Source organism: Micromesistius poutassou (genome assembly GCF_964030765.1).
Source record: "Micromesistius poutassou genome assembly, chromosome: 8".
In the NCBI taxonomy this organism is placed as follows: Eukaryota; Metazoa; Chordata; class Actinopteri; order Gadiformes; family Gadidae; genus Micromesistius; species Micromesistius poutassou.
Window position 1 is genome coordinate 10,736,931 of NC_140278.1, and position 138,501 is coordinate 10,875,431.

Consider the following 138,501-nt stretch of genomic DNA (forward strand, 5'->3'; position numbering starts at 1 on the left):
ACTCGCTCTGTGCCTGCTACCCCCCTCTCATCCAAAGCCCCTCCTCCTGGTTTTCTTTTGCCTCAGAAACTCCATGTGGTTTTCTGGGGATTGGGGGGATGCAACAAAAAAAATAGAAAAAAAATGTTTTCAAAAGACCCCAACACTGCCCCCTCGAAACATTCACATGTTAAGTGACAGCTGCCCCAAACTCGCTCTGTCTCTGCCTCTCTCTCTCTCTTTCTCGCCTCTCCCCCACTCTCTCTATCTCTCTCCCTCTCTAACACACACACACTCTGTGTGACTCTGTCTCTCTTCAGCTCACTCAGCGATTGCTGGGGAGTAGCAGAGCCGACCACAAAAGGAGGGACCCCCACCCACGAAACCAACCATCTCCTCCATCTCCCACCCCCCGCTCCCTGACCTTCTTCCTGTCTCAGTCCCCATTCAGAGTCAGTGCAGTCGTCCCCACAGCGGGGACAAAGACAACTAATTACAGTAAAACATCTCAGATTACTTTCTCAACTCACTTCCAGTCACTGCAACTCTGAGCCAGGAACAAAGGGCCCAGTAATAAACACACACACATTCACACACATTAACCCACACACAAAGGACATTGGGTAGATAATAGCTTGTGTTTTCCCCAGATGCCTGCCTGGGAACGTGAAGGAAGCACCCCTGAGGTGAGATGCTATCGTTCTTTCTGTTCGTCGTCACAGAACAACTGCTTTCCACTCACCAAACCACATGCAAATGAGCCGATGGCAGTTAGCTTGGGTGAAGTCATATACTTTGATTGGATCAATAAATTGTATCCTACAACCATCCTACAGCCATAATAAAATAAACCAACATAAAAATGGCCTAGTGTTGGTATTATGCGTGACACAGGTATCATCCTCCTGGGAAGTGTATTCATGTCTGCTCTACTGGGAATGTCCCTTCTAACTGGAGCACAGGTGGAAGGGCAGCGGCTGTAAGCCCCCCCGCTTTTGCAAGACAACCCAAGAGACTGAAGTGTTTATCTTTTCAGATCCTATCAGACCACCCTTACACCTCTGATTTAAACCAAGCGCTGGGTCTTTGTCTCTCTAAAGATGTCGCCTTTTTACTCGCTTTCTCTCTCTTTAATTCTTCGGGTTTTGGGGAACAAACGTACCGCTATACACACATGTCAATTAAACACTCCTTCTTATTCAGGATTTCCAGTTTGGTGGGCAATAGAAAGCCATCTTCTGACCAAAAGGCCCATTTCATCACTAAATCCATTACTTTGTTTAACTACGGAAATGGTTCAACCATGAAATCACCACATGCACTTCTTTATGTTTTTATTATCGCCACAATATCCATTAGTTATTTTATTCCTATTTGGAAGTGAGTCTGGGTTGTGGTGTCAGACAGTAGTTAATTATAATTATATAGTTATTTATTTCCTTGGTTAAGGAGGAGGTAATCCAGAGATAGCGGGCTGTATATCATGCATTAACACTAACCCTCAAGGAATCAATACTGCCCTCCATAAATTGCTTTTATTGAGGTCTCACAACCAGTCAATGTCAAGACACTCTGTAAATTAATATATGTAATATTTTAAGTATTGTCAGTATTATTATTTAATTTTTTTTTTAAATAACAGAAAACACATTTAGTCCATAGCTCAGGGTTAATTTAGAGTCTTTTTTAGAGTTTTAGAGTTTTTTTTGCAATAAAATTCCCAGTTCATGTATGATTGAGAGCAAACACACTCTGCAAAGACGTAGCACAGACTATTAAATGTGCTCTGAGCCCAGTCTGGCCATTCAGAATAAGCATTCTACCACCAGAACCACAGCACCTACATCAGCCCCCCTCCCATTCATGTCACCGCAATCCAGCACCACCCCTTAATGTATGCAAGGGGTGGTAAGGGAGACAAAAGCAGAGCCACAGAAAGGAAAACTGAAAATGCCAGTCAGCCTGGCTGCTAAGAGAGAGTGAGTGAATTGAATGTAACGACCCCACAAGGGTCAACTTATTTAACCCCGGAGGACTCAATGGGTTAAATAAGAAACATCCTCTTCCATCACACTCCAACATGACCACAACAGGGCTGAAAGATGGACATGAAGTATGTGCATCACTACGATGGACAGCCCGGGACAGTGGAACGCAGCACAGAGCTTAGGCAGTGAGACCAGAGCGAACCACAAAAAGGCTGTTTGTTTGGGTGGTTGTGAGAGCTAATGCTGTCAGCTGTTTAATGAGCATACAAGTACCCACCTAGCCTCTCTTTCTCTCTGACATTCTACCCCTCTCTCTCTTGAGTGCTGAGAGGAGTGTTGGCAGTGTTGACAACTCCACCATTTTGCCAGGGAGACAGAGCGGCTGTGACACCTGATCTCAGCTTTCAGCGTCCTCCAATCTTCTCTGTACTCCTTCCTTTCCTTTCCTCTCCATTTCACTGTAATCACACACTGTAGCCTTGACCCAAAATGCTTGGGCTGACTTCAAGAGTTACTACTGATATGCGGGATTAGCATGTGGGTCCAGTCTGTACTGTGGTGGCAAAACACAGATCCTTATCTGGGATCCGGCAGACCTACTATGTTGGAACTTCTGGGAGGGAGACTCACAGAGCCTTACCAATGCTGGCCAAGTATAACGCTGTTAATGGCCAATTACATGCTGACAGATCCCTGCATTGGTCGAAACAAATACGAAGCAAAAGGAAGTGAAACGCACTGTTCACCCAGATTTAAGCTTGTCCGCTATTATTCTAAAGTCTGATTTGTGAGACAATACAAATACGAACAGCAAGCCGGGAAGCCAGAGCTGTACGGTGATGTAGATGGTTTATTGTCACCAAGGTTTTACCCTCCGTCAGTCTTTTTTTTTTTTCAAATTTAATAACACTCTGAACCCTTGCTCAGGAGCACAGGGAAACTCTAAAATAGATTACATGCAGGCTTGTTCCACCCCCCCCCCCCACCCCCTCCTCTTCCCTGGTCTCTTCTGCCATCAAATTAAATAAGAGCTCAATGGCTCCTCCACTCCACACACCATGCTCATTAGAAACGAAGGGGGGCTTTCGAACCGAGACCACCATTCAGCATGCACACGGTCATTTATCACCAAAAGAGGGTGCACCCTACTGGGTTACCCGGGTCACTCTGGGCTCCCCGGGTACTGGGGTGATGGGGGGGGATTTAGAGTTGTATTTAGAGGATGCCAGAGTTCACCCACATCATCATCAGGCCGTTTGATTCAACACATCCTAAGAAGACGGGATTTACAGCCATGGGGTCCCATTGGACAAATACATCAATAGAGGTAATAAAGGAAGGGGCGTTTTGGTCTAAAACAATATATGTTAAATTAATATTCAGAGAAAAGTGGTACTAACTGAAGCTAGTACTGTGAGATAAAAACAACGGCTTCCAAGCCTAACAAAAAGGGAGAAATCAAATGTGTCCATGCCTCATAAAATATACTTAAACCGTCAGTCTTCTGGGTGAGTAGCAGAAAAGAAGTTGGCCTTAAGATGTGAGGACTCAGGTCAATGTTTGCTGGCTGTCAAGATGAGAGAAGAGGCGCTATAAAGGGCTGTGCTCTTTTCATTGCCCTGGTCAAGCCGAGTTGTAAGGGATGTGTACATTGAGTAGTTAGGATTCAGTCTATGCCGCAGAGCCTTGGAAACCAGCAGTCTAATACACGTAGGGCCTTCATGCCTTTACTACGGGGACGGCCCCAACCGATGCACAATGCATTCGTTTAAATAATACATCAATAAAACAACTTAATGTGAGACTGCCTAAACTGTAAGACTTTATGTTAATCTGCATCCAACTGCCGGTCTCTGCATGGTTGAGAATTTAGTAGAAAAAGAGTTGAGATTGGTATCAAGGGGGTGAAACTTGTTATTTTGAAGAAGGAATAGATTATTTGCTGATGCCAAAAAAAAATCCTGCTTGTTCGTGTTATTTAAGTGGGTCAGATAAGTGGGTCAAAAAATAAATAAATAAATACCACATACACCCACAAGCAGGAAACATGCAGTACTACCACAATGTTATAGTTATTAAGATCAGTGCGTATTGTAAGAAACGGCATTAAGGGAGTATCATGTGTGTTGTCCAGGGACCTGCTCTAGTGTTTTTTTTATCAATAAGACATCAACACCAGTTTCTCAGATTTCAAGAGTTAGGAAAGGCCCAATTCTCAGAAAAATCCACGGACGTGGATAAGCCCTTTCCTGTAACACGTCCATTCTTCAATCAGCGAAAGGGGGGGAATTTCATTGAGAGATTAGAATTTGTTTTTTAAATAAGGCCCAACAGTATAAGATGTGCTGGTGCATGCCCAGCCGGCATTAAAGAGCAGGTGTGTGTGTGTGTGTGTGTGTGTGTGTCTCTCTCTCCTGTGTATTGTTGAGTGGGGCTGCACTGGTAAAGGGGAGAGGAGAGGGGTTTGGAGGATGGGGCGGGGTTAGCCCCATTCATGCGACTAACTAACGAGTCCCCCTAGGCCTGGACTGCTAGCAGCAGCCGAGCAGACCCGGGCTATTACCATGACAAAGGTCTGCGGTAGGATGCAGTGTGATAAAAAGATAAAAGCCCCCCCCCCCCTAACACTTGTGTTTTTTACTTCACACTCGCTCTCTCGCTGGCAGGAGGATAGCGAATCCCACACATTACGCATAACACAAGCAGACGGGGCTCTTCAGAATTCAAAATGAAAGAGAAGAATGAGGCCTTAATTATGGATAGGTTGATGTTATGATCATTATAAAATATGGATGCAAAAACCTAACTAAAGTTTTTGATAGAAGGATAGGGTTAAACTGGTTCTATCAAGTATTTCATCATTATTATGTTGAATTTGCAGTAAATCAAGAGAATATAATAATGGAATAACAAAACCATTACCTAATCCGGCATAGCAGGTTTATATCAATAAAACACAGAAATTCAAAGAAAGAGCATTTGTCACGTTTAAGCACACACTGCCCACAGGTGACTCCGCACCGGCAGCCACTCTGACACGTCAGCATGATGATATCGTCATCATTGGGGCTTTGTGATCCAAAAAGTGACAATGAGACTCTCACAATATCCAATATCTCACCAAGGAATTGTGTGTTTCTTCCATTTCTGGAATCAAAATGATGACCATGCGCCTTGCATCAAGCTTCTCCATGGTCAGATCGCTGTGACTGTCTGAGGATCTTGATCAGGTCTGTTTAGTTTTTTTGTCCAGCCTCTTCTGTGTATCCTCCCATCTGAGTCTAATGTCTTTTCAGAGCGCTCGCTCATGTGTGCAAAGGGCCTCCACCGCAGAGCCACGGCTCTCTGGCCCCGCCGTCCTGGGGCCCAGGCACAATAGGCTCGCAGCCGCCCAGCCTAATCCGCTGGAGCAACCTCAGGGAGAGGAGGGAGACCTCCTTGATGGTGGAGCCGGAAGGGGGGGGTCTGCCTCCTTGGAGATAGTCTGTTTAATTATATACCTTTTCCTTTCCAAATTTCCTCAAACACTCCTCTTTGATTTGGCCCCTGATTCCTCCCCATTGATCCTAACACGGTGTAGATGGGCATTCTTCTCCAGGGGGGAATTGGCTGCGGCAGACATGACGGTAGACTCATAAATGGGCCATGACTCATTTCTGACACTGATTCGTGGCTCATGTTCCTCCTGCCAGCACAATTGGGTTTCAAACGATCCTTTAAAGAATACATGCATTTTCAAAATGTCCAAAGGTCAGTTACAATACAGATTGGTTGTGACATTTCCACAGGATGAGGGTGTTTCACATCTGTGTGTTCCAGGCTGTGTGTGGGATACATTACATTATGAGGGAGAGTATATGTGAGGGAGGATGGTGAAGAACGACAAATAAAGGGATGTTAAGCAACGGGAAAGAATGACATGAAAAATAAGAGCAACAAGATAGAAACAGTAGAAACTTACAGTGGGGTCCAGGGGTGGAAGCCTCATCTCCATGTTGTTCAGCCAGTGTCTCAGAGCTCGGATTTGACCTCTGAACTCAGACTGCCACTGGCTCAAGTCGTCTGAGTCCTTCCTGAAGTGACAGACACAAACAGGACACAGCGACGGATCTTACACAGTACCGTACAGTCCATCAGTCCCGTCTGCCAAACTAACAATGAAGGCTTGTTCTGATATGCTTTATGCCCAGCATCAATCAGTCTCATAAAGTCTGTTTATATATTTATTTGAGTTTTCATTCAAAGGTGATGGAATAGGACAGCGTTTTTGCTTTGAGGTCATTGGGTTTTACTTCATCAATTCTTCAGGCGTCCTTATTGGAGGGTCTTTCAGCTGTTAACTTCAAACATGTTTTCTTTATAAGCCATACCCATATCTCTGATCTGTCGACGTAGGCATCAGTGACTCGGACAAAGTTAAACCTTCCTCCTGAAAGACAAAATCAAGTGACAAATTGATCCATGTGTCTCTTCATGGACTGGTGAAACTTGCTGAAATCTCTTATTGATGGCCTGATCGTTACTTCACAACACCAAACACTTGATGTGTGGGTACAATCTTCAGTTTACACTGCATATATTTACCATAGGACAATTACTATCTCTTCCTTTCCCTATTTGGCTGCTAACCAAAGGGTCCTTACCTCTATTGCACCAGTGTTTGATGCCAGGCTTGGCTGGGAATCATGCAGATCCATGTATCCAAGGGAGCCATCTAAGGAATTCTGGGAGTTCTGCTGTGTTCCATTGTTTGCAGCAGGCTCTTCCAAACCCAAAGGCTAATATTGACACAAATGGCAAATTGACAAAAATGCGTAGTAATGGTCAGAGACCCTCTTGAAATTATTGATTAAATAAAATTATGCAGTATAGACAAAGACATGATTTATATATGATTTATGTAGTGTTTAGGCAGCAACCCTCATAAAATAACACTATTTTGTTTTAATTGACTCACTTCTGTGAGGGACCAAAGAATAATACAAACATAGCATTGTGATTCACTGATGAGGTACAGTATTTATTATGTAATGTAGGAATGTAGCAATGTGTGTATGGCATCATTAAAATGCATGTCATTTTTTTATGAACTTGCATGAACAACAACAATTTGCATGAACCCCTTATGTATTCAATATGGCTGCTGATGAGCGAGGCGACATGACATATACTAAATCTAACACTGCCCTCATGTGGTAGACTGTCGACATACCAATAATCAAATACAAACAAAATCATAGTTCACCTGCACATTATTAGGATAGCTATCCTAGCATGGTATATGACATGTTCAGCTACTTTAGCTACACTTTTAATATTTTAAGGATTTATGTGTTGATTTTAAAAGTATGGACACCGGGAGAAGCTCTTCAGATAATGTTTATTTACATGAAAGTATTATAGCATGTTAATAAATCTTAAAACCATACATTAGAATCAACTCACCATACCATTAAAATAAAAATGTTTGCCCGGTGTAATCTTAATAAGTTGCAGATAACAATTACCCTTAATAACTAACCCGTCATGAAAGAAGAATCTTGGACATTTTAAATTTTTATTTATTTTACATCTTACGTCTGCCAAAAATATTATTTGCAAATAATATTTTAAAAATTAGTCACTCATGCAAGTCAAAACCATACCAAATCAAAAACTGAAAAAACACAATGACAACCAAACAAAATGTATACTGGAAGAAAGAGCAACAAACTACATAATGGTAAAGCATTGACGTTTTCAGATTGCAAAGTGAAAAGTGACATGAAATGGAGTAATAATATCAAACACATACATTCATGCAATATACTATTGCAGCAAAGATGCCACAGTCGATAAACTATATCATTAGCACTTTGGTTTGGCTGAGTTTACAGTAAAAGGAAAAAAGAAATACAAATACTTAGTGGACTTAAGACTACATAAATGAAGATGTACTGTACTATGGATTCAGCTAAACTCCATAAGCAAAATAAAACATATTTGTATGTGTGTGATGCTAGTGTTTGACTCAACACAAGGACATATTTACACAAATATTTCAAGTAACAAATGACAATTGTGAATGTAGATTATTCCCCAGAAAAGTATCCCAAGAAGGTCAGGCTCTCAACTCTCAACTCTTCCAATGTGATGTGCAACGGAAGAAACAGCATTACTCAATGGAAGATCTAGAAATAAAAAGTATGGATTTAGCAATAAAAAAAGAACATGCAGATGAAAAATGAACATTGAACACAAAAGTTAAACAAATGAAAACACAATGCAAGTAAACCATCAATGCAAAAAAGCTTAATAATAATGGTAGCGTCTATATGCTCAAAGTGGAGTTTTACCTCAATAGCTGGATGGGATTGATGATTGCTTTGAAAGCCACCACAGCAGACTGCTTCCTCCGAGTAATTGCTGGTGCTCCTGTGACTGAGTTTGAATGAATGATACAACTGTAAATGAGGGATAAGCGGCAATAATTAGAAACAGTACATGGAGACATGCAGACCGACAGACACAACAGACTTATAGTTGGATGGGCCACAATTATAATGCTCCTTGTCGATTTATTTATAAGTTATTGTTTTGATCAATTGATTGATTGAATTTAGTCACCAAATGTGTATGGTAACGCTAAAGGCAGCTCTCGTGAAATGATTATTCAACTATCCAAATTGTAACAGATACATTTTAGCCTGATTATTTTGATTCAGTTCCGATATATATGGATATAAAGTTAAATGTGTATATATATGTTTATATATATACAGTATATACAGTATATATATATATATATATATATATATATATATATATATATATATATATATACATATAAATAAAAGTATACAGGTAGATTGATGGAGAAATAGTGGTTGCAGAGTGATTTATAAATAATAAGAAATAGCAATAAATTATAGCAAAAAATAAACAATCCAAAACAAATGTGATGAGCAAATTTCCACTTACAAGAGCCAAAATAACAGGAGGCAGGTCAATGATGGAGAAGAGGTTCATGTCTGACATCTCCTTGGAACACTTTACTGGGACCACAACTTTATCGAGGGGGAAGGATATGAATGTTGTGTAGTGTGTAAGATGTTGGATGTAATGAAAACAAAGGTGAGTGAAAGTCCACTGAGTACAAGGGGCCGGATGGCAACGTACGTGAAGGCAATTGTAAAGAATTTCTCGTTTTCCTTGTACTTGTTTTTCTGTAGTGTGTGATTCTTAAGTGAATCTTTTGTGTTGTTGCCATTCACATATATATACAACATCTCTGCAACTTAAATGATAATTTCTTAGTTTGCCACTGAAAATAAAATCTATAAAAAAGTCAATCTCAATACAAAACAGAAATCTCTTAAAATGCTATCTGTTTTGGCACTTGTCAAGTTAATGTCAAAAAAGATAAAAATAGAGGGAGTATGAGTACATTTTAAAGAAAAAAATACGCTTTAAAAATAGATTTGTTTGACTTACATATAATATATGTATATATATATATTAGTTTCACAAAACATTAGTGTACATGTTTACCTATTCTGTAATGCAAAAAAGCTTAAAAAATATAAATTGATATATTTAGCAATAAACAAAAGTGTCTAAGATAATTCTAGCAAATCTTAAGGCATATGCTTAGACTGTTGAGAAACACATGTCCCTAATGTAGATAATTTCTAATATGGCCATGCAGAGGGGAAAAATAAATAATTTCTATCTTATTCTATACTATCATTCTGAATGGATTTATCAACTATCTAGAGTGCATCACTGTCATCTGGGTCGATTTCAAGATGTTAAAGGTGTAGTCGGCTAACCCATGTTAGAATCTACGACCATAGCCGGATGAGGAGTTTGAGAATGAAGAGGAGGAGAAGTTCATGCTAAATCCAGAGCCTGCATCAATGCTGCCCCTCCGAGAGCCTGTTCTAGATCCTGTCCTGGAGCCAGTCCGTGAGCCAGCAGCAGACGTTGCCCCACTGACATTATACGGGCTGTAGAGCCCCTTGCTAGACTGGGAGGCGGCCTCAAGCAGCTTGATGCCAGTTCCTTCCTCCACCATGCATCTGTCCATGGCATCTTTGAATGAGATTTTCAGCTTTGTTTTGGGGCAAGTTATATATTTTGAGTAAGCGTTGACATCCCTCAGCTTCTGGGCAGTGCGGGCATCAATTGAGCCCTTCTTGATGGAATCATCTAGTGACACTCTGCCTTCAACGTCTGGCTCAATAAGACCACCGGTGAGATACTGGATCTCCAGGAAACGCTGCCCAGCCTCATAATACAACCAGCCCTTCTTAAGAGCTTGGGAAGCAGACATCCGTTCTTTAGTTCTGGGGTCTTCAAATCCATTGTATGCTTTTTGGGCTAGGCTAAGTCGATCAACCATGATTTTATCGACAAGGCCTTTCTCCGTTGCTTCGGGAACAGGGAGTCGTTCCCCAGTGGTCGGGTCGATTATACCCCCCGTGCAGGCCTGGGCCTCGAGCAACCTCTGGCCTGTAATGTTGTCTACTAGGTTTCTGTGCATAGCTTCAGTGACAGAGACCTTTTCCAGGGTATCTGTGTCCAAGATCCCGGCAATTGGCCCAGTCTCTTCTGATGGATCATTCCATATCACCGCTGGTGCTTTAATGGTGGGTATGGGGCTCATAGCGAAAGAGGAGGAGGTGGATCCTGTGGTGGAACTAAACGATGATGTACGGGAACGGAATCCTCCCATGGTTCCCGAGAGCATTTCAGCAAATTCAGTGATTGACAAATTTCCGGAGCGGTATGTATCAAGCGAAGTCTTGTCAATGAGACCACGTGCAAGAGCGTCGTCAACGTCGTACTGTCTTCCTGATCTCCTGTCAATAATGACAGATTTTACAGTGCCATCTGAGGACGTCATTGTGATCTCTTCCCATTCGCACTCCTGCTCTGCTAGCTCCAGATAGGTCTGGTGATCGATGAGTCCCTTCTTGTAGGCTTCATACACCGTCATCTCCCTGCCTGTTTCTGGGTCCACGATGACAACTCTGCGCTTGCGAACGGATGACTTGGATGATGACTTCCCCTCGCGCTTTTTCTCCTTCAGGAGCAGAAGCACCAGGCCAGTGTCTGGGTCTGTGATGCACCTCTCCATGAGCCCAAGATATGTGAGGTTTTCTTCAGTGTTGGGATCAAAGAAGCCTTTGGTGTCATCAGATGGATCCGTGAGAATCTCATTCATCTCCTCATCAAACAGGCCACGTTTGTAGGCCACCTCTACAGGCAGACGATGACTTTCCTCTGGATCAATGATACCTCCTGTGGCAATCTGAGCCTCCAGGAGACGGATACCGTGATCTTTTAAGATCAGCCCCTTCTTCATGGCTTGGAACAGGGAAATAGTTTTCCCTGAATAAGGATCTCTGTATCCAGTAACTGCTCTCTCAGCAGATAGGAGCTTGTCTTTGAATTCTGGCCCAACAATCCCCATTCTGACAGATTCATGGACGGTCAGTTTCAGGTTCTTAATTGGATCGATGACATAACCTGTGGCAGCTTGGGCCTCGAGCAGTTCAAAGGCAGTGCCTGGCCTGATCATGTTTTTCTTCATGGCCTGATAAATGGACAGACGGTCCATCGTGTTCTCCACATGCACTCCGGCAATACAGCTGGTTCCCTCAAGGTATCTTGATAGTCTAGCACTAACCTCTTCCACTGTTATAAGACCTTCTTTCAACTGAGTGGCCGTCTCCTCGTCAATGATCTGTGAACGTAGGAGTTCTTCCAGTGTAATCTGTTTTCTCAAACCCTTGAACGTCAACCTCTTATCTCCAAGTGACAGAAGACGCAGTCCACCTACCAGCTTGCATCTCTTAAGCAACTGAGAATATGACAGTTTTTCCTCTGTGACCGGGTCAACAAATCCTTTGACGTCATCACTCAGTCTTTCGTTGGTCTCCTTGTTGATGTAACCTCTTTTCAGAGCAATGTCTGCAGGTAGATGGAATTGGAACTCAGGATCTATGATGCCCCCGGTGGAATTTTGAGCCTCTAGCATTTTCAGAGCATAATCCTCCAGCACTAAGTCCTTCTTCATGGCTTGGAAGAGAGAGATAATTTTCCCACTGTATGGATCTTTGTATCCTGTCACTGCTCTTTCGGCTGAAAGAAGTTTGTCATGGATTTCAGGGCCAACTACACCCTTGCGAACGGCCTCGTCAACAGTCAGTGTTTCATTTTTGACTGGATCAATAATAAATCCTGTAGCGGCTTGTGCCTCCAAGAGGCTGAGAGCAACTTCTGGCTTCAAGAAACCTCTCTTCATTGCTTGGTAAATGCTCAATTTAGCACTAGTGTCTGTCGTTACACCAGCAACACAGCCTGTGCCATAGAGATACTGCTTCACATCAGTCATTTCCATTACATCACGGACCTCTCGCTTGCCTGACTTTAGGAGGTTGTACAACTCTACATTAATGATTCGAGCATTGTACAGCTCTTCGATGGTTATCCTTCTCCTTATTGTTGTGCAGGACATGGGACCATCATTCATGATGATCTCTCTCTGCTCCATGATCTCAATTATTATTATGATCATGCGCTCTTTGGTGATGTTACCAGAGCGATACTCATCCATGAGCCTCTGCCTTTCCTTCTCTGGAAGAAGATTGGAATTCATGACATCCCAGAGGTTCATGGACTCTCCAGTCAGGCCCTCAATTGGAATGTCCATTTTGGTGTCGGCAAGATCACTCTGCGTTTGTTCTTCAGTGTAGAGGTATGTTTTCTCCACAATAACGGGAGTAGGAGACTGGGGCTTTGAGAGGGGAAGAAGGTACATTCCTGTCTCTGGGTCTTTTGTGCACTTTTCTCTCAGCTGTTTGTAGGTTACATGACCATCAGTTTCTGGGTCTGAGAATACTTTGTTGTCATCTGATGGTTCAGAGAGCGCCTTCACAATGTCTTTACTGAATATGTTGATTTTACAAGCAATGTCAATTGGGACACGGTGACTTTTAACCGGCTCAATAATTCCTCCAGTGACCATCTGTGCTTCCAAAAATGGCATTGCATGCTCTTTCAGAACAAGGTCTTTTTCCATTGCCTCAAACAGGGAGATTTTGTTGCCAGTGAAAGGATCTTTGTAGCCAGTGACCGCTTTTTCTGCAGAGAGGAGTTTTTCATGTAATTCAGGGCCAACAAGGCCTGATTTAACTGCTTCGTCTACAGACAGGCACTGGTTGTTCACTGGATCTGTAATGAAGCCAGTTGCAGCTTGGGCCTCAAGAAGTGAAAGGCCTGTGTCATGTCTCAGGAGATTTCTCTTCATGGCTTGATAAATGCTGATTTTCTCTTGTGTTGTTTCAAGATACAGCCCAGCAATGCTGTCAGAGCCCTGGAGGAATTTATTCACATTAGGATTGGCACTGACCTCTTTAGGTGTTGTTTTGCCTTCCTGGATACGGCCAAAGGTTTCCTTGTCAATGATTTTGGAATTAAACAGGGATTCAGCTGGGACTGGTGCTCTGAGACCCTTGAAACTGATCTGTTGTTCTTTCTTGGCCTCTTTCTCATCTACAACTGTGATCACAATCCTTATGATCTTTTCAATTGTAATCTTCCCAGACCTGTACTGTTTGATTAGGTCCAGTCTTTGTTCCTCAGTTAGATATTCAGAGTTAATAATTTCCCAAATGTTTATCTTTCTCCCTTTGTATGGCCCTGAATTCATCTCCACAGTTGCCTGAGTCAATGCCTCTTTTGTCTGGGACTCTGTATATTTCTGAATTTCCTTTGAACTGATTGCTTGATCGGACAGGGGTAGAAGTGGGAGACCTGTTTTCTTGTCAGCAATGCATCTTGCAAACAGCTGTGAGTAAGTGACTTGTTCCTGTGTGTTGGGGTCAAAGAAGTGTTGATTTTCCTCTGTGGGTTTGTTTAGAAGCTGGCTAGTCTCATTATCAAAGAAGCCTCTTTTACAGGCAACTTCTTGTGGGATGTGGTGGCTTTTAACAGGGTCAATGATGCCACCTGTGGTCAGTTGGGCATCTAGAAGTCGCATCCCTTGTTCTGTAGGAATGAGATCTTTCTTCATTGCCTCAAACAGAGATACAGTCTGTCCACTGTAAGGGTCCTTATATCCAGTTACAGCTCTCTCTGCAGATAAAAGTTTTTCATGCAGCTCGGGTCCAACGATACCTGCTTTGACAGCCTCATCGACAGTATGCTTCTGATTATTTACAGGATCAATAACATACCCTGATCCTGCTTGGGCCTCAAGCATATGCAAGGCAGGTGCTGGCCACATGATGTCCTTCTTCATAGCTTGATAGAAGGACATTGTCTCGTGGGTTGACTCGATCAGTACTCCTGCAATACAGTTTGTGCCCTTCAGCGCTGTTTTGACTGCTTTTGTGTCTGACACTTCTTGGATGGTCTTCTTTCCAGTCTGAAGCTTGTTGTAGAGATCTTTGTCAATGATTTTGGATTCCAGAAGCTCAGTAGCAGGAACAGGTGCTCTCAGGCCATCAAAGGCAATCTCATTCTTCTTCTCTTTTTCCTCAGCAACAGTTATCACAATTTTTATGATCTTTTCTATTGTTATTTTTCCTGTCTTGTATTGACGGAGTAGGTCCTTTTTCTGGTCCTCTGTGAAGTATTCAGAATTTATAATTTCCCAGATTGTGACAGTCTTTCCTTGGAATTTCCCGAATGGCACAGACACATGTGTTTTGCTGAACACATCCTTTGTCTCCTCCTCTGTAAAGATGCTTGAGCATTGAGCTGCCTTATCTGTAATTGGCAGGAGTAAAAGACCAGTGTCAGGGTCAGTGGCACACCTTCCCATCAGCTGAGAATATGTCAGGGGTTCTTGTGTGCTTGGGTCAAAGTATCCCTTGGTGTCATCTGAAGCATTCTCCAAGCTCTTGCTCATTTCTGCATCAAAGTGACCTTGTTTGAAAGCTAATTCTTTGGGAACACGGTGGCTATTGATAGGGTCAATAATGCCTCCAGTGGCAAGCTGAGCCTCAAGGATTCGGACAGCATGATCGTGTTCAATTAGGCCCTTCTTCATAGCCTCAAAGGCAGAAATTTTGCCACCAGTGTATGGATCTTTATAGCCAATCACAGCCCTTTCGGCAAGCAGCATTTTATTATGCAGCTCTGGACCTATTAGGCTTTCCTTGACAGCCTCATTGACAGAAAGTTTCTTGTTTTGAATGGGGTCAATTATGTAACCTGTGGCTGCCTGTGCCTCAAGAAGAATCATAGCTGTACCTGGAGTTATCTTCTTCTCTTTTGAGGCTTGGTATATTGACATTTTCTGATGGGTTGGTGACAACAGGCCAGCAATAGAGTTCTTTCCTTTGAGGATGCCTTTGAGTTTTTCAGACTGTCCAAGTTCTTGCACATTGGTTTTGCCCTTCTTCAGCTTGTCAAACTCTTTTTTGGTCAGGAGGCCAACCTCATGGAGCCTGCTGGCTGGAACCTTTTCTCGAATGCCATCGAAAGCCAGAGGATCTGTCTTCCCACTATCCATAGCATCGACACCTTGGCCGTTTTGGACACTCTTGGTTGGTACCACCATCTGAGCTTCAGTTGCTTTTTGAGCCAGAATTTCAAGCTCTTTGCTCTTCTGATCTCTCTCAAGCTGCTCTAGTTTGTCACGCAGATTCTGGTTCTCCAATCCGAGTACCCGTTCCTGCTCGAGCCTCTGCCTCTCTAGTTCTTGCATCTCCTTTTGCTTGTTAAGCATCTCTATCTCAGCCTCTTTTTGCTTGTTGAGGGCAGCATTCATGTTGGCCTGGAGCTTTTGCTTCTCTGCCTCCATCTGCTTTTTTTGGCGCTCCTGCTCATCTTGGAGGGCTTTGGCCTTTTTGACCTCTTCTTCAAACTGGCTTTCCAGTTTCTTTTTCTCATCTTCAATGAGTTTCTCTTTCTTAAGGAGCATCTCCTTCTCTGAGAGGAAAGACTGCTGGAGCATTGTTTTCTCGTGCTCAATCTGTTTCTGCTGAGCATCAGATATCTGGATGAGAGAGACAAAAAATATAGTTAGGATATGATTTAATTGCCACAAAATTCTCCAAACATTAAATATATTTATTTTAACAATGGTTATTTTTTTGTAGAATGCACTCTGCTTATGCATATGGGCTCTTGTCAGTCTAGTCATCGCATTCCATGTATTTATTTTTGTATTAAACCTCAATTATTTCTTTGCCTTATCAAGATAAGAGGCCAACATATATTTAAATCAATGGGAAATGTATGCTCAATTATTCAGTCTCTCCTTGGTACTAGCATAATGACATAAATCCACGTTAATAATTTGGATTTATTGAAAAGGCAAATTTTATCACATGGTGACATTGTGCTAGAGGATATTCGGAACAGCTTTGCATTGAAACCGTTCTTTACATAGTCATTCATAATACCCATGTAATAACTATTAACCAAATCGTTTTTTGTCTTTTGATTTCCCTCAACGGCATGTAAGTAGTTGACCATCTGTGGGAGAAGTCTCATGGGTTGAACAAGGCTGTTAACATTGCACCCAGAGGCTAATCCAATGATGTGAAATTTTGTTAGGTGATTATCGTTCTAGCCTTGTGATTAAAGTTTGCATTCATTCAAAATAGTTAGACTTTATAACAAATATATAACAAAAACACTTATTGCTAGTTTCCGTTAAAAATGATGAATGAATAAATGTTAACATTCCGTCAATATTTGCAGAATAACATTATAGCTCCATAACCTTTCTCTCTGAGCTGCCAGTGTACTACATGGATATATGCTTTTAGCAAAGGATGTTTTTTATTGCTTGGAAATGTTGATATGGTCATTAGCATTTAGAATTCTTATGTCAAAATTGATTGCATTAGCCATCTCCTTGGTCACAGAGCCGGTCTGTGGTCAATGTTTTTGAATTAATATGATGCATTGTTATTGCATTTGTTATTATTATTCATTGGACTTAGTTGTCTATGGGTGTTTTTATTGAGAGGTGTCTTTTAGTATCCAATTTATTATTTATTTATTATTTATAATTATTTATTTAATTGTAAATGTTTCTTATAATTGCATATCTGAATATATCTTGACCTATGTGAATAGTTCAATAACATATTTCCTAGACTTCATTTAAGATTTTTTCTTTTTGGTGCAGTTGAAATGTAATTGTGAAATATGAATTAATGTCATAAAGTAAGATAAATATTTCAACATTCCAGACATTCCAACATTCCAGACATGATTTGCATGAGCACAGTGCACTGTACAAAAAAAACATGATTAAAAATCAAAAGGATGTGGATTGATGATTAGTAATTTGGATGAAAGAGAAAACGGCGGAGGTGTAGAGAAATGATTTGGATAGAAAGTTAGTTTGATAGAGAAGGTTAACAATGACATAGACTGCTCCGTCATGTCATCCTTTACACAATACCTCTTTAGATTTATTTTGGAGTTCTTCGGCTTCCTTTTTCAGTTTATCCTTCTCGTTCTCTAGGTCTGCAATAGCTTTGCGTAAATCACTGGCCTCTTTACTGCTGTTTAACTGCTGAACCTCTAGGTTTTTTATCTCTGTCTCATGAAGCCTGGCAGCGATCGCGTCAGCTTGCTTCTTGAACTTCTTCGCCTCCTCTTGGGCTTTGCTCTGACCGTCACTAAGTTGAGAAACCTCAAGTTTGAGTTTTTCTGCCTCAGCTATGATCTCCAGTTTTCTTTTCCTCTCTGCCTCAAGAGACTTTTGGTAGCCCTCGGTTTCTTCTTCGAGACGCTGCTGCATGAGCTGTTTGTCCTTGAGCAGTTTCTGAGCTTGTTCTTGAGCCAGGTCCTTTTGTCGCTGAAGCATTTCTGCCTCAGCTTTCAGTGTGGAGGCCTCTTGTATGGCTTGCATTTTTTCTTTGAGCATCTTCTCTGCCAGAGCTCTTTGCTGGCTGAGCTCATCTTCCGCTGCTTGTCTCAGGTGTGCGGCCTCTTGGGCTTCCACACTCAGTCTGGCGGCATCCTCAGAAAGCTTCTTCATGTTCTCAGCCTTGTCTGCCAGGAATTTCTGCGTGTTCTCATTGTCTTTTTTGATAAGGCGCTGGTTTTCCCCTTCTATTCTGAGTTTCTGTTTGAGCAGCTCCTCCATGTGGACCTTAACTTTGAAGAGCTCCTCCTCCACTTGGGCCTTTTGCTTGACCGCATCGCTAACTTCATCTTTCAAGCGTTGGAGCTCGTCATCCAAGACATTTTTCTGCTTATCTGTTTCATCAAGCTGAAGTTTAACCTTTGTAAGCTCTTGTTCAACTTGGAATTTTTGCTTCAAAGTTTGCTCTGCCAGTTTCTTGTGCTTTGCCATTTCGCCATCAGCCCGTTCCTTTTGTTTGAGTGCAGCAGCCTCGGCCTGTCCTCTTTTAGCAGCTTCAAATTCAGCCTCCTTCCTCAACCTCTCTGCATCCTCCTGGGCTTTTTGTTGAGTTAAAGCTTCTTGTTCAGCCAACAGTTTTTGGCGCTCTGCCTCTTCTGCTTGTTGACGTAGGAGAGCAGCCTCATTTTCTGCCTTCTTCCTAGCAGCTTCTGCCTCTTTGGCTAGTTTCTTGGCCTTCTCATACTCGGCTTTGAGTTTTTTCTGCCCAATGTTGTCTTCCTGTTGTTGCTCGAGGACACTTTGAACTTGATGCTCAGCCGCGCTGCACTTCTGGGCTGCCTGTTGAGCTATGATGATCTGTTTTTCTGCTTCTATGTCAGCCTCCTCCTTCTGCTTTCTGGCTTCTTCAGCTCTCTTTTTCAGACGCTCAACCTCGTCTTGGGCAATCTTGCGTTGCCTGCCAGCTTCTGCTTCTGCGGCAGCGATTTTCTTTACCTTTTCTTCTGCTTCCCTTCTTCTGTGCTCCTCTACAAGGGAAAGCTTCCGAAGTTTTTCTGCCTCTTCTTCTGCTCGAAGTCGACTTTGTTGAGTTTCTTCTGCAATGTTTTTCAGTTTGTTGAGCTCAAGCTCCAAATCAAGCTTTCCGGAAGAGGCCTTTTCGAAGTTTACCTTAAGAATTCGGATCTCTTCTTCCACAATTCTTCTCTGCTTCAGAGTGTCATCCACAATCGCCTTTTGTCTGTCCATTTCAACCTCAGAGGACTTCTTGAGCTGGACTATCTTCAATTCGATGTCTTGTTTGTGCTGGTTGGCTTGGTCTTCAAGTGCCTTCCTTTGGTAAGCCTCGTCTTCAGCATGACGCCTGAGTCTTTCATTTTCAGCCTCCTTCTCTTTCAGAGCGATCTCAGCCTCTGTTTTTGAGCGGGTAGCTTCATTAATGGCAGCAAGCTTCTCTTTGAGGATCCTTTCAGCTTCCCCTCTCTGGCGAGCAGCTTCATCCTCGGCGACTTGACGTTGGCGCTTGGCTTCTTCGACAATTGATCTCAGTTTGCCTGCCTCCTCAGCTAGGTCCTTCATTTTGGCTGCTTCGTTCTCCAGGAGTTGCTTGCTCTTCTCGGTTTTAGACATGCTCTCTTTTTCCGCCTTGTTTTTTGATTCAATAAGCAGATCCATTTCACTGCGCACTTTGGCCAGCTCATCCTCTAGTTGTTTTCTTTGTTGTTGGGCAGCGACCACTTCGTTCTTCAGGCGGTAAAGTTCATTGTCGAGAAGGGACCTCTGTTGTTCAGCATGGTCAAAGTCTGCCCTCAGGCGGATCAGCTCTTGTTCTGCATTGAGTTTCTGCTCAGCTGTTCCTTCAGCCAGCTTCCTCTGTCTCTCAAGTTCATTTTCGGCCATCTCCTTCTGTTTCAGGGCAGACTCCTCTGCTTTGGCTCTCCTTTTGGCCTCACGCTCTGCCTCCTCCTTTTGTTTTTCTGCCTCTTCTTGGGTGACACTCTTTTTGTGGGCTTCTTCCTCAGCCTGCAGTCTCAGACGGAGGGCCTCGTTGGCCTTTTGACGCCACTTTTCCAGCTCTTTTTCTGCCTCCTCCCTGGCAGACTCAGCGTCCTCCTGTTGCTTCTTGAGTCTTTCTGCGTCCTGCTGCAGCTGGAGAACAGTGCCATGCTCTTGTTTGAGGGATTCCTCCAACTTTGTAGTCTTCTCCACATAGGACATGCGTTTGCTTTGGAGCTCAGCGGCTGCGCTCTTCTGGGCTGCTTGGTGGGCCACCTTGATTTGCCTTTCCTTCTCTATTTCCGCCTGCTTCATTTGTTGTACGGCCTCCTCTGCTTGCATCTTGAGGTTTTCCAGGTCTTCAAGGGCCCGTTGTTTTTGCTTGGCAGCCTCCTTCTCAGCTTCTGATTTCAGTTTGAGTTCCTCCTCCGCTGCGCGTTTTTTATGCGTCTCTTCGTTGACTTGTATGCGGAGCTTCTCTGCCTCTTCTTGAGCTGATTTTCTGAGTCTCTCAGCCTCCTCTGCCTTGTCACGAAGCTGCTGCAGCTCAGACTCTGCAACAGACTTTTGTTTTACTGTTGTCTCAAGTTGAATTCTAATGATGCGGATTTCTTCCTCAATCTTAGTGCGGCTATTTAAGGCTTCATCCACTTGTTGGCTTTTGTCCTTTATTTGCTGCTCTGAGAGGTTTTTGAGCTCATGCAGCTCCTGCTGGATGTTTTGCTTTTGATTCTGTGCATCAACAGCGACAATATCTCGCCGGCTGACTTCTTCCTGCATTCTGAGCTTTAGCTCCAGGGCTTCTCGCTCTGCCTTTGCAATTGCCTTTGCGTGTGATTCAGCTAACTGTTTTTGTTTTGCTAACTCGGCCTGCATTTCTGCAAATTTTTTCTGCTCTTCCACTTTGTGTTTCTGGGCAGCTTTCTGTATTAGTGGAAGGAAATGGTAAAGAAAGGATCATAATCAAGCAAGACGTTACATTAATTGGCTCCTGTGGAAAGTGGATTGGAATTGTGATTGTTTTCTGTAATCACATTCCAATCACACTTGGAAAGAGAGCGGTTTAATGTATTGTCTTACTTATTCGATGTTAATGTAAAAGGTTAGATTAGAGTTCACAACAAACAATACGGTGCAATGAATATTAAATTGGATGATGTTAAAATCACGATGCAGTTAAAAAATGCAATCAAACACAAACAAACACAAGCATTGTTAAAAAAAAAGAATGGATGATGGTAGGGTTGTGGTGGAGGTGGTTGATGTGGTGGCTGGTGATTGATGATTGATTGGCAATTAAAAAACAGGAACAAATAAATCACTTCACAATACATGTGGCATGCAGCTGTAGCTTCTCTTGCAATAACTCCTTTAAACGCAGTTATATAGAAGTTATATATCAACATGAATTCACTAATATTATTTGAACAGGTTTTTTTATAGCATTGGCAGTAATCTAACTGTTGCCTGTTCTGCTAACAATATTAATAATATTCCTTTCATCCTTAAAAAAGTCATTAGATTTGAAATTGCATTCTAAAGAAATAATTCAATATTAGTAAAACTAACATTATTAACGCTGTACAACACTGTACATGATTTTCAAAGCTCCATTCATATTATTAAATAAAGTAACGCAATCCTTTGTTAAATCTTTTCACATCCATTCCCACTGCATCTCGATTCATGCAAAAGGGGCTCTTTATGTCGCTATTCTTCAAGAAGTAGGCAAGCAGAGGTCAGAAAGGTGAGGCAGTTGTTAAAGGAGGCAGGACAAAAAGCAATTTCAAGTTTTAAAACAAAACCTTTGAAAGGGTAAACAATGACATTGCTTATGATAAAAAGAGAAGGAAGAACTATAGCATTTAGGAATAAATTACATTTATATATGAAATATAGCAGATTGAAGGCATGAAAGTGGAAGTTACAGTTTCAGAAAAAGAACATGTGAGATTACATGAGAGAGCAAGATAATGTATTATTAAGGTACCTTAAGTATAGAGTATAGTTTACCTCTTTAGCCCAAACAAGTTAAGCTTTGACCATGCCAAAGCATTGGCAAGCAGTTAAGAGAATCAAAGAAAAGAATGAAACATTAGGGTTAGAAAAAGTTTGCACATTTGTAAGTAGTTAATTTTGGCCAAGGAGAGCTAAAGACCACAGCTGCAGGGTCTTTGGCTGAAGCATTTAGTAGGAACTGTGAAATGTACAGCCAAATGACAAAAACATAGGCAGTTAAACAGCAAGACAAGAAAAAATGCATAGTGAAACGAAGGACCCCATTATACTAACATTACAAAAACCAATGCATTATGAATGAGGGATGGATGGTTTGGCCAAAATTAAATTGTATTAATGCAAGATTGAACGATGCTCTACACTCTACACGCTGCTTACGTTTGGTCAAAAACAGTTTTTTCATTAAAACTCATGCGTCATACTTAATTTTAGAAATGCATTTTGTTATTACACACCATTGCATGGACCCTATATTGCTCCCTGCATTTTTTGTGTTAATATTATTTGAATAATAATCATACACTACAAAAAACCTTGCGGCTCAGCTACAGCATGCCAATGCTCCACACTTTTTGTCAATGAAGGTGTCAAAGTAAATTGTGACCAGTAAATTCACTGGATGTTTGCATATATGTGTGTGTGTGTGTGTGTGTGTGCGTGTGTGTGTGTGTGCATGTGTGTGGGTATGCATAGGTATTGTTCTGTGGGCACTTGTGTATGTTGATATGCGTGAATGCAGGTATGAGGGAGAGGGAGAGAGAGAGTTGGTTATGCGTGGGTGCATGCATGGGTTTTGGTGGGTGAGCGGATTGAGCGGACGGTCGGTCGGTCGGTCGGTGGTGTTTGGTTGTTTGGGTAAGGTTTAGGGGGTTCCGCGCGTCTGTAGGACCCCGCGGGTTGTCACGCACCTCCTCGTCCTCCAGGCGCCGCTGTGTGTCGGTGATGAACTTGATGTACTGGCTGGTGAGGGTCATCAGCTCGCTGTAGCGCGTCCTCAGCGTCACATACTGGAGGAAACATTTCATGCACCACATTCAGTGGGGGGGACTCTGAGCCAGAGCTTCCTGACCTTTCTGGGACCAAAGGCACACCACGAATGGTGCCTTGAACCTCTAGGCACATCAGCTTTAAAGTTGTAGGATGTGATCAAAAAAAAAAAAAAAAAAAAAAAAAAAACAATGAAAAAACAATATCTTCTGAGAAATTGTTCACACACAGCAGATGTGAAATGTCAAATTAACCAAATCATGAATAATTATTTTTATCTCGTAAACATGTTTCATTAGCTCACTATCCTTATCGATGTTTGGAATTAAAATAAATGTTGTATGGCACACCAAACTTTGCCTCAGGGAACACCTGTGTGTCTTGCCACACAGGTTGGGACAAAGTGCTCTAAGGTATACCAGGGATGTATCTCTGCATCGTCTGATCCCTGGTGAAAAGGAACACACACAGACCTCCTGGATGATGTTATCAGAGGCAGAGTCCATCTTGTTCTTCTTCATGGGTGACGTGAGGGGTTCCACCTGAGCTTTGTAGGCCACCAACTGGAGTTCATAGTCCTGGAACATAACATTCAGACCCAGAGTCTCAGTACATGAATCCCAGAAAAAAACTAAACAGATACAGTGTGAAAAACAAATGTTTTTTAATTTTGAATTACAAATTCAAATAACAAAATTATTCAAAAACTGGTGGGTGTCATTTTACCTTGATGGTGTCAATGTAGGCCTTAGCGTAGTTATGACACTCATCAACCTTGTCCTTGTTGTTCTCAATCTCCTCCAGTAGTTTCTGTAGTGGAATAAAAGTGGTTTTAATGCTACAACTATAATTATGGAAACAAATACATAATACAATAGAGAGAGAGAGAGAGAGAGAGAGAGAGAGAGAGAGAGAGAGAGAGAGAGAGAGAATAAATAACACTAAACACTTTTATCTGGAAAAGCCAGATAAACACTGCATCTTAATACAGTACCTTCTCCTGGGCCAGTTGCTCCTTCAGTGTTTTGCTGTCGCTGATGGACACGGCCTGGATCTTCTCCTGCCTCTGCTTGGCGTCTTCGATCCACTGGATGAGCCAGGCGTAGCTCTCGCGGTAGTAGCCCAGCTGGCGGCCCAGCTGCTCCAGCTCCCTGTGGCGCAGGTCCATCTGGGTGAACACGGCCCTCCAGCGGTCCTGCAGCCCGGACAGGTGGCGGTGGTAGTGGTCCAGCTCCACGTCGCGCTCGCTGTGCACGCGCGACATGCGGTCGCTGGCCCCCGACGCCTTCTTTAGCTCCGCCTCCAGGGATTCGAAGGCCGGCTGCTCCGACTCGGCCGCCGTGTGCAATTTCTGCAAGGGGGAAAGGGAGGGAGGAGGAAAGGAAGGAAGGAAGGAAGGAAGGAAGGAAGGAAGAAAGGAAGAAATAATTAATATCAATTAGAAAGGGAAGAAAACATTTAAAAGGAAGAAAGAAATTGAAGAACAGAGGAAAAAACAAAAGAATAAAGTCAGAAAATAAAGAAACACATCATTGATTTAAATGAATGATGACCAAACATTAAGTTTCCCAGACGGTGAACATATATATAGTATGCAGAAAGCCAAGCCATGTTTGTTACCTTCAGCTCGGTCCGGCAGGTCTCCACCTCCTTGACATCGTTGGGCACTTTCTGGACATCACGCAATTTATCTTCGTACTTCTTCAGCACGCCCTCCGCCCCCTGGCTGCTGCGGATCACCAGATCCACCGTCTTCAGCCTGGAGGTGATGAAGATGAGAGGAAACACATTGTGTCATTGGACGAATGGCAGATCTATTGGAAGTCTACACTGCATCAAACGGGTCATCTGGCTTTCTACGCAAAAGGCATGTTCCTGAACCCTACAGCAGTGTTTCTGTCACTCACTTCTCCAGGTAAACGGAGGAGAGCATGTGGGCGTGGTCCATCTTCTGCACGGTGACCTGGAGCTCCGAGCGCAGGGCCGGTGCTGACGCGGGCTGCTGGGGGGAGGACAGTACCTCCTGGGTCTTCAGGGACACGGTGTCCACCTCCTTCTTGATGCGGTCCAGTTCGTTGTGCTCTTTCTGCAGGGGAGCAACAGAGGATGGAACGTAAGGTCACGGCGGGGATCCTTGATCAGGGACACATATACATAGTAGTTCATACAGTACGGACAACCATGTTATGCTACAAGGTCTATGCATTCTATTGCATTAAGTGCATCGCACACACGTGCGCAGTACACATTCTTGACCAGTGGAACTGTAACAAAACAACCGATGTGACGGAGAGCAAAGCACACTGTAGAAGACTATGTACAGAACATGGTGCGTCAGAGGCCTCAGCACTGTACCTTCTGCTCCGTGGTTTTGAGAATGCATTCCCTCAGGGGCTCCTCTCCCAGGGGCCTACGGATGCGGTTGACCGTGTGTGTCTCACAGTCCTCGATACGCACACGCAGGTCCTTCAGCTGGGAGGTGTACGACTTGCACACAGACTCATTCTGCTCACCTGTGAGGTTGCATGGGGTTTGGGTGAAGGAACAGAAGAGACAGGAAACGGGGTTGAAGGCGTGATCATTGCAGGAATCGCAATCGTGAAGTGGCATGTGGATATGAGATTGTGGATCATAGTGTTGCATGTTTAGTTTGTGTGTGTGAATTAGGGTGAATGTCTGCTAAAGACCTTAAACATACGTATAGCAAGCAAGCACAAAACAGTGTTTGGTTGCAATATCTATTCACTATCTCTTCAAAGCTTATATTCAGTGATTTGTGTGCTATGGCAGCAACACACAGTTAAAAAGACATTCAAAGCAATTGGTAACAAATCATTTAAAGCAAGAAGTTATTCAGTGATTCACTCTTTTGCCTATGTGCATGGCAAAATAAAACGTAGCTTTGACAACTCTAAACCGTGAACCAAACAATCGAAGAACACATGCAGTCATCCAGAATCCTTGTGAGCCAGATGAAGCTTAAACGTGGGCGTGAATAACATCACTTACTGTGTGGAATAAGCAACACAAAGAAAAGACGCATTTTCAAAAAACATCCCATTTGTGGTTCAAAAGCTTAGGCCATACACATGCTCGCTGAGCCAGGCTTAAAGAAAATGGCCATTGTTCAGCTTGAACGTCACTCACCTTTGGGTTTAAAAACCACTGACCCTAAAAAAGGCGAACGGACAATTACACTCAAGGTTTCATACACCAGCTACAGTATATCTCTGTTTGAGTCCCTAACGCAGGTAAAGGTACAGATAAGCGGCTCCGTATTTGCAGGTGTGGTGCACTCACCTTTCTCCATGGAGTTGAGCAGGTTGTCAAAGTACTGAGTGGTCTTGTTGTACTCCCCCTCCACCTGCAGCCGGTCGTCGGCTCCAAACTGCTTGGAGTCCTGGCTGTCGCGGATGAAGTCCTGGTAGTGGAGCTGCAGGTTCCGGATCATCAGCCGGTACTCGTCTTGCTTCATGCTCTTGAACTGTGGGAGAAAGGGCGAGGTTAGGTTATAGGACGTTATAAACTGCCTGCCATGACGTTTTATTACAGCTTAAAGTAGTACTTCATTTTGAATCGAAGCACAACAAATATTTGATGATTTGAACTTTCAGGCCAAAGTCCAAAATTTACTTGGTTATGATGTTAACAATAGCTTATAGATTTATCCAATTTTTAACAATACCACAAGGTTAACGCTGATATCATAACTGTTAATAGTGGACTGACCATGGTGATGTTCCAGGAGCGGATCAGTGTGATGTCCTTCATCAGGTACTGCCATGACAGCAGACCCTTCATGTCGATGTGCAGCTGCTGCCATATGGTCACCATCTGCTGGTGGCCTGTGTCCAGACTGAGCAAGAGAAGAGGACGTTAGGAAAAGAGAGTTCCATGAGTGTATCATTCATAGATATAGCTCAGTGTTTAACATAACCACTTAATAATGATTACATGTACTTCCTTTACTTTTAATTTCTTATTTCTTTGGATATTCTTATGTATATATTTTTTCATATATATTCACTTTCTGTCCTGTATGTCAGGCTGCAGAGAAACACAGTTTTTCTCATCTCATCTTGCAACAAATATAGAAATCTGCAGCATCTGAACGACTACAAACACTGTATGGTTTAGTATAGTACAGTACAGTATGGAGTATAATTGTGTTTCCTTACCTAGCCACACTGTCCATAGCATCCTTGTTGACTGGCGGAACCATGAAGCACACGGAGGGCACTACGGCCTCGTTGCCCGAGTGGTTGAGGACCTTCCACTTGAAAGGTGCAGAGTTGTTGAGCAGAGCACACTCATCTCCCTTATGGACTGTGATCTGCAAACATCAGGTCACAGAGGGAACCTAGTCAGACCACCAGTGGTGTCTTGGCTAAACAAGCCTGCAGGAACCTTTTGGATGGTCCTTGGATGTTGGTTAGGTTTAGACTAGACTGGTGAATATCGATATTGGGAAAACTAACCTCAGCCTGCTTGAAGTCGCAGATGGCCAGGATGGGTAGCTTTCCTTTGATAGCGGTGGTGGGGTTGCGAGGTTTCAGCTGGATGACGGTGCGAGCCCTCTTGTTCAGGCTGCTCACGTTGGTCTTGACCTCATTCAGCTGCTCCTTCTCCTCCTTTTGAAGAAACAACAACAGTTTTAATGTTGAACCCTCTTACTGGTACTGGATTTACTTTGTAATGTTTTAATGTATGTATTTACTGATATTTGTTTGTTAATTACTTTATTTTATTGCCTTTGTAAAGTTAATTGTAAGGTGACTTCCTAGAGCTTTTTAATGAATATAATATTAAACTAGTATTATCATGAACAGCCTAGGAGCAGTGAGCCAGCCTACCGCAGCGTCCTGCAGAAGGTCTTCCAGGCGCGTGGCGGTGGTGGCGCGGTCGCAGCTGTACTTCTTCTTCATGTTCTCCTGCATCTTCCTCATCTGCTCCTGAGACTCCTTCACATCGGCAAAGAACTAAGGGAGGGACAGAAAAACATCTTTGTTAACATTCTGCGGACTTCTGAATATACAGTTGTTGCATCGCTGTCAGCGGCACATCAACCTGCGGTTCTTGCATGACCTGCAGGGAGCGCCACAAACCGCCTTATCGTCATCATTGCTGCGTGAACGCGGTGCGTTCACCATCGAGAACTGAAGCTCTGTGATTTTTCGTGTTTGGAAGGAGCCACCGGATGCAACCGTGTCTGGTATGTGTGGAGCACCTTCCGATTATTTTTACAGCTCCTTGTCTTAGCCAAATGATAAAGTGGACGGACGCACTTCAGACAAAACGCACAATGGCTCCATTGGAAACCGAGGGGCTGGATGACGCAAGTTTACAATAGGGATGCGCATACCTGGTAGTAGGCAGTGTTCTCTTTGAGATGAGCCTCGATGCAGCAGCACAGCTGTAGGATCCAGCTCCACTGAGTCTGCAGGGCAGCTGTGAAGGCCTGGAGGATGCAGAGACAGGGACGGGGGGGAAATCACAGGAGATGGGTTGAACAACTGGTCCCAGTAAGTGGTGTTAATATATCCGTTTTATAATGAGGTAGGGACTACACCTAATGGACATTAGTTCGGAATCAAATGATGATCATATGATAATTCATGATAACCTTTTTTTCTTGCAGTTACAAAGTTATTTAAGCACTCAATTACTTTGAATAGAAGGATGTGTGTGTGTTGCATAAGATGATATACACTATGTGTTTGGCGGTATTGTTGATGGTGTTGTGTTTACCTCCACCGTCTTCTTGCCCGGGTGTCCCTCCCTGATCAGTTTGTCCCCGGTGGTCTGGATGTCGTTGATCTTCTTCTCCCTCAGCTCCAGCTCCCGCATCAGACCCTGAAGACGACAGAAGAGACCCGCGTTCACAATGCGTTACATTCACTTATTCCTTCTCATTCCAATTCTCTCGATTCACTGGTCCGTGAGGTGGTTCAGTCAAGAGTTTAAGGTTTCTCTTAATGCAGTGTTTTCCAGCCTTGAGGATCACGCGTGAGGTTACCTGAAATGCATTTGAGGCTGCAAATAAGATGTTTGATTTTACAATGATCAAACAATTTCAAAGCTAAAAATTGTTAGGGACCACTACCATAAAGTATAGGATCCGTTTTGAACTCTGTGAAGCAAACTGCCGAACAGGGACTGTGCCAGGTCCACCCACCGAGTAATTGTCCTTCTTGGCGGTCATGTTGGAGTTTCTGTCGCTCCAGTCAAAGTTGACTTCCTCCTCCTCTTTGTCATTGAGCCACATCAGCTCTTTAGTGGCGGCGCTGACAAAGCCGTTGAGAGACTCCAGGTTCCTCAGGCGGGACTTGGAGGAGTTCTGAAATAGGCAGCAAATCATGAGTGAAACACGGCAAATATAAACTGTAGTATAGAAATAGTATACAATGTAGCATACATTATATATGATTATATATGATGAGTATATTTACCAGTAGTTTGGCATACTGAAGCTCCAGTTTACCCAGGTAATCTCTGTACGCTCCCTTGCTAACAGGAGACAGCTGTCCCTAAAGAGAGTACATTTTTACTAGACTTACAGAGAAAATAACAAAGTGACAGTAACAAAGCAAGTGATCGAGAAATTATTTTGTTGAATATCGGTCTATCATGTAACATCGAAAAAATTATTTCCCAAATTGTTACAAATTAACCCCATGAAATCTTCCAAAATGTCGCCAAAGCACATTAGATGAGGCAAAACCAGTGAGTCTTCACCCTGGTACGTACCTCATCAGTCTTGGCCCTTTCGATCTTGGCCCGGAAGTCCTCAACGCTCTGGTGCAGACCCCGGTGGCTGCCCAGGTTGGACTCCACGGTGGGCAGGTCTGACCCCCACTCAGACTCGTTGATGCGGCGCTGGTTCTCCTCCACCCAGGCCAGGAGGTCCTGGGCGTAGCGCAGCGTGACACCGTCCAGCTCCGGTCGCCCCTTGGGGGACTGGCTAACCTGGGCTGTTTGTTGGATGGTGGTCACGGTGGTCTTCTGACGCAGGTTGTGATCAGTGCGCAGGTTCACCAGGCGCTCATGGAGGCGGTAGACCCTGCAGGAATGGGAACATCAATAATGGGTTATTGTTTTGCTCTGCACGCATGTGGAACTCCTCCATTAATTGAAAGCAGCTGGTTAAAGCTGCTAGCCAACAAAAAAGGTAGACAAACAAGGAGTCCATTGAATAATTTTACTCAAGCCAAATTAAATGATAGATTAGCTTATTACTGTCCAGCAACAGCAACAGATTCACATTTCATAACATTTTGCATTGCATTTGATTTATTGACTGCTGTCGGGACGTAAAGAGAATTAAAAAAAATAGGACTATAAATGCTTCTAAAATAAATGACCTACCCTAGTATTAACATCTCATTGTACAAATGTAAAAAATAATGAAGAAAAACCTTTGCTTTTCACTGACCTGCGATATATCTGCTCAGACTGCAGGTGGCGCCCATCCTTCAGGAACTGCACGTCGTTGAAGAGCAGGCGAATCATGCCGTCAGCCTTATCCAGGTCCCGCTCCACCTCTGCTGTGTAGCGGGCTGGTTTCCCTGAATTCAGCAGACGGAGGTCCTGCGGGTCACAACACAGATAGATATTGAGTTTCTCCATTCATTAGACACAGGAGAGTCACTAAGCAACAACAGTGAACCGCAGCTAATGAAATACAGACTCTTCACCTCAGAGACCGTACAAAATGCCCAATAGAGAGCCATTTCATGTTACTATAGGAACATTTACCAGACATAAAAAAAAGGAAGGAGTAAAATTATCCAGACTCAACCCGTTCTTTAATAGGATGAAATATCGTACGCCGTAGCTCATGGTGGAAAATTAAAAAAAGCCATGTGAGTTGACAAAGGGATTGCTGACTAGTAACCCTGGATGAATAGAAACAGAGGGAGAGAGAGAACAGAGTCCTTGTGTTCTCCCAGGATGGTGACCTGTCTGGGATAGGGGTCTGTCTGGGCCTGGGGTCTGTGTGCGACTCACTGTCTGCATCTGGCTATCCAGCTGGTTGAGCTGCTCCTCACAGGAGCCCGACTCCATCTGGACCTTAGTGACGATCCTCTGGAGCCTCTCCAGTCTGGGGGTGGGGAACAAAACGATTGACAAGGAGAACGATGACCACACTTGTTTGGTGAAGACACTTCAACATCCCTAAGGTATGACGCTAGCAACATCTGTAAATGCAGAGAGTCAGTCACTATGCGGTTGATTGTTTTGTGTTTTGTTTAAACTAAGTCAACCAACCTGAACTTGAAACACACAGACATTTCTATGAAAAAACAGGATACGAGAAACACGCAGCACTAAACAAAAGCCTCTCTCGGATGAGGTCTGTGACGGAGCAGGTAGTGTAACCTATGACCGTCAAAAAGGCCATGGGACCAGTGACCATCGGTTCAAAATAACAAACTCAGATCCAAACAAAAATCCATATTTCACAGCGGGGATATTTTATCCAAATGGAGACAAATGTCCACGTCAAGTGTTAAGAGTTCAGCCACATTTCAGAGACATGAGGGAGTCCACTCAGAGTGTTGAGCAGACGGTCTTGTGACAGAAGGACCAGCCCCCTCCCAGGCATGACAAACTATCACTGAAATAGAGCTGGACATTTACCATGGCCCGCAAATAAAAACTAGATGTATTACTTTATTGTGCTTTCAGATCCTATTAGGGTTTAACCTAAAATACAATTTATTTTCTGACCACTCAGAATGACATTTAAAAAACATCTATTGTCTTCATATAGGCAGCTGTGTGTGTGTGTGTGTGTGTGTGTGTGTGTGTGTGTGTGTGTGTGTGTGTGTTTGCGTGTGTGTGTGTGTGTGTGTGTGTGTGTGTGTGTGTGTGTGTGTGTGTGTGTGTGTGTGTGTGTGTGTGTGAGTGTGGGTGTGTTCTGGCGTGCATGTGTGTGTGTTGCATTTGTGTCCTCCAAACCCTTTAAATCAACAGTGTTTAGATAGTGTTGTTTCCCGATCAATTTTCTTTTCCTTTTGAGAATTAATTCTCCACTAATCAATGGAGATGATAAATACAGTTTAATCTAAATTAATGATGGCCTTGTTACTTCTTAACGGCAGAGGGAGGGAGGGAGGGAGCAGAGTGTTGTTTATTTTCTTAATCTTGCTCTCTTCTACTCTCTCTTTACAGCGCCCATGTCATACTGACAGCAGCTTTGAGCTCACCTCTCAAACTCTATTCTGAGGAGCTTTTCTCTATCCAGGCAGGCAGAGTGCAGGCGTCCCCATTCCTTCTCCACGTCGATGGGGTGGTAGCCTGGGGGCACCTTCACCTGGCCCGCACGCACCGCGCTCTGTAGGCAGATGGGACACCATTACACATCATAGTACAGAATAGAGTGGAGAATAGAGCAGAGGAATGACTAGAGAATAGAGTAGAGAATAGAGCAGAGGAATGACTAGAGAATAGAGTAGAGAATAGAGTGGAGAATAGAGCAGAGGAATGACTAAAGAATAGAGTAGAGAAAAGAGCAGAGGAATGATTAGAGAATAGAGTAGAGAATAGAGCAGATAGTAGAGCAGAGTTGGGTAATATAGAAGAGGGTATAGAATAAAGCATATCATTCCTAGAGTAGAGAAATAAAGTAGAGAATAGAGTTGATAATGGAATAGGGACTAGAGTATAGTAGAATATGATTTTAAAAATCAGTCGCAGTCTACTCTACAATAAACTATGATAAAATATAGTAGAGTAGACCACAATATATTATAATAGATAATATAGAGTTGAGTACAATACACTATAATATAATAGAGAAACGTAGAGGCTAATACCATGCACTAATGGAATAGAGAAGAGTAGAGATAGGGATGACTTGCCTCAAAGGTTTGATAGATCTGGTTTGAGCGGTTCTTGTCTAATTCTTTTGCAGGCAGTTCTGTCTCTTTGAACTTCAAGAACTGGCGCCACAGGATCTTAATGGGAAACATAACATTGTAACTTATAATAGTACATCAACAACATGCAAATAATTAGTTATGTCTTTCCAAGAAAAATGTTATGCATTTTTTGTAATTTTATAGCTAGGTACCTAAAGCATTACTGTTGTTTTCTTTTTTAACATACATACAGAATTGAATAACTATTAAAGTTAAATATTAATTGAAATACAACAGCATTATTCAGGAAAAAATTAAATACAACTTTCATGAAAACCGAAGAAAAACAAACACACGTACGTACGCACACACACACACACACACACACACACACACACACACACACACACACACACACACACACACACACACACACACACACACACACACACACACACACACACACACCAGAGCAGTTAACTGTGTGACTAACAAGAGCAGACAGGGTGTGTGTGTGTGTGTGTGTGTGACGCAGCTGTATCTACAGCTCTGGCCGGGAGTGTGAGCCGAGTGTGTGTTAAGAGTTTACAGTTGATAGATCAGGCCTTCAGGCTGTTAGTTTCACACACTGCACTGTGTGCCAGCTGCCCCACCCAGCTCTCCTCATACATGATACTTTATTAATTTATGACAATGAAGAGCATAACAGATTAATTTCTCCGGAAAAGTTATGTTGTATGCTTTTATTTACACATGGTTCTATTGTGTGCCTCATGTTTTTTGTATTTGAATTATTTTAGTGGGCATGAATTCCCACACCCACACTCAGCCCACACACACCCACTCTCAACAGTATTGCACTTCACGGAGAGACCGCAGACACGACTGTAAACAACTCTTTCAAGCCTGATACGAACAATAGTGTCTGGAGCATCCCAAAACGGTGGTCGCTGCTCACCTCGATCTCCTCATAGCTGCCGGGGAACTTCCTCTCCCCGAAGATGTTGATGTGGTGTTGGATCCACTGCAGCAGCACGGTCACCAGCTCATAGTACTCCTGCCAGCGTAGCTCCAGCTGCTCCACCAAGCACAGCGACACGGGAGCAACAAAATAACGAGCAGCAAGGAAGTCAGTTTGGTGGACAGGGAGGACAGGAGGGCTATTTTCACCCTGTTTCCCATGTTTCCCAGGGCCCCATCCGACACCGTGCTAACTTAATTTGGTATTGACAGGCATGGCGTTGTGCTGCACCAAGCGCTTATTGAAAAGAGAGAGAGAGAGAGAGAGAGAGAGAGAGAGAGAGAGAGAGAGAGAGAGAGAGAGAGAGAGAGAGAGAGAGAGAGAGAGAGAGAGAATGAATAGACGGGATCATTGTCAAGGTTTGATGATCATGTGGGAAGGTAAGGAAGGAAGGTAACGAAAAACACACACTATGGCTGATTGATTAATTTGCCGTAATTTGACCAAGCTACTAATTGCACTTTAAGTGCAATGGAAGTCCTGTGATCAGAGATCCTCGGGACCTCTGTCAGAGTTCCAGTCCTTGCTTGTCTTGGAAGACATTGTGTCCACAAGCCTGAATTTCATCAATTTAACTGTAATTATCTGAATGGCATCGACCCAAATTGATCCATCTATCTATCTATATCTATCTATCCATCTATCCCCTCGGAGGAACGGTGAACATTGGCTACTTACGTGGCTTTCCGGTGCCTCAGGGATGCGGGGCATGGCGTCGTACAGGGAGGATACGTAGGTGATGATGGACTTCTCGTCAGGGTGAGCAACATCCACATCTAGGGAAGGAAATGATGGAACCATCAAGTCAAGGTTGGAGTCTCTAGCACACATCATCACTACATTGTTAATAATATCAAAACACTACACTTCTGTTGTATTATCTTCCAATGGACTATGATAATCATTAGCTGCATAAGATAATACAATATTGTCGAATATACTATACTACAAGATACTATGTGATAAACAAACTGGTAAGTATATATGGCATTTCATTCCTCAAGTCAACTTCTGCATAGCATCATGGCCAATATTTGATATTCGTGGCTAACCCTAATATCCATTACAACTCTTGCATAAGTCAGGCATTGGCAGATGTGACTTGGGTCTCTTACCCTCTGGGTCCAGCAGGCGCGTAACCCCCAGGTCTTTCTCAGCCACGTTGAAGGCCTGTTCCAGGTTCTCCAGGTTGGTCTGCCGATACACTCTACCCATGTCCACGAGCCTGGGCCTTTGGGAAACACAAGCACGGATCATGAGTGTTGCACAGATCCTGAAAGAGCCCACTTATTCATGAGTGGTCATTTCCTCCCCATCTCTAAGTTTCATTCAACAGTATGTAGGCTTGAACCGTCTGCGTCGACGTTAGCAGATGAACATGTAGTAGTGGGACCCTGTGGTCAAGTTTTTACCGGTGGCAATAGGTTTCCGTAATAGTAATACTGTAATCCTAGTAATCCTAAATCAAAGTAAATAAACCGTAACCTAGGCTAATGGAAATTTTGTTAACAAAACGTTACGTTCGATAAAACAATCAATAACATAAAAAAAGTTATCGAAACAGATAACATGTTATATAAGGCAGCATTATTCCAAAATAAAATATTTGGCAAGACTGCAAAACCAATTACTTAAGATGGATTGAGTTATCCTGATGTAAACGCTGGGTTCCTTCAAAGTTCACCATCACCGAGTGGAAGAAGAATGTTCAGTGCAAGAGCACACCTGCCTTATTAATCCATAAAAAACCTAGCTGGCTCCTCTGGGCATTTCCCTTGCACTGGCATCACGCAAAGCAACCAGTGAGCATTTCTGACACATAGAGCCGCTACACAAACCAAACTCTGACATATTTGCTCAATTGACTGCGGCGCTCACCCATTTGGGAGGAGGAAGTGTACAAAGGGAGAATTACAGAGAAAGACAAAACGCTGAAAGACTAATTATATTGACACGCTTTGTACAGAGAAAAAGAGTTGAGTCGGCTGCATAATGAAAACATATTCCCAGAGTACACAAATATGCTAGTTAGTTGAATAAAACTTAGTTGAATAAAACATCCGAGCAGACCCATGATGCTTTTTAACACGACGACCGGTAGTGGTGAACGCCCGGTCTCCATCGACACGCGGGGCCTCCGTGTAGAGCACGTTGTGGCAGCAGACCTGCCCGTCTGCACAGGGAGGGCTGCTGCAACTGCCGCCGCCGTTGCTGACAACGCGCCACTCCCTCCCATCGCAGCTTGCGGAGCCCCAGCTTCGACCCCTTGAGATGCGGTGCCTCCCGGAAGAGGTCGAGGCCCCGGTCTCCTGAGAGCTCCAGCCAGAGACCCCTGTCCCCCCTGATGGAATGTCCTCACACACCATCACTACCCTGTATCCCAGGTCACTGTGCCTTCTCCACCTGCCACCTCTGCCAGCAGGCAGGCTGAAGCGGGTCGCCTTCTTATGCTTCTCCTTATTCTTTGGATTAAACATGATGATTAGATGTAGGATGTATATCAATGAGTGTCCGTCCCTACGTCCGTGGAACTTGAGTCTAGCAACAGCACTGCACTTCCTTGGCTAAGCGGAAGTGGACACACCGCACGGTGGAACTGTTGAGGCTAGGTGTTGTGGTTCGAATTGATTAGGTCTTTCTCAGGTCTGCGTCATCATCATGAGCCAGTCATCTGGAGGAATTCCTTGTTTTCTTCGTTTAACTCAGCAACCCATGTCGAGAAGTATAATTTAAAAAATCACGTAGAAAACGACTGATGCTTCCCTGTCCAAGTCGTGGGCAACAAGTGCGCTGATCCCATCTCTCACTACTGTCTCTCTCTCACTGTACTTTATTAGAAAATAAGGCAGCTACCAGGCCAGCCCTACTGGCATGCATTAAGCACATTTTTTCTTTTTTCAGTCTACCTCTCAAAGCGGGGCAGTAACATGCTCAAGCTTTTAAAAGAAACTCATCCCTGCGGCTAACCGTTCTTTTACCTTCTTTGAAAGGCTACAAAAACCACGCCTAGTTGAACAATTAACTCTCCCTGGGCGAATGCCTGAGCTATGCCCGTTTTCTGGTAAAAGATAGCATCGAAATTCCCACAAAAAGGGCATCCGAACACTAACTGCTTAGTAAACGGATCTGAGCTGAACTGCTAAGCTAACACAGTAGGATTAGGGCACTTTTTTGTATTTAATAAAGCCTAAAACACAACACAAACATAAATGGTTTATCAAAAGAATATGACAGTCAACTGTTATATATAAAAAAAAAAAAATATATATATATATATATATATATATATATTCCATCCTTGCATTTAGCCGTAGGGACTGAAGAGGTATTCATGGGTTATAGGTTTTTACTTGCAAAAGATCATTGAAGAATTGGTAGCGGGCCAAGGGCCTACTTCTGCCCTCCTTCTCTCCAGTCAAATCAAACGTGACGTTTGCGTGGTTAAATGTTATGAAAAGCACCCACACAGCTGGGAGGTCAGGAGAATAATCAGCTGCTCATGCATGATGCTTAATGAGTGCTGTAAAAATGTACAATAAAGACCATAATCAGTTCAACAATTCAGTGTAACCTCCTGTGAGCAGCTAAAATATCTGTGCAGCCCCTCATCTGGATATGCTGTAAAGCCCTGCAGTAGAACCGGTCCACTTACTGGTGCCTGTGGATGACGGCGTTGAAGAGCTTGCCGTCCCGCCAGCTGGTGGTGAAGTTGTCGCAGCGGATGCCCTGGTAGTTCTCTGTCATCGTCTTGGACCAGAGCAGCAGCTTCTCCTTAGCCGTCATGTCCTCAGACTGGCCGTTCACCTGGATGTCTGAGATCTGACCCCACAGCAACACAAAGCAACGGTTAACACCAGAGTAAGGGGCACACACAGTGCATGGCGATTTATTGGTAATGAAAAGGTTGAATGTGTTAATCATGAGTAGAAACCAAAACCAAACCCCAAAATTATTGGTGATTATTGGAATTCCCCCTCCTTTTAATTTATTATTGAGTAAAATAAAGAATTAAATGAGTGTGTGAATGTATTGGGATATCCTATTCCTCTCATTGCAACTAACTATTTGACGATAATTCTGCAAATAAGTGTGTGAAATGTTAGTATGTTGGTCCTTAGATCTCTCCCTGGTGTTTCCTGGGTGTATCCAATATCTATTGTGAGGGTGGTGCATCTGTGTCCACATGTGCATGTGTCTGCGCATGTGCATGTGTGTTTGTGTGCATGTGTGTTACAGCATAAAGTGTATCGGATTCCTTCTTCACCACGGGTATCACACCTTCTCTCTCCTCTGTGATGGGCTGAAAGCAGCCATGACTCACCAACAGCTGCACATCTGATGTTCTTCCAAACCGTTTTAGAAGAGGGACACCTGATCTCTTTCTATGGGCTCACTTGTTGATTATCTGTATCTGTTTTGAATGGCTTTGCCAAGCTTTAATCCAAGCTCATATTTATCTAGCTATTCAAAATGTTCTGTTCAGACTTAGTGCCTGGTCTACCTATAGAAAGACCCACTTGACATATTATTATTGTTGATGTTATGATTTTGGTTTACTAGCATTGATATATAGTTGTAGCATCCACTATTTTGTTTCAGGAAGGCTACGATTGTGTCGGGCCTGGTAGTAAAAACACTGTGCTCCCAGAGCCAGATTTCAACTTTAACATAATGAATCATTGGCTTGCTGAGGGTGTTGCCTGCCCTGTAGAGGGCACTCCCACTAGGCCAGGCTAAATATCTACATGTGAAGCCCTACCCAGGGCATTCAGCCCGGACATGACTCACCGTGTTGAATAGGGAGTGAGCGCCATTTTCTGATACTCAACCCTTCAAGATTAAACAAATATTTGATTGGGGGTGAGTAGTAAAAAAAATCATGATAGCACCAACCACCACCGACAGGATAGGTTTTCATTGACATTTGATTGAGAATTCAAGTAATGCTTTTGAGAGGAGTGGAAAATGAGTCCCCTTTGATTGGTCTGGAATGGTAAGATCAGAGGTGACAGCTGCCCGATTGGAGATCCCAGAGAGAGAGAGAGGATGGCGGCTACCACGGTGATGGAACGTAACACTGACAGAGCAGGAGACCTGGAAGTGGAGGATGATGGTCCAGATCAGGCCCAGTGTCAGCTTGGGGTTCCCATCTGCAATGTCATCGTTCCTGATGTTCACCAGCTTGACCTACGGAGACGGAGAAACACCACAAACACACAGCGACGTCAGATTGTTCTCGCTGAAGACATATTTTGACAGAGCCTTTCAGCTTTTTGTTGTTGTTTTTGTTACGAAGCAGGAAGAATCTCATACCTGGCGGTGTCTCAGGAAATCCAGCGCTATCTGTACATTCTGCAGTTTGTGGAAACGCATGCGCCCTTTCTCCCTGGGCTGTAGAGTGGAAATAAAGAGATTAGATATGCATACACATCATGTGGTGCCTTCCGAGAACTTCGTTGCTGGATTGGAGTAATAGGGAGAACAAAATAAAAAATAATGAAGATAAAATGTAGTAAAACTAGAAAAGGCAACAGAAGGGCAGTAAATATGGGAAGTGCTGGTGAACTCAAAAATAAATATAATCATACAATAATTATAATTATATTACGCAAACAAATGAAATGAAATGTAATAGATCAATCAAAGGAAAGATAATAGATAATTGAAGGGGAACATACTGTATATATATTTATTCTAACATTGTCTACGCCCTGTCCACATACTGTATATGTATAGACGGTGTGTACACTCTTTCCATGAGGTGAAAGAGTGATTCATTAAAGCCACTCCCAGAGAACATCATGCACAGCCACAAGTAGAACAATGCAGATGGAGCAGAAGGAGACCATGGAGAAGAAGGGGAAGGAGGAGAAGGGGACTAAGAGAACAACATGCTCACTCACCAACCGCAAGCTCCTGCCCACATCTCTCTCCCTTGGCTAGCCCCAACGAGAGTGTGATTAGGAACGGAAGCAGAGGACAAAAAGGCCAGACGGAAAGTTTCAGCACACAAAGAAGATGACGGCCAAACAGTAGCACACAGGAAGTGAGGAAGAGTGGAGAGGGTCAGGAAAAGAGGAAGATGAGGGAGAAGAGAAAGAGAGAGAGAGAACCAGGCGGTGGGTCAAACTCTTCAAAAGCAAACAGTGGCAAACAGGAAGAGAGGAAGAATGGAGAGAGTGACAGGTGAAACGCTTCAGACGGTCAGAGCAGAAACGAGCAAGAACGAGAGAGAGGGGAAGAGAGAGAGGGATGGGGGTTCATCTGTTAGGACCTCAAAGTGAGCAGAGCATGAGTAGGTGGAGCAGCATGGAGACATGCAGCCTTCCATAAACATCTAAATCAATAGCATGTCAGCCAGCTATTCCACTTTGAATAAAGACATATTACTTATGATTATGTGTCCTCAAAGTGGACAAAGTTGGACAGAAGGTAGCAATGATTGGTGCATCTGGGTTTATTTGCCTATTGGCCCCTCCACACCCCTATTTGTAGGTAAACCAACCACAGTTATTATGGACTCCACTTTCAAATTAGCAGTTTTGCCTTCAATAGATTACCATTAAAAGTGATTCTGTATGTTGAACCATACATTCAAGCAGGTTGTAGGTACATTTGTACCTACAACCTGCAGGTTTGTTACATACAGGTTTGTTATTCCTCCAAAATCGCTCCAAGGCAAAAAGGGGAGGTATTGGCAGTATGATCAGAAGTAAAAGCCTGTGTTTGACTGAGGTTGGGTATTTAATTGGCTCCTTTGTGGATACTCATTAATAATTGGCTTGTGACAGATGACTCAGAATGACAACAAGGGTTGTGCTCGGAGGCAAGGTGCTGGTAGCACAAATCGTGCTTGACGCCGTTAGCCATACTGAGTCTTGAGCGACAGGGAGTTTGGGGCGACTCACCAGGTGTTCCCCAGAGAGGACCTCCAGGAGGGAGATCAGGTTATGTCCATCTCGGAGATCCTCATAGAGGTCAGACACATGACGCTGCGACTGGAAGAACAGCACAGAGACATGGAGAAGAAGACCATTATTATCACAGGACAAGTCACATACAAACAGGCGTCACATGAAAGGATCAATATGATCTATTTATAGTTCATGATTTTATCTAGCGATGCACCATCATGGGAATAGTTAAGACGCTGAATCTGAATTGGAGGAGAAGACACATGGTCAAATACTGAAGAATTAAAAAGAGATGCAATTTACTTTTGATCATTTTAAATACATTACAAATTTAATCAATTTAATTTGGGCTGTTATTATAACAGCATTTTATGTGCAGTTTAAATTGATAATCAATAACAAAAATAGCAGAGGCAAATAGATTTCACAAAATACATATTTGGTAAAAAAATAAGTTTTTAGATATGCTGTCACATACCACACAGGATAATGCCACACAGGCTATTTCTGTTAGCCAGCCATTTGGTGCATCGCTAGAAATAAAATGACTTTCTGTATCGGCTGCTATGCTCTTCGGAGTCCATGGAGCAAAACACTCCCAGTACCCATCTACACACAGGTCAGGAATGCATCGCCGCAAGCAGCTAGGCATGCAGGCTTTTGGACCGTAGCTGAGGCTGCCAAACACAAGTCCGCAGCTGCCTTCTCTGACAGGTGGAAGTATAGCCCTCGAATAAAAATTGAGAATACAAATAAATAAAAATAAAAAGTGATATGTGGAGGTTTTGAGTGCAAAAACAAGCAAACTGAGGAACCTGAACAAGTCTTGGTGGGGGAAGGGGTGTGATCACTGCATCATCCTGAGAAAACTGGATATGTTGGGTTTTTTTGTGCATGCAAGGTGAAACAGTGGACAGGCTCCTCTGCTGGTTCAGACGCATGACATTGTGCGTGTTCAAGCAATCATCGAGTTTTGATACCGTGCAACAGTACAAGGTCTGTCATAGAGCTGGCCAAGTGCAAGAAGAACCTACCTCCACACTCCAATGCTGGTGAGCGATGGAGAACACAGAAGAACAGATGGGGGTGAGGTTAGAGACATGAGAGGATGGGAATGTATCCACTGTGATTAGTATTTAAGTTGTCTAAATGATTGAAAATACCAAGTTATATATTTTATATTATATAAATATATTGTTCTATGTTGTTATATGATATTGTTTTGTTCATGAAATGAAGACCTGGAGTCACTGACACTTTTCCAGGTGTGTCTTGTGGAAAAGAAACTGAAGAAACTATGAAGGGAAATTCTCTGCTGCAAGTCACAACAGTTACACGATTGATGTTGGTATGGACAGAAATCCACTTATCTACTGTTAAGCATGAGGACTCCACCCTCCTGTCTGCAGAGCATTCATACATGAAGCAGACCTGGAAAGGGGAGGGTAAATAGCTGTATAGGGCCACTAGGGACCACTGTTTACATATTTAACGAGGTGCGTTCAATTTGGAATATAAATAGTTTACATAGACTATGTGATGTAAATCACTTGCATTTGTCAGTGTGAAAATTAATGTATTTGATAATATACATGTTTGCGTGCACTGTGTGAGCTATGTTTTCATATATTGAAGCCAATGATGCTCTATCCATCATCATAGGATAAATTAGAACATGCTGAAGGGACTGCAGCAGAATCTCTCTATGTGATCAGAGTAATAGCCCACAGACGACTGACATGGTCAATCAAACCGCTCACTCGGAACCAAACCAACTATTTAATCGCTTCCTCTCTGAGGTTCAAAAACAAATGCACTCATCATTTGTCACAAACAATGTTATTATCTGTTAAAACCACCAACCTCATGTTATTAAACAAACGTTTTTTGCCATTAAAATTGTTTGCCATATTTCTTATGACACTGGAATGTGGACACTTTTATTGATCCATCCATCATTTTCATCTAATAATAATGAATTGGTGTGATTTACGTGAAGCCGAACGACTCCTCTGGGAAACAGCCCCCATTTTGCAGCCCAGCAAACTTTTAACCCCCCTGGTGATTTACGAAGCGGAGCAAAGCGCTCAGTGGACCGTTAACCTCGAGTAGCTAGAATCTGAGCTACCTCAGTAATTCAGCCTCATTTAAAACCATCAGGTTTTAAGTAAAAAGGCTTATACAAAGCACTTCTGGTCATACTTTTTTACTAACAAACATTTCCCTAAACAGGATTCAAATGTTAATTCAAATGACCATAAGCAGGAGTTATCGTTGGATGAATACGTGACATAGTAAAGGTTTATAAAGGAAATGTTTCCATTTCATCAGGAGGTTTCTCAGATTTACATGGATACTGTTGAACCTAACTTATATGACTCATAAAGCGTATAAAACTCATCCAGCGAAGTGAAGAGTTTCCGTCAACTCCGGGCCGGGGCGCACTGAGGCGAGCAGTGCACACCCCACTGCACACCCCCTCAGGGGGTCTCCGGAGCACATGTGCTACCGTTGGCCCTGGAGGGGGCTCCCAGGCCGGACCAACGTAAAGTTCCTTTTTAAAGATGGTGCTAAGCGAGTCCAGATGAGTCTATGACTCACCCTCGCACATTCACTGGAAAAAAACACACACAAAAAAAAAACGACAACAGGGGAAAATAAAGACTGTATATTCAGGAGTGTGTTACCACTTGACATTCATGGAAAGAAAAACAGGCCACTTGTGTCTCCAGTTTTCTATCTTGTTCCATTCATTTCTAAAAAGGGAAACTAATGGTACTTTGGTTTCCAGTTATTATGGAGAATAGTGTAGCGTGCAAGCCTTTCATGTCTTAGAATCTGAATTTTTGAACAAAAAAAGCTTTCCAGACAGGAGGCCCTGTGTAGCTGGTAGCAAATTCATCATTTCTAATGAGTAACTCCAGAGTGAGTCGTTTGGCTTTTGTTAGGAAAAGGTCCCACCCTGTGTACCTCCCTGCCTTAAGTGTGATGAATTGGGGAGGCTTTCAGGCTTAAGTTATGGGGAACGAAGCGGTGAGGTAGGTGAGAGGTGATCTGTAGTGTTGAAGGTTTACACAGTCAGGCAGCCGACAACAGATTGGACTTCTGGTCGGGCCCCCGTTCCCAGTTAATACAATGGGATAGAGAGTGAGAGGGACACAATTAGGGACCTACTGGATAATGTGTTTTTGGTGTGTGTGTGTGTGTGTGTGTGTGTGTGTGTGTGTGTGTGTGTGTGTGTGTGTGTGTGTGTGTGTGTGTGTGTTTTTGGTGTGTGTGTGTGTGTGTGTGTGTGCACTTGTGTTTACTTGCGTATGTGTGATGACATGTGTGTGTGTGTTTGTTTGTGTGGGGGGAGGGGAGTTGGATGAATGAAAAACTACCAACAGAACACAATACACCCAATAATACAGACACAATAGAACTCTGTTCTCTACTGACTCACACTACTTATTACCCGTATCTACTGTTCCTTTAAAATGTAATATAACCTAATCCAAACTTGTTGCAATAAACAAACACGTAGAGAATGAATCTTCTAATGTTGAATAATAACACCCGCAAAGCATTCAAATGTTTGCACCCTGTTGTTGAACATCTTGTTGGGAATAAGTCAGGAAACATCTGGTAATTTTTGTCACCCATTTGGCAGGCCTGGAAATCGGTGTAGATCCGGAAGGAATTGCAATTAAATGTATTCATGTGTATGTATTTAATTGCATTCAGAATGCCCCTTGATTCAGAATCTTGGGTGGATACTAAACGGAAGTAATCCACATATCCATGAATTAAAGAAAAAACATGTCATGTGTAACTGTTTGTGTGTGTGTGTGTGTGTGTGTGTGTGTGTGTGTGAAAGAGACATAGAGAATTAGACAAGGAGATAGACAGAGACAAAGTTAATACCGTACCTTTATCAGATGCTTGTTGACCCATTTTGTGAAGGTCTTTTTCTGTACTCGATCCCGTTCATCTGCATGAGACAAAGATAAAAGAGACAGACCAGTGTCAGACCAGGAAGTAGAAAAATACAAAGTGGTGTTTGCTCTGACATTTCCAGGTTATAGGTCTAAGAAATAGAACCACTGGGAGATGGAAATATGGACGGCACAGTTATGACTCAACTGTCCGATAATCATAAAACCGTTTAAATATCTTAGATACCAAGGGTTGGGTCGATTTTGTATCACAACACAGGATGTATCAACAGCGTAGTCACCGACGTTGTCGAGACAGTGCATGCCGGTGAGTCACAGTTCATCACCAGCATCACCATGCTTCCTCTGCCTGGAAATGTTTCATGTGCAAGGGCATGTCTCTCGCTCGATCTCTAATGCTCACACTGCCTTCATGGATCACTCTGGAGGATTTAGCAGAGCCTAGTATTGAAGCTTACTAGGAAAGGAGTGTAGATGGTGTTATCTAAAATATGTTCACTTCTGGTTGTAAGGCATTTTGCTCTATAACACACACAGTGTTATCCTTATAATGGATGTACAAAATAAATACTGCATAGCGAAAAGGGAGATCTCCACCTTGCTGTAAGGGGGGGAACACACCCACAGGCAAATGATTCACCTGGACTTGCCCACTATGCTACCCACAAAGGCACACACACATGCACACGCACACGCACACACACACACACACAAAGTGTGAGTTGCTCTGATTACAGGAAGGCCAATGAAATGTGTGTTTTATCATAAATTGTTGGGACTTGGTTACCAGATGGCTATAATAAGCTCTGACATGTGTCACAAATCTCAGAAATTATAAGAGTAACTGCAGTCATAATGTTTCATAACCACACACCCGAGAGCCTCGGGAACATAAAAATAATAAGGCAACGTGGGTCCAAACTAGTATTGCTCTCACAGGTGAAATTCACTAACGACTTTACCAACTGTGTTATGGAGTCACGTTTCCATGGCAACCCCTCAATGACACACCTCTGACCTCTGTGTCCATTCGTGGGTGGAAACCTACGGGGACCCTGATTAGGTAGGTGACGTTGACCGCAATCCGTCTTACAACGCCCAAAGGCCGTTTCCACGATGGAATATCACCTTGACCTGGAGGTATCTGTGTGCCTTTTACAATGTGTTACCCAACACCAAGGTTCCCTCTACTACTGCACCGTCAGGACACGTCACTGTGTGGACTACCAGCCCCTGAGTACTGAAACCACTGTCTGGGAGGGGAGGGGCGGGGGGTATCCAATGTCAGAAAAAGCACAAACAGGTTTTGGGAAAGGTGTGAAGGGTTTGTGCCCACAACAAAGCGCGTCACCCGCTTCGAGATTAAGACCAGCAAAGATCAACAAGACACGGGATAAGGAGCTGGCACATTACACTGGGCCACTCGTGGCGCCCAGAGGCACCATGATGTGAGGACAAACATATGAAAATTAAAGCAACATAAAGGCCTATATCTTTAACTAGCAATATTCTGTAATATCCATACAGTTATTGTTTCGGCTCCTGTGGCTATTCATATAGTGACTAAAATACAAAGTATTTCCAGATTTTTGGGCACTTTTAAAGACACCAAATAACTATTTATATATATGGCATATTTATACTTTTAAAAAGCACTTAATCTGAGTGAGTCAAGAGTCAGCCCACATGTGTATAATAAGTGCCTTGGGGTTTCTGGTCAAAACATGGGCCAAAAAAAACCTTTCTGTGTGTTAGAAAAGAGGTGGATCCTCGTTAAAATGCATCTGGCAAAACCACCGGGGAGAGCAACCCTACTACTTAAAACAAATCTTATTTTCATGCCAAAAAGCAAAACTTTTTTTACTATAAAAAATGTGAGAGGTTGTACAAAATGTATAAAAGAGCTCATCGGCACAAGACATGACATGAACTTGCACTGTGCTTGTTTCAGCTTCAGCAGCACGTTTATATCCTGATGTGTCAAATTTGTATACACATATTCAGCAAAACGTTAAAGAATATTAAATACCCAACCCTAACCTTAGCCAATCAAACAAACCTGGGTTCTGTAAACCACTACGTTTATATGCAGAAGTAATTTGAAATTGAGGACTCAGAGAGCTTCCCAGTCACCTTTCCTGCCGTCCGTCGCTTTCAGCATCCCCAGGTAGAACCCATCATCCGAGAGCACCCTGTCTCTGCCCCCGCTGTCAGAGGAAGCCATCCTTTGCCTCTGCTGCTGAGTGTTCATAGTGTCTCAGGGATGCGTCTTCAGAGCCAACACAATGACAAACAATCCTCACTCTCTTCTGTAATCCCTTGTGTTTTTGTCCCGATTTACAAGCTCCCAGTGGTGTCGTTTCTACGCAGGCTTCTGTCCGTCAGCACCTCACAAACCCTATGTTTCTCTTCCTCCTCTCTCTCTCTCTCTCCCTTCCTCTCCTTGGGATCGGCTCAGCCTCTCTTTCTCTCCTTCCTTCTTTTTTCCCTCCTCCTCTTTGTGTTTCATTCAAAGTAAATGGTGCCTGCGGGCGACGGAGTCTGGGCCTGTCGCGTGCGTTGTGGGAGTGTGGTGTTGCGTGGCCGCACACAGGGAGGACATTTTGGGTAGGGCAGGGGACACACCCCCTTCCTGTGCCCTTCCCCTGGCCCTTGTGCACACTGCATCACAGACCGGACTGCCCCGCACTCTCACTGTATGGCTCGCACTGGTTGCGCAAAGACATACATTGCACTTGCATAAGGGCCCTCCAACGCCCTTATGTGTGACTCAGCATGCATGCACAACATCATATCCTCACACACAACACAACAGGGTGAAGGCACACTCAGGCACACACAAAGTGCTGTGTGTGCCTGAGCTGTGTGGGACTTAACCCTGTACACCACTAATGTTGACATGCCCACAGATATGGGGAGATACTACAGAGTAATGTAAAGGTGTGGATTCTATTAAATGTGTATTCACAAAGCTGAAGAGATTGAAAACCTGAATTCACCAGGAATCCAAACAACCCTGCATGGAGGAACCAATAAACACACACCTTTGGTTAATTATTCCCAGCAGATGTTAAGAAATGGAAGTAACTTAAGGTGGCAATAAAATGAGGGTGGGGGGGCAGATAATGAAGGGAAAGAATTTACAGATTTCATACTTGGTCCCAGGTAGTGTAGCTTGTTTTTGTGTACTTTGCACTTTTGCAGATCATCTCAGGAACAGTAACAACAAAAACAACACCATAACCCTACATTGGGAGTCTTTTAATGGTTCTTATGTATAGGAGCTTATGTCTGTGAGAACTAGATACTGTAAATTGAAATCCATCAATCAACAAAAAAAAGTCGCTACTGTGCTTTCAAGACCGCTTACATATATGAATGCATATAATATACTTCACAAAACTTTTACATGTCATTGGCTTTGCAATTGCAATGTGGACGCAATTCTCTTATAACGGCTCCAGTGGAAACTCCATCAGTGCCATGTCTCTCCTACATAATTGGATATGTGAGGCCACATTGATGAAAGTGTGAGTCCTTGCCAGTCCTCTCTGCCAGGGCCTGTATCTCTAGCCAGGGGCCTAGGAGTTCTGTTTCGCCCACGCTGCCTGACTTCACGTTCCGGGGCATCGAGAAGAGACAACCTTCAGGTATTCCCAGCAACCTGTGCGGACACGAGGTGCTTACTGGGGGATTGTGCCCACGCTTGTGTGTCAATGAGGAACTCGTTGTGCTAATCTTTCAAAGCCACGTTTTCAGATTGTGAGACACACCTTTGTAGTCCCACACAATGTCTGGGCAGGCTGAGGAACTAGGGCGTGGGGATCTAATTAGACCTTTACATGGAAAATAACAACAGGCTTACACCAGAACACTGAATAAATCATCTTGATCTTGTCTGCTATGTGAGCATTAAATTACGTTGCTATAGCTTACTGAGGACTGTACAATGGAACAAATCAGCTTTCAGTATTATATTGAGACTATGAATGACTTGATATGGTCAATCTGAGGGATAAGATGATGTCAAGAATGCATCATCTTAGCATGCATCCATGACCAGATTAACTAAACTTTGTTCCCACCATCTATAAAATATGAAATATGTTTTCATTGAATTTCCACATTTCCACAGCTTTGGGTTTTTGCCTATGTTGCTTAGAGGCTGCCATTTGTCGGTTGGGACAGAATCAAGCCTCCAACGCATAGACTGGTTTGAGTTAGGGTTGATTCTGGCAGATGTTTGCATTTCTTTGGCAGTGACACAAGCACAGACACCTCTTTAAGTTGATGAACTATTCTCAAAGTCGGGGGTGGGGGGGGGGGGTATAATTGGGGGTCACAAGAAACCCAAATATGGGCGTGGTCGGCAGAGGAGAGAGGCTGTGTAACTTTTTGGTCATGGGATCCTATTCCCCAAAAAGAAACATATTATTACAGCCATAACATAGCTATTACTGTGCTCTGCCGCGTCCAGCTTCATCAAAACTATGTGGAGCAGCTAGGCACACACTGTGTGAAGAGGAGAAGATGGATCTCTTTGAGAAAATTGTTGCAAGTCCTCACCGAGTGATCAATCTGAGACTTATTTTCATGATTTTCTTTCAGGAAGCGAGCATAGGAAGCACAGGAAGCGACATATCATACTTTGCAGTGGATTGATCTCTGTAGTGCTATTGGGCTTTGTTTCAGATGATTGGTGACGGCGTTACCGGTAGATTCTTACAGGATTCCTTGACAAATGGACACAGACTATGTATAACAAAGGGCCTTTTTGGGACAAGCACAGTCAAAGGGCCATAGTGACAGAACTATGAGAAAATTAAAAGCCTTTGAACAAAATCTTCTGCATACCGACTTGTGGGGTTGAGACAGATAGGGAGCTTAACAGAGATGGCATAGCTCAAGAGAAAACCTGACTAAGCATGTCTTTCTTCTCAAAAAAAAAAAGCATTAGGTGTAGAAAGACCTCAGAGGTGATGTCATGATGGCCCCGCCCACATTTCCACACAATACGCTTGTCACACCCTTTTTACATAAATTTTATTGTAAGCATATACATTTAAAGGCAAAGACAGTTTTGCCTTTGTGTATTGGCTGTTGAGATAAAATCCGCTTAACCTAAAAGTTAAATTGCAGAGCAGAGGATTTGTATTTTTATGAATGAAATAAACTTGAAACACCCAACAGATATTCAGGGTCTAACAGGCTGTCAGGCGTGAGGCGCGACTGTCCCAAAAGAAAACAAGACAATAGAGGAATGTCAAGCATGTACCAATTGTGGTTTCAAAGCTCTTGGCCGCTGAAGTCCTCGGGGGACAGTTTGACAACACCTATCATTGTGGACAAAGAGAAAGACTGGGATTTCTTTAACAGTTGAAGTTACCCAACACCACTCTCTCTTTTTTTTTAAACCAAAGAAGGGCCCCTAATGTTTTTTCTCTCCCTCTGTTCTTGTTTAACTAACCACCCCCTCCAGTCAAGCTTTTACAGGTGAGAACAAGTGAAGGCAAATAATGTGCGGTCTGGTCCGCCACACCCCAAAATAATGGAATGTGTAATAAAAAAAATAAAGAAATGAGAGTCATGGCCCCACCCTCGGATCACGCCTCACCTTGTCTTATTCCTCGGCTCCACTGGGAGCAAACAAGGACAGTGTGCAGAGACTCCCAGCACCATGAAAGGCCTGGAGTTAATAAAGGTCCCTGGAGCGGTGCTGGGAATATCGGCTCTCAGAGTGGCAATTCCATCAGCTTCAATTCACTCATGGAATAAACTAGGATTAAAACAGCTTTGTGTGTTAGTGAGACAATGGCCTTTTGCTTGATATTTAATTTCACCAGCTCCTCTTAGCCGGCCCTCTATACATGGGTGTGTATTTGTATCACAGAGATGTCTGATGGCACCATGGGGTACAGTGTTATCCTTATAGATCTCCCGACCGGCTGCTCATTTTAGCCCGCCTGGTCCCATTTAGCACAGACAGCGAAGCCCTGCGACTGATTTAAGACTGTGTGAGCCTCTGGATTAAAGAGGACAGCTGAGTCTTACATTCAGCTGGTCCAGACGATTATCTGAGCAAGGTCCCTCCTTTTTAAATTAACTATTGTGTCTGTCAGACACTTGAGTTGCTTGCTGGGTGCGTTTGATGTGCAGTACGCCTCCCTCTGTCGGTGACATTATTGAACTACACTATTAAACTATTACCAACTATATACCATTCGTTTAGGGAAAACACTCTTAGGAGTTTTTGGTATTAACTGTTGTGTTTGCTCAACAAAAATATGATATCAGCTACTATTTTTAGTCTATAACATCCCCTAGTGGTATTTAATATCTGCTTCAGAGACTTGGATTATGCTGACCTTGTGGAAATGTGGAAAAAGGGGAACATAACAATGTGTTGCTGGGGTAACACGCCACAACACACAGTAGTGCATTTGGTAGCAGTAGTTAATACTGGTTTTACTCATGGTGTATTTTTAGTTGGTTAGCTGTTGGGAGTCTCCCACCTCTGACGTATTTAACTGGCAGGAAAACCCCTATTCCTCGTCCCACCATGTGCAATCCTAGACTTGTAGCGTTATTGTAGGACCACTAGATGGCACTCAAGTACAACCACATGGCTTCAAAGTTAGCGTTAAGATTTCTTCAATAGATTTGTTTTTTAAGGTAGAAAGAGAAAGAACAAAAGAAGGAAAGGAAAAGAGACTGACAGATCGAAAAACAGAAAAAATAAAGTAAAATAGTAAGAAAGACAGGCCAAAATAGAAAAAATAAATAAAGTCTGAAATAAATTGTTATGCAATTGTAGGCCTGAATTCTATGTTTCAAAGATAAAATATGTTTACATATGTTTAATAAAAATATAAAAATAGCCCGGGGCCATTTTGGTTTTACATAAGGAGTCCTGCTATCGTCCATTAACCGATATATAATTATCTAACAACAAATGATTCAACATCAACAGGGGGTCACCTCGGGGTAAACCACTTAAGATAATAAAATACGGCCCTAATAGGGTAGTCAGGGTACGACAGTAGGATACTCATTCACTTTACTTACATATTGTCAACGGGTAAACATTTATTTCACATTCCAGTAACGCTATCGCAACAGCCTTTACGTTAGGGTTAGCCCTTGTTAGTGTTAACTGTAAGTTTATATCCAGATGACACATTGATGGGACAGATTTACACATGACTGCGCAAGCAGGCAAACTGTAAAGGAATTTATTATAAATTGATAACCTATTAATTGAATAATTTATTAATCCTTGGCTTTATGTTTTTACATAACTTAAATACTGAATTGTAGGCCAATATATTGTGTATTTTAATCGTAGGCTTATATAAAATGACCTGTGCCTATCGGTTAGATTGTTTTAGGGCAGTTATTAGACCCCATTTAATTACAATTTTACAAATTTGATTCATGCATAAATAAAAGAAAAATAATAATGTTAGTTTCGATACCGATCGTTAGTGTGAAACCGCCATCGCCTGTTCCTACTCACCTAGACAACACATTCTAGTGTACAAATATCTGCTCCTTTCGCCATAGCTCAGTGCATTCAGAAAACCCCCTTGTGTCCCCATATATCTAATACACAGGGTCTCAAAAAATAGTGAATCTGGGGCATCCCCAGCTCCTCTGGCTGCTGCCATTCCTCCCAAGATACCAACACGCGTCTCTGCTGTCATTTAAGATGTGCCAAGTCCATTCCTTTAGGGGTGTAACATGTGTGCGACATACAGTCACAGCTGACACCTGAGGTCCACAACCATTCAGTAAAAAATCTAAAGTTATTTACCAGCCATGCCCAATGTAAAATGAGATATTCTATCTTTTTGTTGGAGATCAACGGTTCTCTGAAATTGCAAACATTATTCCTTATTAAGAGGTGTCATGGGTCTTGTCGTTAAAGAAAGTTAAAGATCTATTAGAGGTCACAGCTGAGAGGGTCCCAGGTCGCATTTTAAAGAGACATGGACCTAAATGTGCAGCCTTCTCGTCTTACACAGAATGACCTCTGCTCCAGAGCCCCCTGGATTGGCTTCTGATGCCGTCGCACCTGATAGGGACCATAATGGCTCTGGTCCCACGAGGAACACAGAGCAGCTGAGATGGCATGGTATGAGAGCTGGGAGTGGGAGCTCAACCTCTTACTAAGGTGTCACTTTTTACAATCACTAGATGTTGCCTATCGTTTTTAAAAATGAAGAAAGAATGTTATGTTGGAAAGGCTGAATGAAGAGATGAATAGAAGAGAGAAAGAGAAAAGTTTGTTTACTATCGCCCACAGCTTCTATACATAAGTCACAAAGTAGAACAGCTGCTTTTCAAAGGTAAAATGTCAGATGTGTTAAACATATTGTGGCACATCAATGGCGTCATTAAAATGTCATGATCTTTAAGAGATATATTTCACAACCACTCTGAGTAAACACAGTGGATGCTTTCAAATACCACGAGCCGAGTGGTACCAAGAGGTCCTGGGGGCAGGGGGTGTCAAACAAAGTATAAATAAACTTGAAGAGCCAAAGACTGGATGTTTCCCTGGCACACATAGATACACATATGTCTATATATATATGACACCAAACCTGGAATATAAATAAGTTACAGTATTTTAACTGATTGTTTCCTGCCGCCACCTGCCCAATGAATTGATGTGTGTGTCTGTGCATGTTTGTGTGTGCTTGCGAGTGTGGTGCTTTCCGATCGTCCTTTATCATATCAACAGGAAGTAAGGCTCAGGAAGGTGAGGGTTGGTTGACGAGGCTTCGTAAGCTATCCAATATTCAAAACAGACACACGCACAAACCAACACAGGCACACACACACATCCCAACAACATCTGAGTTGTGGTTGCATGACCTGGGCTGACACATGACGACACGAGTGCATGGAAATCCGCTGTTTGCATAACTATCTTTGCATAGAATGCATTGCTGGAAGTCATAGTCTATCGAGTATTGGGAATGCAGCGCTGGCGTTATGCATGTTGTATGTGTGCGTGTGCGGGAAGAATGTTGACTTCCAACCCCCCCTTTCCACCCTTTCTCCTGTGTGACCTTTTCCACCGACCCCTGGGGGTCCCGGGGGTCAGGGGACAGCCACGTGTGTCACTGTTCCCACTTTCACACCGACAAGCCCCCCACCTCCCCTCTCGAGACCGGACACTCCTGCCTCCTGGCCTCAGGAACCATCCTGCTCTCCCAAGGTCACACCCTGTCTCTCTCAGTCTGGCCTGCAGCCCACCGAAAGCCTCCCACACAAAAAGAGTTCCTGCTCATGACGAATTTAATAAAACCAATGGTGACGCCAAAGGAAAGTGTAGCAATCAACGGACCTGTTAAAACCGTGTTACATGAAATGGACCGAATAATGATGAGAAAGGATGAAAGAACGGAAGGTTTTTCTCAGAGACGAGAGATCAAGATTATCAAGATCAAGCATAAGTCTTGTTATCTAGAGTATTTTTGAAAAATGTAAGGTCACACCCATGTTTGGATCAATCAATTGCTACCAAGCAAAGGAAAGACTCATTGCGAAACACAAACTTGAATTTCTGGATGGTTTCAAAAGGTTACCCTCTTCACACCAACACTAGGCAACATCCCAACCAGAGAGAGAGAGAGAGAGAGAGAGAGAGAGAGAGAGAGAGAGAGAGAGAGAGAGAGAGAGAGAGAGAATGAATACATGATAGAGAGAGGGTATATATGTGAGAGAGAGAGAGAGAGAGAGAGAGAGAGAGAGAGAGAGAGAGAGAGAGAGAGAGAGAGAGAGACAGTTGGGGGTGACAGTAACATGGCTGTTATGCTGTACGAAAGCCAGGGGAAGGGGACAGCTAAGACCAAACAGTCCCACTGGGCCTTTTTTAATGCCCTCACTGAAGAGCAATGACGAAGTGGTGGTGGGGGGGACAGGGGGGACGGACAGGACATGAACCAATCAACATACTGGCAGGATTGGCAGGGTAACATATTAATATTCATATAAAGCAAGTTGTGTGATACTTTCACACAACTAGTATAATAATGCTTTAAAGGTCTGTGTTATAAAGGTTCAATAATCATAATAAATAAATGACCTTCATTTTTGGTTGCCACCTTGGCTCGAGTACTAGATTTGAATGAAGGGCCACACCCGGTCATTTACATGTGAGAGGAGGTTGAAGGTGTCGTTTTGCGGCAATCCCCTCCCCGACAGGTGCACTGCTACTGTTCCTTAACAAAGAGATTGTTTGACAACAGAATATGTTTTTTTTGTGTGTGTGTGGTTCTACTATTGGGAAGTGGGCCAGATTGGCAACTGTCATTTAGCCGTTTTGATGTCAGGACAAGGGCGTAGCTGGGAGGTTAAATGAGTGAGAGGGTGGAAGATGAGGCTTAATCTCCACCAGGTTTTCACTCTCCGGCTCTCACATATCCCTGCAGTATGAGACAAAGCCGTGGGCTCCAGTTCCGTGCGTGTCTCTGTGTACCGAGGGTTTAAACCCGCTGCAGCTGCAGAGACAACACACACTTCAGTCACACACACACAGATTCAGTGACATTAGCACACAGGACCCCTGGCATGGTCCGGGGGTCACGCCTTGATCCAGTGGGATGAATATCAAAGCAGGATGGGGGCTGGAGGGGCACGTATGAACTTATAGCCATGTGAGAGTGGCGGCATGTCACTCAATCGGCACGCATGTCGAGCCTAAAGGTGGCACATATTTGTTCCCAAACACGCAAATGTGAAGATCAACGTCACTTTGAAGTGGATGTATAAAGCACAATTACCACACTGCCAGTGGGTTATTGCCACGCTAGGTTCAGTGGGAAGACACTGCTAGACAGAATGGCAATCAATTTAAAAAGGTGGGCGATAAAAGGCCCTAATATGCTAATCACTTCCTCCTACTCCTACTCATATTACTAGACACTTGGACTCCACCACCACTGGTGTTCCTTCTCCCCTGTAAAGCTGCTCTCTCTTACCTGGTCTCTTGTGTTTTCGTGAATACCACACTGTGATTAGGGTGGCTATGTGCCCAAACAGCACCAGGGCGGGCACCAGCGTCCAGTGTCCAGAGGGGATAGCTGACGTCATTGCGAACTAGACATAAGTTAAGAGCGGGGCTTTGGTGGCCCGGGACAGCTGGTCCACCGTGGAGTAAAAGGGGAGTGGGGCCGGAGTGGGTGTGGCAGGGGGCCTGCTGTTCTCAATACCATTCCATGTATTTTTCATTTTGATGTTGGTGATTTTTTTACTCATTCCATCTTTTCCTTTATTGTATGGTCACTCTAATTCTTTGGGACAGATATCATTATCAACCAAGAAAGCCGTTGCCATTAAAATCTCAATGAGCTATCGACTGATTATTTGAGTTCCTTCTGACCCGTCTGCCAGATCATTCCTGGAAATCCAACTATGTAATTTCCCAAGAAAATAATGAGATAGTCAGTAACTCAGTAACTTTTTTTCTCTTCTCACTACAATTAATCTATTTGTCTAAATATCCATATTGAATCTCTCACACATAAGGATACAGATACTTATATACCTTCACGGTTGTATCACAGAATAAAACAACAATAATATCATACATATTGTATGTACGTGTAAACACATCATGACATTCATGAGGTCTATACATAGTACACACATCCACAATGACAGCAAACAACCATGGCTTCACACATGTGTGCAAGACAATAACAGGTGGTCAACAACACACCCACACCCACATACACAAATACAGACGCAACAGAATCACTCTTCTGTCTTAGGTCCAACTTGAGTCGGACCTAATGACAGGACCTAATGGACCTAATGTTGTTCCTGTCGAGTGACAGGAACAACACTTCCCGAACCTAAGGGGTCAGCCTTTCCCCTGAAGCAGCACATATCCACACTGTAACATGAATAGGAAGTTGGGGAAAGAAACCCCAGCAAGAGTTAACCCTGAATGCAAGTACCCGACATGGTGACCACCGTGTTTAAAAATGGAATAGAGACAGTGCTACGGACCCTTGTTGCTCCACAGCTCGGCGTTAAAGTCGTGTGCGTATTTTGCCAACAGTGTGAGCTGCCTTGTTTGTTAGTCTGCGTACGTGTAGTACCCCTTCGGAAGGAGAACAATATTTCACACGCTGGCTTTGCCAAAAACACACGACAGATGGACAGACTGAGTGACCGAAGGACAGACAGACAGGCAGACAGACAGGGAAGGTGGGCAGACAGACGGGGAAGGTGGGCAGATGGACGGACAGCTGGATAGATACAGTACATTGACACACCACTCCTTACGCTATCAACCTACCAGGTATGATCTTCATCTACGAGACGGGACGGGAATGGTGGAAGTAGCCGGTGGATAAAGAGAAAGACAGAGCCAGACGTGGAAAGTGGGGGGAATGGAGGGGAAGGTAGAGACTTCTGTTTGTTCTCGCTCTTACTGGCTTGTTTCCCCCTCTGTTGAATCTTGACAGCCCTTGCCTGCTGCTAGGATTCGTCAGCCCTGCTCTCTGGTGGTCTCATAGTTAGTCAGAGGAGGGGAGTGTATGGGGAGGGGGGGGGGGGGCTGTTGGGGCATGCCACGCCAAGCCTGGGAGGGGGGGATGGGGGGGGGTGAGGTGGGCTCGGGGGTGGTGGTGTGGATGCCCAGGAGGAGAGGTCTGGAACTGACTGGTTATAAATACACAGCAGATCCAGAGGATCACGCAGTGTCACTGTTTGGAACTGATGGAAGCACTCTGGTGGCATGTTTGGCTTCACTGGCCCCCTAGGGACATACTCTCTTCATCTCCCGCGCTCATATGCTCTTGCTATCGCTCGGTGATGACGAGGGATACTTTATTTAGTGTGATTAAGTCAGGGGCCAGGAAAAAAAAAAGTGATCCACCTAATTCCCAATTTGAAGAATCGGGATATGACACGCTATAAAAGAGATCATAGAGCGCTAATATTATCAAAGCACACTTGTATTATATTACTGTTCAGAGAACATTGATATAGTCTATTACATACTCTCGTTTGTGGGAAGTGAGGCATTGGGCAGTTTATGAAGTTTATGAAATAAACAGCATCTATGTTACCCAAACTGAAACCGTGACTAACATATAACATGATGGTGCTACAGAACAATACACACTACAACTGGCATAAGGCAATGTGAGTGCACTCAGGGCCCAATAAGAGCTGGATATCTGGAAAGTTCTGCATGTGGGTTTATAGCCACCCACAATGTTGAGTTCCTCATGCCTTTTGGGAGGACAGAAAGGCATAGCATACTCTAAATATACTCAAGCTTGAACTTAAACGAAAGGCATTGTTAATTGCAGTGTTGACAAATGAAAAAGAATGCCCAGGACCAAGTGCCCTGGGAGAAGCAGTGTTTTGACTTCCCTGTTAACATATGGACACTGATGAACCGCCAAATGTCCCTGGTGAAAACCCGGTTTCCATGCTATAACACCCATGTGATACATTGAGCCATACTCCCAGAGAGATCCCAGAATGACAAAGTCATGTTGTCATCATGAACTCTGTGCGCACTGTATGTTGTCAGAACACTACATTATAGTTTCTTCACGTGCGTTTGTTCTCAGGTTTGCCAGAAATCATTTCACTTTTTTGCCGCTATACGCAAATCTAAAATGTTAATCTTAATTCATTAATGGGACTTTTACAGTCTGCCATTAAATGTGCTTCCAGAATTGGCAACAATAAACACACAAAGTTTTCATGAGAAAGAGGAGACGCCTTCCCAGTAAACTCCACCGCTGGACTGCTGCCTTCTGCGTCATGTGCTTCTTTCTCAATCATAAACTGCCGACTGACGGCTCATGCTCATGATGAGCCAACTGAAATATAAGATGGGACTTGACAGGTGGAGTGACATTGGCTGTGAGGGGCAGAGGCAGGACCAGGTGGCTTGATTCCATTATTTTGATGAAACAAGAGACAGTGACCAGATAGGCTGTAACAACGTTATGCAACTTCCCCATAGTGGCAAAGCCTCGACACGGTTTATAGATTGATGACTAACACTGTGTAGCCCCCCATTATATTGATTCTCTGTCTTATTTCTTGAAGAAAAGGCCAGGTTACAAATTAGACCTTTCCATCTGGCGGCAGGTACAGGCGCTGAGTCATAGACGACAAGCAAAATCATGTGGCCCTACTAATGAAAGGGAACAAGCAGCTAGACCAGCTCTTCATTTCATGAATCATACAACTATGCAGTGGGCATGCTTTCAGGGATGGAAACGCAAGGGAAACTAAATGTCATGCCTGGATAAAAAATGTGGTCTAATTGGCCCTGGTGCCATGTGCAGCAGACACGTTTCAAATGGCACCGTAGGCACGACTACTTGCAACAAGAAGCCCCTTGCTGTTCAGTTTAGGTCTATAGACAATGAAATGTATGATGTGGAAGGGCAACAAGGCAAGTCCAACATGTGTCCAACACATCAGAGAGAGTAGTCTGTCCCAGATTTTACATGCTGTCTGACGACTGAAGTTTGAGAGAGAGAGAGAGAGAGAGAGAGAGAGAGAGAGAGAGAGAGAGAGAGAGAGAGAGAGAGAGAGAGAGAGAGAGAGAGAGAGAGAGAGACAGACAGACAGACAGACAGACAGACAGACAGACAGACAGACAGACAGACAGACAGACAGACAGACAGACAGACAGACAGACAGACAGACAGACAGAAATAGTGAGACAGGCAGAGAGAAATAGTGAGACAGGCAGAGAGAAATAGTGAGACGATAATGACAAAGAGAGAGTGAGACAGTGAGAGATATATACAGAGAAAGAGGCTGAACATAGTTGAAAGGTACCATTGACAACCACTGTTTAAGGGTATAACCCAAATTATGCAATAATCTCTGCATAAAACAGGATCTCAACAAGACTTTCTTGCAATGCTAGTCACAGTGGATAATACATGCATGTTTGTATGTATTTGCTGTAGAAATATAGGCTGTGTTAGACCTCTACTAACTCTTGTCGGTCAGTAGATGTCAGCAGTGAGTTAGCCAATACAGTGGACACTGGCTCGGACAACACTGTGGCAGGCCACTGTCAGATCAGTCAACTTCACATATCACAGAGAGAACAGCCAACACCACAAAACCAGCTTAGCAATAGACAAATAGCAGTTAGCAGTCATTGCATTATGAATAATACATAATTTTTATAGAGGGAATTAACATGTGTCTTTTACTATGTTCTGTAAAAGACATGTTATGTTATGTACTGAATGGAACGCTTCTCACAAGGAATGTATTATTGGTTTGGGTGTGATACATCATTTTTCAAATGTGCATTTCATCTCAACGCAAAAAGAATGGCTTATATTATGACTAACAGTTGAATATGAGAACAGGGCCACTAATTTGATCCAGACCGAGCCATCATGTGTGTAACTAAATAAACACACCCATGCAACTGTGAGCAACTTCCTGACTTTCTTTTGCTCCCATGCACACTCACTCACTCACTAGCTCACACCCACATCGGGCAACGCCCTTGTGCATTTCATCTTCTCTGTAGTTCCAAGCAAAATGTCAGTCACAATGCTTTATTCAGTTTGTTAAATGTTGTGGAATGCCAGACCCAACCCCCGGTCAGTCAGACGAAGACATTACAGTTAAATATGATGAAAACATTTGTGTGTGTCTACCTTTGCAAGGCCACCACTGACTTGTTTTGATAATGTGTTCTGAACATTCTGGAAATTTCAGTTGTTGCCATTGCCAACATCAGGCAACTGACGTTGACAACTGTCAGGCAGGCAGGTAAGGATAATGTCTTGTTTGCATAACTACTGTATTCTAACTGAAAAATATTTAGAACAAGTGTATAGGAGCTTCCACTCTTCACATTTATATCTTCCCATAAGTATATGAGTGAAGAGAAACCAAGAAAAAGACAGAATTGAAATGGGGTGCAAGGAACACTGTGTTACTCTGGAAGAGAAGCAGAGAGTTTCACACCCTCTTCTCTCAAATTCTACGCCTAAAACTTTATCACGCACATCCATCTCCATAGAGGCCGGGCAGGGCTGCAGCTTAGCTAACAGCCCCACCTTGTTGAAGTCATCACAAGTCTGGATCATCTCAGCTGGCAAGCCTAGCAAGATGGCCCCTGAGATTGCTGTTGTGACCTACCCCTCTCTGCATAGCTCAGTGTACTGCCCTGAAGACTGAACCTATCGACATTAAGAAATGTCTATAAAAAATGTCTTGATGCATAGCTCAAAGTATGATGAATAGCAACATATTCTACCAATGAAGATCAATGCCAGAGGGCTGTACGCCCATGTGCAATACATGGCTTCTCAGCTTCTTAGATACACAAGAGAGAGTAAGCAAACTATATAATCACTGTTACAGTTCCTACTTTAACATAACATATAGGTAATTTAATCACAACCAAATCACAACGGTTAAAGGCTGCTGGTCTGTCTTCTAAATAAAAACAATGTAGCATTTGAGCGTTTTAAAGAGAGGTCATATATACTTCCAACACACTAATACAAACACTTCACATATCTTAGGCTCTGTAAGACTTAAGACTCTGTAAGACTTAAGATAAATAAATAGCCCACCTTTAAACCTTCCACCCTCCATAGAAGGAAGGAAAACCCAGCACCAACTATGACATCACAAGGACACGCAAAAGGACAGTGGCAGAAAGAAGTGTAACTGGCAAGATATTAAAAAATCAAACCTTCTATGAAGTTAGGCCAGGTTTTCTCCTCAGGATCCTCCAGAGTATGGTCCCAGTCTTCCTCAGGTGAGGCACCATATGCACAAACAGGAGGAGCGGCGTTCACCAACGCTCGTTCAATGGCAAGTTCTTCCAGGACGTCCAGGTCCAGTTCCTCCTCCACTTCCCCCTCAGGTTTGACAGGTGCAGAAGGTGGTTGGGCCCCATCTTGATGGCCAGCTATATGCTTCACCTCAATTATCTCTTCCACAACTACAATCTTCCTCCTCATGTTGGCCTCGTCTGCTTCTGGACCAAGAGAATGACAGCTGTCCACGAGGTGTGCCTGAGAGGCTTCAGGTGTGGCAGTGACAGAGGGTGTGTCCTCCTTCAAGTCCTTTCGTTTGTCTTGTGGCACAGAGGCCTGGGGGACTGAGAGCCCTTTCTTTTCTGCCTTCTGCTTTCCTGCCCGAGCAGCAGAATGTGGTTCTGCAGCTCTGGTAGTCTCTCCTTCTTCGAGACACGGGTTGGCCTGTGCCTTAACTCCAGTCGCCTCTGCAGCTACTGCTGGTTCTGCTGACGCTAAATCTCCGGCTGCGGGTGCTTCCCTCACAGAGGAGGATGTTTTTGGTTTCGGGACCTCCCGCTTGATTTTTTTCACAGAGAGCGGAGCTGGCTCCTCCTCCCCTTTGTCTGGCGGGGCCTCAGTGAACACAGCTGTTGCCTGTCTGATTTCTTCACTGCACATTCTTTCAGGAGTAATCGTTGGATGGCCATCGGTTTGCCCTGCAACCACGGCAGTGGGAGCAATGGCCTGGGGCGAAGAAAGTATATCAGTGGAGGAAAGTGGCTCTTCTGCAGGAGGGGAGACAGGCTCTGTGTTTATGGTTGCTGGAATGCGGGCCTGAGCTTGCTTTTTCGCTTTCCCTCTCTTTTTGCCTTTTGAAGATTCATCAACCACCATGCTTAATGCAGCAGGGGCTTTCACCTCACACTCTTCAATCATTTCCTTTGTTCCTTTAAGTACTACAGTGGCTTTCTCGACAGGTTTAGTGCTTTCTAGGGTCTCTTCAACAGTTACCGTCTTGTGCATTGTTACAGTTTCCATTCTAGTGACAGTCACTATCTCTGATTCGGATGTTGAACTTTCCTGGTGGGTTATTACGGTCAGTTTGGTGTTGGTGACCCCATCTTTTGAGCAAAGTGGTCCCTGTGGAACTTTGTTAAAACTTGTTCCCTTAACCTTGTCTTTCACTTCTGCAATGCCTGGAATCTCCACTGGGGGAACTGCAGGGAGAGCAACAAATGATTTAGGGTCCACAACTGGTTCAGGAACTTCCTGAGTTAAATTCACCTCAATAGACATTTTGGCTTCTAACTTATTTTCATCATTTGACGGTCCCTCAAGGTGAACTCTGGGTGGCAGTGTTGGTGTTTCAGATGTATTCTGTGTCACATCCAATGAAGCTTGGTTTACAGGAGCCTTATCTGCAGTAATCTTGATGTTAGGTAATTCTGCAGCTTTGGGTGTTGTAGCTTTCTCCCGTGAGGATTTCTTTTTTTTCTTTTTTGATTTGGAGCTTGTTTCATTCTCTATGTCATCTCCAGAAGTAATCTCTGCCACAACAATGCTAGCATTATTCTGATCAGAAGAGCATTCTTTTTTCAACAATCCAGCTTGCTGTCCTAAGGGAGCAGGAACTTCAGCTTCTTTCACACTTCTCTCTATAATTCCCCCTTTACTCTTTGTCTCCATATCAGTGCTTGTTTGTGATGAGATAACCACTGTTTTCCAGACAGTTTCAACTACTGATGTGGTAATCTCTTCATCAACCTTCTGCGCCAACACTTTTACAGGGAGACTCTCTGCTGGAGATTCATCAAGCTTCTGAGCTACTACAATTGTAGATCTCTTTTCCTCCTTGATGGGGGTCTTTTCAGCTACAGGATTGAGCTTGTCCTGAGTTGTAGTTACTTTGGCGGTTCTAGTGATAGAACATTCAGCTGTAGTTGTCCTTTGTACAGGTCCAATTGGTTCCTGAACCACCTTTACTTCTTGTTGTTCTTGTTTAATCTCTCTGGGGGGTTGAGTGGAGATAGCAGGCTTGCTGGTGGTGTTAAGGCCTTCAGAAAGTTTAGGGATCTCCTGAGGTTCAGGCTTATTAGTTACCTTCTGAGGCTTCTCTTTAACAACTTCAGTTTCAACAGGGGCCTTCACCTCTGCTACCTTAATTGGTTGTGGAGAGGGATTTTCCACCCTAGTCTTCTCTTCTTTCACTTTTTTTGTGAGAGAAGTGGTGTCTTTCTTTGTTTCGTTGGTAGAATACTGAAGAGAAGCCTTTGAGGTTACACTCTCACACACAGTTACCAGTGGTGAGGTGTGTGTTTGATCTTTTTTCTTAGCCTGCACCACATGGGCCTTTCCAACAAAGATCGCAGACACTGGACTCTGTTGTGAGATGATGAGGGGCTTGTTGCTGCTGACATCAGCAGTCTGAGAAGACATGGAGGTTATTTTAGCCTGGCCTTCACTAGTATTGGCAGTACTATTGCTGAAGCCCCTGCCTTTCATATAGAGCTGTTGAGGCTGGTCCTTTGTTTCCCATGATGCTCTTGGTCTGGCTGGCTCAGCAGCAGCTGGGCGACCTCTGAACCTAGGGGTTCTGTCGTTGTACCTTTCCTCTTCTCCCTCGGCCATCTTATGGCGGTAGCCCTGGCGCTCAGCTAGCCCCTCACGGCTCTCTGACCCAGGCCTACCCCCAGGCTTGGGCACATACGACGTAGGGCCTTCAACGGTCTGTACCTGTGCACCGCGACGGGAGATGGGAAGCATTGCTGCTGGTCTCTTTACTCTCTGTAGGGAGGCAGGGACAATCTCTGCAGGTAGGCGGAGGTAGTCACGTAGGTAAACAATGCCCTCATTTGAGAGGTACCAGTAGAAGTGCCTCCAGGAATACGTTTCCTTCACATAGCCTCTGGACTTGAGGGAGAGCATGGCCCGCATCACCTGTAAGTTGCTGATGCCTGGTATCTCAGGATGTTTTGTCTGTGGCCTTTTGTCCTTCTTGGCCACCATCACACCATCTCGAAACAGGAGCTCATAGATGGCCCTCAGATCCCTGAGGGGCATTACCATTCCCGCTACCATTGTGCTGTATGTTCAACTTTCTCTTTCAGGATGATTAGCAGCAAGGAGCTGAAAAGTTCTTCGAGAGTGAAAGTCTACTGAATGACCTCACTTGTTGGTACGTGAAACGATCCAGTGACAAAACCAGCTGCCACAGGCTTTTCAATTAGACAACAAGTAATCCTTTAGTTGTAGTGTTTTTCTTTAGCTTCTTCTGCTTGCTCTTCCCTTTTTAAAAATACAAAAACAATATGTCGTAAAAGGAATTCCAAGGTTTTCCAGACGTTTTGGTTTTCCTCTCACAGAGTTAAGAAAGTACTCTTTCCACAACCGGGCTGGCTGGGACGTGAACAGTCTGTTCTGCCGAGAAGGCAATGACAGAATGGAAGAGGGGGAGAGAGAGAGAGCGAGGGAGAGGAGTGTGTGTATGTGAGTAAGTGAAAGAGGGAGAGAAAGAGAGCGCAGCACTCCGTTCAGCTCCTCCTACCTTGTCTGTCTAATTCTGAGGAAAAGATGGCATGGAAAAAAGTACCAAAAGACCTAGAAAACAGTCCAAAAAAATCACAACGCGAAAATGAAAAGGGAAAACATTTTGAAGTCCTCTTGCAAATGCTACAAAGTATACGAGCGAGTGAACCAAATGAATGGAACAGTACACCTATGCAGTGTGCCTGAGCACATGTCCTGTTGCTCTGTGGACTGTAGAGAAACGCCCATCCACACTCATGTGCACGCCTCCTCCAATAAACACACATACATAGTCACAAACAGGCCAGGGCTTATTGACACACCCACACACTCCCCTTGGCATGTCACAGCATTCACTTTAAGAAGTGGGCTGTGACTTAGAGATTAGTGGCAGGATGGATGGACAGGCCTTCGGCATAGACAAGGATACAAATGAAAGACTCGTCAGGTATTTATACTGGGCGTATAAATACCTCACATTGTTTCAAACAAGTTCTTCTGTTTTTAAATCACATAGTACGACCGTAATTATTGTGTCAAATATACGTTGACATTTAAAGAAGAGATATGCTGAGTGAACACTATGATCACGATAATATTAATCTACGGTTGTATCAAGAAATAGATATGATGTTGGATTCAGCTTATAATCAAGCTGGTATACTGCACAAAGCTATTCATATTTGTGTTTGTTTGGCAGGGCACTTAGCGACCGCCAGGTGGAGGAAATGAAAGAGACTGACCAGAGGGGGGTGACTCATTAGAAATGACGCAACCGACTGCAAGAAGCCCCGTTCCCTTTGCTTCTCTGCTGAGGGATACTTACAGTAGGTCCCAATGCCCCAAAATAGCAGTGAACCTACAATCTCTCCCACCCAACTATATAAAGAGAAGTGCATTATGGCTAACCTTTTGCACACTACCATGAACATGGGATCATATTACTACCCCCCTGGATCCATTTTCTCTTTCCTCTGTGCATCTGTCTTTCTTTCTCATCTCTCTTGGTCTGTCAGTGAGTGTCTCCCCTGCTCTGGCCAATCTCCAAACTCCAAATGAAGAAACTAGAAGGGTAGACCACATGGTGCTGAAAGGGAATCTATATTTTGCTGCATGTAACCGTGAGGTGCAGTGTTGCAGGGATTATAGTAAAATGAAACTCGAAAGAGTGATTCATTTGTATGAATGGGAATGGGAGGTAATGTGAGGCCTACGCCGCCAGTGTCTGAAACCACACACCATTCCACATGCAACCGCCAGTGGGAAACTGTTTTGATTTTATTTACCATGGTGACCAGAACATACTCTGACTCACTCTTATCTTCTTTCGGAAAGGCAGCAGAGAAACAACCTTCGAATGTGTAGCTCTGGACAGCTGAACTACGCTGTCAACTTCCAGACAGCTGTCTGGAGAAAGCAGGCCAACTGTATAAAAACGGCACCCTTCATTTGCATTTTGCCTACCTAGCATCACCCATCAGCTCATTCAAGCCAAACTGCTTAATTATAGTCCTTACCTGTGAGCTTTAGACTGTTGGTGTCATTGGGTGTCATTTCATAAAACTTCTAAGTGGTTGATTTCAAACTTGCATAATAACAGTAACATTATCCGGCCTAAAAAATATATATTATGTAAACAAACACAATGAAACACCAACCTTTTCTGAGACATCTATTCTAAGATTTAATAGGCAGTGCCTCTGGCTAGTGCAAGTAGTAGCTTTACCTGTAGGATTAGGGCAATGCAAAATCGTTGGGTACAGCACTCGCTTGCACGAGAGTTGCCGAGCAGGGACTTGGCTGGAAGGTATGCAAAGTCTTTCCCAACAGCCTTCCCACAGTGTGAATCAGACATTTTTACGTTGAATTCATTTGGAGTTCTACAACATGACAGGGTTATTAGGTGCATGTTTGGCTTTGTTTGACTACAGTGAAGAGGTGGTGAAATATGCTAGAATTGTATGAGCCTGTGTGTTCAATGTAAACACGAGGTTTGCATTGCATCGGGTGCTTTGCATTTTTGCCGTGTCAGTGGATGACAGGAGTAGTGCTTGCCTCTCTCAGAACTTCTGATTGCCTTGGGTTAGGAACAGCACAGAAAGCCGACGGCACAACAGAGGAAAAGGCATGCACATAAACTGCAAACAAAACAATCCATGATGATTACATGGCAGACAGCCATTCAGTGAAGACATTTGTGTGGGGTTTCCTCTCATTAGTGCTAATTTGCCCCGTGATGGCTTTGCTCTCTAGGCTACCAATCAGTATAATTTAATGCACTGCTAATGCACAGTGTGTTCAGTGAACTTCAACTTCAACAAAATGTGCTAACCTGGCTTCAAACCCAGTCCCGAGTCATCCTAGTCATCCCAATGTTCAATATATCCCCTCTTATGATAACATCACAGTTGCTGATATATTTGGAGTGTCACTTCTGTTGAATCATACTGGCATAGCCTTTACAGCCACCCTGTCAAGATTTGACATTGGGTTATTCTATTATCAACAGAATGGATCAACAGAAATAGATCACAACTATAAGTGAGCTTATAGTCTCCACTTATATCACCAGGTTATATTTTGTTACTATTCAAAAGTCTCTTCAGAAATAGTTTTTTGCAAGAAAAGCCAGAATTGAATTGAGAAATAAGACTCTGATTGTGTTTATTCAATTAAAAGTAACTTCACTTGGAAGGACTGACTGAATGAACAGAGTTCACGTGCACCATTCTGCCCTTCTGCTTCAGTGTCTCAGACTTCCACACTGCCAAAAATAGACCTGACAGGAGTACTAGTCCACGTCCTGGCGCACCAGAGCCTAATGGTCCAGCACACGTGAACCCCCCTCTGATATCAGAGCCCAGACACTTGAGCCGGTTCCAAGGAAAGGAAAGGAAAGTTCAGGGCGTCATTTGGTACAGAGGGTTAATTGTGACAGAGTGAGGGTTAGCCTCAGAAATGATACTGAACACCAACCTTTCCAAAACGGGCCTTCATACTTCAGTGACCTTGGGCACACACATCAAAATAATCATGCTCTGAGGTCAAAATTATAACTATAATCATCTGTATTTATACTTGAGTTATAGATATTTGCTCATTTTGGATCTGTATTCATTCATTGTTTTTTTTTTAATGGAGCCGAAGTAAGTGGAAAGAACAATGCATGTTACTATAGTCTAATATGCAAGAGGATCCCTATATGGCAGAGCCTCTTCAACATTAGGAGAGCAGATGTTCTCGAGAGGAAGTAGCAATCAAGAATTTTGTTATTGCAATCCCTGTCCTGCAGTGCGGCTGAATTTCAAAGTACAAGCAGGCTGCGGTATATAATCTTCAACTCATTGTCTCTTTTAGGTGTATTTAAACAAGCCTACTGAACTCAAACTCGGTCCAGTGGTCGTAACAGACCAATCCAATCCAGTACACATGTCAACCCCTGTGTTTGTGTGCATGAGTGTGTATGAGTGTATGCATGAGTGTGTGCATGAGTGTTTGTATGCACTTAAAAGGGCGTGTGTATAGTTATAGTTATATAGGCATATTTCAACCATGAGTCTTGAGGAAACAAACTAGTTGTTTGAAACATTAGCTATGAGTAAGAGCTCCTGTTTTGGTCCAGGGCAGGGTAACCACCCATGCCAACTATGAGCTGTCTTATGAGGAACTACACATACAAGCATACTAGGGATGCACCGATTTATCGGACGAACATCGGTAACGGCCGATATTCGCGTTGTTGACTGCCATCGCTGGGGAAATAAGATGACATTCACTGATGGCAGTGGCCGATGTTTTGTCATATAAATTTTGCGCTGGCTAAATGTTGTGTTGGTTATTTGTGGTCTGACTTGCAGTTTCGGAGAAGATGCAACAGGTGGTAGGCTACTAATGCCGCTTTTCCACCGACAGTACCAGCTCAACTCGCCACGACTTAGTGCAGCACGACTCGGTTTGGTTCCAGGCACGTTGCATTTCCATCTAAAAAAGTACCTCTCCAACATGGGCGGGTCATCATTAGGTTTTAATCCCGGGAGACGGGATTCCCGGGAAATCTGAATCTGATCAAGACTATTTCCTGATCCCCGGGAAAGGTTATGATGGGAAATAAAATAAAATAAAAAGCGCAATGACTGCGCGTCTATTGTTGTCATACGGTAACGTTGATCGAGGCGAAACTCGAGCCCTGGGAAAGGAACGACACAAAAACGAAACAGCAAAACGCTGATCCATGTCCCCCTCGGGAGCGGGTCCGTGGACTCCAGCCACGCCGGACACACACAACCACACCGGACAAACACGCGCAGCCTAACTCTAGCCCCAGGAAAGGAGCGACACACACGGCGAAACGCCGATCCGTGTCCCCCTCGGGAGCGGGTCCGTGGACTCCAGCCACGCCGGACACAACTTAACTTTGAGTGATTATTCCCTTTTGCAGCCGATAATAATATGATAATAATACCACCCATAACAGCCGCTGGCTGGACACGCCTCTGGCATGATGACGTAAGCAGGCGGGTGCCGCATGCACGTGTGGTTTGTTTACAAATAAAAGTGAAAGAAAATGACGGTCGTGTGGGAGTATTTCACTGTCTCGGAGAAAGATCAGCGATATGTAGTTTGTAAGACATGTTCCAGTGACATTTCAAGAGGAGGTACTACAACCAAGAATTTTAACACATCAAATCTCATCAGCCATTTGAAAAGCAGACATGGAGAAGTGTACAATGATTACCTGAAAGCTGATAAAAAACTGAGAAATGAACTGGACACCAAGAAAGTACAAACCACCACCAGCAAGACTCAGTCGATAACCACAGCATTATATTATTATTATTATTATAGCAGACTAAAAAGGCTTTTGATTGTTATTTTTCACAAAAAGAATATTTGTCATGTGAAAGAAGGTTATATTAAAAGTTGTTTCCTAAATGTATTTGTATGATTGAATTTGTGCTCATTCAAAGATAGTGTGATGAAGGGCTGAAAGACTTTAAAACAGTTGTTATTTTTTTATAATGAAGATTTCTTTGTTTCCCTGGCACAAAAGGGGGAATAAATAACAACAACAACAACAACAAAAACATCGGTATTAGCATCGGCTATCGGCCAAATTGTTATTTTAAACATCGGTATCGGCCCAGAATTTCACAATCGGTGCATCCCTAAAGCATACAGACATAGACAAATTATCTGGATTAAAGGACTTGAAAGACATGTTTGCATTGTAAATCGCACAACGGCTTGTTAGACTTGTTTCACAAACATCCACCCGAAAGCCACTGGTACAATATTCCATTTTATTTAAGTATAAGAAGATATAGCTTCTTTAGGAGATGGAACATAATTCAGAGGGACATGTTTACGAGCTACAGGTCAAGCGTCGAGGCCGACCCCTTCAGCCTAGTGGCAGCTGTCTTTGCTCAAAGGCTGACGTGTGCAAGAGGACTAACACCTCACACTGAAGAATCTGTCAAAGCAGCTGAAAAGGCTCTGTAGGCTCCATATCAACCTGTATCAGCACACAGCACAACCTGGATCAGCACACAGCAGAAGGCCAAGGACCCGCCGCCCTCCTCAAAATGATAACGATTTCAGAGCCATTTTGTAAACAAATGCATCTACCGGAAATAGCAAAAGTGGCTCTAGTCTTTATTGAAGGTAGGTTTGAAATAGCTGCAGGTTTAAGATTGACATGGCTTCACAACAAGGTTGAAATCATTGAAATAGTATTTCTTCAGCCATGGCCAACTCACTCACAACATGATGACACACCTACTGTATTCTGATTCTTGCTGTTTCAAATAAGATATGAAAGATTGGGTAGATATCCAAAGGTAAATACAGACTTCAAACAACACCACTGAGTCTATTTTCAGGGAGTGGAGGTGCCCTTGCAAGAAGCTTGCATAGAGCAGGCACGCCAACTAGAGCAGAGAAAGTAGTCTCTGGCTCGCAGGAAAGAAGAACCAATACGTGTTTAACCTTGGGGTATGTCCACAGAGCTAAATGTTGAGAATCTAGTGATATTAAGGTTACATTGAAAATAGGACTCATTGAGTATGAGATGTGTGCTATAGGAGGGGGATAGGGTACAGTGATATAAAGCAGAAGCGCCATGATTGGCTAAAAGAGAGGTGGATAGATTGGCAGTAAGCCTTTGTTTTTAATGTACACTATACTAAACACTGGGCACATAAAGTGTTTCCAGACAAAGAGCCTTGTGTTTTAGGAACTGGGTAACTGGGGAATGAAGAAAAAAAGACAGAGTGAGTGAGAGACAAGAAAAGAGAAAAAAGGTGTCTTTGGCATTTCTCAAGCTGCAGCTAAAATAAACAAGCCCCTGTTCTAGGGTAATTAGGATTAAAAAAAAAAGGGGTAGTGGAAAGTACATGTTGACTGATGGGCATTGGGGGTACTGCAGCTGAGGAAATATAAACAAAAATGATTGCCCTGAAATAAGTCCCGGAAACTATTGTAACTTATTTTTATGCAACACCAATAAAAAAATAAAGTATGTGTTTGCACCAACTTTCCTTAGTGTGTGTCCCTAATCATAGCTTTTAAACAATTCAAGCCGACAAGTCAAACCAGCAAAGCTGTTACTACAGTCCTGGGCCCAGCGATATTTAACGTCATGAGTAAGAATAACCCACTGTGGTGCTGGGAAGAAAGGTTGGCACTTGGCTTCTGCCAGCCTCGCATACGCACAAACCAAAATGGAAAAGCTATAAAGAGGTGCTGGCTTGAGGTAAAAACGACAAGGCTTATTTGTGTCCTAAACTCCACAAGTCACGGCTCAGACTGGCTTCTCCTTTTCCAGAATGGAAAGAAAAATGAAGTCAGCGATTAGCTCCCCTTCCTTGCCCACAGAAAGAAACAAAAAAGTATCAGCCGTAAAAATTGCCAAATCCCACTCACCCTCCTCCCATCAATGTTTGCTTCTGTCTCTCTCTATTTCTATCTCTCTATTTCTCCATCTCCCTCTCCCACTCACTCCCTCTAAAATTGGGGAACTGGCAATACGGATTCTGACAATCTAAACAATCTAATATTCCTGGTCCCTACAGGCCGATTAGCTGGATACTATATCATCAGAATGTCCTCCTCCACTGCTCATTGGTGGAGGAGTTATGCTGGAATAAAGTGACACGTCTTGTGTCAAGTTGTAAGTCAAGAGGAGCCCAGGTTTCTACGCTCCCCACACACCTTCATTCACGAGCAGTCAGGCTGCCGATGCCTCCGCCTGTTCCCAAGGAGTACATTCTGTGTACCAAGCAGGCCTAGTACTTCTCATCATTATCTTGTCAAAGCAGTACATTTTTCACCCTATGGAGCATGGGAAGTTACTTAAGGTTCCAGTAGAAACATGTTCCAGAAGGGACATTGTTTTATGGGTTAAGCTGGGGGCTTTACCCTGTCCGATTTGTGCGCTTTAGAGCTGTATTTAAGATCAGCAAGACATTTACACTCTTTTTGGTTTTACTACTGTGGAATGCTGCACCAGTTCACCATCATAAAACTCTTCATCCAAAGTCCATGTGATTCACGTTGTTTTGAGAGCCACAAACATAAACAAACACCACACCTTTTTATGACACGAGGTAATAGCTCTTAGCTCTTTGTCTTTTACCGTCAACTGCAAGTGTAGGGCGTCGGAATGGCTCTGGAATCATCGGAAGGCTAGCTTACCTTTTTTAGAGGTACGCCAAAAGCGATCTCCAAGGGGGTCCCCACTGTCCACACTGCTTTGATTTAGATTTAGCATGGTTCAGTCACAACCTCACTAGTCACCCTCACTAGCCTGGCGAAAACTACCGCTGGCTGCTTCTCGTAAGCCCCTGGAAGCCCATTTTGTGGCAGGCAAAGCAGAGAATAATGCCCAAGGATGGGGACAAGGGAGAAAAGAGAGGGAGTGGAAGGGTGCTGGCAATGGGTGGACAGAATATAGTAAAAAAAAAAAATGGAGACACAAAGGAGTCTCTTTATCCCCTTCTCAAAAAAGGCACACATGAACATCTGACTATAAATCTGAGGGCCTCCTCAGACCCGACATGTCCTTCTTTTGCTGCCCGGGCTACCATGCCCGACGTCCCTCACATCTAGGAGAGCCTGTTGCATTGTCCCAGCAACACTAACTGCGGTACACACACTGGAGGCCTTGTTCCTAACAGGGCCTCAGATATTTCAGCCCACAGTGATTGAGGCCAAGGGTGGACATTGTAAAGCATTGAGAAGAGGAACAAGCAAGAGAATAAGACTTAAAAAAGGTGGGGGGAGCAGGGTTGACTCATGCCAGCACAGCTAAGAGCAACTGAACAAAAAGGCACCGGTAAGGCATCCAGAGCCTTCGCCCACAGGATAATGTGCGGTTGGATCCTGCATACTGCATAAGTCAATTAACTTTTACAAAACTTTTACAAAACTTTTACCAGGGCGAAACACGCAGGCAGGTCTTCTTCCAGGCCCTTGCTGTATTATGGAGCAATGGTTTTGCAAGCAATTTCCATAATGGAAGATTACATCTATATGGGTGGAGGAAACCATGGAAATAGTAAATAGTTGTTAAAACCATTGCTCCATAATATAGGGAATATGTAGTGTTCTGGTCCCAATGTGGGAAGAAATATGGAATTTGATTGTGCGCTCGTCAATGATGTGTTATGACAGCCCTTAAGGATTTTGCCTTTGATTTACAACCCGCATGGCAAGTAAACAAGCCCCCACACTCTGGGCCCCACTGTGGAGTAAACCAAGCACTCCACACCTGATGGTCCCTGTTGAGGTTGCGGCTGCACGCCCTAAATTATGGAGCAATGTTTTTTTTACAAGCCATTTCCATGAAGGAAGATAGCATCTATGTGGGAGGAGGATACCATGGAAAGGTGTAATAGATATGCGGAGATAAGAACAGAGTCGACGGCGCTCCATTGCCCAACTGAGCACTGAATAATGCAGGAGACATTTAACCTGCCGCACCGACACGAATAAAGAAATTGAAAATGGTTATGTCGAAAGTCTACTTAGAATGGTTCTGGTGGTTTCTCACTGTCCAGACATGCACAAAGCAAGATGAATGATGTTGACAATAGAAAAGAGACAGAATAAAGAACAGCTTGTGTTCCCAAAAGGGTTCCTGATTTCAAAATAGTCTAACCAATTCTAACTGGAAACAGACCATCACAAAATGGTGCTTGAGTGTGCTGGTAAAGGGAAATTAAAATGGCTGTTTAAAACACCAGGTTTGAAAGTGCCAGCCAACGGGGGCTAGTCCATTTGCGCCACCCAGAGACCTACTTCTGACTTTGAGGGAGAGTGTGAGAGAGAGTGAGAGAGAGGGAGTGAGAGATTGTGAGAGAGAGCATGTAATGCAATATGTTTATATTCGACACTGGAAGCCAGGCAACAAGTTAGTTTATCTCTGCTCACAAGATTTGCTTAAGATACATTGGGTGATAATTAAGTAAGTCACCAAGTGAATATAATTTAAAAATTATGGACAAAAGGAAGCGTTTGCATTGAAACGAGGTCAGAAAACACCATGTGTGGAATGTTTTTTCAGTGACTCAGTGACTCAGACCACACGTGGGTGTGTCCATACTCAGGCTTCTGGTTGCCATAGCAATCCAACTACCAGGATAGGAAATTTTCATGTGCTCTCCACTTCTGAGGTCACAAGGAACGAGGGCTATCTGTTACCATTGGCAACCATTCCCCAAACAAAAAAAACAGACACCGGATCCGGCCAGAGGCCGTTCTGACCGGAACCAGTCGGTCACAGTGGCAGATTTGCATTGCAACCTCAAGTGACTGAGATGTATCTTTAGACAGACCAATTTAAATGTGTCCATCACACAATAAATACTTATACCCACAAAACTACAAATGCAAGCACGTGAGTGCACACACACATGCACACACAAGCACATGTTCGTGCACACACAACACATGCACCCTCCAGAAGGTGATTTATTATCCACATTCCAATAAAAACCATTCCATCTGGAGAGAATGAATCAGTTGCATTCTTTTCCCTCAGCCAATCACAGAGAGCAAGGGAAGGGAAGAAAGGTTTGCCTTTCACAAAGAAAGGTTTGCCTTTCACGAAACAAAGGCTGGCAGTAACTTCTGCCATTTGTTTGTGGCGTGGAGCATAAGCGCCCTATTCTCCCGAAGCTTCGAACATGGACTCCAGCGGTGACTCACATCCTTGTCATCCAAGTTTATGAACTGCATTCAGGGACGCCAAGCTCCATAAGAGAGCTCTGTTTTCTCTGCATCACAAAGTAATATGATGTATTGTTGTGTGTTGATAAAAGTGAACAGCCAAAGCAGCTTGTTTCTGCTAAGGTATATATAAGATGACGGTATCATAAGGATGTTTAATCCTGTCCTTAGTGTGTGTGAACTACCTTCATGGGGATCATTTGAACGTTTCCAGGCACTAGCGTTCTGGTCCCTGTGTGGATAGAAATATGGAATTTGATTGGGTGCTCCTCGATGATCTGTTATTACAGTCCTCAAGGACCTCAACCGCCTGGCATCCATGCTGCATCCACTAAACAAGCCCCCGCACTCTGGGCCACACTGTGGAGTAAACCAAGCACTCTGATCCCTTTTGAGGTTGGCGCTTGATGCCTCATGGACCCAGTAGCCATTGCATATGGATAAATGTCTGTGATTTGGTCTTTGCCTTTGCCAGGACCACACAGATAGATAGTTGCTGGGGCCGTTGCAAGAGCATGTATTGGGCTTCCCCTTGTCTGTTTCGACAAGCGAAGCTGGGCTGGGTCCAGGCTCAACTGTATCCTGTTTTTAGACACTAAACCCATGGAAAACTCGCCTCCGGTTTTGTGCGTGAGGTATTAGTTAAGTGTCTGAACAATGGGCACAGCAGCACAGTATCCTGAAGACCTTCCTCCCAAATGTATGATCATATAAATACAGCAGGACAGCGCTAGCTACATCGTCTAATCTGTTAGTTCACAACTGGTCCCCCCTTGGGCCCCACATGTGTCATAAGTCATTCAATCCCAACCCAAAAATATAAAATGTATTTACAAATACTGTTTGTACTTTTAAAAACATTGAGGGAACAAAAAACAAGAAAACTTGGGAGTCTAAACTCAATGATATAGTATGCAACTGAAACATGAATTAAAAATAACTCGTTCATAAACTGGCTACTTTCTAACGATTCAGGTTGGCATATGGTCAGTCAAAATTAGTCGCAAAATGAGAATTGCAGTTCTGGTCAACGAATAATGCAAGCGACATGTAGCTAGTGTGGTAGTATTTCTGTGTCAACTGTGTAGCAACATACGGCCCACACAGTGTGTATTCTACCCTACCCAACTTATCAGGTTACTCCCTTGACACTAATGACATTTGCTCTATGTCTTCACAGAGCCTTTGAGAGCCTGCAGGCCTACTAGGGCATCTAATGGAGAACATATTATAGACTAACTAACTAACTAACTTAAATTTATTAGGAGAAGATATTGTGCAATAAACTGTCTTGCCTCAAATATATATGCAAATAATTTATACTGGACTCTTCATGCCAATGTAATTTGTCAGACATGCACACATGGCACATCAAATAGTACAATTAAATAGAAAAGGATTATGCTTTGTGGCAGTAATCTAAAACCAGTCAGATTAGCTTTCAAAAGCACCTCTCTGGCTTTGCTGTACTGACAATGAATACTATGTAGGGTGTGGCCATTGTGCACTGGTGAACAGCTTATTGGAAGAAAAAATGTACACAGAGACTTATTGCATGCTATCCACTGCAAAGTATAGATAATATATATATATATATATATGTAAAAAATACTTTTAATGACCAAAAATAATGACACTTCTTCATGTATTGCCTAAACATGGTATATCACACAAAAAACACTTACATAACATTAGAGTATGTGTTTTGTACTTTGACACTAAACATGTACATTCTTGGCATAGTTAGGGCAACGTTTTGAGTTAAAAAATAATAGAAAAGGGAGGTTAACGCCTAGCGCCCCTCAGACACAGCCACACAAACAGTCCATCACCGCTTCATGGCCTGGTGCACTTCAATAAAACAATTCTCTATGAGAGGACCATCCCACAAGAGGCTTCTAATTTAAGTGTTTATCGCGACTAAACCATTGCAAATGGTCTCAAAGGGCCATGAACAGGGATCTTCGAGAGCAATAATACTAGTTAGTACTGGGCGGGTAGGGGGTTGGCCTGTGTTTTACATGGGCCTGGCCTCACTCAGGTGTTACAGCCTGGTGTAGGACATTCCAGAGACCACAATTGTCGACAGAGGTTTGACGATGTGTGTGCATGGGCACGTTGTGACCCAACCGTTACAGAAAAACATGATTGCTATACAACAACTGACCTTTCAGGTGTGTGTCTGAGATTCTCTTCAATGTTGAATATGGTATGCATTGAGGGGGTTTATGTGTGTCTGTGCATGTTTGAGTTCCTGTGAACTATGTGTAAGCCCTGACAAATATCTGAAGGGTCCCACAGTGTCCCAACATTTTTCCTCTTCTTACATTGCAGACTAATCTTAAAAAGACAATGGAAACATTTGCATACTGATATCCGCGTGCGAGAAGTAGCAAAAGTCATGCCAAGTCAGATAAGGCACAGAATGTAGAGCAAATGTCTTACCCTTAAACAATTAAAATAATCAAGTTATCAAGATTGTTTTATGAATGCTTTTTTATAATCAGACTCTTAAGAATTTAAATTACAGTACTTGTATGACACAGCAGATCTTGGGGATTCTTCTGACAACAAAGGAATGGAAGAGGCACTCACCTGAAAAAAAAAGAAAGATACAGATATGAATACATTAGATGGGTCAATGCTTTGTTATTTCTTCCTCATGCACTCATCCGGCAATATGTTTTAGATTACTGGGGCAAAAGGGAATACGACGAGGGACTCGTGTGACAACGTCATGTGAACACATGTTCGCACATCTGTCAGATCACTTGGATTCATTTTGGTAGAAATATCTGTTATATTGGCACGCTTTGATGGTGACACAAATGCTGTTTTTAAAGACTTTTGCATACAACAGAACATTGTATTTCAATTGACAGCTTGTGATGAGCTGAAAATACATAAACAGGCATGGCTAGCATAACTGCATGCACAGTTTGAAAGTGAAGCTGCATGGAGGATAGGGGAGTGACTGACACACCCTTAGTGTTCACTAGCCAGCCAAACGTTGACTCTTGTTAACATGCAAAGAGCACCATCTACTGGGCGAGTAGAGACAGGGCTTTTATTTTGAAAGTTTAGGAAAACCAAAGTTAGTCTTCAGTGGTTTCCTTCAGTCGTGTCTTCATCCAGAGATTAAACTGAGGCACTATATAATATAATAACGGCATGATATAATCTCGGATCCAAGTCTGATTTGTGAGACTACTGTTCCTACAAACAAGTGCATATCGATGTAGTCAGCATATATGTTGAGGTTGCTATGCACTCTTGGATTAAATGTAACATAGCATTAAACAAATCCAGTTGAAATACATCTCACACAAAGAACACATTTAACATTTCTACTTAAAATGTAGCTTTATTTTACATAAAATATGCAATTGGGGTGACATTGCATTTACAACATTAGCAACAATACACTTACACTATTCTAGAAAAACAAATATATAAATTCAAAGACTCAAAGTCATGCCTGCTTCCCTATAGGGTATATAGGGGCAAAGGGTCCCCCTGACTTTTACCACCCACAACGTTCTCCTGACACCAATCCCAGGCACCAACTGTCTGCTGCCTACATGAGTTATATTCAAGGGTTAATCATCCTCCCTGCCACCTCCCTCATGGTTCTGGACAGCGTAACCAACACTCTTGGTAAATCATCACCTTATGGCATCAGTCAATAAGGAAATATGAAGTTCTCAGAACTTAGCCTTTAACATTTAATGAGTTAAAATGTAAGATTAAAAAATGGCCGTAAACAATGGTCACGTAGTACATCATTTCCAAATGAAAATGTTCCAAAAGATGACGTGATACTTTAACTTTTGCCTTATGTATTCAAAGCATGCAGTGCAAACACTTGTACTCTAGGGGGCGGCATTCACATCTTCACTCTCCTATCCAACACAACCATAAACCCCAGGCCACTTCCCTGGTCTTTTTCAAGCTTTTGTGGTGCGATCGGGGACCACCTCCAAACATAAAACCCACACACAGACCGACAGACACAAGGTTCTTTTGTGCTCGGTGGGTGTGTTGGGGATGACTTTGACAAACGCCCTGGTTTTGACAGAGCTATGCCACAGTAATATATTTTCCTCTGGGGTCATTACAGTACAGTGAAAGGAGCTTTTTATAGCGTGGCTAGCATCTCTGTCTGTAGACATGGAAACAGTAGGTTTTGACGGCCCGAGCAGAGCACAGAGAGATTTTTATGTACTGCCATAGCTGCTGTCAAAGTATACTGATGAAAAAGGGAGCTCTTCAGCGAAGAATACTTTTAAACCTCTCTGACACTCACTCACACTCTCACTCACACTGTATTTCTATGACTAATGCAAATCACCCTACAATGACAGCAACCACCTTGAGGGTGTGATTTGCCTCTGACAAGATTAAGTAGTCTCTTGTTGTTACACAATATGCTTGCTCAAAGTTTGATGACTCACTCACTATATATATATATATATATATATATATATATATATATCTATGTTCTCTGGATGTAAATTGGGTGGGCTTTTCTAAATATGGACTGACCTCATTTCTTAGTAAAATACTTGCCGCTGAGCTGGTATCAGGTGCAGACCAAGCTCGCTCGCCAGTTACATTATCACGGCCACCACGAGTCCAGTGCCAAACCAGCCAATTGAGTTGGCATATTTTGGGATGCAAACTTTGTCAGATGTTATAATGAATAATATACTGAACCTTAAATGTATTAAGGTAAAATTTGTAGTTTTTTTGTGTGATTTGTTTGAATTAGCATAGCCAACCATCACCATGAGTGAGTGAAATGCTCTCTGAGAATATCTGACTATTTTTGATTGTATAATGCTACCAGCTCATTTTCGACCAATTAGGGCATCTGATGAACTCCATCTTGCCTTTCAATCCCAGGTGTGTGAAATGATTCTCAATGGTGGAAGGGAGAAAGAGAGCAGCGAGGGAGGGGACAGTTGTGGTTAGTTACAATAGCTTTGCCTCATCTGCCTTTTCCTCTCTTCAGTCTCTTTTCGTCTCTTTTTACAGCTCATGAATCTTAGCTACAGCAGCAGTCCACTGTATGAACACATTGGACTATTTAACCTGTATGTATCAGATAATGATGCATATATAATCTGCAACATGGCTGCAATTGTCTTGCTGAAGGACAGAAAACAGACAGACATTAAACTAATAATATGTTGGAATGCAGGAATGAAGGCAGTAGAGTAGTGTCCCAAACAATCGTGATCTACACAATTATTACCATCTAACAAAAGTGCCTTCCTGTGGACCCAGCAAGCAGAGACAGGAACACTGTACATATCATAAACCACACTCATAAAGCTGGGCAAACATCAAGACAAAACCAGCAGTAAAATGTTCCTGTTCCAGTTGAGTTCCTGGTATCAAGTACAGCGTAAAAACATGGAGAAAATGAGAGGACCTGGCAGGACAAACTCAACATACACACACTAAACGGCGAAGGTTAAGTGCATAGAAACTTGAATACTTGTGTTACATCACTCGTAAAGCTTACGGTAAGACACAATAACAAAACAACAGCATGTGATGCAATGCCTGTGTCTTAGGGAGACAGACAGGCAGAAAGACAAACACAGAAAAACAGAAAACCGCATGTTAAACTCTGTGAACTACAGTAACTCCCTCTCCTCTATATCCCTCTTTCTTGCTCTCCCTCTTGATGATGCACGCAGGACACCTGTGCTCCTCTCCCTGCTTTGATTAGCCTAGCGGTAGCTTTACCTGTCCCCTCGCAATCCCCTCGCTTGGCTCAGCGATGTGTTTTACCTTTAGTCGAGTCGTAATAGGAGCTCATGCTGAGCGCAGCAGTGAATCTGTAGACCTTTGGAACCGTTCTCCAGTGATTTTCTTATTAAGATGTTGTATTTCCTCCCTTCAGCTTACACACTCAGATTTGATCTTTCTCTTCTAGGCGAATCACTGCATTATTAAACTTTAATCTCAACACAATCTCTCTCTCTCACTCTCTCTCACGTGTCACCTCACGTAGAGCAACTGAATGGGAGTCTCCCGTTCCTTCACAGGTCAGTGACGCCCTCCATAATACCTGTGCATATGTGTGTGTGTGTGTGTATATGCGTGAGCGGTACGCACGTTTTCGTCTAGCTCTGAAGTGTTTGACCAAGAGCTTGAATTTCAGAGCAACAACAAAAAGCGAGTCTGTTTGTGAGGGATCTTGAATGAAAGCTTGTAACAGATCAGGGAACAGCACAAATAAATGGGCGACGCACAGCATTCCAATCAAAACGATGAAGACTATCCCTTTGGAATCCCATTATATCCATTGACAAATCATTCATGGGACTATGTTTGAAAGGCTCCATGACTTAAACTGTGAAGCAGTTGCCACTGCCGATGATTTGTACAATGCTTTTAACACAAAGAAAATAATCCTGACAAAGCATCGGACCATCATATGAACTTTGAATCAGAGATATACACAGATATACATAATGTGGCATCAAGGCTCCTCTCAAGTGAGCTAACAGCTAATCTATTCCCAATAGATTTGCATGACGGCCCCCCCAGACCCATGCTATGTACTGATTGAATACTGCGTACTGATTCAGCCATCGACACAGACTCCCACACCTTGTTTTAGACTACAGGTCTTCCTACGGAGGAGTGGACAGCTAAAGAGTCCGGCTCCTGCCACCGCTACACTGAACATAATATAATAAACACAACTGTAAGAGTGAGGATGAGGCTGCAACAGGGGACACTGGCAGGTTTGCTAAACAATTACATTTTAATTTGTGTGAATAAGCAGGCATGCGCTGTATCACCGGAGACATGAATGGGTCTCTCGTAATGACTTAACAGTGGAGGACAATAATAGGCATACCACTTCAAGGACATGCTGCGCAGGTTTAGCATGTTGTGCAGGTTGATTCATGGCTGTGCATCACTCTATAAGCTGCATCACTTAATGACTAGGGCTTTAAAGGTGAAGTTATGTGTAGGTGTGTATCGAATCTACGCTTAATGCATTTGGGTTAATGATTAAAACATAATATGATGATTTAGTGGTTAACCCTGCCAAGCCTGTCCAGAGTATAAGTGCTCTGCTTACAACGGAAATAAAGCCCTTGTCCTTTGAGAGCGAAGCCATTATGTGAGTGTGAACCATAAGTGGCTGTGTAAATACTTGAATAAGGACTATCAAAGGGCCGATTTATAGTGTTGAGAACACTACAAATGCTACTGAGTCTTGTAATTTAGTTAGGACTGTTTCATCCTGAGAATATAATTTTTTGTGTGTTTTCCCTTAAATCCTCTTAGGAGTCTAATTAGCCAGTTAAGCCTCTTCTGAAAGTCACAATGCTGACTGCTGACCACTGAGTCAGCCTGCTGATAGTCCCCTGGGAAATCCCAGCAGGGCTTAAACACAGAGAAAAGAAAGAAAGTTCACTTTAGTATTCATTCAGACTGTTGACAACAGGCTATTAGTGTTAGTTAGTGTCCCTAGAAGGATCAAGTAGAAACACAGGGGGTAGAATTGCTGTTGCAATTTTTTATCTGTGTAATTCTTTCAAGTAATTTTCTTCTTGGAAAATTACATTACAATACAAAGGAAGTCGAGATGAGAGGAGAAGAATGCCTTCACTCTCTCCCTGAGTTATTTTTGAAGTGATGCTTCAATCCCAGGCCCAAACTCAACTCCCAGCTGTGTGTTTGACTGTATCTGCTCTCCCCTGGGCATCCCCCTTAACTGTAAACAGCGCAACAACACAGAGAGGAAACCCCCCTATGATGCATTTCCTTCAACACACACACACACACACACAGGCATCTGGACTGGACCATATGGCTGGACACAGGTGACCAGAGATAATTCCTTTTTTGGGGGAGAATGCAAAAGGGAAAAACTAGATCTCACAGGGACCGAATATGACAGAAATGACAAAAGAGATTTTCCTATTAGTGCAAAAAGAACGACAGCTTAGATAGTGCCAAGTTGAATGATGTACTTCCTCTCAGAGGGTCAAAGTTCAGATACAGAAAGTGTGATCTGCTCTGATAGCATGGGAGGATCGTCAGAGGAAAAATGGATCCTTCCACCTAGCACTGGCTGGACTGTGAATGTCTGTCATCACCAGCTCTGCTTGCGCCGCTCAGATCTGTATTTCTTTGCACAGCCAGAGTGGTCAGCAGGTATTGGAAATTGAATACAAATATTGTTCAAACATGTTTTTCATTCACCTCAATAATGGATTCACTATCAAACACAAACAAAGATGAAAGAAAACAGATTGGAACGCGTGAGGTGAGTCCCGTCCTGCCGAAGCAGAAAAAGAAAAAAGCTTTGAGGATTGTTTGTTTTTTTCACCAAAACCACCCGTGGGAAAAAGCTAGCTTTCCCATGGATGGTTGTTCACTCTGAGACCTGGGATCTGTTGCTGATACACATAATAACATATGTGTTAGTAGAATGATTCCCACATAAACCATTAATAAGGCAAACACAGAGACAGAGAGAGAGAGACAGACACAGACACGGAGAGAGAGAGAGTCTGCATTTCAGGCCCTGTCCACATGGAAACATTTTCTTTGTGAAAAGTCTTGTGCGATTGGGCTGACCGTCCAGATGGATCCGGCGTTTTTGGTGCCTGAAAACACACTTTTTTGAAACCAGGTCCCATGGTGAAAAAGAGAAAAACGGCCCTATGTGTTTTCGTGTTAGGATTCGTTCCTGATATGCAAACGATGACGTCATCGCCCCTCCCACCAGCTGGGCAATGTAAGAGTTCTGTCTAATTTGTTTTGTTTGATTTGATTTGTATTATTTTTGTAACTTTAAATACAACCCCTTGGTAAATTGAATTAGCAACTGTACATTAAAAAGTATTTTCTGCTCAATCTACAAGGTTTAACAACTGCTTTCTCCTCCTCGACTGTATGTTTGTATACAGCACGCAGGCTTGATGCATGCTCCGCCTCGTCTTTTTTGGTGGAGAACCAGCGCCACACAGTGGCCTTGAATATGTACTACAGCATTTATACAGCTAGATGCGTTTTTGCAATGAATCCGTCTTTACAGAGAAATTCCTGAAACGCTGGCAAGGAAAACGGAGGGGAAAAGATTGTTTTCGCTCGTGTGGACGGGGCCTCAGTCCTTTCCACTGCATTGTGATAAAGATGTGTGAGAGAGAGAATGAGAGAGCGAGAATGTGGAGCTGCCATGCCTTAAAGATAGTAGTCTTTTCATTCCACTCATTGCTTCACTACAGGAAGGCCGGTAACAGGTTGAATAACCTGGTGCAACTTCATCTTATTTCTAGGGGTGCACGATAATTATGGGGCCGATAACAGAAATCATTACGTCATTCCGATAAGTCCGATATCATGACGAATATCCCCGATAACATAGCCTATATAATTTCAGTGCCCCGCTCCCACTAACGCTAAATTAAAGGTCTTATCGTAACCCTAAAAGTACACATCATCATAACTGCACGCGGATATAGAAAATGTTTTTTATTATTATTATGTTACACCTTTCCTGCTGTCGGCTCCCAGACCGTAGTCGAGGAGCACAGCGTTGATGTTCTCTCGGGGGTACCACCCTTCACTTAGACCGGCAGTGGGTCTGCTTATAGGTCGGAATATGGTCGGAATGAAGCGGCCGCCGATGATTGACAGGCTGGGTATTTTATTCTTAGTTTGACTAACGTTACAATACACGTTTGCACAGACACAACCGGACTTGTTCGTTACTTCACTAAACTGACACACGCTACCGCTCGCTCTCCTCGCTCGTCCACTCACTCACACACACACTGCCATTCCCGCGCACACACATACGCTACTCTCGTAACACTTATTATTGACAACAGTTAGCTGAACATTATAGGGTCCCGGCCTTCCACGGCCTACCTGTTTTCTCAGTTAAACACAGATATCAACTACATTTGTCCCAGTATTTGTTAGATGTGAAATGAAGCAAAAGAAGACGCTCTCTTCCTCCGGTAACGCAGTCGTTCGCGACGCCTTTCTTATTCGTTTCTTCTATTTGTCTGTATCTCATGCTCCAATCTTTCATCGATTGATGCGGATGTTGTGGATGCAACGGAATATATGATGCATCGCTGCAGCAACATTTAAGATGATAGCGATGAGTTCTGCCCATTCTGCCTCCGTTGCTGTCTGCGGTCAGACCAAAACACACTTGAGTGACAGGGGCCGTACTGTGAAACTTGACTCTACGTCATATCTCGCCCCTTGCAAGCCAGCCCCCCTAAACCCCCCGTTGATTCTACTGATGTTTTTGCGACAATGTCATGATCTTAGGTCATGATCATATATATGGATATGTGTGTGTGTTATCGGTTATTGGTATCGGTATCGGCCTTTAGGAGCTGAAAGTTATCGGTTATCGTATCGATTTTTTAAAAAAGTTATCGTGCATCCCTACTTATTTAATTTGACAGCATGAAAACAACAACATTACATTTCCTGGCAGACAGACAGCCCCCCTCAGCCCTTTCCTTCCTGTCTTTGTCTGCAGTCTTTTGACAGTCCTTTCACTAGTGTTTCCAATGAAAAAGGGCAATGTGACATTCTTGTAGAAGCCCAGACAAGTAACATAACGAAAATTAAACCCAAGGTCAGGTTTTTCGTGAAAAGGGTCTGAGAATGTCAATTCACAAGAGACGGAAGAGTGAAAGAGACTGGCCCTTTTAATGGAATTGGCCTCGTTATAGGAGCAGGGAACAATGGTTTTAAACTGCTCTCTCAGGTTTTGGCTCAACCATTTTGACTGGCAAAACATGGAAAATTATTAATTGTGACAACAACAAAAGCGTTTCTTTAGTTCCCGTCAGCCTCAATAATCATAGCAATATAGTGATGCAGGACATCTGGCAATGGATATTCATAGTGTGATAGAAATGTTAAAATAAACAGCCCAGAGATGTCTGCAATACTCTGTGAGTTAACACAAATGGGTTCATGGTATTCTTGATGACACAGCATAAAGCATAGTCCATCCAAACCTCATCTCCAAATATAACATTTAGCATGAACTTATGAATCGGCCATGAACCTTGCGACGCCTGGAACCAGCCCTGAAGCCTCAGTGTGTGTGTGTGTGTGTGTGTGTGTGTGTGTGTGTGTGTGTGTGTGTGTGTGTGTGTGTATAGCCAGACAGAGACCGGCTGGAAAATGACACAGTGGTGAGAAATGTTGTGGGTGTGATGTATGTGACAAACACACTTATGAGCACAGACATGCGTGCCTGCTCACAGACGTAACTGTTATTTACTTTCTGTTGTCCTAGACTCAGTCTCAGAAGTATCAAACACACACACACACAGACACACACACACACACACATTTTTTTGTTCATTTTTTGTAGTATCTTCAACAGTGGCGTCTTGTTGTGTCTCAGAGTGCTTCAACCATGAAGCCATACAACATTCTCTATAATCAGCAAGCTGGCGATAATGTGCCTGGCTGCCTTGTAATTTCCGATGCATTGTGTTAACACAAACATACGATAATGTACAGGTAGTGTAGGGATGGCCTACATCAAAAGAGGGTCCAGAGTTTGGGAACATCAATACATAATAATCAGAACAGTGCGATAATGCAAAAATAATGACTACAGTGTTATTCCTACCTTGTATACCATATGTGTTTATGATAACAGGGCTTTCTTAAATACTTATTTCTGATTGGTCAAGCACCAATCTTTTTTATTGATTTTTAAATTAGTAAAATATTTTTTTGTTTGTTATATTTTTTCTAATCATTCATTTCTTTAGTAAGTAGACGTGCAATAGGCAGGATAATGTAAAGCAAGCTCCAGGGAGGTACAAGGTGATCCTGCAAGTGGGTATATTTCACGATAATGACCGACTCGCTGTACACTATCCCTTACTTATATCAAACACAGTTCACAACCTTATATGTTGCATTCCTTAGGAACTAATTCTATACAATGTTGCTATGGCTTCCACAGAGAAAAATGCAGGCAAAAGAAACTTGAGCAGTACATTTAGTACTCTGTACTCATTTGAAACCTGATCTCTTTTACCACAGACAGAAATGACTATTCATTGCAGGTAGGGGGGGAAAAGAGTACAAAGCAAGGCATTCCAGGCCATTGAGTCTGGAAGAAGTGGGTTAAGGACACTCGTGAAATTGCCTTGGCCCATAGAGGGGGAAGGCAAGAAAGTTCTAAGTCCCTCTCCTGGCTCTGATGCCCATCAGATAGAGGCTAAACACCAGGCCAAACATCATGTCCACACAATGGACACAGGACACAAAGAGCTTCACTGGCCCACACTTAATAAAGCATGCCAGTCAGACTCACATGTTCCACAAGAGGCTCATTTTGAGGGAAATAGTACTACTGATTGTCTCCCGTACTGTGGGCTGTCCCACTCCAGGAACAGAGGTACAGTAAGGTGGACCAGGAAGCAACATTGACCACACAAGTGTGGTCCCCAACCTGGAAACATCAGGGTGGGTTGGTTGGTTACTTACTCAAAATCCCGGGAATAGGAAAGTTTATGGACAGGAAGACAGAAGGGGCTCTGTAGGTCAGGTAATTCCCCCAAACGACAGTCAGCTTCAGGCAAAAAGGAATGATGTTCTACTGTAATAACTGAAACATGTGTAGCCTACAATGTGCTAGCCCTTGGGGAGACCTTGTTGTTGTGTTACTGTTGTAAATGGGGAACACAGGCTTGAGAGAAGATTGCGGATTCCTTCATGCTTTATAGGTCCAGTTAGGAATTATAATTGGAGCTTAACTAAACACACTAAACCGTGCAATTATCAGTAATTATTAGTTATTTTGGGAGATGTAGTATTAACCACTTAGATGCCTGACTAGGTGTTGACACAGACTCGACTGACTAAACATGGATTAGGTTAAACCCGCTCAGTTGTAACATGTTCGTGTAGACACAGATCCCAAACAGCAAACAGAAGCGACAATGATCAGTTTCCAGTACGCTTGACATGATATGGTGCCGTGTATCAGGGCGTGTATCCCTCCAACAGAATAAATACGCACACACACAACTTATCACCTTGTCATCCTAAACTCCACTCACCAACTGTTTAGCTAGCAGGATTGAATAGCCTTCGTCATATTACATACGGATCCAGCGCTGCTGTCTGATGGCTTAAGCAAGACCCCAGAGATTGTAGACATGACTTCAGGCTTCTAAGGAATACTAGTGTACAGTAAAAAATATACCTCAATTTGCAGGTGACAGAGACAGATAGACAAGGCCAATGAGAGAAATTAAAGGGAGGTAAGTAAGTAAAGTTGTAAGTACGTAAATAAATTTGTCACAAAGTGCTTTACATGACAAAAAAAGTGACAGAGATCATAAAGAAACAAAATCGGAATAGGACAGAGATAAAACTAGGTAGGCGAAAGCGAGAGAGAAAGAGACAGGGGGTGGATGTATGGTAGCTGGCCGCTGATGGTCTAGTCTGGGACAATTCCTCTGGAGAGGACACATACATCACATATCTATTACACCCAATACTTCCAGTTAAATGCTTCTCTGATTTAGAACATGTGTAATATTATTAAACAAGCGCAGGACAGGCCTAGCTGATGCACCCCGCAGTGATCAAATTAAAGGTACATACTGTACATCGTGCCAGTGAGTGAGCTGAGCTGAACTGTGGTTGGGTCATTGCAGCACTTTTGCAACAGATTGAGCATGGCACTTGAGAGATCCAGAACAGACTACAATATGCACATTGTACAGAGGCATACAGACGGGTCATAACTCGGGGAGGAAGTTGATGAATGAGAGTCACAGACGAGCACTGATCTGCTGAGGTCACTGGGGTGCCGTCTGCCTCTCACACCCGGGCGTGAGCCAATAAATGTTTTCCTATTAGTTCCCCTGTGTGAACGCTCACACTCGCTCATAGAGCCATGATGTGCCTGACAGAGACCCTGCTGCAATTACAAAAGAGAGGGTGTTAACATGGGCCTGGTGAACCTGCCGTTGGATTGTGTGTGTGTGTGTGTGTGTGTGTGTGTGTGTGTGTGTGTGTGTGTGTGTGTGTGTGTGTGTGTGTGTGTGTGTGTGTGTGTGTGTGTGTGTGTGTGTGCGTATATGTACGTGCTTGCGTGTGTATGTGTGATACAAAAGGGCAAAAGTATGTCAAACAGCATGATCTCTCTCCCCCCCTCTATTTACCGTTCTATCTCTTTATCTCTCTATTGCCATTGCCGTCTTAATGACTGCACGAATAAAAACAATGTTTTTGTTGCCCTGGTTAAAGGTCTGATATGTATCACCAACGTGATAACTGTTCCTGTTATAGTGGTGACGTTTCTGTACTTTGAACCATTATCCTATCTTTTCCCTCTCCCGAGTTGTTTACTGGTTGCTACTCGCTGGTGACCAGGTAACGGCTCATTTACTACTGAGCATAGTACATCTCCTGGGGCTGGGGCTAAACTAACTCACTATTCGCCAGAGTGACACAACAAAGACTAATGCACACGGGCACAAGACTGGTTGGGGTGGGGGGGGGGGGGGCTTTAACGTGACAGGTAACCTGAGCGTGTTGACCAAAAGCTGCAGATGAGAAAAATTAAAATGAAAGCTAAAAGCTGCACATCAATGCGAAAGGGAGGCAAAGTGCAGCAGATGAGTCGTTTCCCAGATTTGCCTGGTGGGTTTGCATGGGAAATCTGAGGTCAGCAGGGCTGCACAAGCGCACACTTTTCTACTGTAGTCACCCGTTTGCACAGGGATGCGACGGGGAAACATTCCTCTGTGCAAACAGTGCAAAGGTAGCAAACGGCAGAGGCTCGGCCAGTCAAACAATCACCGGGACATTTCTCTCTCTCTCTCTCTCCCTCCCTCTGTCTCTATCTATTAAAAACTGGTTCCATCCATACATTCTCTCCCCTCCCGTCCTAGACATCCTCCATGTGTGATTCTTTTCAGGCATGTCTTCCTTCCAGTCATTCTGGTTAAACTTCCGCAGCTGAGCTTAACACAATGAGTCTGACGGATGACCCTCCCTCACAGCCTCCCCACAGACCATAACAACACTAAAAGTCTCTATCTCTGTCTTTCTCCCTCTCTCTCTCGCTGTCATTCACTCAACTGTCCTGTACCAGTATATGTTCCTTCTCTGCAAAACAATGCCTAAAAGTGCATCTAGTCCTTGGCTTGATTTTGTTCTAAATAGTTCAAAATAAATACCTTTCAGAGACGTGATCTCGTTCTGGATGGACCTAAAGTGATCCATTGTGATGAAGATGAGGAAGATGAAGATGGAAAATGTGCAATGTATCGATGAGGTGGTCAGGAACGCAGTTAGAGTGCCAGTAAGTGCTGCAGTTGTCCAAAGGTCTCCCTGTATCTGAGTTGAGTTCAATGATACGCTCTGCAGTTCATCTCTCTGCTCCTGGGCTACTTTAGCACTCTCTTGTTCAACAGAGGTCTGCTGGGCCAGGGAGGCTGCTGGGTAGCACACACACATACACACACACATACATACATACAAACACACACACGCTCATTGTCTGGGTGTGTGTGCAAAGGAATCTTCTTGGCAATAGGCTCCGCCCCTCCCTCCCATTGCACATACCCTCCTTCTCCTCCTGTGCCGGCCACTGTTCCTCCTCCTTCTGCTCTCAAAGCCAGCTCTGTCACTGTGAAGTTGGGCTGTCACTCTCAACATATGGCGCACTGTCATTACTCTGCAAACCAGGGGCTGCTGATGCTGCCGCTTCAAACACACACAGCTGACTCAGAGCTCAGCACATAAGGGGGGGGGGGGGGCAAACAAATAGTGTTTGAGAATAACAAACACCTGCACCTGGAGAAAAATCTAAGCACATGCAGGAGGAAAGCCTCAGAAGTAAGGTTGACAAATTGTTGTGTATAGATTTTTTATGTTTGTATGTCTTTGATTAGGGAAGAGATTGTATTCCAAAACACATCATGGGAGACAAACAGAGTTATCGCGTGTCGAGTGTGTGTGAATGTGTGTGAGTGTGTTAACAGAGTACTAAATCAAAAGCACCACACCCAAAGAATAAACTAAACATGGACATTGTAAAGATGAAAAAATTGTATGCAGAAACTGCTAAAGAACCCAATGAAGGAGACAAAAAAAATATAATTATGTTGCATATAGGCTTATTTGGGGTTATTTAATTAAAAATGAACTCATGAACAAATGTTACAAACATAGACTTAGTCTTAAAACCAATCTGGTGTTCATATTGTAGGCCTACTCATGTGTTACTGAGAAAGGACACAAAAATATCTCACTAAACATTCTGTGCCGAGAGCACGGCCAGCATCCAACATATAGAGTGAAGCTGAACACCCTTTTAATGTTCTGATTGAGCTGCCAAAGACAGGGCCAGTCAGCCGTCATCAGCAGGAAAATAAACGGGGGTCACATACCATGGAAATCGATTAGACTAAAACCCAAATCAGAATGATGCACTGTACTGTTGAATTGCCCTTGGTCTGACCTCCAATCAGAGGGCCAGCAGAGATATTATTGGATTGCATGATACCTTGCACGTAATGAAATAACGGTCATATTGACATGACATGACATATTGTTGGCAGCAAGAGAAAGGTGAAGCCATCCTGCAGCGGCAAGGATAATTCTGTGTCAATAATCTTATAGCAGACTTACAAAACAGCAGAAAATAAGTACTTCTCATTCAAACTACTCATACATACTACTCCAACATGCTACTCATAGATACTACTCAATACATACTGCTCCTACATACCTATTCATATTTACTGCTTATTTATCCTGCTCATACATACTGCTCATACATACTGCTCCCACATACTGCTAATACATACTGCTCCTACATACCTATTCATATTTAAAGATTATTTATCCTGCTCCTACATACTGCTCATACATACCTATTCAGTTACTGCTCATTCATACTGTTCATACATACTGTTGATACTGCTCAAACACAAAAATGTGCAACAATAAAAGTGAACAAAGCCCTGCCCCCTGATTTGATTGGCTGACGCCAGTAGCCCTCTGAGCAGGTACTTTGTCGTATTGACAGGTGTTACTAGATACTATAGCTGAGAGACGGCAATCCGAGACACCATATCATGAATGCGCTCCAGGAATTGCGTTAATTGAGTCCATGTGGCTGACGGAATGGCATCATTAATGGCATCATTAATCAAGGTGTGACTGCTTGACAACAGAGGAGGTGACAAATGAGAGAATGACAGGTTTGGCTCAATGGATTTGGCTTAATGGATAAAGGCAGATGGATTAGAAGTACAGTATGTCAATGGCATGTAGTACTGGGTGATATCCGTGTTTTGAAACCCCTATCCCCAAAGCACTGCAGCTTCAGAATGTTAACAAAAGGTAACTTGTATGATAAAGTGAGAGCGCATCCTATAGTTACCAGTGTGCCATTACCTGTTGCACTCTCCTCTGCCACAGGGTGGAAGCAATAATCTGCCAATCCCCTGTTTCATATATGATAAACCCAGTAAGAAACCCATTCTAAGGCTACACAGCATGTTTGAGTAGTGATTAATTGACTTTCATAAGATTTCTGTTCATAACTTGGTGTTAGAAGGGTAGGCCAGGACTAAAAGCTGAAAGGAATTATTAAATAAACATTATTTCTTATATTGGCTGCCTCAAACGGGGTGATTTCAGAATTTAGTTGTTCACAGACAAGGGCTGTGTCACTTTGTTTTTCGTTTGGCTAAATGGCGTTTATAGTGCTAGCTGCCATTTATTTTGCCACTATAACTATAACTCATGCCACTAGAGGCTGCTAATGGGAGAATATAGTGTATACTAATATAGTACAGGTTTAAGGCCAAAGGCAAGTGAGAAGGTATCCCTCATTTATCAGAATATTCTCCTCTATAAATAATGTGTTTTCTCCTTCAATCTCCCCAGAGTTTCTAGAGGTTTTTATATTACCATAAACAACCTATGTTACCATTTTATTTTCACAGGTTTATACTGTAAGGTGAACAGGGGGAGGGTCCTGGTGTGAATGAGCGTTATAATGGCTGCCCAGCCTCTTAGCTGGTCTCCAGTTACTGCTGCCAAAAGACTTTTAGCAGGTTACCGTCAATCCACACAATGTTTATTCGCAGACCCTACCAGTAAAAAATATTTGAGTTATTTATTATGGTCTGCTTTAGAAAATCTCCCACTTTGTTCTTTTTTTTGGTTTATTTTTGCTTTATAATTACAGCTTCTCACTGGCATTCATTGTACAGCCGTCTCACTGGCATCTCACTGGCATTCATTTCCTGTCTCTTCGTGACAATTACCCAAACCCAGCAATCTGTGTTTTCATATCCCAATACAAAACATTGATGTACTAAGAACAGTAGCAAGTTGCTGGGCCACTCTATGACTGCACAATCACCTAGGACCATTGCCCAGTCTCCCTCCTGTAACATCCAGTAGTAGTCCTGGTCCTGCCCTCTCCGGTCCAGCTCAGACCAGTAGCCTCATAGCGGGATGCCAGACAAAACATTCCATCTGCCTTATGTCATCCCAGCTGCACCCAAATCCCCAACCCAACGCCTGCTGCATCAGCAGGGCTACCGGGCCCGCTGGAGGTGAACGCACACACGCATGGTTAAAAGTTTAATCCAACTGGCTGTGTTGGGCCCATATACACCAAGGACATGAGATTAGCCATATTTGGTCGATAGATGTTAGGAAAAACAAGAGAGGATTGTGCAGAGCAAAGCCGCCCACAGAAAGGCCCTGGCTTATGGCCCAGATTGTAAAGACAAACTCTAATTCTGTAGTTCTGTGTGGAGAGATTCAGCTCTGTGTGCGATCAGCCGAGCCAAACACAGATAACACAGACAGATATGAAATGTTGTCTGCCTCATCCTACTTTACTGTATACTGTGTGAGGACGATGAAGTTTGTGATGACAGCCCATAATAATTCTGATACAACGTTTAGAGAAAAAAGCATGATAATAAAACAAACTATCAAACCAATTAATTGTTTTATCCAACATCAACGTAGAAACAACTTATACATCATTTCTTAACTGCATTCCCGCTAAAAAGCATGCATGTTTATTTTTCATAGTTGTACAAATGTGTACAGGGCACGCATATATGAATCCCCTCGCAGTTCCTGGTAAGACCCGCCCACACTGAGAAGAACCACACTGTGATTGGCTGGCGATATGCTTCTTAGTAAACAAAACCATCTCAAAGGTAACTGTAACCTGTAATAGTCCACAACTTAATATCTAAAGTTAAACATCTGTATCCTACTTCCTAAACTTAACCCCATTTTATCTTAATAAATTTGACCAATCTTTAAATGAATACCTTCAGTTAACAATCGCTATCCTAATACTAAAGTTAACCATCTCTTACCTAATACCTAAACTTAACCACCGCTAGCCCATCTCTAACCTCCTGTCACCAGACAATCACAGTGCATTTCTGTGCAGCATGGGAGGCTCTTATCAGGAACAGCAGTATGGGATCCATAGCCACACATACAGGGCCGTACGTGTGTGCATGTGTAGCCCCGAATAGCTATACAACCTGCAGCTGTTCAACTCGCCACAAGGGGACTGGAGTCCCAGCCTAGCCCTCCCAGCCAGAAGGAATTCCTAGAAGGGAGGCGAAGGGGAACAGAGCATTCTAGCATCTCCACCCAGACCTCCCACAACAATGTTTATTCTGTGCGTGTGCATGGACAAATGTGTTTAATGACACTACCCTATTCCCTCCCCAGACAAAATTCTCCCACACCCCTTTAAAAATGCAAAAACATTACTGTCTAAGTAAACACAACGGGAGATGAGAGATAAGAGAACGAGATGGTTTCCCTTTGACGCACATGCTATTTGTAGTAAGGTGTAAACTAGAGCAGATTCTCACCCACAAGCTTAGATTCTATCAGAGTTGGAGCTGTAAGTTAGCATCACTGGGCTAGGACATGACCATGATGAAGCTCTGAGACATGGTCCATTTCATATTTATTTCACACATACATCTATTTGTTTTGCTTGTATGCAAACGCCCTTGTGTAATAAATGCCATTGTATAATTACAAATACCAATACGTTGATTTACTGATTACTACTTTGATGTTTGTGAGGTTGTTATTTCAAAGCCAAGTCTGTTGTCATGAGCTAACTTGTCCACTAGGGGCTGTGCTTTCTCCGTATGACCACAACACAAGAGTGGAGCAAATATATAGACGGACGGACAGAACATGAATAAGCAGACAGACAGACAGACAGGCGTGAGGAATTTAGATTAGGATAATGCATTATTGAACATTTGCAGCCATCAGTAATTCACTTAACATGAATACATTTACCTCAATCAATAGATAGCTACTAGGCATTCAGTTCAGGGATAAGGATGATACTAAAGTACAGCATGTGTGTGTGTGTGTGTGTGTGTGTGTGTGTGTGTGTGTGTGTGTGTGTGTGTGTGTGTGTGTACGCATGTGTAAGTATGATAATGAGTATTTTGCGGGGGGTTTTCTTTATTTGACTGAGATTAAAATCTATTTGTCGAGGGAGACCTGGCCAAGATAGCACACCAGGTCTAGAATAAGGTTACAAAATGATGACATGACAAAGCATGTCAAAACAGACAAGGACCTATTAAGGGAACTGGAGCACCATAAAGATAGACCAGGAACAACAGATTCATACTACAACATCCGGCTCAGGAATACCAATAACACTCTTCAGTTGCACAGTTCTTTATCTGAGCTTTGAAGTCTCCCGGGGAGAAGGAATCATTGAGCTGTAGTGTGTCCTGGAGGTTTTCCCATGACTCGGCGCAAGGGAGGAGAAAGCTGCTCCAAGTTCTAGCGTATTCCGAGTTCACAGGATTGGCTTAGAACTTGGTAGAGTGTGCGCAGTCATGTCTCTGTAGTCGCATTTAAACTTGCTAGCAACACCTGATAGATGGCACCCCAACAGACACACACACCTCTAGCTCTCCTTAGCTCCATATTTCCGTTCATCAACCATGCTGTCAGGGTGCCCATGTGTCTTTTTCCATGATGGTCCGGTGTGCGTGTGTGTGTGTGTGGGTGTGGGGGGGTTGTGCTACAGGCGCCGGCCTGGCTACTGTGCGCCATGCTCTAGTCCCCCACGGGATGGCCGCTGGGACCAGGTCCAGATGTCTGGACGTTTTTAAATTGATTCTTTCATAGGATGTCTCAGCTTTTTCCAGAGCTAATGATGTCTCTGTTTCTTCCTGCCTGGCTCTGCTCGACAGCGACCTCATACGACTCTTCTGATCATGACAGATAAGCTTGCTGGCCAATAGGGGCGGATGCTGTTATCCTATTGTTGGTGCCAGAATAACTTTACTTACTTTTAGAAAATTGTTTTATGTTAACAACAAATGTTATATTCAGTTCTTACCCTAACATTGAAGGTTGCCTTGGATAAAAAAGTTTGTTATAATTCTAGATGTAAATGTAAATTATATAATAGTTGGTGTCTCTGTAAATGATTGCAGTTTTGTTTACTCCTCATGAATACCAATCCATTCAGTAAGTATACATCATATGTGAAGTATACTATACAACAATACTAACCAACTGAACAATGCAACACACTTTAAAAACTCTCTTGTGCACTCTACAGTACCATACACAGAAAACAAAAGGTTGTCAAACAAGGGTTTAGGAGGGAAAGACCAACAAAAAAAGATATTGTAGAAGAGTTCAGCCCAATTTCAAACATAAGTCATTGTGAATTTATGATGACTGCTCAAATTCTCAAAGAACATACAATCTGGTTCAACAGAGAGCAGAGGACGACCTTTCTCTGACATTAAACACAAGTCCAATGGTGGCAAAGTGCACATACAACAGGAAGGCCAAAATTAGCCAGCTGTGATTTTGACTTGCCGATAACAAAACAAACACGGCTCATTATTTCCAGTGCTCCTTTCTGACCAACAGGAAAGGGGCCGTCCATGAACCCCGGCAGCGGTCCAACAGGCATGAGGAAGAGCAGTCAAAAAGCAAACCAGTGGTTCTGTGTTTTAACACGTCATCTTCCGACTAGGATTTTATCGTTGAAATGAACCAGGCCATTTATGTAAGGTTGTCTCGTTTAAGGACTACTGGAGGAGCCAGGTTCCGTCAGCACCACCATGTAAGGCCATGGCTTTATTACTAAACAGACCTGCTGCAACTACTGCTGGCCTGCTGGGAGGACTCGTTTGTTTCAGCGCTGATAGCACGCATCACTTCTCCTGCTGCTGCGTGCCTTGCTGAATCAGACTAAGCGCAATGTTAACAGAGGGGAATTTAGCGAGTAATCCTCTGCTGCGATAGTAGGAGGCCAACATGAAGTGAACCAAAGCTTTGAGTCCAATGTGATGGAGACATGGCTATGAGCAAGAAAAGTGTGTGTGACGTTTGTGTGTGACACGTGTGTGTGTGTGTGTGTGAGATGTGTGTGTGTGTGTGTGTGTGTGCGCATGCGCATGTTTGTGTATGTGTGTGTGTGTGTGTGCGTGTGTGTGTGCGTGTTCATGTGTTTGTGCGTGTGTCGGCATGTGGTGCAGATTCCTGCCGTTGTCAGCTGTGTGCGGTGACCTGTCGTGACATTCCGGGCCCGCGTGGCAACTCAGTCATAGTGGCTCAGGTTGCCCTGGACGCCCCCAGTCTGCAGCCCGCTTTAGCTCTCTTTCCTGGGCAGTGACTCGGCTGACAAAAGGAGCATACTCAGTTTGGTTGTATACACAACTACACATATCATACGTTGACATTGAGCACACACACTCTAGCGTTTTTGACTGTGGCACAGAATGTTACAGTTCCCCTGACTGGTTTAAATCCAAGTGTGTATGGAACGGAAACACTTCCAATGTTTGCTCTTGTCTACGTAGGAATCAAGACTCTTGAAAGGTTAGGAGATGAATGGACCAGTGGTATCAAACAAGCCTTCAACAGATGGATTGTCCTCCAGGGCGAACAAGGACAAATCCCGTTGAATGGGTTGAACAGTAGCAGACAGCCTCCGATGATACCTCCGTTAACACGTTGCTTAATCGCACATAAGATGACAAGCGATTTCGAACAATGTTTGAGGAGTTGCCAATGCTATAAATATCCCTTTCCCAACTAGCGTCACGACCTAATACTTTGTTTTTACTAATACATGAACCATGTCTTCCATCACCCTGATGGCTCCCTCCTTCCTTCGCACTCTCTCCCTCCCTCTCATCCAGATATGGTGCACACATTCACATTGAGCTATGTCACTAGGGAGGCATGCTGGGACATGAGGAGGTGGGGATGTTTCCGAACCCCAACCCGATTCCAAGATTAAGAGTTGATGACTTCACTGTCATTTTAATAAGACCTTTCCATTTACAGTGTGTTTCGACCTGTTTTGTGTGTGGGTGTGTGTGTGTGGGGGGGGGGGGGGGGTGTCTGGGTGTGTGTGTGTGTGTGTGTGTGTGTGTGTGTGTGTGTGTGTGTGTGTGTGTGTGTGTGTGTGTGTGTGTGTCTGGGCATTGCAAGTAGCTGTAACCTTTATGGTTTCAGTTAAGTGTTTGAGTGAGAGTGTGTGCATGTGTAGCTCTTCTATTATGTTAAGCTGCTACTGAAAAAAAGCAGAGAAAGAGAAAGAGAGAGTGATATAGAGAGAGAGAAAGAAAGAAAGAAAGAGAAAGACAGAAAGAGAGAGAGAGAAAGAAAGGAAGAAAGAGACAGCGAGAGACCGAGAGAGACACAGAGACAGAATGAGAGACAGAGAGAGAGAGAGACAATGCAGACGGATCATCGGATGAGGAGACAGAGGGCCAGTGTGCCCAACAGAACCTAAGTGCAGAAGAACCTCATTGTTTCCCACATAACTGGGTCTGCTTCTGCATTTTCCATAGAAGCGTGTTTTTTCAGCAAGCCACGTGTTTCAGACGTTGTAAAAACCGTAAACACCTGAAATAGTGCCACGCTCCTGGTTTGTGCTAAAAGCCAGACCTCGAGGGCAAACCCACATTCATCCCACGGGTCAAGGTGTCAGGGAGGGCTGGTTGCATGGAAATGCAGTTTAAAACATAAGGGCAGTGGTCATTAGGCACAATGAGCTGGCTGACATGGAAGCATGGACAGAGGACAGAATCAACCCTGACACACACAGGTTGATTGGGGTGACGTGGTGTGTGTGACATGCTTTAAGATAGATGTGAAGTCATCTGGTGCTGTCGACAGGTCTGTTGAGCACGATTCAGCGGAAGCACTCAGTGACATCCAACACACACACACACACAGACACACACACACACACACACACACACACACACACAAAATTGAAACCATGGGATGCAGGAATAACAGAACCGCACCATGAGTGCTGAACAGTTCCGTTTTTGGCAGAAAGTCTGGGCAGATTTAGAGAAGCTTTCCCCTCACTCCCTAGAAGGTCTCAGGAGGGATCCCAGCAAAGCCTCCTTTATCAACCACTGGCCTACAGTGATCCTTGACCCTCGCTGTGTGTCAGTGCTGATCTATCCCAGGCGGCCGGAATGTTTTGCTCACTGGATGCTGACGTGAAGTAGAAATATGTCTTAAAAAAGCAGGGGCAGAAACGTGCTGTCTTTTTTTTAGGATTCAACACAAACCTACAGGGAACTGTGAATATCACATTTTGATTCACACACAAAAAGCTAAACAGAGACACACACAAATAAACACACACGGGTGTAACACAGGAACAGCCCCTGAATCTGTTGACTGTAGGGGTAGGGGATAACAATTTAATTCACACAAGAATCTTGATTCTGATCTTCTATGATTCAGAATCATAAACAACTTCCCAAAACACATTTATATATATATATTTTTTTTTCTTAGTTTCGCTGACTGTGAGTTGACTGTATTGTTTTATTCCCTTTGATGTATTTTAAGAAGAAATAGTCCCATTACCCAGATTACCCGTCATGGTTACTGACATTAGCAACATACCGACGTCCGTTATACAAGAGACTCATGATAAGAGCTCAATTAAATTAAATCAACCATCAAGACACCACCCATACCCAGTGTTAGCCTGCATAGCTGACCTCTGTGTACGAGTTACGAATGATGAGGGACGAATTCATGGAACATGCATACAAATGCATTGGTTTTCAATGCATTGTGGGTAGCCACATACACAGATTGCTACATGGATTCAAGTAAGGATATTAGGTTCTTGAGACTAGGAAACATAGGCACACGAGATGAAGAGCAATACACAGCTTATAAGAAAACTGCATATTGACCAAAAGTGAACCAAAACACACACACTTGGCATGAGGACCAACTACATTGAAGTACATACAGGGCAGCAAGCAGAGTTATGTTTAAATAAGAAGGGAAAAAAATGCATTTGGGAGGATGTTCAACTGACAAGACAAATGCCAGTGGAGAAGAGTCCCCCCTGGTGGACAGGTAAGAGAACACAATGAATGGGAGGTTTGACTAGGAAACTGTATCGGGATTGGTTGTACTTGTTTTATACTACAGGGGCTGTATGTATTTTTTCACAAATGGGCTAGTTAGTGTTCTTGTATGTAAGCTTGAAGTTTTTGATAACACTTTTCGTTCTTTACTAACCCTGTGCATGTGCGCAACAAATTCCCCTTTGGGGCAAATACAATTCTGATGTATTCTCTTCTAACACAAGGAACACAGGAGGAAGCACAACCTTATTGTTAAGTAGAAGCCATTACAAGAGCTCCAGACCATTGCCCAAGTTGCATAGACGCCTTCCAGACATAGCATCTGTTTATGCGTCCATGCCTTATGGGTGTCAAACAGTCACTTCTGGTCCGGACTTAACCCAGCTGCTCAGGGGGGGGAACTTGCCGACCCAACAAACTGGTTAGGCTGACCTCTTCTCATTGATGGTAAAATACCCATTTAGAACCACTGGTGCCACAGCTAGCCATGGAGGGCAGTCAATGGGAGGGTGAAGGAGAGAGATATCTAGTGATTCATGCCTCTCGCGCATCTCAACACAGATCCCGCTGTTGATGAGTACCATTGCTTCCTGTCAGCATAGAAAAATGTATGGGCCACACTCCCATGGCTGAAACCACATGGCCACCCCTTACAAGCACGTTTAGTGGAGAAACCCGACCTGCAGGCCTCCCCTGTCCCCCCTCCCCATGTATACTCATCAGCTTTTAAGAGCCCATAGCTCAACACACGCTAACTTGTACACGCACACCTCAATGGCCTAAGTCTCTTTGTCGCAACAGGTTTTAAAATAGTGGACTCATTCATAAAACTGGCCTTTCCACTTCACAATAGCGCATGCTGAATTTAGAAGCATGTACAGTCAGATAGGACTTCAATAGAGGTCTTCAGACCGTTCAACTTTTAATGAATAAATATTGTCAACGATACTGCGATAGCATATTGCAATGCTATCACAATGACATAGAATACAATGAATGTATACAAGCAGAGCCTTTTTCTATAAATAACAAAAAAACTATCCATCATATTTCAATGTTTTACCATCAGAATTAACAAAGGCCTCTGCAGGCGATTACGTTGAGCCATAAATACCTGTATTAATTTGCTAACTGAAAATGGCCTGGGCTATATTTAGGGGATATTTTAAGCCCCGCGGGACTATTGGAGGGGGCCTCCCAGAGCCGACACAGCGACCAGACTTCGGGAAAGCTCCCCTCTTCGCCCCACTCTCTGCGGCTGGCCCGGTCACACCCAGATCACCTTCTGTCACACACCGCCTAGGAGGACACCAGGCATCCAGGCCCTTCCCCATCTAGCTGACAAGGGCAAGGCCATGACTGGACAAAATGAGACAGCATTGGTAATAGAAGAACCACTGCACAAGATTATATAAACAGGCCTTGAGCGTTATAACAATGTCAAAGTAATATACCATTCACATCCCTACAAAACCCTACAAAATGAAAGTCATAAAACTTTCAAACTGGGTCAAAAACTGGATTTTGACAAAGTGCCGCAGAGCGTTGCACTGTATGCAGGTGGAGACAATAACAGACTATTTCCATCTCAAGAATAACATTGCAAGACGATGTGTGCGTCATTTTTATGATGACATAATGTTACAGAATGGGTGCGGTGGTGAACGCACCCCACCGTCTTTAAAGCCACATACACTACCAGTGACCTTTCACACAGCTCTATTGTAGTCTTCGCCTTTGTTCCAACAGTCTGAAAAAGTGCTACCAAAACCTGTCAGCAAAAAAACAAAACAATAGACTGACCAGTCTGTGCCCACACCCAGGAGAAACATGTGTGTATCAACAGCTGGATCTAAATTAAATAGTTATATTCTATTCCTTCAAAGTCAGTCAAACATGATATAGCCAAACTAATTCTTTATTAACTTTTGACTATAGAAGTGGCTGCACAAAGTATACATACTGAGATAACGTTCTAACGTCCAGTCAATGTTTTGCACTTATCAGCTCCAGTCTAGACTACATATGAAATAAGTGCTACCTATTGTGTGGCTTGTCCTTTCCAGCACCTATGACTACAGATGCACAGAATGTCCCACAGCCAATGCAAAGCAGTGTGGCTGGCAGCCGCATGTTTTAGCTTGCTATCACTGTGGTGATGGTTATCAAACAAAGCTAGCACCCAACACGGTTATTTAAATACCTTTCTCACTGTGCAACAGTGAGACAATTCTCCTGCTAGGCTCCTTTAGAATGTTTAGTGAACAAACATTTAGCATCCGAGCCACAGCGTTTTGAGCGAAACATGCAGACAGAAGACGTTTTTACACTGCCAAGCCGGTTCGGACGCGGATTGGCACGCCCGGCAATTTCACTGTCTTGCCTGTGTAAAACCGAAGGGGTAAAATCCCCCGTCTTCACAGAGCAGGCTTTCTTGGTTCACTGGAGAAGGCGGGGCTACGCACAGAGTCTAGACCTCTTTAGAATAATTTGTTCTTTATTTTGTTCTTTATTTTGCTGACCACTTGTTTTTTATCCCGACAAAAGCCTCGTAAGGACAGTTCCTCTGCGTCTTTCTCGTAGATCGCACCATCTTTCAACATCTTTGTTTAATGCGACTGCATCACCTTCTCTCCTATGATGGTCAGCAGCTCGCAGATTTCACTGTCTCTCCAGTTAGAACTACTCATGTTGATGTTGCTGCATTGTCTCTGTTGTAGAGACAGCGCAGCAACACCTCTACCCAAGCCCACCCCCTGGAACTGCGGAACCGTCTGATCGCATTTACATGAAAATGAAACCGCCAATGTGTGTAGGGTCCGGGAAAAAGGCGTAAGATAGGCATATTTGGCAGTGTAAAAATGTCTAGAGGCAAGGAAACACTGGAGAGCACTCAGACAAACTGCAAAAGGAGAACCCAGGAATCAAAATACAATGTCAGGAGAATTATGAATACAACCCAGAAAAGTAACAAACAGTGAACTTGACAGACTGAGAAGAAGACAAGAAAAAACATGAATAGGAAGAAAACAGCCATAGAGGATGATCAAGAGTGAGGGCAATATCAAAGGAGGGGAAATAAGTTGAAGGTACTTGGAATTTGTTTTGCTTCTACTAATAGCTAGAAAATGTGTGTGTGATTGTGTGTTTGTGTCCATGTGTATGTGTGAGAGAGAGAGATGGAAAGAGAGAGGGAACGAGCGGTAACAGATCAAATCAGGAGACTCCTGTTCGCTGCTTCTGATGTTGGTGTGCCTTAAAAAGGAGAGTCGTCCCTCTGCGCTGCACAAGGTCTTCACAGAAGAAACGCTGAGGAACGCAGGGAACATAAACACCTGCCACTGTGGCTCCTCCTGGCTCCCATTAACCCTCATACACACACACACACACACACACACACACACACACACACACACACACACACACACACACACACACAGTCACACACACAGACACACACAGTATAGATACCTGACACACTCAACCAGACAAACATGCACAGAGATACACACCCATATCGATAGTAAACAACGGTATGCTATGCTAATGACCGAAGATACAAATACCCGCACCCTAAAAAAGAAGTTGACCTATTACATCAGACAGACAGCCTATTGTGCCACCACAAAACACCTTCAATTGAAAACATGAAAAGGTGATCCTAGGAATAATTGCAATATTTTGTTGTATTGTTGAGTAAAAGTAAAATATAAGCAGGATGGGGGAAATCAACCAGATTTAAACTGGAGAAATGGACAGAGTATGACGAGGGAGGGAATTTGGTATAAAAAATGGGGAGGAGAAAAGAGGAATGTTTAAACTGAGAATTATTGGATGGACGCTCAGATGGAGTTCTATGTGGGGCAGCAGAGGGATGAAAGCAGAGAGGGACCACGGGGGACCTGAGACAGCCCAGAATCAGAACAGTGTGCAGTGGATCCGACCAGGACTTTGGAGTGGATTAGCTCCTAGCTTCCAGTAATGACTCTGCAATTTAATGAAGTTGAGGCGACATAAGGCCGGATCAAGTGTGGTGAAGAGTGAATTTGAGGAAGAGGAGGGCCCTGCTGTGTTAATGGGTTTCACTTTTGTTCCAGCAGCACCTGCTATCGTCTCCTGCCCTGGCGGGGGGCCAGGGGGTGGGGGTGCTGGGTGTGGGGGTTCAAAGACATTACAATGAAGTGGAGCATAGTCGGGATGACACCTCTAAGCCCCCCACCTCTCGGTTTCACAGGGGTCAGAGTTCAGGACTGGGCAGACTGGGCTGCCATTGGTCGAACATGAGCTATATGGACGCCCACAAACTCAGCACACGAATGGTAGAGACACAAAGAGAGAGAGAGAGCTAGAGGAAGCCAGAGAGAGAGACAGAGACAGAGACAGAGAGACAGAGAAACAGAGAGAGAGAGAGTGAACACGTGTGCCAATCAATAAGGCACTCAGCACTGGAGTGATGCATAAGCCCGGCAGACAGTCAGGACAGTTAAATTAAGAAATGCACACACATGCACATGCAGCACAAGTCGTGAATCAACCACACAGAGACGAGCTGCAGGCACGAGACCGCAGACACATGTACCACATTGCACCTGTGTAGAGTCAATGCCACCCAAGATTGCCGGACATATAGGCCTCCTCATGTATTTCCCGGAGACACCTTCACATCCCTTCACATCATCTACTCCCAAGTGTCATGGCCGCCTGACTTTTCCCAGCAAAGTGCCGGCACCGGTGCGAAGCTGAAGCGCTCTCACCTTTATACTTCTCCCTGACGTTCTCGTACGCCTGGATGAAGTCCTGCTCCTCTGCGTTGGGGGGCAGAAACGTGGGTTCATACATAGCCATGCTGGCGGTGGGCTCCTCTTTTGCTGTATTCTCCTCCTGTCCCTCTCCTCCTCCTCTTCTCTTCTCCTCCTTATGTCTCTTCTCCTCGCCTTCCCCCTGTGCTGTGTGTGTGTCTGTGTGTCTGCCAGCCAGAGCGGCAGTGTGTTTGAGTTTCGGTGGGAGAGATAGCCGCTGCGTCCACTCTGTTCCCACAGTCAGCAGTGTGTGAGAGCTCTCCCCGGCTCCTAACTTCATACCACAGAGCAGCAGTGCTCCCCCCTCCGTAGCACCACCACCATCCCGACATCCCAAAACACACACACGCACACACACATGACACGCCCCCCTTGTGCACACATGCGCACGAGTCCTCCCCTTCCACACACACACACACACGCACACACACACTCACTCACACACACACACTCCTCTTCCCTGGCTCAGAACCACTAATAAAAATGTCAGCCCCCGCCTCTTAAAGACACGCACACTCTCTCACACGCTCGAACACACACACACACACACACACACACACACGACTCAAAACAGAGTGCACTGGGTAGAAATTACACTATATTGTTTTCCCTCGATTTCAATAACATAGTAATAGAATTGCAATGACCCAAGGGAAATCACTTACTGATCCCTACTCAAGATTATTGGCTTCTCAGAATAACAAATTGATTACAGTGATGGGAATCGGAAGTGATCCCCAGATACGACATTTCAATGAATGTTGAGTGCCAATAAGATGTATGGTGAGTCTGTGCTGTTTACGCAATTTTTCTTTGCTTTTTTCCTATTCCAGTTTAATGTTTGGGATTAACGGTCTAACATATGGGTTTATTTTATGGGAAATACACAATAGCACCCTCTGTAGGATTTTACCATGAATATGTTTCCACTAAGATGACATAGACATTTCTGGTTTGACAAAATAGCACTTTTTGAGCTAACCTGACAAATATGGCAGAAGCAAAGAACCCAATACCGGTACACACATTAATACATTTTTTCCACCGCACCAATTTGATTGTCAGATTTACATCCAAATAACACATCCACTATGTGGATATCACCCTGATGGCACTGCAGAGTCATAGTCTCTGAGTTAACCAAGGGGTTAAATAATGGACACACAAGACACAAGTTCTGTGCTAACATTGTCCTTGACCTCCTCTGGGAACATCAGCTGTTGAGCAGATTCAATGAATATTCAGCAGATAATGCTGACCACCAGGCCAACATGATGAACGACCCGAGAATAAATGTGAGGAATAATCAGTCAAGAGAATGGCAGCACAGTGTTGTATGTCAGGATAATAATAATGAAATAGCTCATGACGTAGCAGATTTAAAAGGAGCATCGTGTTCGTGTGTCATTCTCTCGTCCTGTGCCTACAGAAGCGTGTGTTGCCAACAGCGTCACATTGTCTTAATCCTGTGAACGCGAGTGCCACATCAGAATGAACAGAGGACCCAATTTGGGCAGGATGTCTATTCATCTATTATAATCATTATTTTACAGCACATGAGAAACAGCACATGAGAAGGAAATAGCGAGGGAGTTGAGTGTCCCACGGCACGGTTTCTGTTTAGCAAGCCATGCTTGTGCTCATACTAAATATGTCATTGTCAGATCCTGTTGTCAAGGGCTGTCTGGGAGTCGGCAGTCAGCTGACCAAACACTGGACAACATAACATGCAACCAGAGCTAGCCAATGAGATGGTTCTCTGTCCCTGTAGAGAAACGTTGGATAGCTCTATCTTTCCTTTCATACACTTTGTGACTGCTTTTCAATATATTTTACAAAAGTGAAGGATCTTTGGTAAGCCCAGACTAACTGAAACCCCTGTGTGTAAAAACACATCGCTAAAAGGAGCAAGGTGAGGCCATAACAGAGATTTTGTTAAGCTCACATCAAACCGATTGGCAAACAAAAAAATTAAAAAGTCTCTTGTCGATTTTTCTTTGTCGCCATCTTTTCTCTCACTCTTTTTCGTTCTCTCCATTTTTTTCTCGATTCTTCTCATTCCCTCCATTTTTTTTCAGAACCTCTTCTTCGAAAATACTGAGTCTACAATACATACAGCGTTCTTCAGTTAGCACTTTTGGCCATGCCCAGCCGTGCCCGATTCAAACGTGTTGTTGTACAACACGTTTCATTCATATACTCAAAATCGGTATGTGAGAAAAAACTGTAACCATGTAATTATTCATGTGAGGTAGGCTATAGAAGAACTACAAAAAGTGTTTAATTGACACAAAATGTTTAATTGACACAAAATATTGCTAGTCACTTATAATTGCTACTCACTTATAAAAAAAATGCTAAATCTGTTCCTTGATAATTAACAGAGTGCTAAATACTACAACTTCTCGTCAAACCTACATTTTCCCAAACCAAACGTCACAAATTATTCTATAGATTTGAGTAAATACAGGCACAAAATATAACTGCTAAGAATAAGAAATCTGATCAAGCCAACAGTGGAGTAAAGTAATCTAAACATGGAGGTTGTCTGTCTCGACAATGCGTTTCATTGTATGAAAACCCATAAAAACTGCTCAAACTGCCACCCTTCCCCATTTTCCATGATGGTCGTTCTTGGAGGCTGGTGCAATAGAGGGACTACGTCAAGAGCAGGGAAATCCCTCCAGTCAGTCTAGTTTTTTTGGCCAAGGCCAACCGTGACATCAGCCTGGCCACTTCCCGTTACAAGAGGAAACACGATAAGTCCTAAACACAGGGCTGCTGCTCACTTGCTCCCTGTGTGTGTGTGTGTGTGTGTGTGTGTGTGTGTGTGTGTGTGTGTGTGTGTGTGTGTGTGTGTGTGTGTGTGTGTGTCTGTGTGTGTGTGTCGGTGGAACACCAAGGGGCATGCCGAACCGGGGGTTTCCCAACACCTTAGTTAGGGTCAATCTCCAACCCCCCCAGTACAGAACTCTGATCTAAGTGGTTTTAAAACGTAACATATGGTTCCGAAGCAAAGCACCATTGTGCTCCCTGTAAATGCAGGCCTGTTGGAAGAGGCTTATTAGTATGTAAAAGGACTGGAGTCATTCGTCTTCTGCACCTTATTCCCCCTGGAGATGTTAGACACCAACGATTTGACACCCCAAACGCGCGAAACATCCTATACCCCAAAGCGGATTTCACAAACCCATTATCAAATATAGCCTCCTTTAAAAACCAAACCGCAAACAACTATTTGTTTGAGCTTGACTGTTCAGAAATCGAGAGGGTGTTTACAAGTGTCCACAGTTCATTCTTGAAGAATGTGGTGCACTTCCAAAAATAGATTGTTGCCGACCAAGAACGTATGGCTTCTGTGACTTTGACTGCAACTGTTGCTTTGGAACTATTCAAATAAACCTGAAAACACTTTACGTTTTTAAATGAATGAACGCTGACAGTGGGACATGGAGTAAACATATGGCCATTAGTGTTGGGGGTGGAAAGGTTATCAATAAAGACAGACCTTGGATTTTGGAATGCCATTCTGTGCGTGTGCGTGGCCAGCATACCTCTTTTCTTAAAGTATGCAATGTATACCTTTGTATGTGTATGAAATATGAAATATGCATATGCTCTGCATCTGATACTGCAGAAGGCAGGAGCGACGGTGGGAAAGACTTTATCCTCTCTGCACACATGAAAGGACAACAAACATGGGTGTGAATTTGAATATGTCTGCCACATCTTGGATATCAGGTGGGTGACAGGAGCCTCTGCAAGTCTATGAGAAAACAGCCGACACATTTTCCTACATCCCATGACTCTACTTTATAAATATCTGCTCATGATAGTTAGTTCGTTTATTAGATGTCCCCAGGGGGAAATTCTTTTTCACAGTCATTCATAAGTTCATACATTTTTCGCCAGGCTTTTTTTGACAGACAAACATTCCACACATCTGTGGCACACAGATACCTAATCCAGAACACCTAGACATTTACACACATGACACACATTTAACACATTTGACATATGCAGCATGGAAAAACACATATACATGATGAAGAGGAAAAACCTCTCAAAAGCCTTCCTCTCTTCTTTCAACCATTGTGTGATTGAGCTGAACCGCAGAATGTGTGTTATTGTTTTCAAAGCTGATTTAAATGTACAATTTACTAGGTATATTTTGAAAGAAAAATGTCTTGTGCCTTTAGGGTCATTGAGAATATGCACTCGTTTCCAGAGTCCAGAGTCCAGAGTCTGAAAGTAATGTGCTCCTAGTAATGTCTGCACAAATAAGATGGAATAACAGCAATTCAAATATGCGTCATTGTAGCGAGAATCTTTGTTAATTAAGCTATACGAGTACTACTACTAGTAATTAATCATCCGGGCTGTTGGTATAGGATACTGAATGCATAGATACTATGCATAGACTAATGCATAGTATCTGCAAAAATATCTATAAATGGACAATAAATTAATGTATGAATAGTGAACAATGCATGACTTGAATTCTTTAGTTTATTATTAGACCGTTATTATGTGTGTGTGTGTGTGCTCTCCGTAGGCCTAGGCGTGTTCTCCGCGATGGATAGAATCTCTGTTTATTATTAATTATTGCATTATTAATTATTGAACAATAATGGTGTGTCAGCTTCTTAGTTGGTGAGGTTTAATTCATTATTACAAATATACAAGTTAATCCATTTACGTGATTACGTTGTTATGCGCTCACATGCCTGTGTGTACCAAGCACGTGTATAGGCCTCAGCGTGTCCTCCGCGATTAATATATCGAGTTATTAGGTTGTTGTGCGCACATAGGCCTGTGTGTGCCAAGCACGTGTATAGGCCTCAGCGTGTCCTCCGCGATGGATAGAATATGTTTATTATTAATTATTGCATTATTAATTATTGAACAATAATGGTGGATCAGCTTCCTAATTACTGATCTTTAATTCATTATCACAAATATACATTAGTTATCTAGTTTAGTTAATCAATTACGTATTTAAATAATATCTCATGACTTTTACAGATGACGACCTTCTTGGAGTGCCCCATCTGTCGCAAAATCTTGATATTTGTAGCACTACACCTGAGGGAGATCCATGCCCAGAGGCTGGTCCCGGTTCCTCGAAGTGAGTGAATGAAAAATGCATAGCAATTATACATTCTTTCCATGATCAATTTATTTCAATAAATGACATTACTGTGTCATTCATTTGCTGTCCTGTTTTCTCTTGCTGTTAGTTTTTTCTCTCTGCAGAGGCAGAGGCAGAGGAGGAGCAGCAGCCAGGGGAGCAGCTACCAGCCCCAGTGCCAGCCCCAGCCACGGCCCCAGAGGAGGAGGAGGAGGAGGAGGAGGAGGAGGAGGAGGAGGAGGAGCCTTTGCCCCCGCCCCCGGAGGAGGAAGCCCCAGCCCCAGCCCCAGCCGGTGCTGGCTCCTCCTTCTCCTCCCCCACTCCTGCTGCTGGCCCCTTGAGGAAGAGGGGGCCATCAACGTCGGCCCAAAAGTTTGGACTTTCTCCAAGTAAGAAGTCCAGGAAGGCCATGATGTTTTAAACATTTATATATGTTGAAGAAAATAAAAAACCTTCGGGAACTGGTCGTTGTTTGTCAATTTTTTCTACCTCCACATGGGCACACACACACACACACACACACTAAGTCCATAGGTTAAGTGCCTCGATTTTACCTGATTTTGAAGGGTCTCAAGTTCACCTAAACACTTTTGATATGGCTGACACATTGGGGATTAACTTTGGGTCACTTTTTAAACAGAGCAAATGTCCGAATGTCCCAACTCAGTCCGACCTTTGATGGTGTCAAAGGTCAGGGCTGACCTTTGACACTTGGGAAGGCCGCACGGGTCTGAAACTCTGCAATGTGATTGCCTGTGGTGTCCTATAAATCATGCTGCAGTTTCAGACCCCTGCCTTAAAGCATTGATAACTAATTAAATGGGAGACAGAGTCATTTTCACTATCGGGCACTTTCACTATCGGGTGTAAAAACGGGGGACTCTCTTAAAAACGTGTCTCCGTGCAGCGACCTTTGACCCCAGGGCCACCAGATTTGCAACAGAGGGTCCCCCAGAGCCACTGAACTATAATCTGGGAAAAAAAAATCCCCAAAGTCCTCTGGATTTTTTTTTGCTCTTTTCCCAGAAAATCCATACAGAAGCTGTCAGACTTATGTCCTCTCACACCCTTTGGTCAGAGTGTGTCTTTTGGAGGATTTTTTTTTCGCAGGAGTCTGAATTTTTTATATGTCGTTTGGGGGCTCTAGACGAGTGGATAGACATCCGAACTGTGCCGCTCGGACCTGTACTTTTCGATGGGCGGGGCTTTGATCGCTAGCCTTTTCCTTCCTTTGAGTGCTTGCCGTTGCCACAAAAATGGACTGAACCACGTTAAATTTGGCCTGCGGCCCTCACATGAGGCCCTTATAGTCTCCCAGAGTCCCAACTCTGTAGACTTTCAGCAAAGCTAACTAGCTCTGCGGTGATCGTATCGCAACGTGGCGAAAAGATCCTAGCTGAAGGCTCTCTGGTGCACGACATAGTCAAAAATCTGGCTGAAATTAGCCTAAAAAAGCTTTCCTGACCTTGTGTGACCTTTTTGACCTTCACCATTTCATTCTCGGCCACTTCTCTCAATTCAAAAGTGTCTACATTTTTGTATGGCTGACCTTTGACACTTGGGAAGGCCGCACGGGTCTGAAACTCTGCAAGGTGATTGCCTGTGGTGTCCCATAAATCATACTGCAATTTCAGACCCCTAGCTTAAAGCTTTCATGACTAATTAATTGAAGAGGAGACCGTTTTCAGAAAATCACTTTAGAGACTAGAGACTTTATTAATTTATTAATTAATTTTATAATCTGAAAAAGTTACTATAAAACCCTAAACATTTCTAAAACATACTTAGTGCTTGTTAGTGCGCATGAGCCCGAGTGCATTTCCCAGACAGCAGGCAAACATTGGATCAACATTGTTTTTCCATCTGAATCATCGTGATGGTTGATATTGAAATTTCAATGCAAAATAAATGTTGAATCATCATTACCATATCAATGAAACCTGACGTTATTTAATGTTGATGGCACGACATTGGAACAACATTGACCTGTAGTTACACGTATGATTGATAAAGCATCGATATTTGATTGACCTTTTGATGTCGCCAATGTTGAAAAGTCGTTGATTTAGAGTTGACAAGTAAACAAATTATTGTTAAAAAACCATCAATTAATAGTCGACCAGGAAATATGATGGAAAATGCATTGATTTTTGGTTGGGCGCGAAATATGATTGAAATATGATTGAAAAATTATCATTTTTTGGTTGACCGGGAAATATGATTGAAATATGATTGACAAATGGTTGATTTTTGGTTGACCGGGAAATATGATTGACATATGATTGAAAAATGATCGATTTTTGGTTGACCGGGAAATACGAATGGGGGAAAAATGACTGGACAGTGGACATCTCATTTCTGGAGCCGGGACCGTTACAACCAGGTAAGATGAAAATGTCCGTTTTCATGATGATAATGTCCGTAATGTCCGTAATACGTTTAGTTCTTAACATGGTTAGCCTAGAAATCGATAGAACTATGTTAATGTTAAAACCAAAGATTCTAGAGCGGAGGAATTCAGTGATGATGGCTACGTCGTTGTTCACTTCCAACCAGTTGCATTAGTAAAACCTCCCGTTTATTTCTGTGATGCACCAAATGTTCAATTATACCGCTGTCAGCAGATAATATTAATGTAGCACCAGCGAATAGACGGGCTCTGGTAGTAGCATTATGTCGTGGGAAATGCACCAGGCTATCCTCAGACCACAGCATCATAATAATAATATTATTAGTCTGCTAGTCCACTGCCATGGATTCATGCTAGCTAATGCTAGCAGGCTAGCCAGATGCTATCTGACATCCAGTGTTTTGGAATAACGCAGTTTAAAATAACGGTGTTAGCTAACGCCGTTATTGGGTGGGTAAATCTTTTGCAAACTCATCCTGTTTGAAGTTTAAAGTGCTTTTATTGTAGGGGAAGGATAACCTGAAGAGTATGTTAACTTATTTTGCATTGTACTTGTATTTTCTGTTTAAGGTTCTCTAGCAAAGCAAATGGGCTCGGTGAACGAGTTTGCCTTCGCGCAGGCCGCTCAAAAGTGGCTGCAGTATGCGCCAGACCGGGCTGGAGGGGCTGGACGATCCGATGCAGACAGTGGGGCGACTAATGTGGAGGCATGATTATTTTAAATATATTTTTAGGTGCCAAGAACAAAGTGTGCGAAGGCAACTGATTGTGATTCTAGTTATTATTATTTATATTCCGCCACGTTTGCATTGCACATTCTACACCGATCGCACGCTTTTTATGAAACTTACTAGACGTGTAGAGGTTGAACCAAGATTAGCACACAGCAAATATTACACTGATTAGCCCAAAGGTGGCACTATACCAACTGTCCAAAAAATGCAAAATTTGCACAAGCATATCTCGTAACCGGTTTGACCTACACTCATGAAACTTTGCAAACACATATGAAACAAATATGCCTCAAGAACCTATGACTTCCGGTTCCCAGATTTGCCGCCATTTTGAATTTAGTTAAAAACAGTAAATTGCCTAATGATCCCAGGTTTTTCGACTTTGACAAAAATCCTTTGGCACATATCATCTATGGACCATTATCTTCAATCTGACCTAAAGATTAGTCTGTACGTTCAAGTTTAAAGCACCCATGAGCCATTGAGTTCTAAAATGGGCGTGGTTTAAACCTCGACAATAGTTAATTGCTCATATCAACATCAAGTTGGACTCCTATGATGTTGACCCAAATACAAAAGTTGTTCATAATCAAATTCTGAACAAGATAAACTCAACATTTTTTCAAATAGGGAGTGGCATCGAAATGGGCGTGGCCTTTCACTAAAATCGCCACAGTTCATAGACGTAATGTTTGATTTGAGTGCGACTGACACAGTGCCTATTGGGGTCCAAAGTTCCAACTCCTGAAGTAAAATTAAGTTGATTGACAAAACAACATGGCCGCCAGAGGCCAAAAATCGTCAAAAGCAGTTAATTGCTCATATCAACATCAAGTTGGACTCCTATGATCGGCGGTCGGCTCAGCGGGGCGGTCGGCTCAGGCTTGGCACCTTCAACACTGCTCGCAGTTTTAATTTTAATTAATGATTTAAATGAAATAAAATTAATTTGTCTTTACATATTGTGGTCCAATTATTTTAAAAAAGCTTCACCTCTTTTGCACATCCTGAATGTAAATAAACCAGGATGTATAATAATAATAATAATATTAATTTGCCATTATTATATGCTTTTTGGCTTAAGGACAATTGAAATTGCATTGAAATCACAATGATCCTAGTTAAGTTGAAATATCAACATTGTTTCAATATTGCTTATAATTGAAATATCATTGAAATTTTGTTGATCTATGGACATGATTTCAACGTTGTTTCAATATTGAAATATCAACATTGTTTCAATATTGCTTATAATTGAAATATCATTGAAATTACGTTGATCTATGGAAAGGATTTCAATTTCAATTTCAATGTTGATTCAATGGCCTAGTGTTGACAAAGGAATGTTGATTCAACAGCAGGTAGAAGGAGCATCGGACAAAGTCAACCAAGCCTTCAACACAGTTTTTCAAGATTGAAATATATGGCAGCATGGAATATTGTTCACTCTGTTAATAGTGAATGGAACCTTCTAGAACCTCTGTTCACTAGTCAATGGAACCTTCTAGTTGACAACCTTCCAGCCACCTGTTGTGTCCTCAGGGGGAGGGTTTATGTGCATCTGCTGCAAAGTGATTCAGCATTTAGAAGGCCTTATTAAAGCCTTTCCCTCACCTTTCATCAAACTCTATTTTTATCATCCTCCACTCTGCCCTATTACAGGCCAAGGCCATGAATCTTGCATGCAGTCCGAGGCTGGGCTTTTGTTCACTGCTTAGCAGTCGAGGTACAATAGCAGGCTAAAGATGATGGTGAAGATGGTGTATAGCACAATAACGGTGCAATGGCTTGGAATCAAGAAGACCTACTGCTCACTGTGAAAATACGGACAAAGGCCGTGAGTGGAAGGACAAACACAGCCAGTGGAAATAGACTCGGCTGCCTCCTCTGGTGATTATTAACCACACGTTTAACCATCTCCAGCGGGGGAAAAGTAACAGTGTGATGCTCCAGGGATTCTGCCCGATGCTCTGTGTAGCTCTGCGTGCTTCAGTCACAGATTTTCAAGCAGGCTATGCGGTACAGGAAGTCATGGCCCAAAGCGGTTTCTAATAGGAAAGGCAGAGAAAGGTCATTCCTCCTCATAATAGTAGGAAAGTTAAACAAAAGCGTTCCATGAGACTCGCTCAATGAGCTTGAAAAGTATTCGCTTTGAAAATAAGGCAGCACAGTGTAGGATGAGGAGAACAAGGAGCACACTATGACTGCTCTGCAATTTCAGAACAAGTAGGAAATTACACATATTTTCCAGGAATTGGAACAGTTTTTCTTAAAAAAAAACATATTTTTATTTATGGTCAGTCATGCTTGAAGAAGCTGCCACCTGGTGGTTGGGGAGAGTTATTGCATTTATTGCATTATGTGTTATTTCAGGCGTCTGAGAGGTAAGGTCATAGTTTTTTCAGCACCTACTATTAATTCAGTGATATAGGGTTCATATTATCCAATTATAACAATTTACTAAACTTTTAACTTGATGACTGTACGTCTGTAAAACTAAATGTAAACTTGATTAAACAATGTTGAGAACTGCTCAAAGGCTGCATATTAAGAGCAGGGTCTGTATCATGTGTTTACCATATACAATGCAGTCCACATAGTGTTCAAAAAAGATGTGTCACTTCTCTGTAATTCTGCATTTTAATTAAAGTTGAAGAGAGCTATTTAACTATGTATAAAACCACAAGATGTCTGCCACAACGACCCTATACCATAAGCATCCCAGGTTGAGTTTCAGATAGGCAGCTAGCAGTAGCATCCCAGGTTGAGTTTCAGATAGGCAGCTAGCAGTAGCATCCCAGGTTGAGTTTCAGATAGGCAGCTAGCAGTAGCATCCCAGGTTGAGTTTCAGACAAGCAGCTAGCCAATAGCAGTAGCATCCCAGGTTGAGTTTAAGACCAGCAGCTAGCCAATAGCAGTAGCATCCCAGGTTGAGTTTAAGACCAGCAGCTAGCCAATAGCAGTAGCATCCCAGGTTGAGTTTAAGACCAGCAGCTAGCCAATAGCAGTAGCATCCCAGGTTGAGTTTAAGACAAGCAGCTAGCCAATAGCAGTAGCATCCCAGGTTGAGTTTCAGACAAGCAGCTAGCCAATAGCAGTAGCATCCCAGGTTGAGTTTAAGACCAGCAGCTAGCCAATAGCAGTAGCATCCCAGGTTGAGTTTAAGACCAGCAGCTAGCCAATAGAAGTAGCATCCCAGGTTGAGTTTAAGACAAGCAGCTAGCCAATAGCAGTAGCATCCCAGGTTGAGTTTAAGACCCGCTGCTAGCCAGTAGCAGCCCTTTAGGAGGGCCGGGCATTCTATTAATTCTGCCCTTGATCCAAGATGACTTCTCACTTTTTTCTCTCACCCCTCACCTTTCTATCTTGCTCTGTGTTGACCCACACACCAGAGGTATATTCAGTAAACTATTTCCTGGATTGGCATTTCCAGGGACTGGTGTTCTTCTCAACTTACCACTGTGAAGAAGTTCAGTTACTACGGTTACTTATTAGGTCATTGTTGCCCCCGCAGCAAGACTGAATTAGCATCAGAATCACCAAACTTTCGCCAACAACACATTATGCGTGTTAAACGTTATGTGATGTTTTGATTGTTTTTTTCAGGAAACTGCTTCATAAACGAATGTCAAAATTAACTAGATTTTGTCTTTTGTTATTGGTCTATCAAAGGAATACGGAATAGTGGACATGAATGGCACTATCCCAATAATACTATAGTTATTAGGAGGTGGTGCAGTTCTGTAATATTCTGTGTCATTTCCATCTATTTTGCGTCCTATGTGTCTCAGTGTAGATGCTGGTAATCACATTAGAAAATTGAACAGTTGGTAATCATCTTTCAAAATTTCTGACAAAGAAAGTACAATATAATTGAAAAACGTTAAAGGCTCACAGGGACATGCTGTGGTGCATGCTGTAACAATGCAGACAAAGCTGTTTCTTGTCCTGAAACCACAGAGCAACACTCAGCAGCTAACTACTCATAGGGTACATGACTGCTGCCCTCTTATGGTAGACACAGGAGTGCCATTTTTCCACCAGGTCCAATTGATCAGCATTTTAAAAAGGCTCTTGCTCTCAGATGGCTGTAGATCTTATTCACATTGGTCTATCGCTAATACACATTGCCCACATGCTCACAAAGATAAAAGCACACAACCTTCGAAACACACCAATGTTCAAATCCGGTATTTAAATCCTGCTTGAGTCTGTCTGTTAGTAACCCAGCCTGAGCTATTTACAATGTTGTCAGTAAGCAGAGGCTTTCATCCAATGCAACTTGTTATAACTGTCACTCAGGAGAGGGAATGGGATAGACATCTGCTCAGCAAAGCCTACAGGTACTACAACTAGACCAAAGTATCGCAGAGGATAAATCCTCTCTCCAGGAAGAGACAGGAGTTTAGTTTGTAGACAAGAGCACCGGAGGATGTTTTGACCTATTGTAGGCGCTGGGGTCGAGTTGACTTCCTTCCAGCCGGACAGGAACACAGCCCAGCCCAGTGCGTCAAAGTCCTATTGTGTTTCTCTGGGATAGACAAGCATGCATACAATACAAATCAGCCCAGTGGTTAGGTAAAATGATTCAGCACTAACTTGTCAAGCCCATACCACTGGCAAACTAATTTATGAATACAAACTCCTGGTGTCCCTGTTACCTTTGTTATCATATAACCTTTCTTTATGGAAGCTTTATCCTAAGATCACAGAGGCACGTCTCTCAGTGCTATCTCCATTGTAGAACTGCGTAGAGGAGGAGGGATGCGGCTAATCTCCCTTGCAAAATTGCAATCTGTACATAAAGGTTGTGTCACAACACAACTGGGAGTTTATTTTAATCATTTGTGTTGCACACTATTCTGTACATTTGTTGAATCTATAATTGCGTGCCCTCGCCTTTCTTGCCCATGTCCCTCTTGGACTTATAAACACCTCGGTGCTACAAAGCAGCCTGTTTACGTAATTATCCCCACACAATGATGTGGTTTAACTATAGTGTAAATAAATGATGGCTACCCGTTTCAATTCCCACAACTGAGAGCGAACAATATCCTTGTCTGATTAATCCATTCAACCATCCTCCTTATATTACCCCAGTATTTACGCTGTACTACTACTGCAGGAAACAGCACCTTGGTGGCAGACACCGCAACGTATTAATATTTCTCTAGAGGAAAAGCCATGCCAGCAATCACTCTCCTTCGCCCACTTGCTCTCTCGGTTTCCGTGGTTACCCCGAGAAATAAGATCATGGTGAGTCACACATCATCGCACCACAACGACCGACGGCCGGCGTCCAGTGCCGTGCAAGCGGCAAACTGACCTGCGATGCGTATGACGGCCCTCTCCGCGGGGTCCAGCACCTCCCCAGAGCCCGACTTGGAGCGCTTCACCCTCTGGAGTTTGGAGAGGTTCCAGGGTAGGGTGTCCCCAGCACACGGAGGAGCAGTGCTCGTTGCGTGGTCGGCGTCTTCATCATCTGCTGGCGTCGGCCTCTCCCGTCTGGGCTTCTGCCGACGGCCCTCCATCACCTAGTCTGGGAGAAATTACCATTAAAAGGTGTACAATATAATATATTTATATGCTGCCTGAGGAAGGTTGATGCATGCAAGGCTGCATGTACATACAGCAGTGTCCAAACTGATGCATGATCACAAGGGTTTGTTAAAACATGAAGTGGCTGTTAAAGAAGTCTTTCTGGAAATGCAAGGGGTTCAAATAAACACTAGAACGGCCTGTCAGTGTCCAGTATTACATTGTTATTATATCATTCACGTCTCAGAATGAGGCTGAAACTTGGTTCATAGCTGGCTACTGCGGACCACAGCTACCTAGCTAACGGCTTGCCTTGTCTTTTTGGTCACATAGCAATGCCAGCCAACTGTTATAGTTAACTAGACAGTTATTGTAACATAGATACGTTTTAGTATGGTTCAACATTACAGGTTTTCCTCTGTGAGCTGTCGTGACCTTATACCACTTTATAATAACAGAAATTCAAATTAATAAAGATAAAAAGGCTATTTTAATACCAAAAAACAGATATACACCAAATGCAGAGAGGCCAATATAACCAGATAGTGGTGATGTGCCCAGATAAGGCCTCTGTAACAACACAGACCTACCATGAACATGCAAAACCCCTGGTCTCTGTACCTTCAGAAAGTGTATGAATGTAAAACAGACTGAGGGAATATAACATCATGTCACAGAGTATTCAAGCGTTAGATGTCTCAGTTGTATTGTATTCGTTCCTAATTTGCTTTTATAATTTTGCTTGCACTACATACACAGTTGGGTTGAATGGATGCATCTGGAAATGTCACACTAGAGCACAATTGAAGATTTAAAGGTTTGCAAAAAAACTTGAGGTTGACGGTTTGATTTGTAACTTTTAACTTTTAACCAACACTTACATTGCATAATGTCACAGAGCTTAGAAACGTCGTGATAGCACACATGTAAACTTCAGGATATGAAGTAAGCAGCTTTACTATGTTTCCACAACATGTAGCTCGTAAACGTTAGTGAAGCAAGTGTTTGACCTTTTACCTTTTGGAGTTTGGATTCCTAGCCAACCTTTAGGGGTTGACGTTTGGGACTTAATTAAATCGCGTCATTTGTGGACTTACAAAAGGTAAACATTGAAAGTAGCCTATACGTATATATGCGAGGGCTTTTCCCAATACCCTAGTCACAATTATTTAACTTGGCGTTGCTGTTGCAAAAACAGTCACTTTTTTACTGCATGTGATGTTATTATATAAGACAGCTCGCCAGGGGAACTTTGGTAAGATAAATGTTACTGCTTGCCCGTTCACCTGTAATAAATGTCTACAGCATAACTCCCTCACTAGAATAGAGCCAGCATGTGAATCCTTACCTCAGTATGTCTTCAATCAGCTCAATTAACCGCGCCGGGCTCGTGCTGTCAACCAGCGATGATTGCTGCAGGTTCCCGCGCGCGTGACTGGGCTTCAGCTTCAATTCTGCCGCTTATCGACGACTAAACTTACGAAGCCGCCTGTGTGTGACAGCCAGGCTCCTGTGTCCGGCGTGGTGTTGTGTTTAAATAGCCACTCCTTTGCAGGAGAAAGTCTAACGATTGTCTGACTTGTCCGACGGAATCCGCAGTCATCTGTTTGAATGGTACATTGCTGCTGTGCTGTGTACGTCCTCCTCGACTCGTTTACCTGATCGAATCATCAGCAATGTTCAATTCTGAACACGTAAGCTGCAAACAGTAAATAAACTCCCCATTCATATTTGATGTGGCGTTTAACTGTGCGTTAGAAATGTGAACGACGTTGACCTACCAGCTTTAAGTAATTAACGCTGCATTTACCAGCAATGGTCTGCTCTAACCGCGTTCTCAGGCGTTCTCGCCAAAGAGCGCGGAACGGGGTGCTACGAATGAGCGTTATTGGCGAGGGAGAGGGCGGGACTTTCACTTTAGTGGGTTTAGATGCGAGAGGAGAGGGTTAGGAGGAGAGCGAGGGACTTCCGATAGAGGGATATCCGTTTCCGTGTATTAGATATTTCTCTGTCAAGTTGTTTCTTAAAACCTCCTGATTTATTCTCAATGTCGTTGTTGTTCTTATTCTTGTAATAGTCTATTCTCGCAACGGGGACAGTTAACTGGCGTACACAGTTCATAGGATGCAACGGACCGGAAATTGCGTTAATGTAGACCAGGATAACGTTAGAATGTAGGATCCTCTCTCAGCCTCGGTCTGAGTCTGGCGCTGCGGTAAAACAAGGAATATCACTTTTCGATTAGTTTCCCTGGTGGTCCTGAAGAGAGCTCTGATGGTGCAGCAAGAAAACATCGCGGTCCTCTCACTATGCAATAGAATTGCATGTAATGTTATGCCTTTAGAATGAGCTGGCAGAGAATTTTCACTCTCATGAAATAATGATGTGAATTACTTGAACGGATTTGTGGATACAGTCAATTTATACAAGATATTAAAATCTATAAATAAACATTAACATATGTAATCAGTTCAGCAATATACAGAGGTTTAACACAAGTTGAATATTTTATTGTTATTGTGCCTGGCATGTCCTTGGTAAACTGGGTTATCACTCAGGTCCATTACTGCTTAAGATATCGCTCCTGAAATCCCAAAGCTCTTTATCAGCTTAATAGCACTCCACCCTAGAAACACAGCGAAACACCAACAACAAATTACTCATGTTGTAGATCCGGAATAAAGGTTTCTAGATCTATCAAGGTCATACCAATTACATACACGTGCACTGCTGCACAATAAGATTAAACCATGGAAGGAAATTAAATGATTACCTCAGACAAGTGAGCTCACATGTTTAACCTTAACCCAAGAAGGTTTAGCTTGTTATTTTACCTCTAAATATGGGGGTCTGGCTAGCCTTATAGATCCATAGCAGTCTTACTAAAGGCTGACTTCGTCCCTTCAAGGAGGACTAACACCCCCACCCCCCACCCCCCCCTCCATCCCTGAAATAATCCTATTTACAGCTGCACTGTCACTATGGCCCACTGGCCCTGGCTGGTCAAGGACAACTCTATTACCTTGCGTCTGTCCGTGACAAATGTGGCATAATAAACTGATTTATAGAGAAAAAAATCCCTGGATGTATTGAGCCATATTTTATTCTTGAGAAACTTTCCACTTCCCAGGGAAGTACATGAGGACACAACACTGAGTAGGTACAGCACAACTCAACATATACAAATGAGGTACAGTGTAGCACATTACACATCTTCAAACAAAGTGATTTCATGAACTAGAGATGAGTAGGACTGGAGATCAGAAGATCCAATCAGAAACAGAGGGGCGAAGCCTGTGAGGGGAGGGGGAGAAAGACACCCACAAATGAGCATGGACTGACAAAGACCTGGCCTGTACCACTGTTATTGCATTTATTCATGATTGCTTCAATGAGGAAAAAGAAATAACTTGCCCAATAATATGAAGGTTATTTCTCTATATTTGATGCAATATTATATTAATTGAATACACTAATAATATTCTATTTAAGTAAACAGCTTTCCTAAAAGATGAGATATGTCCCCCTTTTTCTTTTTCCCCCTTTTTCTCACAGCTTTTTCACAGTTACCATTCAGTTGTTTTAGTTCTGCACTTGTCTCTGCCAGACTGAGTCTTTTTTCTTCTTATACAGAGGCCAGGTTTTGGAAACATAGTGGGAACAAAGGCCCTCTTGTAATATACAAGGATCCTTGTTTGTTTCTGCACACAGAACAACAATGTGGTGGCTCTTTTATGACCAACTGCTTATGGCCAGACAAATACCCAAATACACCAGAAGGAAGATACGTACACATGGACGCACACACACACAACCATCCACCAACCCACCCACACCCACCCACACAGTGACAGAGGACAAGAATGAGAGTGATGTACTGATGCATTTTCATTTCATTTTCATTTTTTTCAGTTTTAGAGGTATAGGTATAGCAATTTATTGTAAAAGCAGGGTTTGTCTTATTTAATTGAAATTCTCTTTACAACCCAACAGCAATCAATAAATCAAGTGCTTTGACCTGCACTCTGACTCTCTTCCACAAGGCTGGACCGATCTCTCGCTAAAGCTAGCGAGTCACGTGTTGTGGGAGTTTCTTTGCAGGGAGGCATGGTGGGATTTTTTCGGTTGGATACTTTCAAAATCTAGCTTACACTGGCTGGTTTTTCCAAATTGCCTATACCTTTAACTGCAGGGTATGTAAAAGGTGGACATAAAAGGCCAGCTCAGAAATACCATGGGTGTCAGGTACCCTCTCTATCTCCCTGCAAGTTCTTGGAGAGCTGAATCATTATAATGCCTTTGCTGGAATGCTGGCACAGGTGCCCTCTACAGTCAGTCAAGACTATAAACCAGAGGGACCTATAGCCTACCGTAGCTGAGCTATATGTCATGGGCTGTCAGTGGAGTACTGGCTCAAAGAGCTGTCCCAGGAGACCTCTAAAATGTTAGAAATGTATAGTCTCATAAAAACAGGATAGTGTACATATTCATCTTCAATCTGAGGTATCCTTAAATTGTCACACAGTAGGGCACAATTTAAGATTGGAAGGTGTTTAACAGACAAATCTAAAAACAAAATTTGGGAGACATTTCCTGCCTCATTTCAAACATTAACTATCTAGTTGAAGCATGTGAAGTGTTACCCAGTGGTGACCCTTGAGTTTCCATTTCTTATTGATGTGGTAATCATTTTGCAGGAAGATAGTAGGCCTATAGAAACAGGCGTATTTTAGGTGCTCTTCAATGTCCGTTCTGTACAGTACTGTACATTCTATGATGAATACCATCTGTTTTATAATATGTACAGTCTGTTTTTTTAAGTAGTTTTTTACTGTGTTGCCAGATACCAAGACACCATTTTATGTAAATGCTTTGGAACAAAACGTTTTATTATCATTTATTATCTTCCTATCTTAATCTCAAAGATAGTTTATGGTTAGCTATAGATACCGAGCAAACTTAGGGGGCTTAAACGACATGAGGGTAAAGCATGGGACCATGGATGGACACCAAGGGACTAAAGAAAGAAAACTGGCGACTCTACACAAGTAACACAGGTGAAACGATAATATCGAACAAGGGGCTTTAAGCAATCTCTGGCGAACTCTAGTGGAAGATGCGGTCAACTGCACTATATCTCAAGAGGTTAGGGTTAGAGTCTCACTTGCCTGTTTACCCATGCAGTATTCGGATTCACCCTGCTGCTAATACAAGTGAGAACAATTAATAATAAGAAATATATTTAAACCTTTAAATTAAACTCTTGAAGAACCAGTGGCGGCGCCAGAGATTTTTTTCTTGCAGTGCTACCCCGGGTCTGAATTATTCGGTCATGGTACTGAGAGCTGTACTATATATTGATAGATCTAATATAGAAGCAAACTGTGAAAGTGTCAACAGCATCAAAGACTCCCCGCGGCCACACAGAGCATAAACAAACACACCAACAGAGCCTCCGACGGTCCAACAGCGCACAACATGAATCCCAAAATCCCAAAATCTACACTGTTATGTATTATTAATAATAATAATAAGTCAAACAACAGATAATGCAAGGCTTAACCAGGAGTAATGTGGGTAATGGTTAATGCGGTTACTAAATTAGAACAAAAATCAACAGATTCAATGCTTGGAAGTCAAAGCAAAGTCAGTAGGCTTATCTTCTGTGATCGAATATTCCAGCCAGGAGTTGAGGTCAAACCAGCGATGAATGAAAACTAATTTGCTGTTCTATTTCATCCTTACTGACCGCCAGAGGCGGTGCTTAAAGCACTGGATATATCCACCTCGCGCATGCGCATTTCGAGTACCTAATACCAACATAGTCACCTGTGACCCCCACGTGACACCGGGAAGGCTATAACTTCCGGTGTCGTTAGAGGATCTGTTCCTTTTCATCTTCTCGCTAAGGCGCAGGTACCATTTTGGACTTTAAGAAAAGGATCATTTACACTTACAGCAAGCCTACGTGCAGCCTCGCGACAATCGTCGGAGCCGCGGTCTACCCGTCCTCCAGAGGCTGTGGCTAGCTGGTTACGTCTGAAGAGGGAGACAGGTAGGTGGTCGGCGCCTGTTGGTGAAGGCAGTGCGTTCGCTCCCGCTCCCAGCACACGTTGTCCTCACTGCTCCCTTATTGTTTTGTGTGTTAGCCGTTAGCTTTTCTCTATTCTAACCACCATCTACTTTTATTTTGGTTTTTCCATTTAGCAGCAGCGCTTATGCTCAGCCTAATTACTATTTGTTAGTTGCAGGTGAAGGCAGTGCTCTCACTCCCGCTCCCGGTAACGCTGCCTTTTTTTGGCTTTTCTGTTTACTTTTAGCAGCAGCGCTTACGCTCAGGCTAATTGATTTTCTGTTTCTGTTTGAGAAGTGATTCCGGTGACACCGATTGTTGGGCTGCCCCGTAATGGCCCACCTATGTGTTGCCTGCGCAGCTCCCCTGGAGCCGGAGGACGGTCATGACAGCTGCCCTCCTTGCCTCGGCCTCGAGCATTTGAGGGAGGGCCTCACTGTCAGTGCCTGCATGAATTGCAGCCTCCTGCCGTGGGCTCTTAGACTGGCTAGGCTAGCAGGGGTGGAGCAGCGGGCAATAGCTGACGACCCCTCTGCCTTAACCGGTCTCCCCCAAAATCTGCGCTCTCGGCTCCGGCAAGACGGAGCTGCGACTAAGGGTGCCCCCCCCAAAAAGAAGGCGAGGGGCGGGCTGTCCTCCAAGGTGGACCAATTGGCGTCTGACATGGAGCAGATGAAGTCGCTCCTCCTGGCCCTTCAGCCTGGGACTGGTCGGGGGCTAGCTGGACTACAGCCTGACCCTCCCTTGGAGGATGTGCCTTCGTTGGACAATGCCCTGTCGCTTGCGGCTTCGGCTAACTTCTTTAACGAAGTTAATACCGAAGACGACGCCTCTCACACGTTGGGGGAGGCCTCCTGCTCCTCCGCTCAGAGCTCTCTGCAGGGGGCAGCGGATACCTCTATGGCGGCCATTATGCGTATGGCTCTGGCTCGCCTGGGGCTCGATGTCCCGCAGACGGACCCGGGTCAGGCCAGCGCCTTCTTCAGGCGCAACCCTGCTCCGTCCACATTCACCGTTCCCCCTTCAGAGGAATACGTGAAGGAGCTCCACGCGTGCTGGAGGGACTCCAGGGCCCTTTCCCATTCAACAACGGATGCCCGGACCTTGGCTGCCACGCAGGATGCGGCACAGGTCGGGTTGGGCCGCATGCCGCCAGTTGAGCCGGCCATCGCCTCGCTCATCTTGGCTCCTGATGAGGCTCTGAGGCCGGATGCCAGGTGTCCCCGGCCGCAGTGCAGGGTCACGGACGACCTTCTGTCTAAGGCCTATGATTCGGCAGCACGCATGGGTCACATTGGCAACTCCCTCTCCCACCTACTGCTGGGCCTTTCAACCTCCCTGCAGCAGGCTCAGGTTGACCTGTCACTGCAGAGTCTGAGCGACGCTTCACTGCAGGCGTCACTGCAGGGCTTCACTGCCGGCTTCACTGCCGGCTTCACTGCACTGCACTTATGTCAAGGGAGTTGGGGCGCACAATGTCCACCCTTGTCCAAACTCGCTGCCAAGGTCCTCCGTGCAGTGCCAGTGGAGCCAGGGGAGCTTTTTGGGGCAGCTGCCCTGGAGGCACTGGAGAGGGCTGCCCGAGCAAGGCAGACGAGGCAGGAGCTATTGGGGCTCCACAGGAGCGTGTCCGCTCCTAGCAGGCCTAGGGGCCCCTTGGCTGTCCCCCAGCGGTGCTCCCAACCTGATTACCCTGGTGGCCTATGGAGGTCTCAGCGGTCTGCTCAACAGCCCGATGAGGGGTTTCGGGCCCCTGAGCGCCCACCTCCCTGGCAGCCGCGTGCCTCACAGCCTAACCGACGCCCCCCCAGAGCCTCAGGAGGCCGAGGGGGCAGGCGCTAGGCCCATGGGGTCGGTCGTCAGCTGCTTTTCCCAGCAGCAGCTCAGTTACTGGGCTGCCTGTACTTCAGACCCTTGGGTAGTTTCCACCTTAACCCAAGGGTATGAATTGCAGTTACAACGCCGGCCCCTAGCCTTAAGCCGGGTCAAAATGACTACCGTCAGCGATCCGGCGAAGGCCTTAGCCCTGAGCCAGGAGTTGTCCGCCCTCCTGGCCAAGGGAGCCATCGAGCCAGTAGATCCTCTGCTGCACCCCAGAGGCCTATTCTCAAGATATTTTCTCGTGGCAAAGAAAGACGGCGGATTCCGTCCCATTCTCGACCTGAGGGGACTCAACAAGTTCCTGAAGGTACTACCCTTTCACATGCTCACCGCAGCAGACACACTGCGGGTCGTTACCAGGGCTGAGTGGTTCACCACCGTAGACCGTAGACTTCCACGCATACTTCCACGTCCCGATTGCATCACACCATCAGCACTTCCTGAGGTTTGCCTTTCACGGCCGGCATTTCCAGTTCAGAGTACTTCCCTTCGGCCTCTCCCTCTCTCCAAGGGTATTCACCAGAGTTGTGGCGGCAGCTCTCGCACCCCTGCAAAAGCAGGGCATGAAGGTCCTGCTGTATGGACGACTGGACGACTGGCTGGTCTGTGCACCGTCCCAGTCTCAGGTGGCCTGGGATACAGCTCGGCTACTTCAGCACGCGGCCCGGCTGGGCCTGATGGTGAATCTTCTGAAGTCACCTGGACCCGTCTCAGCAGGTCACATACCTGGGGATGGTCCTAGATTCAGACGCCATGAGGGCCTATCTGTCACCACGGCGGGTGAACGACATCCTCCTCCGCCTCCCCCTCTTTGAGTGTGGCAGGATGGTGCCATTCATCCAATTCCTCCAGCTCCTGGGCAAACTCACAGCTGCCTCAGCTGTGGTGCCTCTCGGCTTGCTGTCCCTGAGGCCACTGCAGATATGGCTAAACAGCCTCCACCTGGACCCCAAGTGGCACAGGCACCGGAAGGTCAGGGTGTCGCAGCAATGCCTCCTCTCTCTGTCCCCATAGAGAAAGAGGCCATATCTGTCGGCTGGTGTACCCATGGTGTACCCCTCCCCGTCGGGAGTTGGTCACAGCAGACGCTTGCCTCTCAGGATGGGGAGCGGTGTGGCAGGGCAGGACTGCCCAGGGGCAGTGGCCGGCCCAGAACAACGAGCATACCGTGCGGTGCAACTAGCACTCACTCACCCACTTTCTGCACCAGCTGAAAGGCAAGTACGTGCTGGTTCGATCAGACAACAAGTCCACTGTTGCCCAAATAAACCACCAAGGGAGCACTCGGTCTACACGGCTACTCCGGGTATCTCGGAGCCTGTTGACCTAGGCATATCCCCGCCTGGCCAGCGTGCGGGCAGTCTTCATCCCAGGGGACCGGAATCAGGTCGCGGACTTCCTGTCGCAACAGAAGCCCCCACCGGGGGAATGGCGGCTTCACCCGGAGGTGGTGGAGGTGATTTGGGGTCTTTTTGGCAGGGCGGAAGTCTTCGCCTCAGAGCAATCCGCTCACTGCACCCTCTGGTTCTCCTGGACGGAGGTGACCAGCCCCCTCGGACAGGACGCCTTGGCTCACGACTGGCCACAGAGTCCTCTGTATGCCTTTCCACCACTGCCCCTGATTCTTCCCACACTTCAGAGGGTGCTTCTGCGGGGTCACAGGCTACTTCTGGTGGCCCCTTTTTGGCCGGGGAGACTCTGGTCTCCACTGCTGTGCACGCTCTGCTGCAGCTCTCCATGGCGCCTCCCCTACAGGAAGGACCTCCTGTCACAACTGGGGGGTCGAATTTGGCATCCAGACCCCCGTCGCCTCCAGCTCTGGGTTTGGCCACTGCAGGGCCCAACCCACTGCTGAGGTCCTGCACGGCGACTGTCAGGAACACTATCCTGAACGCCAGGGCGCCATCTACCAGGGTGCAGTACGAGAATAGATGGAAGCTGTTCTCCGACTGGTGTAAGGGGAAGGCAGTGGACCCAGCAGTCCCTCCTCGATAGTGGTCGTGCTCATTCCACCCTGAGGGTCTATGTAGCTGCTATTTCTTCCCAGCATGAAAGGGTTGACGGAGCCACAGTGGGGTGCCACAGGTTGGTGTCCCTCTTTCTTAGAGGGGCTCTGCGGCTCCGTCCCCCTATGACCCTGAGGGCCCCAGCATGGGATCTGTCCCTGGTGCTGGAGGCCATGTCATTACCTCCGTTTGAGCCCTTGACCCAGGTAGGGTTAAAGTGGCTGTCCATGAAGGTGGCTTTCCTGCTTGCCATTACCTCCGCGAAGCAGGTCGGGGAGTTGCAGGCCCTATCCGTGGCAGATACATGCCTGCGTTGGAACCCCGATGGCTCGGGTGTAGTTCTATGGCCGAATGTGGCGTTCCTGCCCAAGGTGCTTTCATGCACCCATCTCAACCAGCCTATCCAGCTCGCTCGTTTTGACTCCCCGTCTGAGGAGGGTAGATCTGAGCTGCTCTGCCTGGTACGGGCATTTAAGGCCTACATTGCTGCTACTGCTAGTATACGACAGTCAGAGCAATTGTTCGTGTGTCATGATGGCCCTAACAGAGGTTGTGCTCTCTCCAAGCAGCGACTCTCTGGTCACATCGACTGGGTTATCGATGCCATTACACATGCCTATGGGAGTGGCCGCCCCCCGCCATCTGGGGTGAGGTGCCACTCCACCAGAAGCGTTGCAACTTCATGGCCTGCACTAAGAGGGGTGCCCCTGGAGGCTATCTGTGCTGCAGAATCGTGGACAACGCCTGGCACATTCACAAGGTTTTACCGGGTCAACGTCGCCGCCCCCTATCCAATGGGTGTGGTCCTACTTCCAAGCTCTGTTGCCTCCAATGAGTGAGGTGGGTGTTGGATTCTTTGTGACCTTGTTGGTATGGTCATCCAGTGCTTTAAGCACCGCCTCTGGCGGTCAGTAAGGATGAAGTTACAGATGTAACTACGGTTCTATGAATCCTGGATGACCGCCAGAGCTTCTAGTCACTACAGAATCCTTGTGTTTTCGCGAGAAGATTCTAGGAACAGATCCTCTAACGACACCAGAAGTTATAGCCTTCTCTGTGTCACGTGGGGGTCACAGGTGACTATGTTGGTATTAGGTACTCGAAATGCGCATGCGCAAGGTGGATATATCCAGTGCTTTAAGCACCGCCTCTGGCGGTCATCCAGGATTCATAGAACCGTAGTTACATCTGTAACTTTCGAATTAGCTTAATGAACTGCTGTCGTCCTCATCCCCACTCTGCATGTCACTTTCAACGAAATGACGCCAGTGAGACGGCACTCATTCCTCTGGATGTGTGGTTGTTTTTATCACAAAGGTGAAGTGAGTGACATCACTAGCTTAAAAGTGCCACAAGCCGTTTTGGAAATCAGCCCCTGACATCACAGGTGTGTGTGTCCACCTAGATGCGTGACGGATAGATGAGCAACGAACTGACAACAAACTGACAACACTTAAAGGGGTAGCTATCGTCATTGGGGACGCTGTTTCACTCCAGATTAACTGCAGAAACAAACTGTCTTCAAAATTGTGCAGATGAATGACAATTTGTATGTCAGATTTTAGTTAATTTCTTGGTGGTGCCATAGCACCTGGCAGCAAGAACCACCCCAGCGCCACCACTGCAAATGCCAGTGATTGTTTTACAAGAAACTCTCCCCTCCAGTTGATGGTTAAATCAAAAATGTAGTAATTCTATGGGTCAGTTCATGTATACATCCGTCGGTTCATTTCCTTGTGGGAGGAGTTTAAATAAACCAATTACAGAAAACTTTATGGACCTTACGCAACCTCAAATATATTACACTCTACGCGTCATTACGTTACCTTCTTGTTGCTAATCCACTCAAAATACTCAGGAATCTTGTAACCTAACCAACGGAAATACCCCCACCCCCCGAGAAATAACCCCACCCTTCGAGACGGCATGCCCACTTTCTGTTTAAAACAACATCAGAGGTTACTTATTTTCATACATCCGTGCTATAAAACCTACATATTTCCAGAGTGCAATAATAAAGAGTGCAACAGTCCAGAAAGCCATAATGCAACAATGGAAATGTGGAACTTAATGGAATTCTGAGGTCAAAACTATATGATTTACATAAACGATGAATGGAAAGACTAAAGATCCCCACATGTACTCGCAGTTTACAATGGTCAGTTCTATACAGGCCGGTCATGTTACACAAAAATGTGTGTTGAATAAAGTGGTGACTGTTGCCTTGTGAGCAATTTAATGCTGGATAACTGGTGATTGCCTATCCACACACCCACATACACACACCCACACACAAATATTTTAAAGAACGCACGCACACACCCGCCCAAACACACACACACACACACACACACACACACACACACACAATTTTAAAATACACATGCCCACCTTCAGACAAGCAAACAAGATAGACACACAAAGACACATGTTGTAAGAGAAAGCACTCCATTTTATATTGTCTTTTAGTAAACTGCACATAAATACACAACACTTCATGATCACACACACTTGTATAACAGCACATATAAACACATTTCAGCTCATATACTCAGAACCACATATACAGAGTCAGAGGCACACACTAAATCTCACACACCGCATTGCTATTGGTCCAGCCCCAGACACAGAGTGCCTGCGTACCTCCGCCCACAGGCCACAGAGGGTGAGGGGGAGAGAGGGAGAGAGAGAGCGAGAGGGAAAGAAAGAGAGAGAGACAGAGAGAGAGAGCAGATGGGCACCAGCTGTTTGGAAGTGAGCCCCGGCTACACGGCTACTGTATCTATCAAGAACAAACACACACACACACACACACACACACACACACACACACACACACACACACACACACACACACACACACACAAACGCACTCATACAATCACACACATACACACACGCACACACATTTGCACACACACAATTAGATACATTTCCATGCAAACAGGCATGAATATGTATACACACTTAGTATGCATGTTTACACACACACACACACACACACACACCCACACACACATACATACAGTATGGGAACTGGAAATGTACTGGATGTACATAACACACACACACACACACACACACACACACACACACACACACACACACACACCGACTCAGTGCCTTTCACACTAAATCCTACATGAAGAACAATAATTACATTAATTAGTCTATTTCAAATAATATACAACAAAAGTTTCTCTAAAGTAATTTGTGTAAGCAGTAAATCAACAGTAACATCGGTTTAATAGCCAAACAGTTTGTGAGTTCAATGTTCTCTTCACAGGTCCAGGTCTGTCTGACCTGACGATTTGCGGTCTGACCTTTGCTCACTACATCAACCCAAGTTGGACTTCTTTATTTTTTGTCTCCCTGCAAAAATCCTAACCTTATAAAACTTCAAGCTTTATTCTAGTTATACTACCCCTGCATTGTGCTAGTGCTGCATTAGCATTCATCCATGATACAGTCCGCTTGCACAGATGCCTGCATACTGCTAGCGACGTGTCCAAGCAACAGCTAGTGACGGCTTGCATCTTGTTAGATTTGTGTTGAATACTAGCTGCCTTGTTAGGTATATACAGCCCTGTGTGTGTGTGTGTGTGTGTGTGTGTGTGTGTGTGTGTGTGTGTGTGTGTGTGTGTGTGTGTAAAGTACAGTATGTACAGTAGTGAGCAGTGGTTAGCCTGGGTTCAGTTCAGTTGAGGCCTACTTCCAGTTGATGTTACAGCTGCGCTTCACATCAGTGCTACTGCAGACCAGAACGCTGATGATATTAAACATCACAGACCACCACATGTACGCTCACTGCCACTGCATGGTTTCAGGGGGGTAACACTCTCCTAACCTTACACTTATTGACTGGAACAGGAACAGGAAAGATAAATGACAATATGGAAACCGTACTCTTCTGTGAATGGTTTGGACCACGGCGCTCCTGTGATTCGCAGCCCCACTGCTGCTGATGTGGTTTGGCCAGCCTTGGGTTTAGAGGGCAGCCCAGAGGAACCGTAGGTTGGTCGGGCCGCCCTCGCTTCCCTCTCTAGCCCCGACAGGATGTCTTTAATGAACCGCGAAGTGTTTGATGTGTCGCATGTCACACTGGAATGGCCCAGCACCCCCGCGGCGGCAGCTACGCCCGACAAGAAAGAGGAATGTCAACAGTCAAACAGAGTCAAATGAGACACACTATAGTAAATATGAATTCCAGGAAATGTCTTTCTTTTGTGACACAAAGACCGCAAGTCAATTTGTGGCCATAATGGGGGGAAATGTCTTCTATACAGTATGTTCAGTATTGTAAGCGTTGATTTATTGGACGGATGAAGGAGGCGGATTGTTACGGCGACCAAACAAGTGCTTCCAGCAAGTGCCACAGATAAGTACAATTTACGTGACTTGTCATGTAAAGCTTTTGTTTGCTATTGATTGATTAATTTGGCATTTAGGGGACATGACTGTGTGTCTGTGTGTCTAGCATGAGCAATCAAAGGGTCGACCCCGCCCCCCCCCCATAAAGGTTGAAAACGGCGGGTGGTTTTCAGTCAGTCCACACGATGGCGCTGCTGGTGTTCTCCGTGAGGATATGCTCCGTTGCCGCGCCAGATCTTATGGTAGAAACAGTAAAAAGAAAGCGCACCTCATTATCGTGGCCTCTAGAAAGCTGACGTGATGGTTCAGTAATTGTGATGGTTTTGATACGTTGTTTTTCCCCACAACTATTGCAAGTGCTCCATGTTTGATCTCGTAGGCTGTTGTGAAACTGGAAATGAATGGTGATTAACTATAATTAGGCCTATTCCAGACTGAAAAATAGGTATTTTCATTGCGTTCCAGCTATTAGAACCCTTAATGCGCTCTGTGTAGAATGGCACCTGGAAATTAAGTGACAAAAATCACTTCATAAAGACTGTTTAAATTAAACTCCAGCAGTCAGTTAATTAAGCAAGTGTTGTAACTCAAAGACATTAATACCCTTAGCACTAGAAACACAAAGACACATGGCACACACAAATTCCCCTCGACGTAGCGAGACATTTTAATTACATTAAACATGTCAATGCTAGCGTTTTTTGGTATTTTAAAGAGTTTACAAATGCTTGCATGTGTAAGTGTTTGTGTGTCGCGTAGCCTATTTGTGTGCAGGATTGTGGCTTGGTGTGTGTGTGTGTGTGTGTGTGTGTGTGTGTGTGTGTGTAGTTAGCAGCGGCTGCCTTCGAGCGGGGGAGCGAGGGAGAAGGAAGGATATGGCTCTGATTAAAGTAGGCACTAAAGCAAAGGTGGTAATTGGGATCATAAACACTCACTTCTCCATTTACCCCTCTAATGAAGCGTCTCTGTTTATTTTGAAGCTGGCTACTTCATCAGGAACATTGCTGCCACTGTAAGGCTGGCGAAGCCGCTGGCGTCATGGCGATGTGTCCGCACAATGGCCACCCCTCAGCCAGCTGATGTCAAGCAGCAAATTGGGTCGTCTCGACTGAACACACAACTTGAGACATGTTTACCTACGCACATTGCACATGCAAACACGCTTAGCACACATGTGCGCACACTAACACCGTGGCTTGCACACATGAAACACACACACAGACATGCATGCACTTGAGCACCCACACAAGTACACGCACACACACACACACACACACACACACACACACACACACACACACATAAACATGTGCTCAAACTAACATTTACTTGCATAAACACACACACACACACACACACACACACACACACACAGACAAACAGACATGCACTTGAAGACACATGCACACACTGTACTGAGCTCATGGTCTCTCATGCAGACCTGAGACCTATGGATCTGAACTTAGTAGCAATGAGTGAGAAATTCAGCCACTGTGGCTCAGAGGGCCATACAAGGGTCAAGACAAACATCTAGCCACTGTTCGCCTATTCATGAGCCTCGAGCTGGCCGGTACGGGTGTAGGACCAAGCTGTGTTACACCCACAGCCCAGGGCTCTTCTGGCTCCTAACCCTGACTGCCCCCCCCCAGGCTCAAATCATCAGGCAGATAACGGAAACGTGCAGCTTTTCATTGTTTCAACTGAAGTTTGAAAGTTTGGAAGTCTTGCTATTAAACGAATATGTCAGATCCATGGTGTTTTTTTTGTTTAGGAATCCCAGTGATTTTGTAAATTGTTCAACCGATAACCATTAAGGGATCAGAGTTTCCGAACTCCAAAAGCAAACAGAAATCCACCCCCAGGTTGAAAACACGGTTCATGGTTCCACACTTTGCGGCTAGCCCTGTACAAGAACCGTTAATTCATAGCAATTCCTTTGAAGCAGTAACCTGAAGGAGGATCAGTCAGTCAGTATTCTCCCTGCGCCGTTCCAAACCTAAATGCTATGTGGCATGTTTGACATTGCGAGTGAAAGGAATAATGCAGGTTGTCAGGTAGGAAAGAGCCAGGCTATGAGGCCACCGCAATCAGGAAAACTTTGTCCAGCACTAGGCATGACTTCAATAAAATACCTCCAGCCTACTTTTAAAAGCATTAGTCCTGGGCAAATTAAAAAGTAGAGTGCAATTAAAAGAAATCACTGTGTAAATGTTAGCATGTGGAAGTTTTCCTTTTCCTTTTTCTTTTGCTCCTCCACACTGAAACAAAGAATGCCCCACGGGCAAAGTCGCCCAGCTGCAGAATATTACTGCATCCATGTGTTTTGAATAAGGCACCATTATAATCAAAATCATAAAAAAGGTAATGTGGCCCTTTTAAAAACATTTAAATATTAGTTAGCCAATTCAGAGTTCATGCATGTTTTAAACATTTCTGTTCTTCCTAATTGAATGAATGTTTGGGAAAGCTAGCAAGGTTATTCTTCATAACTGAAATGTTTGGTTTGATGAGTAATTGGTGCACTTTCTTTTCAACAACATTTCATATTGGAGACCTTAAGTGATCCCTGCTCTTGACTATTGTATACATGCAACTAGCTTTCCTAACCCTGGTCCTCACCCTAAACAGACCTGGTGCTGTCCAAACTTAACCCATACTAACTTAATCCAGCCAAACTTTACTTAACCAAACCAAACGTAAACTATCTTAACCATATCCTAAACTAAACTATGCAAGACCCTTACCTAAACTAAAAAAATTTATTACCTCATGTAACCTAGCCCAACATAATTTAGATCGCCTAGAGATCCTAAGATGCACACTCTAGTAAAACTGAAATAATTGTTGAAGAAATAAAGATTAGAAAAATGACTTGAAATCCCAAAGAACCAAGACCAAACAACAACAACAACAACAACAACAACAACAACAACAACAACGTAAGGTGAGATACCCTGACAACCAGCTGTAAACTTAACAGCTTATTTAAAATGCACTCAAAATAAATGTTGTATATGAATTGCCGTTAAACCCGAGGGAAGTAATGACTGCCACATTCTGTGAGGCCAGAGGCGAACCACAAATCTCAACCCTCAAGCTGAAAGTCACCAAGGGTGTCGCCTTAACACTGGGACAGATGAGTTTCCATGCGAGGAGCAAAGTTGTCTGGCCAAATCCACTTTTCCCCCTTATTAACACGGATATTTCCGAGCTGTCAGAGGGTGAAGTCTGGGTTTTTGAGTGTCTTGCTGACACTGGGCTTCCTCTCTCCATAGGTTCCATACCTACTATGGTTCCGATCCTTGCAGTTGGTCGCGGCCCACGTTCTAAGCCAGAGCTACGCTGCCAGGCGGTTCACAACTTACTTAGCAGCACACACTAATTTACTGAGACTCGACACTGCTTTGGGTCCCGCGGTACAATTCCCACGTTCCAGCTGAGAAAATATATCATTAGTCCCTCGTTGTAATGCTTGCCACGTTACGTTATAAAAGCTGGGTGTAAAGCAACATGGATGGAAGACGAGTGATTTCCAATGTGCGCCCGTTTGAGTGACTTGTCTGCTTGGAAGAATCGGTCGACATTGGGGATTTGAGAAGAGGACAAGTTGTGGTGTTGAGAAGGGGCTTATTCTGGTTACTAAATGCTCCTGGGTGGCTTACAGACTAAGCATTTCCACTGGAGCCGTCTCCGCAGCGTGCTTCAGCCATGCTCACGCTGCTCTTTATGAGTCTGTCTCCAAAAGTTATACGGATCAATTAACTTTTGCAGGCCAAATTAAGATTCCGCGCTAATTGCTGTCTCACTAGGCCAATTTGATACAGACACGGGCCCCTCCCCCACACCTACGTACAGATTTGTATACATTTAATGAAAAACACGTTTTCCTTCTCCTTGACCGCTGTTTTCCCAAGCCGAGAGGGCAGTACGTCAGCCGGAGCCAGCCAAAGTGACTCCAACGTACGCAAGCAGCAAATTGAAAGGCCAGCGTCCATGAGAGCAGAACAGAGTGCAGGCCGGCGACGGGTGTTGCTCTGTCATTAAGCGCCTTGTGTGAGTGTGAGCGAAGACCCTTTTTTGGCACGAGACCACAGTTTGCTGCCTTTTTTTTAACATCACAAACATTTTTACTGCCCTGACAGATTGTGACCGAGCAGGCCACAACAGGCAGCCTCTGTCACCCTCAAAACAACCACCCCACAGCCGCACCAGACCCAGCTAAATATACCCCCCCCCCCCACCCCGTCCAGTGAGGAGGAAGCGGGGAGAAACTGTTGAGTCTGACCAGCTAACTTGTGGGTTAATTAACCCACACAGTGGAGGCTAATTAGAGGCCTTGGCTGTGCGCCGTAGGCGACCGTGATGAGAGCCGTGTCGGCCCCCCCACCCCGTCTCCCCTAACGTCTCCCCCGTCTTCCACTTTGTAGAGTTCACCTCCCTGGCCTCCTCTCCCATCGATACTCCTAATCGCACGTGCGCGAGCACTATCATGTGGCAGCAATTTGGACGGTCGACACCCAGTGGTGAGCTGACCCCCTCTCCCCTATACCCCCCACCTCCACCCCCACCTCCGTCTCCTTCCAACCAACACCACCTCTGAGAAGCCACATCTATCACATATCCAGCCCAGCCAAGCCCCTTAAAACCATGCCGTTCCTGTGTGTGTGTTTGTGATAGTATGTGTGTGCATGTGTGTGTTTGTGTGTGTGCATTTGTGTGGGTGTGTGCGTGTATGTGTGCACATGCTTCTTACTGGCTGTTCAGTAATGAGCATAGCAACCTGCTGAACAACAAACACACATGAGTATAAATGTACACTTCTCAGTAAGGTCATTCAAAATGTACTTTCTTATGAACATTTTTTATGAAACCTATATGTTTCTTGTGGTTTAGAGGATAAGCTACAAGTAGATATTTCAAATTTCTTAGCACATAGTCAAACCAAATGAAATCAAGATGCGTAGTTTAATATCTATATCACATGGCATATCATTACCCGGGCTTAGTGGCAATGGAACAA

The 138,501-nt window shown here is 43.9% G+C and overlaps 1 protein-coding gene and 1 long non-coding RNA gene across 4 annotated transcripts; one reads left to right on the forward strand and one right to left on the reverse strand.

Moving 5' to 3' along the window:
- Nucleotides 1-7,339: 7,339 nt before the first annotated feature.
- Nucleotides 7,340-120,619, reverse strand: LOC311352105 (plectin-like). Of its 3 annotated transcripts, XM_084472310.1 has the most exons (36): nt 120,499-120,619; nt 118,939-119,151; nt 44,501-44,562; nt 40,584-40,673; nt 38,989-39,066; nt 38,770-38,862; nt 37,328-37,494; nt 34,791-34,906; nt 34,354-34,451; nt 33,613-33,729; nt 32,655-32,750; nt 32,001-32,128; nt 30,799-30,892; nt 30,224-30,378; nt 29,539-29,851; nt 29,241-29,318; nt 28,967-29,128; nt 28,540-28,644; nt 28,154-28,249; nt 27,645-27,770; nt 27,270-27,422; nt 26,970-27,124; nt 26,521-26,647; nt 26,092-26,275; nt 25,939-25,962; nt 25,147-25,304; nt 24,699-24,877; nt 24,412-24,550; nt 23,786-24,142; nt 23,518-23,601; nt 23,265-23,369; nt 22,713-22,811; nt 17,383-20,709; nt 8,928-15,960; nt 8,303-8,410; nt 7,340-8,137 (listed from the first exon to the last, which is right to left on the reverse strand). In XM_084472310.1, the coding sequence occupies exons 2-34, from the start codon at nt 119,141-119,143 to the stop codon at nt 9,784-9,786; spliced, it is 13,647 nt and encodes a 4,548-aa protein (XP_084328436.1). In that variant the 5' UTR covers nt 119,144-119,151; nt 120,499-120,619; the 3' UTR covers nt 7,340-8,137; nt 8,303-8,410; nt 8,928-9,783. The 3 variants fall into 3 exon arrangements, with proteins under 3 accessions (XP_084328436.1, XP_084328434.1, XP_084328435.1); XM_084472308.1 differs by lacking the exons at nt 118,939-119,151; nt 120,499-120,619 and adding an exon at nt 61,257-65,015; XM_084472309.1 differs by lacking the exons at nt 25,939-25,962; nt 118,939-119,151; nt 120,499-120,619 and adding an exon at nt 61,257-65,015 and having other exon boundaries at nt 38,758-38,862.
- LOC311352108 lies at nt 108,950-110,691 on the forward strand. The gene is made up of 3 exons (XR_014636778.1): nt 108,950-109,078; nt 110,363-110,465; nt 110,578-110,691. It is a non-coding gene; the product is annotated as an uncharacterized lncRNA (long non-coding RNA).
- Nucleotides 120,620-138,501: the final 17,882 nt, after the last annotated feature.

Bases quoted from the DNA above. Each gene is read 5' to 3' on its own strand.
- LOC311352105 (XM_084472308.1), bottom strand. From the start codon at position 64,383: ATGGTAGCGGGAATGGTAATGCCCCTCAGGGATCTGAGGGCCATCTAT. The intron at 40,674-44,500 runs GTACGGTATTAA...CTGTTCTTCCAG, and splicing joins TCAACAAGCATCTGATAAAG to TCGCAGCGTCATGTGTCTGA. The intron at 28,645-28,966 runs GTGGGTGGACCT...TGTCGTCTTCAG, and splicing joins CCAAGAAGGACAATTACTCG to GGTCTGATGCGGGAGCTGGA.